Here is a 144,179-nt window from a genome sequence, read left to right as displayed (position 1 = left end):
CACTACTGAGCAGTGCCTAAATTTGGCACTAATCATGGGTAAGTACATGAGAGCCAAGCGTGGTTGTATCCACTTGGCTTTCATGGACTTATCCAGTGCCTTCGGCACTGTATGTAGAAATAAAGTCTGGCAAATGATGGAGTCTATCGGGTTTGAGGAGCCGTTGGTCACATTACTTCGTAGACTCCACGCTGCCACAACAGTAAGGATTAGATTTGGCCCTGCCGGGGAGAAGACGAAGTCCATACCATCGACTGAGGGGGTTCGCCTGGGGTGTATTCTGGCCCCCTTTTTATTTCTGGTGTACACCAATGGCTTGGAAGCCTTTCTGTTGGAAAGTTGTGCTGATTTTTCCCAGGTAAATGGTAAACGTTTACCGATGTTATCTTACGCAGATGACACAGTTTTAATGACCCTAACTGCCAATAGCATGCAAATTTGCTTAAATGCTTTCGAAACTTTTATGCAGGGGTTAGATCTAAGGGTCAACTTCTCAAAGTCCATCACTATGGTCTGCGGCCCGAAAGGGGTAAAATTGCAGAGGCTTGTGGTAAAGGACTCAATCATTGTGAAAGTTGATAGTTTCAATTATCTGGGGAATTTATTTAATAAAACCTTGAGTTGGGATCCTCTCATATCGGCCCGTGTGCAAAAGGCTACCCAAATTGTTGAGGCCATCTTCTGTTTTTCTAGCAAATTGGGTCAGAAGCCGCTTGCAGAATTAAAATCTTTATACAAAGCTAAATGTATCCCAGCTGCAACATACGGTGCGGGAGTGTGGGGTACGCAATCCTGTAACAATATCCAAATTATGGAAAATAAGTTTATCAAACGCCTTTTATGTGTCCCAACAGGTACTTCTAACATCTTTTGCCATACTGAGGCGGATCTTGAATTTGTGAGTGATACCATCCATGTCTCCCCCCTCTTGCTTTGGAGCAAGGTTTGGTGTTCTGACGATCTGAAACTCACTAAGGAAATACTCCAAGACTGCTTCAAGCTTGAGCATTTTGATAAGATCCCATGGCCATTATACGTCAGGGAAACCCTCTCCAAGATAGGTTTGAGTTGTATTTTTATGAATGATGAGACCATTGGTACTGAGACAAAGCCACTAATCAAAGAGGCTTATCGCACTAATCTAGTTGTGTTGAGAAATAGTGAGAGTGCGGTCTACCATAGGGGAAGGTTGCAGCACCAACCTTACCTTTCATATATAGGGCAGACACAATGGCGCTTTTATCTGACCAGGTTACGTCTTAACACATTGCACTTTTTATTTGCTTTTCCAAAGCAAGTGGGCTGGTGTGAGAGTTTACCTTTGTGTGCTTGTAATAACAAAGTCTCTCAAAACACTCTTCATCTTGTACTCTTCTGTTCTTTGTACAAAGATCCAAGAAGTAGATTTATTAGACCGATTCTGTTAACTTTTGGTTCTCGTTATTGTAAAGAGGGATATGAACATTTACTCTCACTATCAACCCCAGCAATATGTAATGCTGTGCTTAGTTTTATTAGAGTGGCACTCAGTATTAGAAACCGATATTGATTTATTGTCATGGATTGCTGCTTCCTACTTATGTGAACAGTTAAGGTTTGGTACTAATATCAATTTTTGTATTGTCAACATGTTTCTTCTTTTAATATTTGTGATTTTTTATATTTATCTGTAAAATATGCAATGAAAATATAATACTGTTTAGGGATATAAATATAACTGTATGATTCTTTTAAATTGTGTAATATGTTATGTTATACTTTTATGATTCTGTTTTTACGAATCGAAATAAAGTCTTCTAAACAAAACGACTTTCTCTACTGATGAGGCAAGATATCCCGAAACCCGGGCCATGTCCCGGGTCTAGAGATCGGGGGAACAACAAGTATCTACTTGTACCTACATAGGTGAACCACTTATGAACTTTCAGTAATTCTTCGAACTTCAGGCACTACACATACCAGAGTGCTTAGGGGCAACCCGGAGGAGGGGCTAGCGGTGTGCGGTCCATTGCTGTTTTTTCTACATAAGGGCTCCCATGAGCCTCCCAAGCTGACGAGCTTCTGGACGACGCACCTGCGTGCTGGGCATCAAGGCCCGTGACGGTTACGAAGCGGCCTTCTCTTCCACCCATATTGACTTTCTCTACTGATGAGGGAAGATATCCCGAAACCCGGGCCATGTCCCGGGTCTAGAGATCGGGGGAACAACAAGTATCTACTTGCACCTATATAGGTGAACCACTTATGAACTTTCAGTAATTCTTCGAACTTCAGGCACGACACATACCAGAGTGCTTAGGGGCGACCCGGAGGAGGGGCTAGCGGTGTGCGGTCCATTGCTGTTTTTTCTACATAAGGGCTCCCATGAGCCTCCCAAGCTGACGAGCTTCTGGACGACGCACCTGCGTGCTGGGCATCAAGGCCCGTGACGGTTACGAAGCGGCCTTCTCTTCCACCCCTATTGACTTTCTCTACTGATGAGGGAAGATATCCCGAAACCCGGGCCATGTCCCGGGTCTAGAGATCGGGGGAACAACAAGAATCTACTTGCACCTACATAGGTGAACCACTTATGAACTTTCAGTTATTTTTCGAACTTCAGGCACTACACATACCAGAGTGCTTAGGGGCGACCCGGAGGAGGGGCTAGCGGTGTGCGGTCCATTACTGTTTTTTCTACATAAGGGCTCCCATGAGCCTCCCAAGCTGACGAGCTTCTGGACGACGCACCTGCGTGCTGGGCATCAATGCCAGTGACGGTTACAAGGCGGCCTTCTTTTCCACCCCTATTGACTTTCTCTACTGATGAGGGAAGATATCCCAAATCCCGGGCCATGTCCCGGGTCTAGAGATCGGGGGAACAACAAGTATCTACTTGCACCTACATAGGTGAACTACTTATAAACTTTCAGTAATTCTTCGAACTTCAGGCACTACACATACCAGAGTGCTTAGGGGCGACCCGGAGGAGGGGCTAGCGGTGTGCGGTCCATTGCTGTTTTTTCTATTTCACATTTGTAGATTCCTCTGATGAAGGGCAAATGTGTATGCCCAAAATGCATTGCGATCGACGCACTATTAGATGCTTATATTTTAATATTGGACTTGATCTCATGGAGAAGATGTTTCTTTCAAGACGCATCTCATGTGAATATTAAACTGATTGAGCAAGTCACAGCGTCCAAGGGCTCATTTTGCCATGGACATTTTGTTCACAGATTGATTATACTTAGTCTTTGATTTGTTTTTATATATTGTTAAAATCATCAACCTTATATAGGTTAAACAGATTACACTATTGCTGTGTTTTGCAGTAGTGCATTCTGTGTCTAAGACACACATCATAGTTACCCAGGGTGCACACTTTTTAAAGCCAACTTTTGACTATATTTTGTTTACTTAAGGGTGCAACCCAGCTGTTTTTTTGTACTTTTAGAAAGTTGCCATTTTCTTACTTTCACCATTTTGTTTCTTCTGCCTGTCTCTGAATACACGTCTGGGGTGAGTGACAGGTGGTTTTTATGCATTCCTTCTAGACAGCAAAATACAATGGGAGCTTAGATGTGACTGATGGGTCATCCACATCCTGATGGGCCACCCTGGGCAGGGTGGGAGGGAGGAGCTGACAGTAACACCTGAATATGTTGTCTCGTGTCCCTACACAAAGGGCTGCATACCACTTCTCCCCCCATAGTGAGTCTGGGGTCAGGGCAGGAAGGGCAGGGACTCTGTGCACTTCAAAGGCCTTTTTTTAAAGTCTCTCACACTACAATGACACCACTAGGTATAAGTACTGGACCCCTGACAACACCAATTCAGTACACCTCTCGACTTGTGGATACTCTGACAGGAAGAAGGACTGCTGGGCTGCTGAAAGGACTGTCACTCTGCTGAACTGCTGTTCTGAAGGACCTGCTGCCTTGCTGTGCTGATCTGCTGCTTACTGCCCTCTTGCCTGGAAAAGAAGATCTAGACCTGTAACTAACCTTGAACCCAGGATCTTAGAGTGACTCAAAGGGCTATTCTGCTGGCCTCCTGATCTGAACTTTAGAGATAGAACAGACTCCTCACAGTTCCTGGACCCATCTTCAATGAGCTCCTAGCCCACAAGAGGCACCTCTCAGGTCCTGGGCCCTTGAAAGTGGTCTTTATACTTTTTAAGTCGAGCTTTGGGCTCTTTTAGGAACGTGAATTGACCCCCTTTCATTCTGGAATGAGAAATCGAACACGAGTGACTGCAAGTTTGTCTCTTTGCACAGCAAGTATCGCTGCTTCCGAAGACTAGACTCCAGCCTGTCCATCTGTGATGCACGTAAGCTCTTTGCACCCCACGGACCACAATCAGCAATACTGTCCTTGGTCCTGGCGAACAGCTTTCCTGTAACAGGAAGCTAGGCACAATTCTTAAGAAGGCAAAACTTTAGCAAGACTTCTCTGGTACTGTATTCGGCCTATTGTCCATCGCTGTCAGCTTCAACTTTTGAAATTGATCCAGTCTAGCGCAACCAGATAGCCCCGGTTGGTGCTTTGTGCTTTTAATCACTACATTTCAGTTTATTCTTTAAAAATCATAACTCCGGTTCTACTTATTATATTTTTGGCATTTTGGTCTTGTTTTGTCCATTAAATTAAATTACTCTCTATTTTTCTAACCAGGTGTGGTATCTTTTGTGTGGAGTTTTCCCTGTGTTAATGTTTGAACTCTTAAGTTAAGCTTGACTGCTCTGTGCCAAGCTACCAAAGGTTGTGCATCGGTCATTTAGGGTGTGTATCTGACCTAGCCTGACTAGGATTGTGGTTCCAGCTTGGACATGCTCCATTCCTCTGTTAACCAGAAATCCAATATCTAACAATTGCCCAGAAAAATCCTTTTAGAAATTTCCTTACCATGGGATGTTCCCTAAAGTGCACCTCTTCCTGGGAATTTGTCAAGTCGAGGAGTCTGCGGAGGTGGAATCCTTGTTGCTGTAAGAATAAATCATGAAAAGTCCCAAATAATTTTTGTTTTGTACTATCTAGCTTGTTGATACGCTGGATAGCTTTGATAATGTCAATCTTCTGCAGTACACAATAATTTGACTTATCCCTCGAGAAACACGTGACTGTGAATCAGTTGTCTAGGAGCTCCAGACTGCTTTTGTTGAATTTGCTTTGGTTGACGTTAGGACTGTGTGGAGGTTACCACTGATAAGCAGTTCTAAAGTACTTGTACCCTCTCTTTAAGCATGTTAACATTGGATTGCACCTCTGGCTTATTTATTTACTTGTAAGTCCCCAGTATATGGTACTAACTGAACCAAAGGCCTGTACATTGAATGCTAGTAGTGAGCCTGCAGCACTCATTGTGTCATCCTCTTAGGCATCATTATCAAGAATGTCTCAGGCCTGCCACTGCATTCTGTAGTAGAGTTTAAACTGCTGTTTCTGTCTGTCAAAATAAACCCTTTGCTGGTCACTAACCTTTCTTTTGAATATGTATAAGTCACCCCTAAGGTAAGTCCTAATGACTCAAAGAAGAGCGTTATATTGTATTTCAAAAGCTGGACATGTGTGGTAAAGGTTGACATTTCCCTCTGTCTCCCATTTACAAACACTTGTTTGCTCTATTACATTTAGTCAGTGATTTGGCTTGGGAGTTGATGGAGACCACCCAGTTGACTGGTCAGACTACCACATCATTTTGTTTCATATGAACAAGTACTCCCAAACATAATTTGTATGAAAAAAAACCTCCATTGGATGAGAAACATAAATCACGATCCTCTAATGGACCTTGAAGAAAGAATGTTGTCACTACACCCCACGCTCATCAGATAACCTCTCGACCACTGAACTCACCTCTCACTACAAGTCAACGATGTCCTCCATCCTAGACAAAGTAGCCCATCTGAAACTAAAAAAAATGAGAAACCCCCCATCAAGATCCTGGTTCAGCAAAGACGTCAACTCGACAAGAAGACAACTCAGAGCGCCTGAAAAACTCTGGCAAACCTATCCCTTCACAGAAAACCTTGACCAACTTAGGAGGGAATGCAAGAATTATTTTAAAAAAAACATGTCATGAATGAAAAAGCCTCCTTCTTCTGTAACATTCTAGACAAGGCCGAACACAGCCCCAAAACGATCTTCAATATCATCAAACAACAAATCTCCAAACCAAACAAGACCAAGCTCTCCCTTGACAATCAAAACCACTATTCCAAGTGGAACCCCTTTTCCAGAAATGGAGATAACAACACCTCCTCTCCCTCCACAGATATCCTAGCAATCATTGTTCCACAGGACAAAAATGGGTACAGTCATATCCAAGAGCCTCACTCCTAGAAACACTAACTGCCAGATTCATGAACGAAAAATCGGCTCGCAAAGGGTGAGCGCAATTTTTGCATTTGGGATTCATCATCCCAAATGCAAAAATCTCTATTTGCGAAATCGCATATTTGTGAGGAATTGCAATTAAGGAATCTCTATTAGAGATTCTTTAAATGCAATTCATTAACCAATTTTAAATTGCGAATTCGCAATATTTGACCGCTATTTACCACGAAGTCTGACTTCGTGGTAAATAGCGAAAAAATAGAAAAAAGCACTTTAGTGCATTTTTCTCAGTTGCATGTTACACACACACATGTCCTTTGGACATGTGTGTGCGCAACACATGTGTAAATTTGCATTTCAGGGGTGCTACAGGGTGTCCTTTGGACACCCCTGGCACCCTTGAAATCGCTATCTTATTTGCGATTAGCAATTTGCTAATCGCAAATAAGGAATGTGTAGGAATCGCAATTTATTTAGTGATTCCTACATGAATCCCGTTTTGCAAGTCCTTAATAGCGATTCCTTAATAATCGCTATTAAGGACTCGCAAAACGGCTCTTTGATGAATCTAGCTAAAAGTTATTCAACCCACTCTCGGAGGTGGGCATATCCGTTCTGTTGGCTATACCCAAATCCTCCTCCTACCTAGTGGACCCAATCCCTGCCTCCCGGGCAAACAAATTCTACCACGTACTAACCCCCTCTGGAACAAGATTATAAATAGCTCCCTGATGACTGAAGTGATACCTGACTGTCTCAAACTCAAGAAAATAATACCACTGCTCAAAAAAACGGGAGCAGAACCCAATGACCTCAATAACTTGAGACCTGTCTCAAATCCCCCGTCCTAGCCAAAACTCCAGAGAGATGTCTTCTCTCAAAAGTTAACCAACACATACACAAAAACAATCTCCAGGATCTACACCAATGTGGTTTAAGAAATGGATGCAATGTGGAAACTGCTATCTTGAACTTAGTAGATAACCTAACACATCCCTGGTTACAGATTGATGTTGCCTGCTCATACTCCTAGACCTATTTGCGGCCTGTGACACGTTTGACCACAAGATTCTCCTAGATTTCCTCCAAAAAAGGATTGGTGCGGATGGGGTGGTCCAAATCTGGTTCACATCCTTCCTACAAAACCACTGTCAACACATAAAATATGGAATCAGGCTTCTGATAAACCGGCAATAACCAGGGGTGTCTTTCAAGGCTCTGTCCTCTCCCCCACTCTGTTCAATATCCACTTGGAACCCCTGACAATCATCCTCAACCAAGCGAACATGCCTTCCATCTATACGTTGTTGACACTCACTCTAAATGGAAGTCTCCTCACTAGACAACGTACATCGATTAAATGCTACCCTCAAATAAATCCAACACTGGCTGTCTCGCAACCACCTTAAACTCAACCAAGATAAGACAGAAATTCTGATCCTTCCAAAGACAGAGCAGAGTCCCCAAGATGCAAGAATGGATAAACGCCTCGATGCGCTCAACTGCAACCTAACCCTAGCTGATGCTGTCAAATCTCTGGAATCACACTGGACCCAAAACCAATCATGAAAGATCATTTTAAAGACTAGTGCAAAGTGTGCCTTCTACCACCTGAAACTACTGAATAAAATCAAACACTAATGCCAAATGATCTCAAATCTGCCACACAAGCACTCGTGCTGTCTAGATTGGACTGTCGGAACACCACCCTCACAGACTCTACAACATCCCACCTTGCACCCCTCAGAACCACTCACAATGCAGCAGCCAGAATGGTCACAGGAATAGAAAAATATGACCACATAAGCCCTGCCCTGAAAGAACTGAATTGCCTCCGAATTGAAGCTCACTGCAACTTTAGAACAGGCTGTATTACTCCCAAAGCCCTTCACAATGGAAGACCTGCTTACCTGGCCTCAAAAAGGCAGGTCAGTCAAAAAACCTAAGAAGCTCAAACAACCTATTCCACACTCCCCCCCAAAGCCCACAAACAAAAAACACTGGCACGCTCCTTCTCGAAGAATGCCCCTAAAATCTGGAACTCCTCTCCAGTCCATATCAGGACAAAGTTCTCCTTCTTGAGCTTCAAGAGACAGCTAAAGGATCTCCTCCTCAGCCAGCACCTCAACTAAAGGGTCCTAAGCAGCCAAACATGACAGGTTCTCCATACCCCTTCCCTTTTATTCCTCCTGCTCAACCACTGACTTTATTTGATTTGCGTCCTGTTCATACTTGTTTTTTGTGATGTGAAAATGTACCGATGTAAAGCGCTCTGATACCCTAGGGTCTAGCCAGCACTTTATAAATGTCTTAAATAAATATGATCTGCTGTTTAAACTCAAATGAATTGCAATTTATAATCCACTCTAAAGGTAAAGTTGGATTTTAAAAAACAATCCTGAAAATGCCACTTTTAGAAAGTTTACATTTTCATGTGGTAACCATATGTACCTCTGCCATTGTCCTGAGTCATGTGACTGTGAAGAGCTCTGCTAATAGTTTTTGCATTTTACCTCTAGACAGTGACACATAGGTGTGGACAAGATGGGGCATCCTAGCAAGATGGCTACAAAGGAAATACACCCAGCCCCACTTGCACTTCAAAGCGCTCTGCTCACATACTCGAAGAAATCTGTCACCAGGCCTGGCTGCCTTTATCCCCCGAGGACAGTTTGAAGACTTGACAGGGAAATTGGAAGAACTTTCCCGAAACCATTGTGTGGGTAGGACAGGGAGTCACAAATGCTGGCACCAGGTATAAACATTGAATCTCCAGACCCACTCATGAGAACTCTCCTGAACCAATGGATAATATAGAAGGACTGCCCTGCTGAAAGATGACTGCCCTGCTGCTTGAAGAACAGGCCTGCATTCTGAGTAGGAAGACTGCACCTGCAATCCTTCATCCTAGCCTACCTGAGTGACTCTAAGCATCAGTTGCTTCTTGTGTGAGCTATAGGGACACAATAAGCTCTAGAGGCCTCCATGCAGCTGCCCAGCTGACCTATTGTACTGGACCTGCAACTGAACCTCCCTGAGCACTGCTGATGGTCTCTGCCTGGAGTGAGTCCTAATCCCCAAGAGGTGCCTCCCACGTCCTGGGCCCTTGGTGTGATATACGGTGAGCTCCTCCTGAAAGAAAGGAGAAATCCTGAAGGTTTGGGCTCTATACAACTGCTAACTGAGCACTTTGTGCCAATCAATCCATCAATCAGTCATTTATTAAGCGCACTACATACCCACGAGGGTCTCAAGGCGCTGGGGGAGGGAGGTGGGGGACGCTACTGATCGAACAGCCAGGTCTTTAGTGTCCTCCTGAAGGTCAGCAGGTCTTGGGCTCAGCGGGATGGTGTTCCATGTCTTGGCGGCGAGGTGGGAGAAGGATCTCTCGCGAGTGGTTGTTCTTCGGATGCGCGGGACGGTGGCGAGTGAGAGGTCGGCAGAGCGTAGCTGGCAGTTGGGGGATGTTGCAGGAGAGCCGTTTGTTGAGGTAGGCTGGGTCGGTCTTGTGGAGTGCCTTTTGTGCGTGGATGAGGAGCTTGAAGGATATCCTCTTGTTGACGGGGAGCCAGTGCAGGTTTCTCAGGTGGGGGGTGATGTGGCCGTGTCGTGGTACATCGAGGATCAGTCGTGCCGAGGCGTTTTGGATGCGTTTTAGTCGATTGATGAGCTTGGTCGGGGCTCCCGCGTAGAGGGCGTTTGCGTAGTCGAGTCTGCAGCTAATGAGGGCCTGGATGACTGTCTTTCTTGTATCTGTCGGGATCCATTTGTAGATCTTGCGGAGCATGCGGAGGGTGTTGAAGCAGGATGATGAGACGGCATTGACTTGCTTGGTCATTGAGAGCGTTGAGTCGAGGATGATTCCCAGGTTGCGCGCATGGTCGGTGGGGGTCGGGGCTGCCCCCAGTGCTGTTGGCCACCAGAGTCGTCCCAGGCTGACAGGTTGGAGCAGAGGATGAGGACATCGGTCTTGTACGAATTCAGCTTCAGACGGCTGGTCTTCATACAGTCGGCGATGGCCTTCATTCCTTTATGGAGGTTGGCTTTGGCGGTGATGGGGTCCTTGTTGAGGGAGAGGATCAGTTGACTGTCATCGGCGTAGGAGATTATGTTGAGGTCGTGCTGTAGGGCGACGTGTGCAAGCAGGGCTATGTAAATGTTGAACAGTGTCGGGCTGAGGGAGGATCCTTGGGGTACGCCGCAGATGATCTTGGAGGCTTCGGAACGGAAAATGGGGAGGCCGACGCTCTGGGTTCTGCCGGAGAGGAAGGAGGTGGTCCATTCCAGAGCCTTGTCTAGGATTCCTGCAGCGTGGAGGTGTGCGCGTAGTGTGCGGTGGCAGACGGTGTCGAAGGCGGCAGAGGGGTCAAGGAGGATGAGTGCTGCAGTCTCCCTGTTGTCTAGCAGGGTCCTGATGTCGTCGGTGGCGGCAATGAGGGCGGTCTTGGTGCTGTGGTTGCTATGGAACCCTGACTGGGAAGGGTCCAGGATTACGTTCTCTTCGAGGTATCGGGTTAGCTGTCTGTTAACGATTTTCTTGATGACCTTGGCCGGGAAGGGGAGCAGAGAGATGGGTCAGAAGTTCTTGAGGTCACTTGGGTCTGACTTGGGTTTTTTGAGTAGGGCGTTGATCTCTGCAGGTTTCTAGCTCTCTGGGAAGGTTGCGGTCTCAAGGGAGATATTGATGACGTTGTGTAGGTGGGGTGCGATGGAGCTGCTTGCTTTGTTGACGACGTGGTGCGGGAATGGGTCTGACGGAGAGCCGGATTGGATTGTGTGGTCTTGATGGTGTCATCGACGCTCGCGCTGGTCCAGGCTAGTAAGGGGATGTGGTCGATGCTGTGCGGAGGGTCTGTTGTGTTGCTGTCTGTTGGGGCTGTCTGGGTGTTGAAGCTGTCATGGATGTCTGCTATCTTGCGGTGGAAGAAGGTGGCGAGGGAGTCGCACAGGGCTTACGACGGCGAGATGTCGTTGGTGTTGGAGCTGGGGATAGAGAGTGCCTTCACGATGTTGAAGAGCTCCTTGCTGTCTTGTGAGTTGTTGTCGAGGCGGTCTTTGAAGGAGGTCTTCTTGGCAGCCCTGATGAGGTGGTGGTGGTTGCGGACGGCGTCCTCGTGTGCTGCATGGCTGTTCGGAGGTTGTTCACTGTGCCATTTCTTCTCTAGTTTCCGGCAGGCTTGCTTGGAATCTAGGAGTTCTGCAGTGAACCAGCTGGCCCTCTTGTTGGTGTCTCTGTGGGGGGGTTTCTTCAGCGGGGCGAGGGTGTTGGTGCAGTCCTCGATCCAGCGTCTGAGGTTGTGGGCAGCGATGTCGGTGTTGGATGGTTTGGTGGGTGGGCTGAGAGTGAGGTTTGCATGTAGTTGGTCTTCGCTCATTTTGCTCCAGCGGCGGCGGGGGATCTGTTGGGTGTGGTGGTGTGTGGTGGGTTTCTGGAAGGTGAAGTGGCTGCAGCGGTGGCCGGTCCAGAGGAGTTCGGTGGTGTGGCTGACGGAGACGTGCGGGCTTGAGGAGAAGATGGGGTCGAGCGCGTGGCCGGCGGAGTGGGTGGGCGTTGTGACAAGTTGTGTCAGTCCGAGGTTGGCGAGGTTATCGATCAGGGTTGTGGAGTTGTTGTCATTGTTGTTCTCAAGGTAAAAGTTCAGGTCTCCGAGGAGGATGTAGTCGGTGGAGGTCAGGGCGTGCGTGCTGATGAAGTCGGCGATGTAGTCGCTGAACTGGGGGCAGGGTCCAGGGGGTGGGTAGACGAGGGTGCCTCTGAGGGTGTAGTTGGGGTCTGTGTGGATCTGGAAATGCATGTGTTCGGCGGTGCTGAGCACGTCGTCGGTGCTAGTTGAGACGCTGATGGTGTTCTTGTTGACGATGGCGATTCCTCCTCTGACTCCGTTGGTGTGGACTCTGCGGGTGATCTTGCATAAGCATGGGCTGAAAATCTGTTCCGCTCGCGGAATTTGCGGATTTTTGGCAATTTTGCGGTCCGCAAATCGCGCAAATTTGTCCAAAAATCAGCAATTTGCTTGGTCGCGCTTCAAAAAATACAATCTCAAGCGCGCGGCGTTGACTTATCGTGATTCTGACTTCGCGGAGTTGGTTTTCCTCCCGGTTTGCGTGTGCTGCGCCATTTTGGATCTTTCTACGTGATCGCGCGAGACTACGACCGCGAGTACGTCATAGCGGCCCGCCATCTTGCACTGAGAGAGTTTGAGAACATGACTACGTCATAAGGGCCCGTGATCACCCATCGCGGGAGTAAACAATTGCAAACACGTAGATGCAACGAGCAGCCTACTTCCGGCGGGAAATTTGAACAGCTCTGTTTCCCAAACTTGCAAAAATTGCAATTCTGCACAAAAAATCTTCTGCAGGCAGTATAAACCTTCTGAAAATGATGATTTGGATCAGAGAAGGGAGGCGCAAGTAGAGTTGCAAGTTTGCCTTGCTTTCATCCATTAGGCCCAGGGGTACTCAGTGGTGCATGGACCAAGTATTCCTGTGGGGTGTCTTCAATTTAAACATCATTGAGGGCATGGATGGCATTGGATTGTGGTGATTTTTGTGTGTTTATTCAACTTTTTGGGGTGTTGTTGGGGCCTGGCCATGTGGGTGGGGGCCACTTTGAGGCCTGGTCCAGGCAGGGCCTGGCCATGTGGCTGGGCTTAAAGGGGCCATTTTGAAGCCAGGCAGTGTTCTCAGGCCTGCACCCAGTTTGCCTTGCTTTCATACATTAGGCCCTGGGGTACTCAGTGGTGCATGGACCAAGTCTTTCTGCGGGGTGTCTTCAATTTAAACATCATTGAGGGCATGAATGGCATTGGATTGTGGTGATTTTTGTGTGTTTTTATTCTTTTTCAGGTGTTGTTGGGGCATGGCCATGTGGGTGGGGGCCATTTTGAGGCCTGGTCCAGGCAGAGCCTGGCATGTGGCTGGGGGTCAAGGGGCCATTTTGAAGCCAGGCAGTGTGCTCAGGCCTGCACCCAGTTTGCCTTGCTTTCATCCATTAGGACCAAGGGTAGTGAGTGGTGCATGGACCAGGGGGTAGATGTATCAAGAAACTTGTTTGCGATTTCTTATTTGCGATCTTTTGCGAGTCACAAAAAAGGAATCGCAAAATACGATGTATGTACTTTTTTGCGGATATTCTGTAATTTCTTAAAAATCGCAGAATATTCAGCGAATTTTGTGCGATTTCTTATTTTGCGAAATTCGCAAAATAAGAAATCGCAAAAAATGTGAATCTGCCAATGCAGGAACAGGCTGATGACATCACAGTCAGGAAGTCTGGTTGATTACCTGCACCTGTTTGCCTGAGCCACACCCAGTGGCAGTTGGAAGGTTGTTTGGCAGCTGTGCAGACCTGCTTCACTGCATCATGGAGCCTGAAAATTCTCAAGGAGGTTTTTCTATAGAGAAAAGAAAAAGAAAGCAGAAATTTTCTGAAAAGGAACAGGAAAATGTAATAGAAGAGATGGCTTGCAACCATGAGTTGCTTTTTGGGAAGCAAGCACTGAAAGTGCCAGAGGCTTGCAAAAGAAAAATTTGGTTAGAAATCCAGCAAAGAGTTACGCCACGTACCATCGAGGAACTGCGCAAAAGCTGGTATGACATGCACCTCCGGTCCAAAGAAAAACTTGCTGCAAGGATAAAGGAATCAAGCAAGACAGGCGGGGTAACATCCACTGCTGAGCAGCCCACCCCTCATGAGGAGCTGTAGAGGCAACTCTCTTGCCTGAGAGTGTTAGTGGGGTTGCGCAAATTGACAGCTCTGAGCCTGGACAAGGAGCAGAAGGTAAGAAGCATTGATGTATGTGAACTTGTGGGTTATGCATGTTGTTCATTTTTGTGCATGTACACAGTGTGATTTCAATCAAGAGAGGTATCATGAGTCTTAGTCAGTGGGAATTCGTGTTAGCAGTAGCTTTTGCACTTTAATTTGTTTTTTACCCTACTTTCTCAATGAAAATGATATTCATTCATTTAGTACTGGTTTTAAAATCAACCCAACATTTTTTATTTTTTTAAAGTTAGGAACACTTTATTGAACTCAAACAGTAATCCACACAACAAACTCATATGTCTCTATCAACATCCACAGCACAAGCAGGACATTCCAAGGAGGAAAGTGAAGACAATGAGGCTTTTTTCCAAGATGTTTCTGCAGCTGAAGAAAGTGCACATGAGGAAGTAGAAACCAATCCCATTGTCAGGCAAAAACGCAGACATGTGGCCCCTGTGCCTCCTTTTGAAGAAGATGACTTGGAACCTGAAGGTTCAAGAGAGAGTGCACAGGAAGCAGTTGTTAGACCAGTAAATACACAGCAATCTCAGGCACAGAGAAGAAGAGCCTATACAATGGAAAGGTCAAGGAGCAGCAGGGTTGCACTAGAGGAAAACCCGAGTGTGTTTGTTGGTTTGGAGCAGGACATGTTGCATGTGCAGCGCCAGCAGCACAAGGCCCTACGCTCCATTAACAGCCAGCTTTGTAAATTGAATAAAAGTATTGCAGGCATGGGTGATGGTATGAGGGCAATTGCTTCATCTATGGATAGACTTTGTTTGGCCATAGAGCGCTCTGATGAATCAAGAAACAGGGCAGCACGCCGTGCCCATGCAAGGATGCTTGGATACTCAAAAGCAATCAACAGGCTGTGCAGTGTCACTTCCAATTTCACTAGGCGTAGTGTTACTATGCAGCACATGGTTACTGAGTGCACAAGGAGTGTTGCTAAAGGATTGGATAAAGTTACTTCTGTAGTAGAATTACTAAGACCAGATACAATGTAGAATTAATGAATTCCTCTGTAAAGCGCTATAGCCAAATAGAAGGTGATATTGTATCTACTTTACCCACACCAGTTGGCTACATCCTCAAAGAAATTACATGCTGGGAGAGCAGCCTTTTGTTTCGCCTGAGAGCAGGATCTATAATGGACATATTGTGTTTTCCCCGGGCTACCATTGTAATATTGAGAATTTTGTTTGCCCATGTCAGAACGCTGGAAAGCAAACACTACTGCATTTCCTGTTCTTTTGTTCTTATTATCAAAAATATAGTAAGCCCCTCCTGATACAATTTTTCAGAGCCAAAGGCATAAATGATTTTAATGTGGCATTTAAATCCGTTTTACAGCTTAAAGATGATGGATTATTATTTCGTGTGTGTACCTTTTTAAAAATGGCTGTACGATCCCGCATTTGTATGAATTAACTTTTATATGACCTATGTCACCCTAATAGTTTGGGAGCATGCTTCTCTGCACACTTGCATATTTGCACATTATAATCGATGTTGCTATCTGTAAATACATTAACTGTTTTCTCTTGCCAGTACTGTAGTAATACGGAGATATAGATAACAACTCACTTTTTGATCTCTGGCTGCTATTATACGATGCACTTTATTAAGACAGTCCAATAACTAGGATGTATGCCCTATGCACTTTAGAAAACTGGTGATCAACATAATGTTGCTAGATATGTTTTATGCATATATTGCCATGTTATCTTAATAAGATTGGAAGGAGGTTTTCTTTGTACCTTTGCACACTGGCACTTTAAGATCTCTTGCATTTTTGCACATCAGCACTTTAAAACCTAGGCTGTTATTTGTAAATATGTGTACTACTCTTCTAGTGTCAGTATCGTAGTAAAATATTGAGACATAGATATTAATTCACCCTCTGATCCTTGGCTGTTATTACATTGTGCTTTTTATCCAGACAGTTTAAAAAACCAGGATGTTTGTTCTATGCCTTTTAGAAAATACGTGTTTGACATATGTTCTTAGATATATGTCCTATGTATATATTGTTGCTGGTCCAACGGTGATCCTTATATTTGACTATGTATATAAGTATGTGTACACTTTTGTGGATAATGTAATATCCGAATAAAGGTTATTTTGACTTTGACTTGAATTACTAAACACTGCAAACTCAGGAGCAAGTGCACTTTTTGAAGCTGCTGACACTGAGGAGACATCAAGTAGGAGTAGCAGTAATCCTACACCTACATCTGACATTAGTCAGCGCAGGAGTGGAAGGAATGCAGCCCATGCTACAACAAGTAGAAGCATGGAATCTGCGCAGCGCTCTACCAACAGGCAGCGCAGGAAATAATGTTTTGTGACATTCAGAAATTATAATAGAATTTCACACTTGCATTACATTTCTAGAATATGTAGAATTACCTGTGAAATAACAGGTCAAGTATCACAATAGCTACATGCCTTTTGCTTGTAAAATAAAAAGATTCTACTATGAAACATCATTTATGTTTGAAATGTATAATTCTTACCTAAAAGTAATTTTGTGTTATCGCAGTACGTCTTTGCCGTCCTGCAGCAGCTCTTCTTGGGGAGGGTATTTCTTCATCAGCCGCGGTGCATCCATTGGGGCCTAGGGGTGTAGCCCCACCAGCAACATGGACCCGCTTTGCGGCCGCCGGCCGCAATCCATTCCTATCTACATAAATGACTGTGACAGACTCACTGTACATGACAAAACATAATACCAGCGGCAGCCGCCGGGAATTGCACAGGGGGGGTGGCCTGCTGCAGCTTGAGTGACAGACAGTCCACACACTCAGGCTGCAGCAGACCGTAGTGCGCAAGTGCAAGTTGGTTTGCAACTTGCACAAGCATGCGCACTCACCGCACTGTAAGGTCCCCAGCGGGACCTTGTTCGCCTGACACAGCCCGGGTTTACAAGGGGCAACAGGGCGAGCAGCAAATGTGCCCCCCTAGCCAATCCTGGCGCTGCATGCAGTGCCAGGATTGGCTGGTCCACCGGCGCAGCATCCCATTGGATGCCGCGCGTGGGGGGGGACATCCTGTCCAGCAAAGAGCTCTGTCGCGGCCGGGGTTGGCGTCTCTTTCGTGTCGTGGTGTGCTCCAGATTTTGGCCTTAAGATGCTGAGGAACTCAGGCTCGCACCGAGTGGAAGGAGATGAAGAGCTCCTTGGAATATGGTGAGTCACTCTGTCAGCTGGTGAGGGTCACAGGGTGGGTGGTGAGGCACGGGATTGAGAGGTACATAAAGATATGGGCACTGTTTGTGATGCAGACCGGGGTCATTAAAGCATGGGGGGGAGACGGGCACAGCATTGGTGGTGGGGACAGCGGCCATCTAGAAATTAAACTGCAGTGTTTATAAAAGTGACATGGTGCCCCCTGCCCCCCCTCCCCCCCATGGCCCTGACCTCCCGCGCGAATCTGGCAGTGATTACTGCGAGCCTGGCCGAACTCAGCGCCCGGCAGCTCCACGCTGAGAGCCGCTCAGGACATGTGCACTTCTCGTTAGCAGGCCTGCAAATGTCACCGGCTCCTGCTCTTAGCTTCAATAACCAGCCATTTCCTCCCTGCTATCAACTGCTGAAATTTATCTTGCAAAAATTAAGGGGTTGCTCTGTTTCTCGCACTTATAATTGCCCCTTGTCGAAAACACCACAGGGCCAAGAATGCTGAATTCTGGGCACACAGACGTTTGCACAGGGATCGGAATTTAGCCACAAGCTCTGAATCACCTGCTATGGTCACCTGGTTCTCAGTTTTTGAGCACACTTGTAGCTGTTTTGTTGGAATTTCCTTCGGCTGTCAGCATGTGCAGTGAGAGCCCTGATATTTATTCTATAACCATCCAATGTTCTTGCAGTAGCTCCTAGCCCAGGAGACGAACAATGTGTCTGTGGAGTGCAATGTTCCACTGCAGGCTGCCTGCAGTCACGGCCCCTTAGTTCCTGGAATGACTAATGACCGTCATTGTATTAGCCTCTGTTTTGCTTTACTTCTGTTTTTAGACCTGTCTGAAAAGAGTTTTGGTTCTTACTGTGAAAGCAATTTATCAAAATAAAAAAAGTCTCTGTGCACATCTATATGTAAATGAGTGCAAGAGAGAGTTACTCTGGGGTTCTGATTGGTGTTCATTCCTGATTTGCAAGTTCCTCGGTGTACTTGGGCTTAGTGTTGCAATATTAGGATACGCCTTCCTGGGTAATCACTGGCGCTGCAGCATTTCTCATGTGTGTGCTGTCCGAGGGGATCTGTTTTCTGTAGTCTACATCTTCAGGACACTAGAAGATTTATTTTAAGGTTGGCAGAGCTCCCGCCTCGCCAGAGTCGCAGTTCCCGCGCCCCGCTTAGAGTTGGGGAAAGCGACGGGTTTACGCCTGCAGAGACAGCTGGCTGAGCTCCACCAGTAAAAACCTGTCACCTGGCAGACTGTCTGCCTAGGGGCTTCAGTGACAACCACCCTGGCCTATTAAGGCGAGTCTCCCACCACTTGTTCTCCCCATCCATGTCCACCATGGATCACAGGTAAAATGTAGAATGGCCCAGGTTATTATTTTTATTTATTTTTTTGTATAGCGCCGAAGTTAGCCCAAAGGCTGTCTGAGAGCTTTGCATTTGAAAAGTGCGAAGAGAAAAAACATTTGAAAATCAAAACCACAATTTGCTTCAGTTATATAAAATAACGTCACAGAACTGAAATAAAGACGAATTATTGTCAATCAAGAATGAGCTGTTACAGTTAAATTTATGAAATATATCCAGTGAGTTGTCGATTTATAGTTAGAAAAAATAGGAAGGTGGCAATGGAATATAAATGTAGAGCATGTAGTTCTGGCTTACCTGCCTGATCATATGTGAAGTTATGCAAATTCTCGTTGTATTACAATAGAATTAGATTAACATGCTGCTTGACAAGACCCACAATGTTTCTAAATCGTATCCCAGCTTTGGTATTTGGTATTTGGTATTTTGGTATGAACTGGATAAATGCAACACAATAGATTTGCGAGCACATTAAAAACCAAGGAAAGGCTGATTACTTCACTTTGCATTTTGAAACACTTGAATGTAATTTTAGTTATCTTACATTTATAAGTGCAAGGTTACAACTACTAAAACTCAAATCAAGGCAAGGCCTACTCACTGACATGGGGCAAGCTGATATCTCTAAATGTAGGCTGTGATCTGTGTTTGCCAGAATCTGGAATTGTGAATTTAGAGAATGGGATAATGGGAAATGTATTTTTACAAATTAACTTTCACTGACATGAAGAAAGTTTTAAGACAGTAAAATCTAGACTATCATCATTTTTTGCCAAACAAAACCACGGGTCTCCAATTAATGTTGACATGTTGCCTGTACATCTTGATATTTACCACTTCCACAACAGTCCTTTGCAATTTCGCTTTACTGAATGATCACATCATATTAGTAACATGTATAAATTCCTTTGAGGTGGCCCTGGAGAGAATATCCATACATTTAATAATTACTCTTTGATGTCATTGACAGCTGTACCTGTTTTCTAACATTGTTCCAGAATTAATCAGTTTGTGAGAAAAATGCTAAGACTGAAATTGGAAGGGAGCCTAGTTTTTGAAAGTCTGACTACTTCAGTGTGTAAAATGTTAGCTGTTGTGATAAAAGTCAGTGTAAGGCAATAACTGTGCAGGATGCCGCTTGCAATCACTCAACTCTACGTTTCATAGGCCTGAGATCTGAGTGGAGAGCCAGACTGCCTCTTGGACTTGTTAGAGTCCCATAAGGGCATAGGAAGTAAAGCAGGTGACTCAGTAATAAAACATCAACCAGCAGGTTTAAGAATATTTCTGAGGCCCACAGCTGGAAGTGATATTTTAGAACCACTGCAGTCTAGGAGAGTATTTCAGGACTTTGATCTTGCTTTTGAAAGTTGTTGGCTATTTTTGAGAGTAAGACGATCCAAAGGAGGCAAAACACAATCATGTGTATATTGAAAATAACAGGTCTCTTGAAATTAGTAGCCATCTGCAGCCCAGTCACATTCTTTAAGAAAGTACACCTCCCATGTCTTTCTGGTAATGTGAGTTTTGAAAAAACAGGACATACATCTAAAGGTAGTTTGTGCTACACAGGTTCCATGTGAACATTAAATTGTGAGTGTTTTGTATTTAAAAAATGCTTCCCTTCATCTATGAAGAAAAACCAAAGGTGGTAATGGACGGAGCGTTGACAATACAAACACTCCCCCCCAGTCAACTGATCTGGGTTTAATCCATCACAGTTTTTTAGCTCACTCCGCCACCCCAGTTCAGACATGGCCATATGCAAATCAGTCTGACCCTGTGCCTCATGGGAACAGTCCAGCCCGAACTGCCAAGCCATGTCTTCCCTGGACTGGAATCAAGCTTCCCAGGACCGGTTTCTGGCATTACAGCCGTCTTCAGCCAGGCTTGCTTGACTCCAGTGGCAAAGTGAGCAAGGGACTCACGTCTGAGCATACCCTGCCAACTTTGCCTCAAGTTTGCCTCTTGAGTATTGAACGACCAATGATCTCTCACTGCCTGAAAGGACTTGTGTGACAAGCATCAGTTCCCAAAGTGGATGTGGTTTTTAATGGGATGGATGGATGTACGCTTTTAATGGGATATGCTAAAGTATTACCAAAGTAATCCTAAGTGCCCCCGGCTCCTGGTTGTGCAAGCACACCCGCACACAGCAACCTCGAAATGGAAATAAAAACAAAAGAAAACTCAGAGATAGTGCAGGAGGCACTGAAAGGTTTGAAAAAAATGGAAGAGGAGTGTTGGGAAAGGGTTAGAAGGCATGGGAAGGTGTGCCAGGCAACAAATGGCTAGGCGCTAATGGGGAAAAGGTGAAATATTTTATAATAAGTTGAGCGGGATGGGGACAAGCGGAGGAAGCTATGGACGAGTAGAGGGAAGCAACAATGAAAGTGACGAGGTGGGGGAAACTAAAGGGGAAGCAGCACACTGAGGAGAGAGCTAGAGAACACACACATTCCTGAGCAAGAGACGGCAGCAACAAAATCTCTCAAAAGCCAGTGCTTCTCTCAGACCCAGAGCATTTCTGCTGCAGATACATGGCGGTGAATGCATTAAAACCACATATTCTTAGGGTCTCCCCCAGATTTGTGCACTGGTCCTTCCGGAGAGCCGTCCAACTGTGTTCATGGCTCTGTAGCCAGCCCTTGTAGTTCTTCTACCCTCTCTAGGAGGGAGAGCAGCCTACTGCTGGGTTTGCTATTGCATGCATATCTGATATTTTATTAATTTTACTGATTTCTTTATCACGCTGTAAATTTTGCTCTGTCATTTCGCTTTTTTGCCCATGTATGTTTCCTATTCCTCCCCTGTTTTTTGTTATTTGACTAGTTCATTCATCCTCTTTTGTATGGTTTAAGGGAGGGGTGGTTCCACTTGTTTTGTTCTGCTTTAGAATATGCTGTAGAACCGTGCATGGTCATTCTGTGGTTATACTGAATAAGCAGCTACCTATGTTATGCCATCTATTAATGTAATAACTGCATTTTCACAATTGCTTTATTAACCTTCCTGCTTTCTCAAATTTGCTTGAAAATGCACAATTTTTTTTCTTTTTTTTCAAAATGTTCATGGGGGGGTAATCCCCCCAAACCCCCCATTTGGGATTCGGCCTCGCTCGCTGCGCTCGCTCGCTACGGTGCTGTATGCTAATCACTTTGCGCCCCACCACTTTCAAATGTCACCCACCGCCCCTGATCATCAGATGTATCTGAGTCACTCATTTCAATTTCAGTGCCTTTTCTCATGGCCATGTTATGTAACATTGCACAGCTAGTTACAATTTTACAGCACATTGCAGGATTATATTGTAAAGCACCTCCACTTTTGTGAATCCGACGAAAACAGCTTTTTAAAATTCCAAAAGTCCTTTCAATTACACCATGTGTTGAACGATGTGCCTTATTATATCTCCTTTCATGTACCTTTGATGGATTAAGATAAGGGGTCATGATGAAATCACGTACAGCACAGGCACTGTCACCTGCATGATAAGAATTGATGAATGAGTGTTTATAAAATAAGAAAAGTGAATTATACAAAAATATTTACTGTAATGAAATGTTATTTACCCAGAAGAAAACCCTCTCCAAACTGGCCAGCACTCAACGTCTATGAAGTCTATGAAGTCCACTGTGCCTAAATATATAGGAGTCATGAGTGCTCCCTGGGTACTGAGCCACAATGTCAGTGATTATGTACTTTGCATTGCACACCATTTGAATGTTGATGGAATGGTAATATTTTTTATTTCTATACACATATTCTGTGGCAGCAGGTGGAGTGATGGCAATATGAGTGCCATCTATGCATCCAATTACATGTGGACAATGTGCAATTTGATAGAATTCCAATTTTGAATCTTGTATGTCTTGTTGGTTGTTGGAGAAGTAGAAGTGATGTTGAAGCCTACTCATCGTTGCTTCCAAAAAAACTTTAAAAACGTGTGACAGGGCACTCTGAGACACACCTCCAACCTCTGCAATGACCCTTTGAAAAGAACCAGAAACCAAAAGGTGCAGGGAGCACAATACCTGTACATGCGTAGGAATTGATTGTGTCCTGGCTGTTGCATGTTCCAAAAATGTCCTCAATTCTTCAATAAGGTCCAAAATGGTGTGTGGATTCAGACTGTATTTCTCAAAAATGTCCTCTTCTGTTTGCTGGAAAAGCGTAATACGCAGTCTGAAGATTCTCTCCTGCCTCTGTCTCCTCTGTGCAAGGGCTTGAAAGCGCAGCCTCCTAGCTATCAGGTAAAGTCCAGCCATTGTGACAGTAAAAATTGCATTGTGGGGTCATTTTTAAACTTTCAACTTGATTACCACCTGACTGTTGTTAGTGTTATTTGCGATTTCTTAATTTGCAAATTTTATGTTTTCGCAATTTGCGGTTTCTTAATACATCTCTTTGCGAATTCTAATTTTGCGATTTCTGTTTTTGCAAATATCTCAAAATATAAACGTGCAAAATAAGGAATTGCAACAAAATTCGCAGAATTACAACAATCGCAATTAAGTAATCGCAAAAATTGCGATTACATATTTTGCGATGCGATTTATTACATACATCTCGTATTTCTATTTTTTTAGTCGCAAACGCTGCATTTTTGCGATTCGCAGCATTTGCGACAAAAAATAGCTTGATACATCTACCCCCAAGTCTTTCTGTGGGGTGTCTTCAATTTAAATATCATTGAGTGCATGGATGGCATTGTATTGTGGTGATTTTTGGGTGGTTTTCGACTTTTTGGGGTGTTGTTGGGGCCTGGCCATGTGGGTGGGGGACATTTTGAGGCCTTGTCCAGGCAGGGCCTGGCCATGTGGCTGGGGGTCAAGGGGCCATTGGTAAGCCAGGCAGTATGCTCAGGCCTACACTCAGTTTGCCTTGCTTTCATCCATTAGGCTCAGGGGTACTCAGTGGTGCATGGACAAGTCTTTCTGTGGGATGACTTCAATTTAAACATCATTGAGGGCATGGATGGCATTGGATTGTGGTGATTTTTGTGTGTTTTTCGACTTCTTGGGGTGTTGTTGGGGCCTGGACATGAGGGTGGGGGCCATTTTGAGGCCTGGTCCAGGCAGGGCCGGGCCATGTAGCTGCGGGTCAAGGCCATTTTGAAGCCAGGCAGTGTGCTCAGGCCTGCACCAAGTTTGCCTTGCTTTCATCCATTAGGCCCAGGGGTAGTGAGTGGTGCATGTACCAAGTCTTTCTGTGGGGTGTCTTCAATTTAAACATCATTGAGGGCATGGATGGCATTTGATAGTGATGATTTGTGTGTGTTTTTATTCTTTTTCAGGGGTTGTTGGGGCCTGGCTGTGTGTTTGGGTGGCCATTTTGAGGCCTGGTCCAGGCTGGGCCTGGCCATGTGGCTGGGGGTCAAGGGGCCTTTTTGAAGCCAGGCAGGGTGCTCAGGCCTGCACCCAGTTTGCCTTGCTTTCATCCATTAGGCCCAGGGGTACTCAGTGGTGCATGGACAAGTCTTTCTGTGGGATGTCTTGAATTTAAACATCATTGAGGGCATGGATGGCATTCTATTGTGGTGATTATTGGGTGTTTTTCGACTCTAAGGGGTGTTGTTGGGGCCCGGCCATGTGGGTGGGGGCATTTTGAGGCCTGGTCCAGGCAGGGCCTGGCCATGTGTCTGGGGGTCAAGGGGTCATTTTGAAGCCAGGCAGTGTGCTCAGGCCTGCACCCAGTTTGCCTTGCTTTCATCCATTAGGCCCAGGGGTACTCAGTGGTGCATGGACAAGTCTTTCTGTGTGATGTCTTGAATTTAAACATCATTGAGGGCATGAATGGCATTGGATTGTGGTGATTTGTGAGTGTTTATCGACTTCTTGGGGTGTTGTTGGGGCCTGGCCATGTGGGTGGGGGCCATTTTGAAGCCTGGTTCAGACAGGGCCTGGCCATGTGGCTAGGGGTCAAGGGGCCATTTTGAAGGAAGGCAGTGTGCTCAGGCCTGCACCCAGTTTGCCTTGCTTTTATCCACTAGGCCCAGGGGTAGTGAGTGGTGCATGGACCAAGTCTTTCTGTTGGGTGTCTTCAATTTAAACATCATTGAGGGCATGGATGGCATTGGATTGTGTTGAATTTTGTGTGTTTTTCTACTTTTTGGGGTGTTGTTGGGGCCTGGCCATGTGGGTGGGGGCCATTTTGAGGCCTGGTCCAGGCAGGGTCTGGCCATGTGGCTGGGGGTCAAGGGGCCATTTTGAAGCCAGGCAGTGTGCTCAGGCCTGCACCCAGTTTGCCTTGATTTCATCCATTAGGCCCAGGGGTACTCCGTGGTGCATGGACAAGTCTTTCTGTGGGATGTCTTGAATTTAAACATCATTGAGGGCATGGATGGCATTGGATTGTGGTGATTTTGGGGTGTTTTTCGACTTTTTGGGGTGTTGTTGGGGCCTGGCCATGTGGGTGGGTGCCATTTTGAGGCCTGGTCCAGGCAGGGCCTGACCATGTGGCTGGGGGTCAAGGGGCCATTTTGAAGCCAGGCAGTGTGCTCAGGCCTGCACCCAGTTTGCCTTGCTTTCATCCATTAGGCCCAGGGGTACTCAGTGGTGCATGGACATGTCTTTCTGTGGGATGTCTTGAATTTAAACATCATTGAGGGCATGGATGGCATTGGATTGTGGTGATTGATGTGTGTTTTTCAACTTCTTGGGGTGTTGTTGGGGCCTGGCCATGTGGGTGGGGGCCATGTTGAGGCCTGGTCCAGGCAGGGCCTGGCCATGTGGTTGGGGGGCAAGGGGCCATTTTGAAGCCAGGCAGTGTGCTCAGGCCTGCACCCAGTTTGCATTGCTTTCATCCATTAGGCCCAGGGGTACTCAGTGGTGCATGGACCAAGTCTTTCTGTGGGGTGTCTTCAATTTAAACATCATTAAGGGCATGGATGGCATTGGATTGTGGTGATTTGTGTGTGTTTTTCGCGTTCTTGGGTTGTTGTAGGGGCCTGGCCATGTGGGTGGGGACTATTTTGAGGCCTGGTGCAGGCAGGGCCTGGCCATGTGGCTGGGGGTCAAGGGGCCATTTTGAAGCCAGGCAGTGTGCTCAGGCCTGCACCCAGTTTGACTTGCTTTCATCCATTAGGCCCAGGGGTACTCAGTGGTGCATGGACAAAGTCTTTCTGTGGGGTGTCTTCAATTTAAACATCATTGAGGGCATGGATGGCATTGGATTGGGATGATTTTTGTGAATTTTTCCACTTTTTGTGGTGTTGTTGGGGCCTGGCCATGTGGGTGGGTGCCATTTTGAGGACTGGTCCAGGCAGGGCCTGGCCATGTAGCTGGGGGTCAAGGGGCCATTTTGAAGCCAGGCAGTGTGCTCAGGTCTGCACCCTGTTTGCCTTGCTTTCATCAATTAGGCCCAGGGGTACTCAGTGGTACATGGACCAAGTCTTTCTGTGGGGTGTCTTCAATTTAAACATCATTGAGGGCATGGATGGCATTGGATTGTGGTGATTTTTCTGTGTTTTTCGACTTCTTGGGTTGTTGTAGGGGCCTGGTCATGTGGGTGGGGACTATTTTGAGGCCTGGTGCAGGCAGGGCCTGGCCATGTGGCTGGGGGTCAAGGGGCCATTTTGAAGCCAGGCAGTGTGCTCAGGCCTGCACCCAGTTTGCCTTGCTTTCATCCATTAGGCCCAGGGGTACTCAGTGGTGCATGGACAAAGTCTTTCTGTGGGGTGTCTTCAATTTAAACATCATTGAGGGCATGGATGGCATTGGATTGGGATGATTTTTGTGAATTTATCCACGTTTTGTGGTGTTGTTGGGGCCTGGCCATGTGGGTGGGTGCCATTGTGAGGACTGGTCCAGGCAGGGCCTGGCCATGTAGCTGGGGGTCAAGGGGCCATTTTGAAGCCAGGCAGTGTGCTCAGGTCTGCACCCAGTTTGCTTGCTTTCATCAGTTAGGCCCAGGGGTACTCAGTGGTGCATGGACCAAGTCTTTCTGTGGGGTGTCTTCAATTTAAACATCATTGAGGGCATGGATGGCATTGGATTGTGGTGATTTTTCTGTGTTTGTCAACTTTTGGGGTATTGTTGGGGCCTGGCCATGTGGGTGGGGGCCATTTTGAGGCCTGGTCCAGACAGGGCCTGGCCATGTGGCTGGGGGTCAAGGGGGCATTTTGAAGCCAGGCAGTGTGCTCAAGCCTGCACCCAGTTTGCCTTGCTTTCATCCATTAGACCCAGGGGTACTCAGTGGTGCATGGACCAAGTCTTTCTGTGGGGTGTCTTCAATTTAAACATCATTCAGGGCATGGATGGCATTGGATTGGGGTGATTTGTGTGATTTTTTCCACTTTTTGTGGTGTTGTTGGGGCCTGGCCATGTGGGTGGGTGCCATTTTGAGGACTGGTCCAGGCAGGGCCTGGCCATGTAGCTGGGGGTCAAGGGGCCATTTTGAAGCCAGGCAGTGTGCTCAGGTCTGCACCCAGTTTGCTTTGCTTTCATCAATTAGGCCCAGGGGTACTCAGTGGTGCATGGACCAAATCTTTCTGTGGGGTGTCTTCAATTTACACATCATTGAGGGCATGGATGGCATTGGATTGTGGTGATTTTTCTGTGTTTTTCGACTTCTTGGGGTGTTGTTGGGGCCTGGCCATGTGGGTGGTGCCATTTTGAGGCCTGGTCCAGGCAGGGCCTGACCATGTGGCTGGGAGTCATGGGGCCATTTTGAAGCCAGGCAGTGTGCTCAGGCCTGCACCCAGTTTGCCTTGCTTTCATCCATTAGGCCCAGGGGTAGTCAGTGGTTCATGCACCAACTCTCTCTGTGTGGACTCTCTTCTAATTATTTAAACATCCATTTTGGATTAGAATTGCAATTTTTATTTTGTGTCTTTCCGTTTTTGGGTGTGTTGTTGTAATAATAATAAATGCAATGCCTAGTTGCAAATATTAATTGAAGCACGACATATGCAACATTTATTTAACCGATGTTCCTCTGGCTTCCTTTGCTTTTAGGTGCACAAGAGAATCACATCAGTCATCATTCATCATCAGTGCCAGGTAGAAGTCCTGCAACGGTGTGTGCAGCACAACGTCACGTGACGTCACGTGTGGCCACAGACACCTCTGCAACTCGTGCAACTGCGGCTTGCTGTTCTGACATCATGCATGAGGGTGGCTATTTCAGAGTGCCGTGTTTGACGCAAAGTATTAACATTGTTGTGCAAGATTTCTTTAAAAAAGAAATCACAGTCAGCAAGTTACTGACCACCTGCCGAAGAATCTGCACACATTTCAACCATTCTTTTAAGGCCCGGAAGCAGCTGAGGAACATGCAACGTGAACGTAGACTGCCAGTCAGGATACTCATTCAGGAGGAGGTAACAAGTTGCAACTCAACCTTCTACATGCTTGAGCATCTGTCTGAGCAGTGGTTCGTAATCAATCAGTATGTCTTTGCACTGGGTTGCGCATGCTAGAGCACCAACTGAAGGCGGTGTCTTCAATGTTCCAAAATGATGCTGAAAAGCAAGACGCATATCAGTTGGCGGAGAGGTTAGTTGACAATGAAAGGCTTACAAAAATACATACAGAACAACATTACATTTGTGCCACTATTCTGGATCCACGGTACAAAAAGGCCGTGGCCAGCAAAGCATTCATTCCTTTTAATGAAGCAGATGTTTCAAAGTACAAACATTGGCTAGCTCTGTCAGCCATTCGGTTAAAAAAAGAGCAGCAGAAAATTGAAGGAACCGGCAGAAGTACTACTGAATCAGCAGGCCATCCGGCGTCAAGTTCCACTTCTGAATCTGTGGCCGAAGGGAGTCACTTTCCCTCACAGCCGTTAACGACCTCAGCAATCGTATCATCATCCTCACCTGCACCAGGCCCAGCCATAATATTGTCGGAAGCGGATTGGCTAACTCATCAAGGGTTCCAGTAATGCAAAGGCCACAGATGGTACGCAAAGTGGAGCAACCCTGGAGAACCTTGAGTCGATGGTGCAGGCCTATCTGGATGACCCAACTGAGTTCTTTGTTAATCAGGACCCATTGCTGTATTGCTATGGGAAAAGGCCTCAATGGCGACTGATCACCAAACTGGCTCTAAATTATTTGTCTTGCCCACTCGCAAGCGTGTCTTCTGAATGTGTTTTCAGTGCTGCTGGTGCCATTGTAACTTCAAAAAGGACCCACCTCTCGCCCAAAAATGTAGGGAGGTTAACACTGATCAAGATGAATCCGCACTTCATACCACCAGATTACAAAATACGTGAATGCACGCAGGAAGAAGAGGACACCAACTTAGGTGGCAGAAGTTCTTCTCTGTTAGCTGACCTACTTTCATCCTAATTCATAGAGTTTGAGGACCAGCTCTACTTCCCTGACACTAAGGCCTAAAAATTACTTCCTTTTTTTTTGTCCTTATTCACTTTTATTCCTGTGTGTCTTTCTTTGTTTTGCAACTTTTAGCACATCAAAACTCTAAATCACCTAATCAAGTCCATCAGCAGCACTGTCTTCATCTTATTTCCTTATTGATTTGAAGGCGCCTCAGTCTGCATTACTGTAATGTAAATGTAATGTAATTTGTACTTGTAAAGCGCACTAATACCCCAAATGGGGTGTCCTGGCGCTGTACGCATACCGCTATGGAACCCTTCCTGGCTTTTCCCTGTGAAATGTCCACTCCTGGGCACCCCCAAGGTGAAGCCAGGCATCCCAGCGCTGTTGGGGCAGTTGTGGAGATTAAGCAAGCTATTGCCCAGAGTTGCAGAGTGGGACCCATGATTAGAATAGGCACCGAGGCGAGAATTATCAGGTCTGAGGAAATTGAGCCCAAGACCCGCCGAGGCAGGAATTAAACCCTGGTCCTGGGCCAGACCTCTGCATCAGGGTCTGCTGCCCTAACCATTGAGCCACACTTCTCCACCTGAGGTTCACAAGTTCACAACTCAATCATGCTCCTCTATCCTCCTCCTCCAGACTCCCCCTATCCATTTCCCTCAAGGCAGATGGCTGGATTATGCAGAATCAAGAAACTTTGTCTTCGTAGGCGAGTCCCCTCAAGTGGGACTGAAATTACTGACTACATGCTTGCTGATTGCTGACAGTTTCTTCTGAAATTGACAGGAGAGGCTGCCCTGTGGGCCCTCACTTTCAGAAGAAGATGCGGACAAAAGGTGGAACAGTTAATGAATAATGAGAAGATGGCATGCAGTGGACAGCAATGGCTGTCTGGGTCTGATGAAAGCAATTGCTGTTTGCTTGTTGTGCATGAAATGAATCATATGTCTTCTGTTATTATTTTATCTTTTACACACTAAATGCAACTCAAGTCTACTCTGCTTTTTTTTACCTTGTTTAATTCAAATTGTACTTCAACTGCAGGGGCAACTACGTTGCATTTTCCAATATGTAAAATGTCCTTGGACTCACTATTTGCCAATATACCATGATGATTGATTAAATAATATATCTTTTTTCTTTATAGTCACTCACTGGGATGGATGGATCATCAGCGTTGGTTTACGGAAGAACTATGGCCAATTCGTGAGTGACAAACAGATAAACCAGTCTACAACAACTACTACAGCAGAACTACATGTCTGTTTAGTTGTGGTATGGAGTGGTCGAGGCAGTGTAGTGTTGTTATGCCAGGCAGAGTCCAGACAGCAGTTCATGTAAAATTGGGGCTATGTGGCTTGCTGTATACAATTAGATATGCTTTTTCTGTCTGTGACATAGAGCCTAGGTATGCTACATCAGGTTGCTTCACTCAGTGGTGCCTGCCTTGACCCCGAAATTTGCGGATTTTTGCTGGCAAATTCGCAATCAGCGAATCTCGCAAAATTGCCGAAAATTTGCAATTTCTTGAGCGGAACGGATTTTTGGAAGGAATATGAGGATATATTCTTACTCAGCTTGACACAGACCCATGACTATTTGCAAATCAAATCAGATTTTCATGAGCGCCATCAACTGGATTGATCATCAATAACATCCTCCTCTACACGTGGTGAATGATTACGTTGCTGTGTCCTTCACCTTCAGTACTATTTCTTGTAGTAGCCAAAGCCAAACTCCACGCAACTAGTAGTTATACTTTGAATACCTTAGCATTTGTTAGGCTAAATTATGGCACTGTTCTTGTGTACTGTGCTATCTATCGTACTGTTCTAATGCTCCGCTCAGGCCACTCAAGGTTTCATTTTCTTTTTTTTCGTATGCTGCTGCTGCCACTGTGTACCACCACTACTAGCACCACAACGATGCCATTTCATCCGCCCAGGATTGCCATCCTTAATTGCCATTTGCCATGCAGCCAGCCCTGTGCCTTGCCCTATTCTCAAACACGAATCACAGGTAAGATAAGCGTTTGGGGGGGAGGAAGAATAATGGAGTAGGAGGAGAGAGGAGAGGCTGACGGTAGTACTAGTAAAGTAGTAGGACAATTGAATTCACAAACTATGTGAGTGGCACTTACTTTTTTTAACATTTGGGCGATTACTTAGACAATTTGAATCAAGCAGCCAGTTAAGTTTCAGGAAAATAAACGTACAGTTAACCCCCCCGCCTCCCCTGCAAAACAGTAAAAACGTGTATGCTATGTTTAAGTTGAAAGTACATAATTATTTTTACCCCTAACAAAAATAAACTATCCCGCAAGACCCGACCCACCCCCCTCCCTAACCCCAAAGAATGTCAGTGAAATAAACAGTCCCCAAAGTCCAAAAAACCCAACTCCCAATTCCCACCCCCCCAAAAGTCTTTAAAAAAGGGGCAAGGGACAGTCTCTCCTCCTCTACTGCCGCCGGCGGTGTCCTTTGGCCAGGTGGTTCCGTTGCTCCCTGCGGAGGTTCTTGAGCAGGGTTTTAACTCTCTTCATCTCCTGCTCAAGGTTGGACACCCTGAGGGTTAGGCGGTGGATGTGTGCCTTGCACCTGCTGTGGGGGGCAGCTGATTTTTTGGCTGCTTGGCGGTGGCGGGTGGCTGCGGTACCACAGCTCCGTACCGCTGGAGGCTTGTGCTGACTGACTGACCCAGGGTGCGCGGAGGAGGATGCAGCTGTAGTGGTGGATGTTGTGGACTGAGACTGTGTGTCCTCCTCCTCCTGGGCCACCAGCCGCCGATATTCGGCGACAATCGCCTCCAGCTTCCTTTGCCGGGCCCGTCTAGCCAGCTCCTTCCGTGTTGGTTTGGAATTGCATTAGCAACTTGCAAGCACAGTACATAACATTTGTGGCCTGTATCTATCTAACCTCCCACTTCGTCGGCCTCTGCTCTAACATTAGTGGGAGTTTCAGGAATCAATTCTACTAGCACTATATGGACTCAATACGTTAGACTCAGACAGTACACCAGTCTTCTTCTTATTCTTCTCTCTTGTTTAGCGAAATTGGTACATAATCTTCTGGAAGCCGGCATAATGAAGCGGAGTCAACTTGCACCCGAGAAAAACAGACACAAGCCATGATGATACAGACTTGCGTTACTGTACCACTCTAGTACATGCAGGTAATGAAGCTCTTACTTTTCTATTACGGGTGGCACTGGCCATACTCTGTTACAAGGGCTACCGCTTCATTAATTTAACTTTCACCCTGCAGTGCCAATGACTACTAGAAAAGGAAAATGAAGAAGATAAATACATTTATGATTATCTATCCCTTCACAGGATATTTGCTTACATATGGGATGACTTTAGGTGCTTTGTTTTTTATTGAGTGAACACTGATAGGCCACACATGAATGACAGAGTTGTAATAAAATTATTAACAGAAGTAGTGAGTGGCCTCCGTAATCGCAGGATATATGCTGTGCTTGCAAACTACTGTCACTAGTCATGGTAGTATTCTGAAAAATTACAACTTCTTTTCCTCGCCTTTGCTACACTGGAACGGACGTGCGGGTGCAGTGTTACTTGCTCTTCAAAGTAACACTTACTTCATCCAGTGACCGTCTACTCTGTCTACATACACCTATGCTATTTATGAATAAGATAGTGCCATGATCCAGGCATCCATCCATTCAAAGTAAATGCCAATCATTCTTCTTAATGTCTCAACTGGACAAACCTTAGTTTTTCTCATGGAAAAACAACCTTTTTATTTTATTTTGGAAACCGCCAGCCATGCATCCGTGCTTGACTTGCATTCGAATTTGAACCAAAGGATATATTGCGCACACATACAGTTTATGTTTCACCCACCCAGGCAGTCCTCTTCCCTTTCTCCTTCCACCCATCCTTGCTTCAGCCTTCAACCGGCCATGCATCATATTCCCAGCCACCTCGGGAAGCATTCAAAAACACGTATCATTCTTTGCAAGTCATTACTTTTAACTCGCTCATCCTTCCTTACACCATTCTTTCCCTTTTTCGTTTATCCCATCCATCAAGTTAATCTCTGATCTGACTTGGCTTCTCGATAAAACTTTCACGGCTGAGTTGAAGTCAAATTTAGAGGAGGCCATTGGTTACTCATCAGCTACCGCCGCTAATGCTATTGATAATGCGAAGTCAAGAGTGAATGTCTTCTACCTGGTTGACAAAAACATAGTTCTAAATTTGTAAGTCTTCTTAACAGTAAAGTGTACTTGTACTGTACAACATATACACCCGTGCAGAGAGCACATTCTGCAGTCTGCAATTTCAATAAGTAAGGAATATAATAGCTTACCACTGCCCACCACTACCGTGGCATCCCTCACAGCTGTTCCAGCTGGCTGTGGCACCGCCTCCGCCCCGGGAGTGCCCACCTCCGCACTGCCCCCGGTACTGGTGGATGGCTGTGCCGATGTTCCGCCTAGAAAATACATTTCATATTCTTTGATGCCATATACACCACTCCCTATTTTGTCTAGGAATGAAAAATGTTTCCTAGTACTACATAAACCAATTTAATAATTTGTGACTCTCTAGTCTCTAAACTACAAATTTCCCTTTCTTCAGGGAAGGGTGTTTTTTATTTATGCTTAGCCGTAACATGTCTTGCTACACTTTTTGGCACAACTGATTAATACTTGCTTTTTAACACGCACCAATTTTCTCATAACAGACAGAAGCTTCTCTTCTAAGAACAAGAGCAAGATCAGATCATCATCACTTGGATGGAGTCTGCACCGATTCATCCCCACAAAGAAGACTTGAAGTTCCAACAGGGTGAGGGCTCTCCCACAATTAATGTGTGAACTCAGCCACTTTTCAGTTTTGAATCCTTCACCGTTTATCTTATATGATGAAGTTGATTTTAATAAATGTTTTTACTTTTAATAAAGCTTTAAAACTTACATAGACTCTGTGGTTTTTGGTCATGAGTGAGTGAGCGAAAGGGTTTGCAATTTGCAAGCATGAGTCTGTGGCTCAGAGAGGTCGGGACTCTGACTCCGTAGTCTTATGTTCTGGGTTGTATAATTATTGGGGATCACTGCTGCATTCGGGAGCTAAATAATGAGTCTGACACACTAGCTAGTCAGTAAGGAGATTGGGGGTTCAACTTCTGTTATGACAGAGATATATTGAAAGTCTAACTGCGCCTATTATAATTCATAACCAATGCCCTATTTCTTGTCCATAGTTCTGTTTGTGCTGAATAGTCCCTGCAACAGCAGTAGTATGGATTGTCTTCCTATCCACTCAAAAAGTAAACTAGTATCTTATTCTTGGTGGCCATTGACATTTTATTGTTGGGAATTGTCAAAGCATAAACATTTTGAAGACTTCAATAGACATTATGGACAACCCAGAGGACTGCACTCAGTGCATACAGCTATTGCTGAATAGAATAGGAGTTTTGTTTAACACCTTTTGCCAACTGTGCAAGCTTAGTTAGCCACACAGACAGACTAATTATAATCTAGTAGTACCACAGGGAGTCATACTAGAGGCAGGATAAGAATTTAGAAACAGTCTACAAGAAGATCAAAGACGATTTAGGAAAAAATAGAATGAGGAATGTTTGGAAAAAATGCAGGTGCTGTAAAAGATAGGGAAGTATAATTATTAATATTAACAGGAAAAGGAGAGCAGAGGAGCCCTCGCCGGAGCGATCCAGGCCTTCCTGCTGTTGTCCCTGCGCCGCCGGCGCCATTACCTCCTCCTGTGTCCCCTTGCCCCTGGGGAGAGCATCTGATGTACAACATGAAAGACAGACACAAACATGGATGATTGTTATCAACCACATCAAACATTTCCAAAAAACAATAACAAATTATTTCGGGGAAATAGACAACAATTGCACTAAATGTATTGGCCCATATCTGATGTGGTCTACTAGGATATAGTATTGCTGGATTCGCAGACCGTCTACTTGTAAAGTTATGTAACTCACTAAACCAACTACAAAAAGGTTCTACTAGGACTGGCAGGCAGCACTACGCTGCACTCGAAGTGACAGACATTGTCCATCATGATCACCACCACTATCTCTTCTTAGTGGCAGGAGTACAAAGGACGGACTTGAGTCTCTAATGTCTAGCATTACGCAGTTCTGTAAAGTACACTGATACATAATCATCACCCAGGCCAAATGAGCACAAAATTGAAAACAAGTAAGCATAGTAGTACCGCCAGTGAGCAGGCGAGCACCTGCCATCACAGAAGCTTTTGAAACATAATTTACCTTCAATGTAATCGGCAGCATTCCGACAAAACAAATATTTGCAATATCATAATAACACAGAGCAGGAGAAAACAAAGTAGTGATTAAATAGCTACTACTACTCACCAAGCCCAGGGATCTCCACGCCAAGCAGGTCGAGCAGGTATTGTTCCGGGTCCAGGATGTCGGACCACCGGTGCGTCGCCTGGTTGTAGGTGCGCCGGACCCCAGACTCCCGATACATGGCCCGGCACACCTTCTCCCATAGCATGCGACGCTCCCGGAGCCCGTACCCGGCACAGAGCCTGCCGCCTGCCGCGACGGTCTTGGGGAGGAGGCACTGGACGGAAAAAACAAGTGTGGCCACCTCCACCGCGCTGAAAATCTCCCGAGCTATTACTGCTTCCCCCCTTAAGCGGCTGCATGGGAGCCGGGTACGGGGTGCGGGACCCTTCCCCTTGCTCTTCCCGGCTCCCTTTGCCATGGTCCTGGACAGGAAAGTTAAATACAAAATAGGAAAAAACTAAATAAAATAAAAGAGGTAAAAAAAGTAGTTTTTAACGTAACGAAAGTTGAAAAAAACACAAAATATAGATGTAGAAAAATAGAGGGATAGATAATGAGTAAAAAAGATCCCAAAAAAGCTCAAAGAAACAAAGGATTGCAAAGATTAGGGGAGGATTGAAAAAGCATGCCCAGAACCATAGCAATGAATGACAAACAAGATGGCCACGCCCATAGAGGACCGCGTGGGTTAGTTTGCACGATATTTCCCCCGCGAGCAGAAAAAACCGCCCGCGACCACGTAATCGCTCCCCGCGCACAATGCGAGCATGCAACTAGCGCCCGGAAACGGAAATACGCAACGCGGACAAGATGACAATATGAGAATATTGCTGGAAATCCAGCAATATTCTCGCATTGAGCCACTATCGCCGGATATTTTATCGCATTGGAGATAAACGTTGCTAATAGCATGTTTTCTCTGAGATAATATCAGGCGATAGGCAGCGATAAAAAAATGCGCTAAGCGCATTTAGCGATAATTATCGCTTTTTGTTGCTAATATGCCCCTATATTCTTTGCTGGGTTTTCTGAATTTCTGGCATACTTACATTCCCAATTATGCCCAGCATATCAAGCTGCTATATGCCTTGATACAACCGACTTTTACCAAATCTTTCTGGCTTCTAGAACAGTCAGCTATACTGCAATCTTTGCAGGCTGATCTTCTTGAATCTAAATTCTTACTGACACATGATAACCACACAAACCTGGTAATAAGAATTGTGCCAGGTGCAGTGAGTTTCACATACTTTGACATTTAATGAAGGAGACAAAGTCCTTATTGCTTACAAGTCACACTTGTTCACATCGACTGAAATGCGATTTTCTACTGTTGAGAAAGTTTTGATGGCAGTGCAGATGGCGATTCTTAAAGAGAGAGTGCTGTCACATGGAAAACGCATGTTGGTTGTTACCCCATATCCTGCCCTTGAGGCAGTGACGAAAGCCAGTGTGCCGAATTCAAAAGCTTTACTTCCTTGTTGGATACAATGGGCTACTTCACTGACATCTCCAATGTCACATTTCTTTTTGATCCCTCATTGCAGACTCAGGAGTTCTTACAGTATGAGTTTGTTCTTCCTGCTCCTTTGTCCTTGCGCCCGCTTGAGGATTACCATTGTATCATTTATATTGACGGTTTGGCGCAGCCGGCGACATGATCTAAGCATGCTTATTCAGTGGCCTGCGCAATAGTGCTTGGTACCATGGTGGATGGAGAGTTCAGGTCCGATGTCATGCACATGCAGACACTAGGGGACTGTACCACTACGGTTGGCAGAGCTACGTGCTCTGGTGCTTGCACTAGAGTTTGCTGATCACCGTCTGACTACTCTTATTGTAAGTGACTCTTACAACTGTGTTCAGTCTTTCAATGACAATTTATTCTTTTGGACTCCGAATGACTATCGTGATTCCAAAGGTAGCACAATCAAACACAAAATGCTTTGGGTTAGAGTTGCAGAACTTAAAGAGTGTCTGCCTCTCGTAAATGTAATTCATACTCTTGGTCTCCAGTGCGTAGGAGTACACGCTGTTGGTAACAGTCTTGCTGACGAGGCAGCAAAGACAGCATTGGCGACAAATTTAGTAGCAGCAGTTACAAGATCCAAAAGTAAGATTGATGATGATATCTTGGCAGCTATTGCCGCAACAGAGAAGGGAAGTGATTACACTAATGGTTTCTCTTCTAAATACTTTAGGCCCTGATAAAGTTCCCTATGTGAGAATTAACAACATTGGTGACATATTGTTTCCCAACGCAGACCGTAGGCTTTCTTTGATAAGAGCCGTTTACGAGGGCATTGCTTCTGCTCATGCGGGCATTTCAACGACTGTCTCTATCTTGCAGCAACGTTATTGGTGGCACGGATTGTACAAACAGACTCGCGATTATGTCCTTACTTGTGACATTTGCCAGCAGAATAAAACTTCAACTGCTGTGAATCCACCACAAACACAGTTGTACATATCTAATAAACCACTTGGGTGTGTTTATTTAGATCACTGTGGTCCTTTCTCTTCTGATACTGCGTATACGTTTATCTTAGTTGCAGAGGATTCGTGCACACGCTTTTTATGGGCCTGGCCACAACGCAGTGCTGATGCTCAAACTGTCATCAGGGATTTGCGTGTCTTTGTGGGAATTTTTGCATGTGGCACCCTCCATTCTGACCAAGGTCCTGCATTCGCTTCTAAGGCGTAGAAAGAAGCCATGCGGTCTTTGGGGGTGCTGGTCAAATTTTCATCTCCATACCGGCGTGAGGACAATTCTGTTGTGGAGCAGATGAACCGTGACTTAAAGCAATCCTTGACAGCTAGGGTTTTTGGTACTGGCAGGAACTGGTTTGCCCATTTGTATAGCGTACAACGTGCACTTAATAATCTCCCTAGAAGCTCTCTGGGTGGGCGGACCCCATACGAAATGCTCTTTGGCACAAAGATGTGTGTCCCGGACCTTGAGGGTCTAGACATGGCGGCGTCTGCTGCACCCTTTGACGTAGATGATTATTCTGCTGTATTACAGAACCTACAAGAGACTCAAAACAGTCTTGCAAAGGAACACTTGCCTTCCACAACTGATGCTGCACTTCAGATTCCGGTAGTTGGCTGGCTACCTCGAGTCGGTGACCTGGTCCGTGAGAATGTGGAGAACAAAAAGGAGTTTGGCCCCTCTTATCATGCACCGGTTCCAGTGCTTGGCGTGCAGGGTACAAGAACAGTCATTTTACTTCCACTTCCTGGTTGCATGGATAACAGGTACATCTCCATTGACAATGTCAAATTACGAGTGGCCGATTCTTCTTAGTATGACTCCAGCGGTCTCTTGTCCAGCGATGCTGGGAAATTCTATTTTGGCTACAGCTAACACCAACAGGCCTGACATTGCCATTGAGATGAATACAGTTACTAATCCATTATTGAATCCACCGACTGGTGATTGTGAGAAGTTGGCCTGGCATATGCTGTCCACTATTCTAGTGAGCACCTTGCACCAGTCCAAACGAGCCTTATTGATGGTAGGTTAAAGACAACCTTATCAAAAGCTATCCTAGTGGTAGCTGTGGAGAGGGATGTGCGTTGTTACAACGCATGCTTTTACCACGCATGCCTTTACAATGCAGGATTTACAACGCAAGTCGTTACAACGACTTGCATTGGGGGGGCTGGATAGTGAATAGTTTAATTTACTATTCCAACTCCAGTCCCCGTGGATAGTAGGGAAGGTGTTGGATAGTAAATTAAACTATTACCTATCCTAGAGCGCCCCCCAGCGCAATTCGTTGTAATGACTTGCGTTGTAAATCCTGCATTGTAAAGGCACTGCGTGGTAAAAGTTGCGTCGTAAAGGGTGTTTCCCGTGGAGAGCAGCCTTCAGGTTAAGTCTTTATGGAATGTAAAGCAGCTTTATTTCCCAGTCTATAATCTTGTGAATGACCAAATGAAAGTAGAATCACACCAGGTATATATATATAAAATATATGTATTTATTCTAAGCACATCCCTCTAGTCTCTTTATGAGGCTAGAGGCAAAAGTACATTCAGTAAACTTATTTAGCACACAGTAAATTAGCACAATATACGTTGAGCCCCAGGTGTGTACCAAACCATATATTAAGTAAGTGGTATAAGACCCACGACTGACATAGATACAAGGCCTAGAGCCTTTAGAACCGCTGGGGCCACCAGGAACCACCCAATGTAGTGACACAGGGGACCCACGGGGGACGCGTGCAGTATCTGAACACAGCCGCGAATCACCATTAACTTCTATGGGGAAAGTCACGGTTGGAATATTAGAGAAAGAGGACACTTAGAAGAGGACTTGGAGAAAACCCCTTTAGAACTAGGAGGTTCTAGAGTCAACAGCCACGGGCGCACTGGAGTACTCGAGTTACCTCACCCAGGGAAGCCGATTGCATAGGTGTCTTTTCGTGTCAGGTTTCGTCATCGATTTCAATAGAGAGCTGCTGCAAAATGCTGCTGGCGTCCACGTGGAAAGTGTCCAGGTGGATCCAAGCCTGGATCAGAGAATCTAAGAACCTGAAAGCAGAGGGGACAGAGTCTGGGTCACTAGCCAGTGACCAGGAAGGTGATGAGCAGATGCCCACCTATGTCTGGTGCGTGCAGGTGAAGAAGGTGAAGCTTGACTCTTTAGCCAGGAGGACCAGGAGGTGTTGACGATGACCAGGTACGGGATTCTAGTTGTGCCATGACAGATGTCGAGTGCTGCGGTGTCGGATTCCAGATGGGACCCAACAAGCCTTGGCAACGGCAGCCTACGCAGAAAGCAGAGACTGCCTTCAGTGCAGACCAATATAGATAGGGGGGTTATACCCAGAGAGTCACGGGGACCTGGGTGGACAATTGGTGATAGGAAGGGGTCCCAGTAACATAGAAGTAATACTCACACAATAAAAAATAGAATCAAACAAAAAACAACTTACTCCACAATGTTTAATTCACACTGTGGAAGCATATTGAATATACAATGATTCAAGGCAATTAGTAATTTCTTGTAGTGCCCCAAAGTAGTAAAAGGAAAGGGAGGGTGTGATAGTGTAAGGAGGTAGTGAAAAAGGAGGGGAAAGTTTAGATACTGGTGTAATCAGCAAATATAACGATTATTTTGTATGTTACATAAAACTGTACACAAAATCAGGACCGTTTAGGTTCATATAACTTATTCAGGCAAAAATCATACTCCACATAGTTCATAAATGAGAGCAATCTGGAATGGAGTTGATATGGGTAGACTGGTAGTTGTCGACGTTTCGACCCTTATATATGCAGACAGTAATATTCTTGCTGTAGGGTCTTCATCAGGACAAGGGGCGTGGGACACATAACCACAACAGTGGTATAGTCGGGACCCGATGTCATCGGTGTCACGGTCGGTCTAATCAATCATATTGTCGAGTTTCTATTTGTTATAAATGCCTGTCGTAGTCCTGGATTATGGCGATCCTGGTGCCAATTCCGATCGCCGTATTTAAAACACGTCCGACGGGATTGAGGTACGGAGTAAATCTCGTGCTGATCGCTGCTCAACATTGCGATGTTGAGCAGCGATCAGCACGAGATTTACTCCGTACCTGACGCATCCTGAGTGTGTTCCGAAGTCATCCATTAACCTACCTCAATCCCGTCGGACGTGTTTTAAATACGGCGATCGGAATTGGCACCAGGATCGCCATAATCCAGGACTACGACAGGCATTTATAACAAATAGAAACTCGACAATATGATTGATTAGACCGACCGTGACACCGATGACATCGGGTCCCGACTATACCACTGTTGTGGTTATGTGTCCCACGCCCCTTGTCCTGATGAAGACCCTACAGCAAGAATATTACTGTCTGCATATATAAGGGTCGAAACGTCGACAACTACCAGTCTACCCATATCAACTCCATTCCAGATTGCTCTCATTTATGAACTATGTGGAGTATGATTTTTGCCTGAATAAGTTATATGAACCTAAACGGTCCTGATTTTGTGTACAGTTTTATGTAACATACAAAATAATCGTTATATTTGCTGATTACACCAGTATCTAAACTTTCCCCTCCTTTTTCACTACCTCCTTACACTATCACACCCTCCCTTTCCTTTTACTACTTTGGGGCACTACAAGAAATTACTAATTGCCTTGAATCATTGTATATTCAATATGCTTCCACAGTGTGAATTATACATTGTGGAGTAAGTTGTTTTTTGTTTGCTTCAGTGCAGACCAGCAAGGTCTGGGAGACTCACCTCTTGGTAGCGATTCAGGACACTTCTGGGGCAAGCAGGAAAGCCCAAAGGAAAGAAGAATTACCTTTGTGGGGAAAAAACAGTTGACGGCCCAGGGATGGCGAAGGGGCCTTGAGCAGAAATGCTAGAAGCGGGCTGACGGAACACTCGTGGAGTGTAGGCCCACAATCTTTGGTGCAGATGGTGCTCGGAGCATCGACTACAAGAAGCCCATTGCACAACTTCGGAAAAACTTGGGAAGTGGATGCACTAACAAATGTGCACAGTATCCAGGAGTTCCGGTTCCACATCACTCATGAGGGCTGCAGGTCTCAGCTTTGCTGGGATCTCGTGTCGGCCTCGGAAAAGTCTGGAAGTCTGTGCCCTGAGTCGCAGATACTTAGGGGTCTGGTGGGAGCCTCAGAAATGCAAAACGGCAAGATGTTTCTAGGTGCCTGTTTGAACAGGGAGTCACTCCTTGACAGCAAGGGAGGGTCTTCAATCTTCTAGTCGAAATAGAATGTCAAAGTTACAGGATATATGTTGCAGAGTTTCATCCAGGTTTAATCCAAAGTCCTAAGGACTGGGGGCCATTTTATCAAGAAAGAGTGATACATTATCGCCGCTTTTATCAGCAGGAAACTGCCGCTAAAGCAGCGATAATTGGCTTGATAACATGCCCTTGTGAATTCCCATAGAAGCCCAGTTTGACACCAGAACCTGGGCTTCTATGGGAAGCCCATTATCGCCGATTTAGCGGCAGTTTCCGGCAGATAAAAGCGGCAATAATATATCGCCCTTTCTTGATAATATGGCCCTTGGTTCCTATACTTCTACTAAGTTTAGGGGTTGGACTTATTCTAGAGTCGCACCTATGGGAGGACCAAGGGAGGGGGTGGTTACACCCCTTTCCCTTTGTCCAGTTACGTGCCAGAGTAGGGGCTGAGTACCCCATGCAAGCGGTTTGAACTAGGGGATGAATAGGGACACCAGGTGTGCCCCCAGCACTGTCTGAAAAGCATTCTATGATTGCACCCACCCAGCCCCAATACACTAAAGCCTGTCTGGGAGGAGGTTACACCTTCCTGTGACAGGAAACCTATTGTCCAGGCCTCCCCTGCCAGAGTTTCATCCAGGAGCAGGAGGTCAGACTCTTAAATCTGTTTGGGGTTCCAAAAGCTGGCAGGTTAAAGGCACTGAGGCTTTGCATTGTGCATGTGTCATCCTGAACCACATTTTGTTTTTGAATTCTACAATTTCACAAATTACTTGCTTTGGATTGGCTACATCTAAAAAAAATAATGCCCCTTCCATTACTGATTTGGGGGCATACCCTAAATGGTACAATCACACCGAAAGGTCCCTTGATGAATTGCAGTCCCTAGTCACAAATTCCTCCTTTAATTTTTCCAGCTTGGATCCTCAACGTTGGTTAGTATGGAAAAAGTTCAGATTCATGCCAACATCGTTTTCTGGGTCTGGGCCCAGACTACACACAGGTTAGAGTAGAGCCTAGAATTGGCGAGTTGTGCTGTATTTCTGGGTATCAAGACACTTTGGGGCCCATTAGGATGGCGGGCGGATCAACACCGCCAGGCTGGCAGTAGCTACTGCTGGCCTGGCGGGGGCGATCCACCCGCCATCCTTGCTGCAAAGACCCCCGCCATATTAACATGGCTGGGGGGCCCGCGGCGGACGGAAAGACCATCTGCCGCTTTTACGGCCCGGTCGCCTTGCGACCGACCGGGGCGGAAAAGGGTTGTATATGGTGGCAGTGTCTATCAGACACCGCCAGCCATATTACAATGGGCATTCAACAATGCCTTTCCGTGGCGGCAATGCCGCCACAGAAAGGCATGCGGAGTCTCCCTCCAAGGGCCCGTTGCGGGCCCCCAGGGACTCCGGGGGGATGGGGGTTGCACATGGGGGTACTTCAAGGAACAACGTGGCAGGCACCGGGCAGTGCCTGTCATGTTGTGCTTTGAAATGCACAAGATGTATTCTTAGCATTGTGGTGGACAATGCTAAGAATACGGGATGCGCCCGCCACTGTGGCTGGCGCATCCTAATACCCCCCACGGGACCCCCGCCTTTATGGCGGGCATCCCTTCACATGATGGGATGGCGGGCGGACTAAGTCCGCCCGTCATCCTAATGGAGCCCTTTGTATTTTTTTTTTGCAAGAATCTGAGACTTTTTTCAAAAAGTTATATATTTGCATAATGTGTCTTATACTGGTCTCGTATATTTGATGGGGATGCATGTCAAAGCTAAGAAGTGCTGAAGATAGAGAGTCTTCTCATGATATGTTAAGTTAGTTAAGTAAGTTTTACCTAGTTAAGGGGCATATCATCAAGCCCCGGAGATAAAATTATTGCCGCTTTAGCATCCGTTTTCGGACGGAAAGCGGCGATAATTTTTTCGCCTAATCAGCAAGGTCACGCTATCGCGTGAATCATTGCATTATCATCCTTTCCCTGAATGCCCATCTTTGCATCTCTAATGAGATGCAAAGTGGGCGTTCCTGCCCTTACATAGCTGGAGAAATGTCGCTAAGCGACATTTCTCCAATTATCAATGGGCACGCTAACCTGCAGAGCGACAAGCAAAGTAGCAATAACCTCTGTTGTCGATACTTTCCTTACGCCTGCTTCAAAACTGACTTAGCCATGATATCCTATGTAAGGTGGATATCATGGCTAAGTATGTCTGGCCCTATCAGCAAGCTTTCGCCAAACCTTCAGCGATTATCACTGTATTTCCAGCAATAATAACACAATTGGCAGCTTGCGCTCTGAATTTTATCGCTTTGGAGATAGGCGTTGCTGATAGCACACTATCGCTGCGATAAAATTCAGAGTTGCCTGGCGATAATAATCCTCGCGCTAAGAGCGCTGATCGATAATTATCGAATGGCCTTGATGATATGCCCCCAGGTTCTCTGAGTTGGCAAAAAAGGGTATGTCTTCGCTCAACTTTTATATGATGACAAAAATGATACTATAGATTTAGATATGCAGAGAGGTAGAGAACATTATGGCAGGTCTGTTGTTGCTGCATGTTCTGTCGTATGGGATAAGTCAAGTCTATGTCAAACTGTGCAGAGTTATAGGCAACGTTTGTGAATCCCAGATGGTTCTTGGTCTTGCATTGATCTGTGACAGGGCTGCTGTTGGGTTTGTGTTCCGGATTTAAGTCCAACGTTATGGAGAATCAGATATTTACTAGGATTGCTCCTGGACTCAAATCTAACCAGCACAGACGTGGTTGAACTATTAGCTGTGAAACAGTTTTCTACTCAACATCACTTCCGTGCATGCAAAATGTAACATATGGAAGAATTTAGGGAACATTTCTTGTCTGTTTGATCAGTTTCTCACTCGTACCAATGGTATTATATTTAACATAAATCTCCTATCAATTTGAAAAGAACTACGCTTTGATTCAAAGCTTTGTTGACTGAAGATATGCAGTGTATGGAAGTTTCCACACATTGTCATGCACATTGGGCCCGATTCACAGAATGAACTTAAAACTAAATCCTAAACTTACTACTATTTGGTATTCACAAAATGCACTTACTACTTTCGGGATTCACAGATTGAACTTACTACTTTCGGGATTCACAGAATGAACTTACTACTTTTGGTAATTCACAGAATAGATTTAAGACTACTAACTTTACGTCTGCACTCGGGCAGGAAATTCTGGGCCGGAGACGGAGTTTCCGGCCCGGAAGCGGAGCTTGCGGCCCAGAGGTGGCGATTTCAGCCATGGCTGAATCCCCACCTCTGAGCCGGAAGCTCTGCCTCCAAGCCGCAAGCTCTGCCTCCATGCCACAAGCCCCTCCCGCAACCCGGAAGCCCTGCCTCCAGGACGCAATTTACGGCCCGGGTGCAGACGTAAAGTTAGTAGTCTTAAATTTATTCTGTGAATACCAAAAGTAATACATTTATTCTGTGAATCACCGTAAGTAGTAAGTTCACTCTGTGAATCTGGAAAGTAGTAAGTGCATTCTGTGAATACCAAATAGTTGTAAGTTTAGGATTTAGTCTTAAGTTCATTCTGTGAATCGGGCCCATTGTCAGTGAGCAAGAGGACTGTGGACTTCTATAGTCATACTGTAGGAGACTATAGTGATCTGTAGTCATACTGTGGACATGTGTAGTCATACTGTGGACATCTGTAGTCATACTGTGGCGGTCTATAGTGATCTATAGTCATACTGTGGACATGTGTAGTCATACTGCGGACATCTGTAGTCAAACAGTGGATGTCTGTAGAACCACTGTGGAAATCTGTAGGGACATACTGTGAACAGCTGTATAAATTTATAGTCATACGGTGGACATCTGTAGTCATACTGTGGACATCTGTAGTGATCTGTGGCCATACTGTGGACATCTGTAGCCATACTATGGACATCTGTAGTCATACTGTGGATGTCTATGGAAATCTGTGGTCATACTGTGGACATCTGTAGTCATACTCTGGACATATGTAGTCATACTGTGGATGTATGTAGAAATCTGTATTCACACTGTGGACATCTGTAGCCATACTGTGGACATCTGTAGTCATACTGTGGATGTATGTAGAAATATGTATTAACAATGTGGACATCTGTAGCCATACTGTGGACATCTGTAGTGTTATGTGGCCATACTGTGGACATCTGTAGTCATACTGTGGATGACTGTAGAAATCTATAGTCATACTGTGGACATTTGTATTTATTTTTAGGATGTCTGTAGTGATACCGTGAACATCTGCAGTCATACTGTGGACATCTGTAGTCATACTCTGGACATCTGTAGTCATACTCTGGACATCTGTAGTCATACTCTGGACATCTGTAGTCATGGTTAGGTTGTCTGTAGTGATACCGTGGAGATCTGTAGTGATACTGTGGACATCTGTAGTCATACTGTGGTCTTCTGTACTAATAATGTGCATATCTGTAGTCATCTGTACTCATACTGTGGATGTCTTTAGTGATACTGTGGACATCTGTAGTCATATTGTGGACAACTGTAGTAATGCTGTGGACGGATCAAATCATACTTTGGACATCTGGAGCAATCTGTAGTCATACTAATGACTTCTGTAACCATACCATGAACGTTTGTAGAAATCTGTAGTCATACTGTGGGCACCTGTAGTGATCTGTAGTAATATTGTGGTCATCTGTACTCACACTGTGGACATCTGTAGTGATCTCTAGTCATATTGTGGATATCTGTAGTCATACAAACTGTGGATGTCTGTAAAAATCTTAAGTCATACTCTGGACATCTGTAGTCGTACTGTGGTCATCTGTACTCACACTGTGGACGTCAGTAGTCATACTGTGGACATCTGTAGTAATCTGTAGAAATATTGTGGTCATCTGTACTCACACTGTGGACATCTGTAGTGATCTCTAGTCATATTGCGGACATCTGTAATCATACTATGGATATCTGTAGAAATCTGTAGTCCTACTGTGAGCATCTTTAGTCATAGGGTGGATGTCTGTAGTCATACTGAGGACATCTCCAGTGATCTGCAGTCATGATGTGGCTGTCTGTACAAATCCCTAGTCATACGGTGGACATCTGTGGTGTTCTGTAGTGATTGTGTTGACATATGTAGTCATACTGAGGATGTCTGTAGTAATACTGTGAACATCTGTAGTGATCTGTAGTCATTCTGTCAACATCTGTAGTAATACAGTGGATGTCTGCAGCAGATCCATGTAAACCTCTGTACACGTTTGGCATACTGCAGGCACTTGTGACATGATGCTGTCCTGGCCTGATGATGATCAAACATGTCATATTGTGGGCATCTTCAGCACCGTAGAGAGTAGGGTTTCATTGCTGCATCTTTGTTAAGTGCAACCACAATCTTTTGACAGAAGCAACACATGAAGAAGGAATTTATGCTTCAGAATGACTGTTTATTCATTTGAGATCATATTGAGTATTCACAGTCGCACTTTTTTAAATTGCAATGCTGTCTACTCCATAGTCGCCGTCCTTGGCGAGGTGCTATATTCAGGCTGCAGTGGCAAAGCCAACATTGTTGTTAGCTCTGTCGAAGACGGTGTAGTACCCCCTCATGAAGACATCTCCAAGGATCCAGAGTTCAGCATTGTTGGAATGGGACATTATGAATTTGGCGGTGCAGGTGTTCTATTGGAGGACAGAAAGAGCGTGATCTATTAGCAAGATCGACTTCATGATTCAATACATTGATTATTTACAGCTGATTTACTCCTTGTCATGAGTGTTGCTGTCATGCAGGATATGAAGTGATATTTACTTTTCCATCCTCATGCACAAAATCTTTTCTTGAATGTCAGTGTCGGGGCCAGGCATTTGTGTAGAACTCTTTAAATGGACAATTTCACATTGATTCAAGCAAGGTGCTCTGTACAAACTATTGTCAAGATATAGCGGCCATTGTCCAAAAAAGCTGCTATGGCATTTTGTCCCTCTTATGCCTCGTTTGGTTCAGACCGTGGCTCATATTTAGAATTTGACAGACAGGGTACTCCACCACAAACGTAGGAGCATCTCTCCAACATCCAGATGGCCCGCCCACTCCATTGAGGGTGGGCAGACGGTCATGTTGGACTGGCTGTTCCCCCACTCGTTCTGCTGGCTAAAATCTCACCCTGATGCCCCAACAGACTTGGAGCCATTTGTGTAAGTACATGAGAACATCACCCCATTTACAGTCTGATGTACGCTTTTTACTCTTTGGAAAAACTCTCAAGGTCTTAGGTAAATATTTTTTGTTTTACAAAATCAAACTTGTGCATTTGGAATTTGTTCATATGTGAGAGAGAGAGAGAGAGAGAGAGAGCGAGAGAGAGAGAGGCAGATGTATGCAGGTAAAATCAAAGAGCTAGAAGGAATCAAAGATGTAGGAGGAGCCAGAGAAGAGAGAATTGAAGAGGTTGAACGCAGATAAAAGGTACAACAGGTAAAAGAGTAGAAACAAATGAGAGAAGCAAAACGATGAATACAGAGAAAGTGGGCACATAATAGAAAGATAAGAGATGACAATACATAGATGAGGCTCAGAGTGGTAGTAAGACAAAGCATAGATAGATGCCTGGAAACAGAACAGTGAGATAGGACCAAACAGACCTCTGGAGAGATGGAAGGGGGGCAGCAGAAAGATCGTAAGAGAGAACAGAAAGATTAGAGCAAACAGATCTGAGACATGTGAGAAAATAGAAAAGAGAAATAGGGTGAGACAGATCAGAGAAATAGATATGGGGAGAGATTGAATCAGATCTCAGAAATAGAAGAGACAGAAATATACAAAACACAGAGATAGGAGGGCAAACAAAAGAAAGTGTTGGGGAGGCATAAAAAGACAGGAAAACATAGAACCGAAAAATAGGGGAAGAATAGAAATATAGGATAGGATAGCAGAGAGAGAGAGAGAGGCCAGAGATAGAGGATTATTAAAAATACAGAGACAGCAAGAGACATCACAGAGAAATAGGGGGAGACAGGACACTGAAAGGAATTAGATGAAGAACAAGAAGATATATGGGGCATTTCATCAAGCGGCAGCGATATTTATCGCTGGCCACTTTTAGCGTGGACAATTCTAACACCGTCTATCGCCGAATTCTATCGCCCGGTCAGCACACTAATGCCAAGGCGATTGAAATCCCGGCAATAGCGGCGATAAGCGGCAATATCGCAGGATTACTGGCAATAAAAAAGAAGCGTTAGGGAAAACATTGTAGATAGGGAGATGTGGACTCAGCATTATGATCCACCTCCCATGATACATATGGCTAAGTTGGGAAAATAGCAGGTGTAAGAAACCGGCGATATACCCGGTTAGCTCTACTTTTTATGTCGCTAGACGGGTTAGCGATTTCCTTGTTGATAGGGAGAAGCTGTGTTAGCAATTGTTTCCGCTGAATTTCAGTCGGGAATGCCTACCTCGCATCCCATTAGCGATGTAAGGCGCAACGAAAATGGGCGCAAAGGCATGGATTCACGCGTTAGCGTGTCCATGCTGTTAGGGCGATAACATTATCACCGCTTTTCGCCCTAACATTGACGCTAGAGCGGTGATAATTTTACCGCTGGGCCTTGTTGATATGCCCCTGAGATTTTAAAAATCATAAGGGAAAGGCAGAAGGATGCAGAACAGAGCAGAGATTTTATTAATCATAATATAAAGACAGAATAATGCAGAACCAAGCAGGGGGGGAAATGCAGTGATAGAAAGATACATAATCAATTGATCTATGGGTACAATGATAGAGAGCTAGGAAGGGACAGAACACGAACGTAGTGACACAACATAGGGGAAAGAGTAAAAATATAGAGACAAAAGGAAACAAAATGGAGAAAGAAGAAGGCACAAAAAGGTGGAAAGAAGGGACAGATGAACAGATAGGACAGAAAGAAAGTATATCAAATATAGGAGTTGTCAGAAGACGGAATAGCGATAGAACAGAACAACAGAGAAAGGAGAGGGCAAAACGGAGATAGAAGGCACAGCAGGCTCAGCACAGAGAGATATAAGAAAAGACAGATGTAACAGCAGGCAGCACAGAGAGGGAGGAAGGAGAGGATATATAATAAGATAGAGAGGACAGAAAGATAGGAGGGGACAAAAAAGACAAGAGAAGGCAGAACACTGACATAGGAGGATAAAGAAAAGAGAGATATGAATGGAGCAGACATGGAGTGATAGAAAGAAACAGCAAAGAGATGGTAACACAAGAACAGATGGATGCTGTGAACCAGAGGGTGTGAGAGACTGCAGTGATGCTGGAAGGCAGAAGAGATAGATTTGCAGAGGCAAAACAAAGAGGTTGTGGGAGACAGAGTGAAAAGGTATAAGGTGATTGTACATGGATCTAGGAGAAAAAACTGAACTTGGAGGAAACACAATTTAGACTTAGGAAGAGATGTAATGAAGTAACATGAGGAGAAATAAAACACACACACGACAAAACAATTGAGATGGGGAAAAGAAAAGGTAATTTGAAGAAAGTATAGAATTATGGTAGGAGAAAGAAGTGATGTCAGAATGAACAAAACTGGGAGCTAGAAGGAAGAACAAAGGCACAGAATGGGGCAGCACAGTAATATATTTAATACGATGGAATAGAGGTATAAAACAATATAGCTGAAAGAGAGATTACACAGAGAAGAGAAAATCGATGAGACAGAGAAGGTAGAAGGCATAAAAGAGATAGCAGGATACAGAACATAGAGATGACAGGAAAATGAACAAGCATAGATGAGGGGACCAGGCAAAGAGAACTGGAAGCAAAGAGCCCAGACAAGGGAACAATAATAAAATAAACATAAAAACATACACAATAGAGGACAGTGGCAAAAGACAGCACAGTTATGAGACAAGACAAAACAAAGTGTTGAGATAGAGCAGAGATAAACAATGATAGAGAAGACATAAAAGAGAAGAAAGAACTAAGATGTAGGACGGGACAAAACAGAGAGCATTGGAAGAAGACAGTGCAGAGATGTTAACTAAAAACACACAGAGATAGGATGATATTGAACACAGGGTGATGACAACACAGAGATGAAGTAGAGCAAACAGGGATATGTGTAGAGACAGACCAGAGAGATAGGAGGATCCGGACAAGATACAGAGAGATTTCATAGTCATAAACTTTTTTCGACAATTAAGTCATAAAAGTGTACATAAAATCCACATTTTTCCATAAAAATTTCAATAAAATGTATACAATAAATATTTAAAAAAGGAATTAAACTACAAGAGACAATTGCCGAATCAATTTACATAAATAGATAAAATAATTTTTAAAAAAACTCAATCATATATTTACAGATCATGGAAGCATTGGACCAAACTCATTTCAGTAGGACAATCCACATGTTTACGACTATCTTATGGGTAATAAAACATATTTTTCATACCTCTACCTCAAATTGTTTAGGCCGAATTACCCATGCCCATCTCCGAAACTTGGCTACAGCAATTGCGATTGGGGGGCTAGGGTCTGTACAAAAAATTATTTAGGCCTCCTCGTGCCGGCGGGTACCAAGCAATTTACAAATAGGCTTAACCCACATAGATCTAGGGGCAACATACAGAGGACAAAAGAAAAGGAGGTGACTTAGAGTCTCTTGTTCCTCTCCACACCTTGGGCATTTATCATTATCGTTTTCTCCTGACAATTTAGCTGTAAATGACCTTAATGGGAGGGAGCCAACTCTGAATTGAAAATAAAGTTTACGATCCTGCTGTTTCTCTATGGCATCCCAATATATTTCCAGCTTCAGTTGGGCCTTAAACTCCAGAAAACGGCCTGTTAGATGTGAGGAAAGGCCCTTTGTACAGGCATCTAAATTAACCATCTCCCAATACTTTTCTTTCATGGTTTTCTTAGAGGGGAATGCAGCATTTTCCGGGTCGACCCATAGCTCCCTCATTCCCAATCTAAATAACAGGGTCCTAAGGGCCTTTAACCAGAGTATTTTTTGGGATGAGTCTTTAGCGATTATCTCCATCAGGCCCCGTGCATAATGCTGTAGTTCATCCGTGGTCCATATCCGTCGCCAGTACAATAACGGGCGTAGACAGGCAAGGTCTTGGACCATTTTTTTCCCAAGGTCCCACATTAAAGGTATTAACGGGGTACTTATAGGAACACTAGTGGCTTTTTGCAGAAATTCATTTTCTGCTAATGTCAGATTTCTTAAATTCTCAAAACCCCAAAGTTCGGCACCGTAAAGTGCCGAACTTACCACCTTCATTCCATATACTTCTAATAATGGACTAATGGGCTTTGTCACTGAGGAATTAAACCTTTTCAGAAGGATACCAGCCTGCTGGCGATGTTTTAGCACTGCAATATCTAATTGGCTATTCCACCCCAGATCGCTCTGGAGGGTTACCCCCAAGTAAGTAAAGGAGTCAACCCGCTCCAGCGGTGTTTAATTCATATATATCCTCCCTCTGAAAGTTCTAACAAACCCAGCAGGTTTACGGCCAGTAAGAACCATGAACTTAGTTTTTGCCATATTTATTTCAAGGCCCCTATCCAAGCAAAAGTATTCAAAAATCTTCAAGGCACGCTGGAGCCCACTTGGTGTTTTCGAAATTATCATGGTGTCGTTCGCAAACATGAGGATCGGGACCCGCTCCCCAGACATCGCCGCGGCATCGGTCGGGACCAGGGAGAGGAAGTTCGCCACCCCGTTCACAAAGAGCGAGAACAAGGTAGGCACCATGACGCAACCTTGTCTCACTCCCCGCTCAACAGGGAAGGGCTCCGTAACCTCTCCCTGGCAACCCCATCGAACCCGAGCGAATGTATCCTCATGCAGGCGGACGATCAGGCTCAATAGTTCAGGTGCCATCCCTAGCTCGGCAAGCACTTGCCACAATTTATTACGGGGAACCAGGTCAAAGGCTGCCCTTAAGTCCACAAATACGGCATATAGGGCACCCTTATCCAGGACCACCGTATTCCAGTATAAGATGATGAACCGGAAGACCTGATCTATAGTACTGGTTTTTGGGCGGAAGCCAGCCTGGAGATGACTCAGAATGTTATCATCATCTATCCAGGACTGGATTTTACCCAAGACCAGCCGACCCATAACTTTTTTTATAGAATCAATCAGACTTATGGGCCTATAATTGCCTGCTGACGACTTGTCCCCTTTTTCATACACCAGCACTATTTCTGCGCCTTTCCATGATTTGGGAACTTCCATCCCTTGAGCTATGGCGTTCATATAGCCATTTTTTTTTCGATTTTATCTATTTATGTAAATTGATTCAGCAATTGTCTCTTGTAGTTTAATTCCTTTTTTAAATATTTATTGTATACATTTTATTGAAATTTTTATGGAAAAATGTGGATTTTATGTACACTTTTATGACTTAATTGTCGAATAAAGTTTATGACTATGCAGAGAGATTTCACTATTAATGCAATGAGAAGAGTGGAAGAACCGAGATATAGAAGGAAACAAACAAAAACAAAGATATAGAAAGAGCAGAAAAGAGAGAAAGTAGAGAAAGAATAGAGGGATGAGATGTAAAACAGAAATTTAAGGAGAAGGAATATAGATATAGGAAAAATAGAGCATTAAGATAGAAGGAGAAAGGAGAGACACAACAGAGATTGGAGGGGACAGCACAGAAAGACATGGGAAAAACCAAAACAGAAGAGTGCGATAGGAGAATTAACTGAGAACAAAGAAGTGGGATAGGGCAGCATGGAAAGAGATGGAGGAGACGCAGCACAGTTGTGAGACGACACAGAACACAGATTTACTATACAGAACAGAGAGGAAAGGTGAGACCCCACAGATCGAAGGATATGTGAAAAAGGAGAAAGAGAAAATAGCAAGCAGGAGAAAGAACAGGAATGTGTGAGGGGATTAACCAAAGAGCAATGGAAGAGGACAAAGATGGTAACAGCTTTGGATAGATTTGGGGTAAAGTTAGAGAAAACTCCAGCTCAAGCAGCCATGTTATGTGAGCTGTGGACCAGCCTGTCTGAGAGAAGAGTGGTGTAAGGAGATTCAAAGGACGGAAAGAGCTTGACTATCACCTACCTGGTTGATGTAGGCTCTGGCAGGCACGTTGAACGCCTTCCCGTTGATGGTGAAATACAAGTCTGGTAAATCACTAATAGTGCTACAGTCAACAAAATGCTAAAGTTTAGGAAGAAGAGAAAACATTTTATCATAAGTTAGATGCAAATATCATAGATATCTTGTGACAACAGAAAGGTAGAGTTAATAATTTGAAGATGTTTAGAAATTGCAGGTCAGATGCATTTAAAATGTATATAACTGCTGGCATCAAACATGGAATTGAGAAATGTGCTGGCCATCATGAAACAAGGGGCAGCTTCTCGTATGATAGCCTCTTTGCTTTTATATCCTAGATTCAGATTCAGTTGCTATAGAGATCAGGTGGTTCCATCGGGCCCTGGGAGTAGTCTCACACTGGTGAAAACACATGGAGCTCTGTCTGGCCTGAGTGAAAAGTAGTGGCTTCTGAATTCATCAATCTGTACCAGTGGGAAACTGTTTAACATAAATAGGATCCGCAGCAGTGACAGCAAGTTGGTTACATCTTCTGAACTGACATGCCGTCAGATTGTTTCAAAATTAGTAAAACTGGATGGGGGTCTCTTTTATAAGTACTAGCCTTATACCTGGGCTTCTATGGGAATTCACAAGGGCATATTATCAAGGCAATTATCGCCGCTTTAGCGGCAGTTTCCTGCCGATAAAAGCGGCGATAATGTCTCACCCTTTCTTGATAATATGGCCCAAAGTTATTTATAGTTGGCTGAGGGTTTACTGTCCAGTGAATGGAACAGATTCAGGGGCTTAATTACAAGCCCCTCGCGCTGCCGGCGTGTCACTTTTAACATGGGCTTGTAAGCCCGCCGGTGTAAAATTGGAATTTGATAATTTCTTTAACTAAATTTTAATAAATAATGTTGGAAAAGGAAGGAACTGGAAAGATTACCAAAAAGCCAGTGTTGTAAAGCTACTTTTAATATCTTCCACGTATCCTGCACCTTGTGAGGGGCAGAAGTGCACTGCATAGTGAGTGTGGCTTTGTATTATGTTATGCTTCATGGCCAAAAAATGCAACAAGTTCTTTTAACAGCGCAGTGCTGGTAGCAGGGGTATAGGTGCAGCAGGGAAGGTTTAGAGACTGACCTATCTGTACAATGCAGATCAGTTCAGGATATATTGTTAGGATCTTTGAAAGGATGAAGGTTTTAAACTATAAAGAAATCTGAGACGACATTCAAACTTGAATAAAGAACACTGCAGATTGGATATGAAGGCAATTATCCGTTAAACCTATGATACTCTGGACGATGCGAGGAATCCCAGCGTATGTTAACATCGGAATATAAAGGAGATCGTATCAGCTATTTTTGAAAGATATACCCAACCCTGAGTAAGTCCATGTTGGAAGAAACGTGTTGGCTGGGCTGATGTATGCATATCGCATATGACTGCAAATAAAGAATAATTGAACAAAGAAACTTCAAGACTCTTTGCTCAATACTTTTGGATTTTGTGGATTTTGATATATTGATTGTATTTCACAAACTAATTGTGTATAATTGTGTGCTCCTTTTCATTGCTTGAATATTTGGAGAAATCTCTTTCTTTTATTGTGACTTCTAAGCGGTAGGGTCACGAAAAGTTGGGTATTATAAAGTAACAAACAGATTGAGAACTATTATACCTGTGCAGCCTACATTTGCCTACACTGATGACAGCACAACTTTAGTAATTGCAATTATGTCCAGGCCTAGTGCTTCCAGTGGTGCAGTGTGCAGAGGACCAATGCCTGGGCATACCCGTCCTGCTTAGGGCGACACAGTGATGAATAGGCAATCACTGATGGATAGAATGCCGATTAATCTCAGCCACTGGTAATTTCTCGGGTCGCATCACAGTTCATTGCTATTTTGGTCAACGTGCCACCTCAATTTAGACCCAGCTGTGAGAAGTTGGCCTGGCATATGCTGTCCACTATTCTAGTTGGCACCTTGCACCAATCCATACAAGCCTTATTGATGGTAGGTTAAAGACAGCCTTAATAGAAAGCTATCCTAGTGGTAGCTGTGGAGAGCAGCCTTCAGGCTAAGTCTTGAAGGAATGTAAAGCAGCTTGTTTTACCAGTCTATAATCTCGTGAATGACCAAATGAATGGAGAACCACACCAGGTATATATATAAGATATATGTATTTATTCTAAACACATCCCTCTAGTCTCTTTATGAGGCTAGAGGCAAAAGTACATTCAGTGAACTTAATTGCACACAGTAAATTAGCACAATATACGTTGAGCTATAGGGGCGTACCAAACCATATATTAAGAAAGTGGTATAAGAACTACGACTTGCATAGACACAAGGCCTAGAGCCTTTAGAACCACTGGGGCCACCAGGAACCACCCAAGGTTGTGACACAGGGGACCCACGGGGGACATATGCAGTGTGTGAACACAGCCGCGAATCACCATTAACTTCTATGGGGAAAGTAACGGTTGGAATTTTAAGGATAAAGGACACTTAGAAAAGGACTTGGAGCAAACCCCTTTAGAACTAGGAGGTTCTAGAGTCAACACCCACGGGAGCACTGGAGTACTCGAGTTACCTCACCCAGGGAAGCCGGGTGCATAGGTGTCTTTTCTTGTCGGGGTTCGTCGTCGTTTTCAATGGCGATCTGCTGCAAAGTGCTGCAACCGTCCAAGTAGAAAGTGTCCGGTGTGATCCAAGCCTGGATCAAAGATGAGAGGAACCTGAAAGAAGAGGGAACAGAGTCTGGGTCACTTACCAGTGACCAGGAGCACGATAGGCGGATGCCCACCGATGTTGGGTGATTTCAGGAGAAGAAGGTGAAGCTTGACTCTTCAGCCACGAGGTCCCGGCGACATCGACGACAACCAGAAGCTGGATTCAAGCTGTCCCACAAAAGTTGTCAAGTGCTGAGGTGTCCATCCCCGGATTGGACCCAACAAGCCTTGGCAACAGCAATCCATGCAGAAAGCAGAGATCGGCTACGGTGAATACCAGCAAGGTCTGAGTGACTCATCACTTGGTAGGAAGTCAGGGCACGTCTAAAGCAACCAGGGAAGCCCAAGGAAAATCAGAGTTACCTTAGAGGGGACCCACCAGTCGAAGGACTAGGGATCGCAAAGGCGCCTCAAGGGGAAATGCAAGAAGCAGGCTCACGGAACACTCGTGGAGTGTAGGCCCACAATCTTCAGTGCAGATAATGCTCAGGGCTTTGGTTACAATTAACCCAAAGCACAACTTCAAGAGACCTCAGGAAGTCAATGAACTTGGCAAATGTGCATGTTGTCCAGATTTCCGGTTCCACGTCACTTATGAGGATTGCGGGTCTCAGCTTTGCTGGAGACTCAGGTAAGCCTTTGAGAAGTCTGGAAATCTTCTTCCTGGGCTGCAGGTACTATGGAGTACGGCGGGAGCTTCGAAGATAAAGACCGGCAAATGATTCATTGGTACCTGTTTAAACAGGGGAGTCACTCCTTGACACCAAGGGAGATTCTTATGTCCTCTATTTGTTAGAAGAGCGTTGAAGTTCCAGGATTCTGTTTCAGAGTTTCGTCCAGGTGCAATCTAAAGTCATGTTGCCAGGGGTCCCTTACTTATACTAAGAAAAGGGGTTGGACATTCTCTGGGGATCCACGTATGGGAGGGTCTGGAAAGAGGGGTGGCTACACCCATTTCCTTTTTTTTTTTTAACACACTTTATTTTTTGAATAAAGGATAACGTTTACATTGCATTGCATAAAGTCTATAGGCATCCAAAACAAATCGATCCTGTCATTCCGTGATATCAAAATGGACAACATATTGACCAGTACAGTGGCCACATCTATTAATCGTCAGTATCCGCTTTCCCCCCCACCACCACCCACAATCCCACTCAAAGCCGTAATACTAAAGCAGTTATTGTATTGCAAGCATTCTAAACAGTGGTGCAAGCATTCTAAACAGCATGTCCAGCATCGGTCCCTCAGCCCACTCCTTTCGGCACTTTGCCATTATCTACCTGTGCAATGGCAGCCTGCTTGGTAGAGTCCAGGTGTACCCTCAGTGGCCCCCAGATGTTTTTGGGTCTGGATGTCGGTGACATAAGACTGGCGTACAATTCTGCATTGGTGTTGCAAAATACTAAGCTGTTCAGCCAATCTTGTAGTTTGGGGGCTGACTTCCTGCCCCAGTGAATGGCCACCTCCCTCTTTGCTAGCAAGAGAGCCAGAGACGCCAATCTCCTTTATTTCTTGGGGATCTGAACTGTGTAACCCATGAGAGCAATTTCAGGAAGGGGAACATGCACCGCCGCCCAGTAGTACTGTAGGCGAGGACAGGTCCAGGTCACATGCATAAAGTCAGCATGCGGGGATAAGCATTTTAAACAATTGTGTGACTTAGTAGAATCGATCTTCTGGGCCTTGGCTGGCGTAAAGTAGGCATGGCGGAGAAATTTGAAATGTAATAACTTATGGCGACTGTTAAGTGATACGTCTCGGGTGACCCTGCAACACATCTCCCATTGGTCAACTGTGATCTCTCTACCAGTATCTGCCTCCCATTCCTGTCTAATCTTGAAGTCTTCTGCAGGGAGCATTTGGGCGCATGCCTTGTACAGTTTGGAAATGAGGCGTGCACCATTCATATTCTCCAGGACCAAACTAAGCGGGGGAACGAATTCGGTTCGACCAGATATGAGGGAAATGCCGCACGCAATGCAGATTTCATTCTGTTCATTAAGAAGCGAGTCATAAAGCTGAACCTGTCGTCCTCGTCTATCGAGAAGATATGGCCCCCCGAGAGCAAATCGCCTATCTTCCCAATGTCAGCTGCTGCCAACACGCGCTGTACTATTCCTTCTCCAGTGAGTGGGAACCATCTGGCATTGAGCAATGGCAGAGCAGAAGACTATAGAGATGTAGCACCTGTCTGCTTTCTCAGCTTGTCCCAAGCCCAAGCAGTCAAGTCAAGTCAAGTCAGATAATTTATATAGCGCACTACATACCCAGAGGGTCTCAAGGCGCTTAGGAAGGGGAGGAGGATTACTTGTCTAATATCCACGTTTTAAGTTGCTTTCTGAATGCTAGGTGGTTCTGGGTAAGGCGAAGGTAGGCGGGGAGTGAGTTCCATGTTTTGGCAGCCAGGTGAGAGAAGGATCTGCCTCCCATGGTGGTCTTGTTGATGCGAGGTACAGTGGCGAGGGCTTGGCTGGAAGAACGTAGTTGGCGGGAGGGGGTGTAGAAGGACAGTCGTGAGTTAAGGCATTCTGGTCCGATGTCGTAGAGTGATTTGTGTGCGTGGGTTAGCAGTCGGAAAGTGATTCTCTTATTGACGGGTAGCCAGTGGAGGTCTTTCAGGTGACCGGAGATGTGTTCGTTGCGCGGTATGTCTAATATGATCCTGGCTGAGGCGTTTTGGGTTCGTTGGAGTTTCTTCTGGAGTTTAGCGGTAGTACCTGCGTAGAGGGTGTTTCCGTAGTCCAGTTGGCTCGTGACCAGAGCATGGGTGACTGTTTTCCTTGTTTCGGTGGGGATCCAGCGAAAAGTTTTTTTGAGCATGCGGAGAATGTTGAAGCAGGATGAGGATACGGCGCTGACTTGTCTGTTCATTGAGAGTGAAGAATCCAGGATGACGCCTAGGTTCCGTGCGTGGTCTGTCGGGATGGGTGCTTTTCCAAGGGCTTCCGGCCACCAAGAGTCGTCCCATGCAGAGGGGGATGTGCCTAAGATGAGGACTTCTGTTTTGTCTGAGTTCAGTTTCAGACGGCTTTGTTTCATCCATTCGGCAACTTCTTTCATTCCTTCGTGTAGGTTAGTTTTGGCTGTGCTGGGGTCATTGGTGAGAGAAAGGATTAGTTGAGTGTCGTCTGCGTAGGAGATGATGTTGAGGTTGTGTTGGCGTGCGATGGTCGCGAGGGGGCTCATGTATACGTTGAAGAGGGTGGGGCTGAGTGAGGACCCTTGGGGTACGCCGCAGATTACTTCAGTGGCCTCGGATTTGAATGGTGGAAGGCGGACTCTCTGGGTTCTTCCGGTGAGGAACGAGGTGATCCATTCAAGTGCTTTTCCTTGTATTCCGATGTTATTGAGGCGTTGTAAGAGGGTGCTGTGGCAGACTGTGTCGAATGCTGCAGAGAGGTCGAGGAGGATGAGGGCGACTGTGTCTCCATTGTCCAGTAGAGTTCGAATGTCGTCTGTTGCAGCGATGAGGGCGGTCTCAGTGCTGTGTTTTGCTCGGAAGCCAGATTGTGAGGAGTCGAGTGATTTGTTGGATTCGAGGAAAGCGGCGAGCTGGTTGTTGACAGCTTTCTCGATGACTTTGGCCGGGAATGGAAGGAGCGAAATGGGGCGGTAATTTTTGAGTTCGGTGGGGTCCGCTGTGGGTTTTTTCAGAAGGGCGGTGAGTTCAGCGTGTTTCCACTTGTCCGGGAAGGAGGCGGAGTTGAAGGAGCAGTTGATGACGTCTCGGAGGTGCGGTGCTATGACGGTGTGGTGAGGACATGGGTCTGTGGGGGATCCTGAGTGGATGGAATTCATCAGGCGAATTGTGTCCTCAGTGGAGATTGGGTTCCAGTCGTTAAGGGTGTTGACGGGGGGAGGATGTTCAGCAAATGGTTGGATGGGTTGGTCTCCGGGTTGGTTGTCGAAGCTGTTGTGGATGTCTGCAATCTTGTTGTGGAAGAATGAGGCTAGGGAGTCGCAGAGGGCTTGAGAGGGGGTGATGTCGTTGGAGTTGGCCGAGGGATTGGAAAATTCCTTGACGATGTTGAAAAGTTCCTTGCTGTTGTGGGCGTTGTTGTCAAGTCGATCCTTGAATGCTGTTTTCTTGGCCTTTCGGATTAGTTGGTGGTGAGTGCGGGTGGCGTTTTTGAAGGCGTCCTTGGTGCTAGTGGTTGGGTCTTTTTTCCAGGCCTTTTCAAGGGAGCGGCAGAGTTTCTTGGACTTCTTAAGATCCTCGTTGAACCATGAGGCCTTCTTGCTGCCAGGTTTGCTGTGACGTTTTTTCAGTGGTGCTAAGGTGTCGGCGGTATTGGATAAACATAGTGTGAGGTTGGCGGCGGCTTGCTTTGGGTTAGAAGAGTGGGCTGGGGTGTTTAGAAGGAGCGATGCGGAGATCTGGTCGGTGGTTATTTTGTTCCAGTTTCTTTACAGAGTTGGTTGGAGGTGGTTGGTGGGTTTTGGCTTGTTGTAGGTGAAGTGAACGCAGCTGTGGTCAGTCCAGAGGAGATCCGTAGTGTGGCTGAAGGAGACATGATTGCTGGAGGAGAAGATGGGGTCAAGTGTGTGACCTGCGATGTGGGTGGGGGAAGTGACTAGTTGTTTAAGTCCGAGGTTGGCGAGGTTGTCCAGGAGGGTGGTGGTGTTGCGGTCGTTGATCTTTTCAAGGTGAAAGTTGAGGTCTCCCAGAAGGATGTAGTCTTTGGAGGGGAGCGCGTGTGGAGTGATGAAGTCCGTGATGTCTTCACTGAATGTTGCGCGGGGTCCTGGTGGTCTGTAGAGGAGGGTGCCTCTGAGTGTGGTCTTGGGGTCGATGTGGATTTGGAAGTGAAGGTGTTCGGAGTTGGCGAGGTTGGCGTCAGAGCTGGTTGAGATGCGGATAGATTTCTTATGGACGATAGCGATTCCTCCTCCTGTGTGGCCGGAACGGTCCTTGCGTGTGATCTTATAGTCTTCAGGGATGGCAATGGTGATGTCTGGGGCGGAGGAGGCGTTCATCCATGTTACTGTTAGGAAGGCGACGTCTGGAGAGATGGTGTCTAGTAGATTCCATAGGTCAATGGCGTGTCTGTGGACCGAGCGGGTGTTGAGAAGGATGCATTGTAGGTGGTTGGGGTCGGGAGTCTGTGGAGTGGTCGTAGCGGAGTAGTTGTTGGTGCCGCTGAATTTGCAGGAGTAGCAGGAGAAAGGTCCATGGGTGTGTCCAGGAGCAGCTTGGACGCAGTTGGGGGCGCGACCGGGGTTAAGGGCTAGGAGGGTTGCGGCATCGTAGGTAATGCGGGAGGGCAGGGTAGCGCGAGGGGCAGGGGGTCTGGCGCTGGGCGCGGTCCAGGCGCGGACGGGCGTAGACGGGCTTACCTTTGGCGCACCTTCGGCGCGGATTGGGCGCGGTCGCTGCGCGTAAACGCTGCGCGCGGGAGCAACTGTCATATATGGATAGTGGAGGGGGAGGGGCGGGGGCGGTTCAGCTGGGAGGCGGGGCGGGCTAAGGAGGAGGACACTATCAACAAAATGGAGGCGGAGGGGTCAGACCGGCAAGAGGGCTTGGGGGAAAAGCGCTATTTCTGCAACAGAGTTATGCAAGCAAGTTAAAATGTAAATGAGCAAAGCGGCGAAATGATCACAAAGTCTGCTACAAAGTCATCTGAATGTCCCACCTGTCTCGTCGGAAGCCAACCGGCAACACCTCACTCAATTTGCCCAGTAAAACTAGGTCCGCCTCTAGTCTCAAAAATGGGATACGGGCGTCAGGGTCAAACCAGGCATGTGCGTAGCGGCATTGGGCCACCAAATAGTACAATTGGAAATCTGGGATGTTAAAATGTCGTATGGCAGGGTCAGGATGGACCAACGCATGCGAGGCCGTTTACCACCCATACCAGTCTGATCATGAGTGTCCATAGGGTGCGAAGGAAACTGCCTGCCAGGGGCACAGGAATATTGTTAAAAATTTGGGGCGTACCACCATTTTTAATATGGCCAGCCTGCCCGCCTGAGTTGTGTTCAGGTGGATATGGATGCCAAGATACTTAGCTGAGTCCTGGCACCATTCAAGAGGGAATTCACAATCCCATTTGACTGTGCTCTTCATTAACTGAAATATGATGGACTTATGCCAATTTATGCCCAGCCCAGAAAATCTGCCAAACGGATAATTTCACGGATCAGAGGGGCCAGGTTTAAATGGGGTTCACGGATATACAGGATGGTATTGTCCGCATAAAGGTACGCTAAAAGGGAGCCGGTCTTGAATTGTAGGCCTTTGTGTAGATGACGCTCTTGGAAATGCCTAATTAGTATGTCCATTGTGAGAATGAACAATAGGGGGGACAGGGGGCATCCCTGACGGGTCCCAAGGTGTAACCCAAACAGCCTTGACAGAGTGCCATTCAAGCGTAGTTGCACTGTGAGGCCGCTGTATAGTAAGGAAACAGTTGCAATGAAGCCATAAGGCAGACCCATTCGCTTCATAACCTCAACCAGGAACGGCCACTCCAAGGGGTCAAATGTTTTCTCGGCGTCAAGTAGCACCACCTCCGCCGGGACTTCGGGCTGTGTTCTGTGCAGCACAGTGAACAATGTTCGGAGGTTCAAGGATGTGGAACGTCCGGGGACAAAGCCAGACTGCATTGGGGAAATTATGTATTTCATCAGCTGTGAAAGCTTGTTGGCAAGTGACTCGCTAAAATTTTGTAGTCCAAGTTTAACAGGGAAGGCGGCCGATAAGAGCTGCACTGTTTGTGTTCCTTTCCTGGCTTTGGAAGAAGGATAATGACAGATTCACACATTGTGGGGGGGAGACTTTGCCTTTCTAGAGTCTTCGCATATACCTCAATTAACTGGGGGGCTAAAATGTTCTTGAACTCTTTATAGATGTCTCCAGTAAAGCCATCTAATCCCAGGACAGTAGATCCTCGCAGGGTATCTATGGCTAGAATGACGTCGGCGACGGTTATTGGTTCGGCCAGGAAGCCTAGCATATATTTCTCCAAGAATACCAATGCGATTTCATCTAGGTATGCAGTCTGGGCCTTACCGTCGGGATCTGCTCTAGAAGTGTAAAATGTAGTATAGTAATCTAAGAATTCATCCAGGATGGCCACCGTGGATATGAGGGTGTTGCCGGCTGCGGAGTGCAGTTCAGTGATAAAGTTTACACCCATTTCTTTTGTCCAGTTTCGCGCCAGAGCTGGGGCTGATTACCTGCTACCGTTTGAACGGGACTATGCACAGGGACACCAAATGGGACCCCAGTACAGACTTTCTGGCACTCTCAAAGTGCATCCACCCAGCCCCAATACACTAAAGCCTGTCTGGGAAGTGGTTACACCTTCCTGTGACAGGAAACCTATTGTCCAGGCCCCCCTGCGGAGTTTGGTCCAGCAGCAGGAGGTCAGACGTGGGTCTGTGGCTGCAGCATCCATTTTGTGATGCTGGGGCTCGTTTAAACTATTACCGGGCAGACCAGTGTGTACATGTCTTCTCTCTCTAGAAGGGTAGAATTCCACCCCCGCACCAGGAATGACAGGATTCCAAAGTGGATTCCAAAGTGTTTGACACCAAACACATCATGTTTCCATGCAGCCATTCTAAATTTAGCATTTACAGCGAGGTTATAATGCACTTAAAAGTATATGGTCTGTCACAGAACAGCTTCAGAGAATAGATTTCGAAAGCAGCAGAGGGGTCCTGCTCATGCATGGGCACCCTCTCACACGAAACCAATCACTCTGCCTTCAGGATTGATAAGGCCTGCTTTAGGAGTGACTGATAGGTTGTTATGTGTCAGTGATTAAAGGTAGATATAGGTAACCTATATCTTACTAAGGGGTGCATGCACCACCTTACCCAGGCTGTAGCAGCAGTCCTGTGTTGCCATTTTGGAAGGCTTCCAGGGGTGGCATAATACATGCTTCAGCACCTGGTAGGCCTCTGGGGTACCTATGCCCTTTCCATGGGGCAAAAACGGCACAGAAGCGTCACGCATCTATGCCGTAAAAGTGGCGCATTGCTGGAGTAGCGTCACAAGTGCTATGCAGTTCCAGCAATGCTCTGGGAGGCCCTATCTTGTTAATGCTGCATCAATCCTTACGCCTGCTTCAAGCTGGCGCAGGGTTTTGACGCAGCATGGGCCTAAAAGTGACTGAGTGAAATCTTGTAGAACGCCCCGCCCCGCGCCGGAAAAGCTCCTGGCACAGGGCTTCACAACATGACGCATCTCCCAAATGCGTCACGTCGTAAATACCCCGCACCATGGCGCTTTTTTATGCGCCGCCGCTGCGTCACAAAAGTGACGCAACAGCGGCGTAAAAGAGGCGCAAGTGGCTTGTAAATCTGCCTCTTAGTACCTAGTGTACCATATGCTAGGGACTCACAAGAGTACCTCAGTAACCAAACTGGATTGTACCTAAAATACATGCAATCAATTTATGGAGAAAGCAGCTATGCTGGGGTCCTGGATAGCAGGGCCCCAGCCAGACTAAAGTCGAAAAACAGTGAAACACCAGCAAAAAGTGGGGGTAACCATTATAAGCAGATCCTATTCTCCTACACAACCCCCCCACCCCCCCCCCCCCAAATGCAGGGACATTAAACTAACCTTGACCAGTTGAGTCTTCATGTTCTAAGTGGAATATCTGGAGAGTCCATCTGCATTGGCATGGTTACTACCAGGTCTATGTTCCACTGTATAGTCCATCCCCTGTAGGAAATGGACCACCTCAAAAGTTTGGGGTTTTCACCCTTCATCTGTTTTAGCCATAAGAGGGGCTTCTGGTCAGTCTGAACAGTGAAGTGAGTGCCAAACAAGTATGGCCTCAGCTTCTTCGGAGCCCAAATCACAGCAAAGGCCTACCTCACAATAGCTGACCAACGTTTCTCTCTAGGAGACAGTCTTCTGCTAATAAAAGCTACTGGCTGGTCCTGACCTTCATCCTTCAATTGTGACAGCACAGCCCCTACCCCCAACGCAGATGCATCTGCTTGGACAATGAATTCTTTGGAGTAGTTAGGATTTTGCAGAATTGGTGCAGTGCACATGGCCTGCTTCAGGTCATCAAATGCCTTTTGACAGCTAACTGTCCACTGAACTTTGTTTGGCATTCTTTTAGAAGTTAAGTCATTCAGGGGTGTCATAATGGAACCATATCCCTTGACAAACCTTCTGTAGTTCCCAGTCAGGCCCAAGAAAGCTCTGACCTGAGTCTGGGTAGTTGGAGCAACCCAGTCCATGATGGTCTGGATTTTGCTCTGCAATGGTTGAACCTGGCCTTCACCTACAAGGTGGCCAGGCACTGGCGTAACGAAATTTGAAGGGGCCTCTCTGCAAGGTATGTAGAGGGCCCCCCTCCGGGCTCAATTAGGAGCTCTCCGGACTGAGTGCAGTGCCGAGGGGGCCCCCTGGATTTTCGGGCCCCCTGCACCGCGTGAGCTGCGGGGGCCTGTTTTACGTCCCTGGGCCCAGGTACACAACCTAACTCTGCCCTATCAGGCACTTAGTAGCCTTGATAGTTAGGCCTGCTTTCTGCAGTGGCTCCAAAACATTTCTCAGGTGGACCAGGTGATCTTCCCAGGTGGAGCTAAAGACAGCAAAATCATCTTGATAGGCTGCACTATAGCCTTCCAGGCCTTTAAGGACTTTGTTCACCAACCTTTGAAAAATGGCAGGTGCATTCTTCAAACCAAATGGCATTACCACAAACTGATAGTGCCCACTAGGGGTAGAAAATGCTGTCTTGGCCTTTGCATCATCAGCTAATCTGATCTGCCAGTAGCTAGCTTTAAGATCGAATGTGCTCAGAAATGTGTCTGAGGCCAACATATCTATAAGCTCATCTGCTCTTGGGATTGGATGGGCATCAGTCCTAGTGACTGTGTTAAGACCCCTGTAGTCAACACAAAACCTTGTCTCTCTCTTTCCTCCCTGGGTGTGAGGTTTTGGTACCAAGACCACTGGACTAGTCCAAGGGCTATCTGAGGGTTCAAAAACTTCCAAATCCGACATTTTCTGGACTTCATTCCTGATACAGTCACTGACATGATCAGGTTACCTGTAAATCTTATTTTTAACAGGCAGACTGTCCCCAGTGTCCACTTCATGAGTGCACCAGGTAGCCTGACTTGGAGTCAGAGAGAACATGTTCCTATACTGATTGAGCACCTGTCAGCTTGTTGCTGAGCAGTGAGGCTGCCTGCCAAGGCTACACCATCAACTGACCCATCACCAGGGTTCTGTGGGAGCAGGTCAGGGAGAGGATCACTCTCTTCCTCCTGTCCCTCATCAGTAGCCATGAGAAAGCCCATGTCTGCCCTGTCAACATAAGGTTTCAGTCTGTTAACATGAAGCACCCAATTTGGGATCCTGGGAGTTCCAAGGTCTACCAAATAGATAACCTCTCACTTCTGTTCAACAATAGTGTGGGGTCCACTCCACTTGTCTGGGAGAGCTGCTGGGGCCACAGGCTCCAACACCCACACTTTCTGTCCTGGCTGGTAAACAGTCAGTACAGCCTTTTGGTCATGCCAGGCTTTTTGTAATTCCTGGCTAAACTCAAGGGGTTTGGTTGCCTTTTTCATATATTCAGCCATCCTGGAGTGGAGACCAAGTACATAGTCCACTATGTCCTGCTTAGGGGGTTGAAGAGGTAACTCCCATCCCTCCTTCAACAGACATAATGGACCTCTGACAGGATGCCCAAACAGAAGTTCAAAAGGGCTGTAACCAACCCCCTTCTGAGGAACCCCCTGTATGCAAATAAAAGGAAGGGTAGTAGGATGTCCCATCTCTGCCTAGCTTTTCTGGGAGACCCTTGATTATACCCTTTAAGGTTTTGTTGAACCTCTCAACTAAACCATTGCATTGTGGGAGCTAGGGTGTAGGGAATTTGTAATTCAGTCCACACTCCTTCCACATTGCAGTCACGTAGCTAGACATAAAGTTTGCACCTCTGTCAGAAACTACATCCTTAGAGAAATCCACTCTTGAGAACACTCCCAAGAGGGCTCTTGCCACCAGAGGGGCTATAGTGATCCTAAGGGGAATTGCCTCTGGGTACCTAGTGGCGTGGTCTACCACCACCAGGATACATCTGTGCCCAGATGCTGTCTGAGGATCCATGGGACCGACAATGTCAATCCCTACCTTCTCAAAGGGAACTCCCACCACAGAATATGGTATCAGGGTGGCCTTTGTAGTACCACATGCCTTGCCACTGGCTTTACAGGTGACACAAGAGCAACAAAACTCCTTTGTGTCTTCAGACATGTGGGGCCAATGAAAGTAAGGGACAATTCTGTCCCAAGTCTTATTTTGGCCCAGGTGTCCTGCTAGAGGAATATCATGGGCTAGTATCAATAGGAAGCCCATGAATTTCAAAGGTATAACCAACCTCCTGGCTGCAGCAGGCTTGGGGTCTCTACTCTCAGAATACAGGAGTCCATCATTCCAATACATCTTATTGGTGCCACTAGCATTCCCAGCAGCCTCAGCAGCAGTCTGCTGTCTGAGGGGTTCAAGTGAAGGACATCTCAGCTGCTCCTGACTCAGATCTGCCCTGGAAGGGCCCCCTGTCCCCAACAACTTAACCTGATCAGGCTCAAGCTCATCTGGTACAGTTACTTCTTCATGAGCACAATCATCTCCCTCAAGAGACTGATCCTCACTCTGAGTCAGGGGAGAAGGCACTGCCTTTACCCTACTGCTCCTTTTCTTGGAAGGCACCTGGTCCATTATTCCAGAATCCAGGGCCTGTTCAGTTTTAGACATTTTGGCCTGTGACCTAGTCACAGCAAACACATGTGCGGAGATTCCTAACATTTCTGCATGGGTCCTTAACTCCACAAAAGACCAGGCTGAAGTCTCTAAATCATTGCCAAGAAAGCATTCAACAGGGAGGTCTGCACTTACCAGAACTTTCTTGAGGCCAATTACCCCTCCCCAGGAGAAATTAACAACTTCCAGGGCATTGTTATTCCTGACATTGCTAGCATTGGTCCCTTGGTAATGTTCACCAAGTATGATCTTTCCAGGGTCCACAAAGTATTCTGGCACCATTGTGACACTTGTCCCTGTGTCCCTGTAGGCCATAGCCTCTTTTCTAGGCATGAGCGGATTTTGCGGATTGGCAATCCGCAAATTTGCGGATTTGCGAATTTGCGGATTGCGAAAATCCGCAAAATCCGCGAATCCGCGCTGATTTTTTTTTTTTATGTTCGCACGGGTTTCTGCAAGTTCGCGAGGGTTTTGTACAATTTCGCAAATTGCGAAATTGTACAAAACGCGTGCGAACTTGCAGAAACCCGTGCGAACACAATGTGCCCAGTAGGGTATGTGCCTCTTGTGTGAATAAAAGGTCAGAGAAAGATCAGTTCAGCAGATGAAGAGAAAGAAGAGACTGGTCACAGGAACAGCACGGGTATTGCGCTCGTGAAAGTCAAGGATGCAAAGCCTATCCAGCAACACAGCTGATTTTCCACGGTAAATTTGGGAAGAAGGCACACCTGTCCAGCCTCGACGACGCTCACGATTGTTTTTGGGCTAATGAATGAGTCACTGAATTTGAGCATCAACTAGTTCGAGCGACCATGTGTGTGTTACTATGCAATCGCCCCGAAGGGCGCAGGGGTCCCTTGAGTGAGCTGCAGACCTTTGCCCAGCCATGCAACTATTTTACAAAGGCGCCAGCAAGCTGCCAGCGCCGTTGTAAAATAGTTACAAAGTTAGCTTGCACAGGAAGCACTTAGATAAAATAAAGCAGCACCTGCTTTGTTTTATCTAGTGGTTCCTGTCAAGGATGCAAAGCCTATCCAGCAACACAGCTGATTTTCCACGGTAAATTTGGGAAGAAGGCACACCTGTCCAGCCTCGACGACGCTCACGATTGTTTTTGGGCTAATGAATGAGTCACTGAATTTGAGCATCAACTAGTTCGAGCGACCATGTGTGTGTTACTATGCAACCGCCCCGAAGGGCGCAGGGGTCCCTTGAGTGAGCTGCAGACCTTTGCCCAGCCATGCAACTATTTTACAAAGGCGCCAGCAAGCTGCCAGCGCCGTTGTAAAATAGTTACAAAGTTAGCTTGCACAGGAAGCACTTAGATAAAATAAAGCAGCACCTGCTTTGTTTTATCTAGTGGTTCCTGTGCAAGCTAACTTTGTAACTATTTTACACAGCGCTGGCAGCTTGCTGGCGCCATTGTAAAATAGTTGCATGAGTGGGGGTTCAACTTTTGAACCCGTTACGTTCGCGGATTTTTTTTTGCGGATTTTGCGGGAAATCCGCAAAATTCGCGGATTGCAGATTTCCCAAAAATCCGCAAAATCCGCGAGCGTAACGGATTTTCCGCTCACCCCTACTCTTTTCCATTTATCAAAGGCTGCTGTCTGCATTTCCCCAAGTTACTGGGACTCACAAAGGGGGACATATCCATGCCTCTATCACAGATCAGTACAGCCCGAGTTGGAACTCTGACTAGGCCAGAGTCCATTTCAGAACCCAGGGTTAACTCTACTACACCCTTCTGCTGAGTACCACCACCTGGAGCTGAACTAGGGGGAACAGTTGCCTTAGGGGCAGTGGTGGCTGGATTTGAATCTAGTGCAATCACTAGTCCAATGGCCGCTCTGCTTACAGACTTAATACCATGGTTTATTTTGGCCTTTCTTCTTGGAAGATTTGGAATCCCCACCTTTAAAAGATTTTTGGGGCCTTGTGAAGACTTCTGGTCTTTACCCTTCCCCCCCCCCTTATTAGGATCTTTCTTCTTCTGGTCACCACCTTGGTCCTGTACCTTCTGCTTCACCTAGATTCTGACCCATTTGTTTGCCTTCTTTCCCAGTTCTTTGGAAGAGGTCAGATCAGAGTCTACCAGGTGCTGATGCAACAGCTGATTCTGACAGTTAATAAGGATCTGCTCCCTCATAATCAAGTTGTATAATCCTGTATAATGACACACTTTACTGCCCAGTAACCAGCCCTCCAGAGCCTTAGTAGCACATTCAACAAAGTCACCACAGTCCTGAGTCGGGTCTTTTGGGTATCTCCGAACTGTTTCCTATACTGATCAGTGTTTAGGCCAAACTCATCTATGAGAGAACTCTTCAGGACTTTGTAATCATCAGCATCCTCTTCTCTTACAGTGAGGAGCTTGTCTTCACCTTTTTCTGCAAAGGAGAGCTACAAGATTGCTGATCACTCCTGGGGGACCTTCTGTACTTTGCAGGTCCTTTTCAGTGCAGTCATCCATTTGTGGATGTCATCCCCACTCTGGTAGGGAGGGACAATCTTGTTTAAGTTGCTATGGTCATAAGACCTTTCCCTGCCACTAGGGAAGTTGCTGCCACCATGGGACTCTAGTCCCATCTTTTCTCTAGCTTTTCGAAGCTCCAGGGACTCCCTTTCTAAGGCTACTCTGTGTCTCTTTATCCCCAGCTGAGCTTCTTCAAGTCTCATCTGATGCTCTCTCTTCTCCTGGCAGGTGTCCTTCCTATGGGAAGAGACAGAGGTCCCTACAGATATGTCAGAATGGTTAGATTCCTGTGAAGGAGATCTTGGCCTTCTAGGCACACCTCCAACTCTTCCTGGGGGGACAAAGAAGGGACCCACTCGGCCCCCATCTCCATCTCCAGCAGGAGCTTCATTGTCAAGGTCATTGTCACCTGCCTGGTCAGCATCAGAGTCTGATTCCTGTGGGATTGGACCACTGGGATCTTCCTCATCTGCTGCTCCCAACCCACTGCCTACCCTCTCAGGCTGTGAAGCCTTTCTAAGGTCGTCTAACAGTAATATCTCTCTGAGGCTTTGGGTGTTGGCACCTTTGCCTGTCTTCAGTTTCCTTGCAATACACAGAGCCCTTAACTCAGAGAATGGGAATGTGTCATACTTAGGTGTCTGTAGAGTACTGACATCTGGCAAGGGCACACTAGGTCCTGGCACTGAAGACATTACTAGTGAGGTGTGGTGTATGCACCTACCTACTCTAGTTTTTACCTACTTAACTCTCTTGAGATTTAGAAAGGGTGTGCTAAGCCCTTGACACACAACTCTAAGTTCAGTAGAACTTACTGTATTTAAGCTTGTATCATATGTACCTCTGGTACCTTTAGTGGTTTACACATCACCATTCACTTGAGATTATCTGGTAAAACTATGGCAAGCTGGAATCCCACAGCTGCCAAAAATGCGAAAAGTTGGCCTGGCACATACTGCCCACTATTCTAGTGGGTACCTTGCACCAGTCCAAACGACCCTTATTGATGGTAGGTTTAAAGACAACCTATATAGAAAGCTATCCTACTGGTAGATGTGGAGAGCAGCCTTCAGGCTAAGTCTTGAAGGAATGTAAAGCAGCTTGTTTCACCAGTCTATAATCTCTTGAATGACCAAATGAAAAGAGAGCAACACCAGGTATATATATATAAAATATATGTATTTATTCTAAACACATCCTTATTTAGCACACAGTAAATTAGCACAATATACGTTGAGCCCTAGAGGCGTACCAAACCATATATCAATAAAGTGGTATAAGAACCATGACTTGCATAGATACAAGGCTTAGAACCTTTAGAACCGCTGGGGCCACCAGGAACCACCCAAGGTAGAGCCAAAGGGGCCCCACGGAGGACACATGCAGTGTGTGAACACAGCAGCGAATCACTTTTAACTTCTATGGGGAAAGTCGCGGTTGGAATTTCAAAGATACAGGAGACTTAGAAGAGGACTTGGAGCAAACCCCTTTAGAACTAGGAGGTTCTAGAGTCAACACCCACGGGAGCACCGAAGTACTCGAGTTACCTCACCCAGGGAAGCCGGGTGCATAGGTGTCTTTTCGTGTAGAGTTTCGTCGTCGTTATCAATGGCGATGTGCTGCAAAGTGCTGCTGGCGTCCAAGAGGAAAGTGTCCAGAGGGATCCAAGCCTGGATCAGAGATGTGAAGAACCTTAAAGCAGAGGGGACAGACTCTGGGTCACTAGCCAGTGACCAGGAAGGCGATGAGCGGATGCCCACCGATGTCGCGGGCCTACAGGTGAAGAGGGTGAAGCTTGACTCTTCAGCCACAAAGTCCCGGAGATGTCGACGATGACCAGGAGCTGGATTCAAACTGTCCCATGAAGGATGTCGAGTGCTGCCATGTCGGTGCCCGGATTGGACCCAAAAAGCCTTGGCAACAGCAACCCACGCAGAAAGCAGAGATAGGCTTCGGTGCAGACCAACAAGGTCTGCGCAACTCACCACTTGGTAGGGAGTCAGGGCACATCGGGAGCAACCAGTGTAGCCCAAGTAAAAGTAGAGTTATCTTCAAGGGAACCCACCAGTCAACAGACTAGGGATCGCAAAGGATCCTTGAGCGGAAATGCAAGAAGTAGGCCCACGGAACACTTGTGGAAATAGAGGCCCACAATCTTCAGTGCAGATAATGCTCTGGCTTGGGCTACAAGTAACCCAAAGCACAGCTTCAGGTAAACTCGGGAAGTCAATGCACTTAGCAAATATGCACGGTGTCAGGAGTGCCGGTTCCACATCACTCGTTTGGGATGCGGGTCTGAGCTTTGCTGAGGACTCAGTTCAGTCTTAGGGAAGTCTGGAAATCCTCTTCCTGGGCTGCAGGCACTTCAGAGTCCGGCAAGAGCTTCGAAGATGCAGACCGGCAAATACTTTGTTGGTGCCTGTTTAAAAAGGGGAGTCACTCCTTGACCCCAGGGAGATTCTTCGGTCTTCTAGTCGAGTAGAATGTCGAAGTTCCAGGATATATGTTGCAGAGTTTCATTCAGGTGTAATCTGAAGTCCTAAGGACTGGGGTCCCATACTTATACTAAGATAGAGGGTTGGACATACTCTGGGGACCCACCTATGGGAGGGTCTGGGGAGAGGGGCGGTTACACCCCTTTCCTTTTGTCCAATTGCGTACCAGAGCGTGGGCTGAGTGCCCCTGCAACTGGTTTGAACTAGGCTATGCACAGGGACACCAAGTGTGCCCCTAGCACTGTCTGAAAAGCATTCTCTGAATACACCCACCCAGTCCCAATACACTAAAGCCTGTCTGGGAGGTGGTTACACCTCCTTGTGGCAGGAAACCTAGTGTCCAGGCCTTTCATGTCGGAGTTTTGTCTAGGAGCAGAAGGTCAGACATGTGTCTGTGGCTGCAGCATCCATTTTGTGATGCTAGGGTTCTTTTAAACTATTACCGGTCAGACCAGTGTGTACATGTCTCTCCCTCTAGAAGTATGAGATCTACCCCAAATGCCAGGACTGGCAGGGGGTAGGATTCCAAAGTGTTTGACACCAAACACGACATGTTTCCATGCAGCCATTCCAAAGTTAGCATTTACCGCGAGGTTATAATGCACTTAAGAGTATATGGTCTGGCGGCATCACAGTGCATCCTCAGAGAATAGATTCCGAAAGCTGCAGAGGGGTCCTGCTCATGCATGGGCACCCTCTCACACAAAACTAAGCACTCTGCCCTCAGAATTGATAAGGCCTGTCATAGGAATGACTGATAGGTATATATGTGTCAGTGATTGAAGGTAGATATAGGTAACACTATATCTCAGTAAGGGGTGCATGCACCACATTACCCAGGCTGCAGTATCGGACCTGTGGTGTCTTTTTGGAAGGCTTCCCAGGGGTGGCCTGTACATGCTGCAGCCCCTGGTAGGCCTCTGGGGTACCTATGCCCTTGGTACCTAAGGTACCATATACTAGGGACTCACAAGGATAACCCAGTAACCAATCTGGAGTGTAACTAAAGTACATGCAATCATTTTAGAGAAGAAGCAGCTAGGATGGGGTCCTTATTAGCAGGGCCCCAGATAGAGTAAAGTCGAGAAACAGTGAAACACCAGCAAAAAGTGGGGGTAACCATAGTAGGAAGACCCTGCTTTCCTACATTCTCTAACCATTTGTTGGATAGTAGGGTAATGGATCAGAGTTTGTGAATTTCCACAGCCTTACATGCAGCGGGCTTTTCCCCGACTTCCAAGGCAAACCATGCTTTGGGAAGTTCACTTCCTATGTTTTAAATAGGTTTTAATGCTGATTTCTCTGTAGTCATTGTACCTGTAAGGAATCCTTTTGTGAATTTCAGCCTGGCATAAATTGGGTATACCTTTGTGAATTCCCGAATGCATTAAATATCAAGTGGAAATGTGTGTGCCCTTCCACACAGCTACTGGGATCTAGGAATTGTGGGACATTTCTAGGGAATTTGTTGTGCCCTAGATTGTTTTGCAGTATCAAACATACATTGAGAAATAATTAGACTTAGAAATTGTCCAGAACACTCATTAACAAAATGCTTGATACAAATGTCTTTTTCTGTATGTACATTTAGCTTTTATGGACATTAGGGACTATATAACAATAATATAGTTGAATAATAAATCACTAGATCAGCCTTGCAATGTAGTAGACATGAACTTTGTATATATAGATGGAAAATGGCTTTTAACAGGTCAGTTAAACTGTATTAAAAAATCAATGCGATAGTTAGAGTTTCTGATTGATTTATCTTTTTTCATTGACTGATTGTTAATCTGTTTAAATTTAGGGGCTGGCCATCATTGTATAAAACAATTGCTTCTAGCTGAAACGTTTGTTAATTCTTTGATTCTACATCTGAAATGGAGAGGTGTTGACACTTACCTCCCGATTAGAGTCCATAGTTGCTCCAATAACATTGAGGATATTTGTGATTCCAGATTTGGGCCCACCTAACATAGTTGTTCCCGAGTCCACTATAGCTTGACATCCTCCGTCGCAGGCGATAATGTTTCCATTCACGGAGACGCTGAGGTTGGAAGGAAGAGACTAATATCAATGGAAGCTCTCAAGAGGCAAATTAAATATATATTAACTCAAGTGCTCTCAAGTCTTAATTGTGAGAAACAGATCTAACATCTTCAGAGCTTCTCATCTTGGTATGGGAGGCACCATCACCTGATCTGGGCTTCTCACTGGAGATAAAGTCACAGAATAAAACATCTCATGTACATTCACATTTCAAACAGTATCATATATATCCTCAACTCATCCAGTAACAGGTGTCCTGGCAGAACCTGTTATATCCTGTTTTGATTTCTAGTTGTAATACTTAGTAATGGTTTCAGTCTGCCTCAGACTATCTCCAGATTTGTTTTATATCCTAATCTCAAGCATTGATCTTCTGTAGGGTTTGAGATCTGATGAAAAGGGCTCAGGCCTACAATTCATATTTGAGAATGTTAACCCTTCCCCTACACTGCATTCCCTAATAATCGGATACAGAAACAAACTCTGCTGGTTCACTAGGTTTTCGCTGGGAAGTTTAACATGTTACTGTAAATTGATCATCTGTGTACACAGCACCCTTGTATGATCATACACGCATGTGTGTCTTTACGTTTGTCCACTATTTCACAAGGTTCCCCTTCGTCAACCATATCTGTCAGTGGCCCGTGGAAGTAACAAGCAGACACTGTCCTAAAAAGTATTTCTACTAAATATTAGCTTTGAAAGGTGGCAACAAAAGACTATAATGTCAAAGAAATATGGTTTAGGGATAAAACTCCCATACATGAAAGGACTGGCTGAACTACTTCCCAGAATCCACAGCTACCCAGATTGCAAAAGAGGGTTGGCTTACATTGAAAAATGTGAGGTGTCTAGGTTGTGGTTTGGGCCCTTTCCCAATGTGGGCGCTAGACCCCCCCCCCCCCACAGAAGTGAGGCACATTTTTTATTGGGTGATGTGGGGGAATGCTGGATGGTAGGACATTTATGAATCCCCGCAGATTCCAGAACGTTCAGTTACGGAAATGTGGGGAACATGTATGTTTTTAGCCAAAGGGCTTCTGGGTGAAAAAACCTGGTGCGAGCCACGCAAGTCATGCCAAGGTGGAATTCCATGGGTGTCCTGTTTCCAGACTGCTTTGGCTGGTTTCCCTAGGTGCCGGCTGGGCTAGGGCCGAAAACCTACACCCACTGAAATCATAAAATAAAATGGGTCGGTTTTACTTTTCAGTGGAAAATGTACAGTAGTCATGTAACATCTTGGGCCCTTTCCTGCCGTGGGCACTATGCCCAGCCACATAAGGGATGTATCATTTTGATTTGGAGGCTTGGAGGAATGATAAGTGTAGGAAGTTTGTGGATCCCCTCAGATGCCAGAAGATTGCCTTCTAGAAATGTGAGGAAAATGTGTGTTTTTAGCCAAAGTTTGATGTTTGCAAGCTCTTCTGGGTAAGAACACCACATGAGAACCATACCTTAGCTAGGGCCAAAAATCTACAGCTAACTATATAATATACTTGACATGTCGGTTAAGATGAAGATTGGGATGGTACTCATGTATCAGAGAAAGTTCGATCATCAACAGGCTTAAAGCAAGTCTGCGTGTTGAACCCTCTTGTTTATATATTGTAGATCTCTCAACAGAGTTAGATGAGCTGGCAGCACACGCTCGAGCTTGGGTGGACAACAACTGTCAAGCATTCTCTACGCTGATGAATTATTACCACTCAGCAACACACAAAAAGGAATTTATAGCTTCTCTCCTGTCTTGGCGTTTACACAGAAAAGAATGGCCTGGAAGTAAACCGCAAAACAACAAATGTGTTTGCTTTTAATTGGCGTATTAAAAAAAAAAATGCAAATGGTACGTCAGTAAAAACTTTATAGATGAGGTATCTATCCATGTAGATTTAGGGGCAAGAATAGACGCAAGGGGCACATCTGCACCCCAAAGAAAGGCAATCAATGAGAAAACCCAAGCAATCCATTTTGCCTTTACAGTGTGGGCGAGATCCATTCGAGGCCACGGCCTGAATCTTTGGGGGCAGGAATTAAGGCCAAACTTATACCTTCCGTTGCAAATGGATCAGAGATAATGCTAGGCACTGAGGTCAGCCTCCTTGACAAAATAGTGATAAGATCGTATAAAAAAAACTTTCGGTTACCCTGATCTGCCTCGCCTGCCCAAGTTCAGCTGGAGTTTTCAATAACAAACCAGTTCTTCGCCAGACCTGCGGCATTTGTAAATCTCTTCCGCAAACTGCGCGCAGCTGCCGACACGACACTGGCTAAACGAGTTTGGACTGAAATTAATCTCCAAGGTGGGAACCGAGCCTATCAGAAATATTTGAAGAACAGCATTGAGAGGCTAGAACTGGGAGGTCCATGGAACGCCAACATATCTGGGCACATATTTAAGAAAATAGTAAATACGTTGAATATCCTCCAAAGCTGGATCGGAGACCAAGAAAAGTTGTCCAGGTTATTCAAGCTTAAGAGAATCCTCACTTTAGGAACACCCTACCATTGGAAGGCAAAACAGACAGTCCTGGCACTAAGACTTGGTGAAATACTTAGACTAGACTTCCTCCCAAAATGGAAGAAGGGTGGTGCAGGTAAAGACAACAGTTACCGCCTGTGTCATCGGGGGCTGAAATTCTACAACACGTTATATGTCTCTGTCCCGTTCCCGTAAATTAGCGAAGAAGCTTAATAAGACTAGAGTAAATTGACAACCTGCTGTATTATTTGGCACTTCATCCACATTTTATTTTACTCATAGGCATTTATATATATATATATATATATATATATATATATATATATATATATATATATATATATATATATATATATATATATATATATATATATATATATATATGTTCCTTAAGCAAGTCATGAAAACTTTGGTTTAGAATCGATAAATATTTTTAGATTGTAGGTAGGTGTTGTGGATCATTTGACTTTCTAAGCCTTTCCAAACTGTGCATATTGGTATTCTGATTTGTGATTACAATTATGATGGGACACAAATAATGAAATTGATTGAAAATTAAGAAATTAAGTGGTTTGCTGCTGATGGTTGATTAGTTTTTAATCCTTTTAGGTAAATATTTTTTTACCAGGTATGGCTTTTGTAATGTTTAGGATTTTAATTGACTAATAAACTACCCTTATTCACTCATACAACTAAAAAAAGTTTGTTATAAAAAGGGTGGATTCTCCTGGCTGAAATATGATGTCTCCAGCTGGCATTTTTAGGCATTTTCAGTAAAAACATCTGCTTGTCATTGTCACTGTAGCAAGACTGGTAGTCCCATTAGTTAACATAGTTACACTAGCCCAACCACAGACTGCTAATTTCCATTTAGGACCAACAAATATGATACTTCAAGGTTTCAAATACATTTTAGCTTAAACCTGGCGCAGTGTGATCATATATATATATATATATATATATATATATATATATATATATATATATATATATAATATATTCAACGTCAACGTCTCAATAATGACCACAAATTAGACAATCCAAACACAACCAATCGGATAACAATATCTCGATTAAGCAGAAATCAAACTCATATGTTATACAATGTGTATCATCTCATTAAGGGCAGCAATCAGAATATTTGAGATGTCATCAGTGATGTCATCAGTGATGTCACTGACCATGTCATGAATGATGTAATATGTGACATCCTCAGCAGTGGATTGCGGGTGCGCGATATATAGTTAGTGCAACTAACTATATATGGAATTTCAATGGTTTTGTGTGAGTAAAATAAGGTTTTGTAAATGCAAATTCCTAACTATATATGGTCTATAACCTATGGTTTTTTCAGTGAATTTTCAAGGTTTTGTAAATGCTAATTCCTAACTTTATATGGTCTATAACCTATGGTTTTTTCAGTGAATTTTCAAGGTTTTGTAAATGCTAATTCCTAACTATATATGGTCTATAGCCTATGGTTTTTTCAGTGAATATATATATATATACATACATATATAAACATATATCATCTGTATATCTATATAAATACAAACATAAATGCATGCATACATATACTTATATGCATACAGATGCATGTTATTTACATGAAAGTTGAAAAAACACTAATAAAAGCAAAGCTAAAAAGCCACCTCATTACAAACAGAATGGCTTTAACTTAAACGAGGGCGAGATCTATTGCATTTTCAATGCTTGTTTACTTTGGTTCCATCAAGAAGGCATTCAGATGTGTCACACATTAGCCATAAATTCTGAATGTTAGCACTCTAGTTGCACATTAGATCACTGTAGTAAAGCTACTGCTCACCAGGGACGTCTGCTGCTGGTATTCAAAGTGCATGTTTCAGTCTGCATGTCAGAATTTTTTTAATGAATTAGAAGAGGATTTGAGAAGTCACTCAAAATGATCCCTCATTTTTCTTTCTGAAGCACTAATCATACTTTCTATGGCAAAATTAACCCCCTCATGTTGTTCCTTTTTAAATTGAGTGTTTTCAGACTTACCACTTCATTCCAATCAAGATGGCTTCTGGTGTGCCATACTTTTGTCATAAGTAAGACTGTTAGCGCTCTAGTTGTTCTTTAGAACACTCTGGGACATTCTGTCATTGGGCTATACTTGGGGTACATCTGGGTGATATTTGGGGTACATTTAGGCTCTTTTGTCTCTGGTGGCCATCTTGGGAGTCTGTATGTCAGAATTTTTTAATGAAATTGAAGAGGGTTTGAGAAGTCACTCAAAATGTGCCCTAATTTTTCTTTCTGCAGCACTAATCATAATTCATATGGCAAAATATACCCCCTCAGTTTGTTCCTTTTTAAATTAAATGTTTTAAGAGTTACCACTTTATTCCAATCAAGATGGCTTCAGGTCTGCCATACCTTTGTAATAAGTAGGACTGTTAGCGCTCTAGTTGTTCTTTAGAACACTCTGGGACATTCTGTCATTGGGCTATACTTGGGCTACATCTGGGTGATATTTGGGCTACATTTGGGCTCTTTTGTCTCTGGTGGCTATTTTGGGAGACTGCATGTCAGAATTTTTTAGTGAAATAGAAGAGGATTTGAAAAGTCACTCAAAATGTGCCCTAATTTTTCTTTCTGCAGCACTAATAATACCTTCTATTGCATAATATACCCCCTCATTTTGTTCCTTTTTAAATTAAATGTTTTAAGAGTTACCACTTTATTCCCATCACGATGGCTCCAGGTGTGCTATACCTTTGTAATAAGTAGGACTGTTAGCGCTCTAGTTGTTCTTTAGAACACTCTGGGACATTCTGTCATTGGGCTATACTTGGGCTACATCTGGGTGATATTTGGGCTACATTTGGGCTCTTTTGTCTCTGGTGGCCATTTTGGGAGACTGCATGTCAGAATTTTTTAATGAAATAGAAGAGGATTTGAGAAGTCACTCAAAATGTGCCCTAATTTTTCTTTCTGCAGCACTAATCATACTTTCTATGGCAAAATATACCCCCTCATGTTGTTTCTTTTTAAATTAAATGTTTTAAGAGTTACCACTTTATTCCCATCACGATGGCTCCAGGTGTGCCATACCTTTGTAATAAGTAGGACTGTTAGCGCTGTAGTTGTTCTTTAGAACACTCTAGGAGGCTGCAGTAGAACACAAAGGAATCAACTGACGAAACGCGTCGAGCGGAATTGGAACTTTGGCGAAACAACTTGGCAAGCTGTATGCGGTTTTTTCCATTAAAGTTTGTGGCTAAAAGAAGATACCTTTGTGGGCCCCTCATTACAGGCAACTCTTGTGTTTTGATACTTAGCGGCGCAGTCTGAACCGCGAGGTGAGCCCTGCTGCACAGGTTGTGCAGTCCTGCTGTCACAGTTATGCGTGGCAGCATCCTGGGGAAAGGTATGCCAGATGGAAGAACATCACAAGCTCTCAGCATTGTCAAGCTGCTACCCGCAACCCACTGGGGAAATAATTTGATAAACTGTGCTTGTGAATGGCGACTCACATGAGGAAAACGAGCAGCACTACAGTTACCATCAGGCCACCTGTGTGGCCACGCCCACCCGGGCGGAGAGACTTTTGTTGAAAAAGGGTGCTGATGAACTGCCAATTACACGCCCCGGAAACCTACAGCCCATGATTAAGTGCTCACGCACGAAACGCGTCGAGCGGAATTGGAACTTTGGCGAAACAACTTGGCAAGCTGTATGCGGTTTTTTCCATTAAAGTTTGTGGCTAAAAGAAGATACCTTTGTGGGCCCCTCATTACAGGCAACTCTTGTCTTTTGATACTTAGCGGCGCAGTCTGAACCGCGAGGTGAGCCCTGTTGCACAGGTTGTGCAGTCCTGCTGTCACAGTTATGCGTGGCAGCATCATGGGGAAAGGTATGCCAGATGGAAGAACATCACAAGCTCTCAGCATTGTCAAGCTGCTACCCGCAACCCACTGGGGAAATAATTTGATAAACTGTGCTTGTGAATGGCGACTCACATGAGGAAAACGAGCAGCACTACAGTTACCATCAGGCCACCTGTGTGGCCACGCCCACCTGGGCGGAGAGACTTTTGTTGAAAAAGGGTGCTGATGAACCGCCAATTACACGCCCCGGAAACCTACAGCCCATGATTAAGTGCTCACGCACGAAACGCGTCGGGCGGAATTGGAACTTTGGCGAAGCAACTTGGCAAGCTGTATGCGGTTTTTTCCATTAAAGTTTGTGGCTAAAAGAAGATACCTTTGTGGGCCCCTCATTACAGGCAACTCTTGTGTTTTGATACTTAGCGGCGCAGTCTGAACCGCGAGGTGAGCCCTGCTGCACAGGTTGTGCAGTCCTGCTGTCACAGTTATGCGTGGCAGCATCATGGGGAAAGGTATGCCAGATGGAAGAACATCACAAGCTCTCAGCATTGTCAAGCTGCTACCCGCAACCCACTGGGGAAATAATTTGATAAACTGTGCTTGTGAATGGCGACTCACATGAGGAAAACGAGCAGCACTACAGTTACCATCAGGCCACCTGTGTGGCCACGCCCACCTGGGCGGAGAGACTTTTGTTGAAAAAGGGTGCTGATGAACCGCCAATTACACGCCCCGGAAACCTACAGCCCATGATTAAGTGCTCACGCACGAAACGCGTCGGGCGGAATTGGAACTTTGGCGAAACAACTTGGCAAGCTGTATGCGGTTTTTTCCATTAAAGTTTCTGGCTAAAAGAAGATACCTTTGTGGGCCCCTCATTACAGGCAACTCTTGTGTTTTGATATATATATTTATATATATATATATATATATATATATATATATATATATATATATATATATATATATATATATATATATATATATATATATATATATATATATATATATTGTAATGTAAAGTTGAGGGGACTTTAGAAATTCACCCCTTTCTTGCCCAAGTTTTTAGTATCTATTTCTGATTAACTACAACAGTTGTCACCTGGGACAACCTGCTGTCTTCCTGCTCTTTAAGGACATGTTGTGAGAGGAGGTGATACCTCCTGACAGCATAGCCTGAAAAGGCTCAACTTCAAAATGGCAGCCGTCCCTGATAGACAAACGTGAGTCGTAGGGTAGCCTTCCCTTTCCTTTGTCGTGGTAGATAGCCTGGCCTCCATACCCAGAGAGAGAAAAACTATATGCGAATGTTTCCAGGAGGAGTATGACCATAAAACTGGACACACCGCAGGGGTGTACCAGTAGCTCAGACCCAGGGAAGGCGGGTTCTGATATTTTGGTTCTGGGCAGAAATACGCACTGTGCGATTGTTTCATGCCAATCCACAAGGAGGTGATGCAACAATGGTTAGGGCTGCTCTTTGGAATTTTGCCCCCATTGGTTAGGGAGTTCTCCCCACTCACAGAGTTGAGATTGGCATAAATGTGACATCCCTGTATCGTCTCATTGGAGCACTCCTGGACTTAGAAAGGACTGAAGAAGGGCCGCTCCTGCTGAACCTGTGTACCTCAGAAAGGAAGGCTGAACCAAAGACAGGACTTCAGGAGAAAGCCTTCTTCTCCTGCTGTTGACTTTGTAGAGAGACCTCAAGGGCTGAATCTGCTTTCATTTGTGCCAAGGACCAGAAAATGGACTCCAAGGGCTCATTGGCTAGCCTCCTCTTAAAGCTTCAGAACCTTAAAAGCTTATGAAGTCCTGCATCAGCAAGAGCCCAGCTGACCTATAACAGCTGGAATTGCCCTGGACCCCACTGGTGCGCTCTTGGTGATAGAGTTTTAGTCCCCACAAAGTGCCTAGAAGTTCCAGGACCCATGGCTGGTGCTACAATTTACTCTGCGTTCTGTAGGAACTGCACCTTGTGAGTCTAGATCTCAAGGATAATGTTTTTCTTTAAAGAACCAGATGTTCATATGCTACTGCCACTCTGCACACTATCATTGTCAAAGCCCCGGGACACAGACTTCAGATTGCTATCACTGCAGAGTGGTGCAGGTTTGTCCATAGCCTTCAGTTCTGGCAAGACCAAAGGTTTGTACCAGACCACTGGACTTCACTCATTCACCTACTTCGAACTGCACACTGAAGTTGCAGACGACTCTGCCAACAAGCCCATAGACAAGAAAAAGAACCAGAAAAGTTTCTAATTGTGAGAATTGAGTTTGACCGCGACCCACCTGGCTCTTGCGTCTGATCCAATGCTCTATCGCGGTCAGCATGAACTTTGACAGTGTCTTATAAACAGCTTTAAAAAAATATTAACTCCGGCTCCTTTCATTACAGGTTTGTCTTTGTCTTTTTGATGTCTGTTTAAAGATAAAAATATATACTAGTTTCATGAATTTGGAGTGGGATGTTTATTGTGCTGTGTCTCTTACTTATTAACATTTAAGTGCTGATAACTGTTTACTCTGATGTCCTTTCAATTAAGGCTGACTGCTCAGTGCCGCAGTTACTCAGGACAGAGCTACAGTTTAAATTAAAGTAACCTAACTGAACCTGAAACAAGATAGTGAATTTATTAAGTGGTGAGGTTTCTCAAACACCACAACTAATAATCGACTTTCTTACAACACTCAATGTTCATTCTTTTTATAGTCGGTACACAATGAAAAAGCATTGTAAGGTTTTTGGGTAACCTACAAAGCCTATATATCGCTGAGTCCATAAGTGTCTGATGGATATAACGGTAAATTGTTTTTGAAAATAGGCCTTTGTGACAAGAACTTACAGATGGAAATGCAGTCACAAATAGCTGTTTTTTCCCACTCATTTTCATTATTCTTTTATTTCAACATTTAGTTCCTTTGAGAAAATCTTCCAGGATCTACACAAATGACCCCTCGCTGAATTGAAGATTTGGTCTACTTAAAACCTTTTAATAGGGCATTATTACGACTACGGCGGTCCATTGACCCACCGTACTTATAGGGATGGTCCACCGGTCATATTCTGAATAAGGCAGTCAGACTGCCACAGATCCACGGCTACTGCAGCCGTGTGAGGCTGGTTATATGCTGGCCCAAGCATATTACTAGTTTCCTCCACAGTTGTCATGGCGGTGTGACCGCCTTGAAAATTGTGGCCATGAGGAAACCAAGGGGGTCCTGCAGAGCCTCCTATATTCTCTGCACCAGGGGAAGCATGCAGGGGAACACATGGTTTGCCCCTCTGTATGCATAACCCCCAGTTCCTGCCGGGCAAGGACTTAACAGTCCATTCCCTGCAGGAATGTGCAATGGCATTCCCATTCCCATGCCTTTCTAAGGCACACATTTGGGCCTTAGCACGGCACTGCGCCGGGCCAGCTGCCGCAGGACCGCCGGACCTGCATTCCAGCTGGAAACCGGCGCCCGGTCTCATTATGGGTTTAGTGGTCTTGGAATGGTGGCCTGATTCGAGACCGTCAAACTCATAAGAGGGCCCTTAGCTTTTGGGGTTCACCTTTGGGGTTGGCACCTGTTTCCACCACAAACTGCAAGTAGGTTGAAACCACATAAATTATGAAAAATGGAGTACCGCTTAGATAAATTCAAGAACTGTGCTCGCTCGAGAAAGCTGGGAAGATTATGATTGAAGCTCATAAAACCTTTTGTTGATACCATTTCTAGAAAAAAATGCTTTAATGTGCAGCACTTTTTATCCCATTCTTCACAACAACAAAAAATGTATCTGTGTTGGCTTTATTTTTTTGGTCCCTTTAATGGGAATCCAAAATCCCTGGTTACTTTACAACTTCCCAGAATGTTGGCAAAAAAGATTCTAATTTGAAGTGGCTTCCATATGTGACAAAAACATTATGAAGGCGTGAACATTAAATACATCAAATATTTTTAAAAAGGGCTTAGCATTCTGGGGGGAAAAGACCAAGCAGCAAAAGAGTAAAAAGGTGTGTTGAATGGCCATAAAGGGGTAATGCTAGTAAAATGAGATACGTGGACCTTTGGTGTATAGATGTGTGCTGTTTGGCCCGTTCAAACTAAATGGCTGGATCCAGATTGGCTGGCCACAATATGGAAAATATGGCTCTCATCTGATTTGGTATGTCTGTTGTAGACATACAATGACTAGCTGAGAACTCTTAAGGCGATGCATGACATGTACCAGGGTCAGTGCCGTTGCTGCTCCAAAACCACAGCCAGAGTACTCTATCTAAACCTTTTCCTTACCCTTTGCCTAAGTGTACTTTTGGTGCCTGAGAATGGTGTGAACACAAAGTGCTTCAGAGCAGCAAGTACAGGTGCTTTAACTGTCTTCAGCAAACATATGTGTGGAACTACTGATATCATGTCCATACGGGATGCACATATCTCTCCTAGTGGAATTGTTAATTTACCACCCTCTGACACTCCCACCAACAAACCAGAGCAATCAAACATTCTACTTACAATGTTCAAGTTCAAGTTCAAGTTTATTGTTTGATTAGTTAAAATCTACTTACAATGACTGTACTGTGAGGATCAGGAAGGAAATCTTTACCATTGTGAAAGTGTTCACATCTCCAGCAGCATGCTCTGCCAGTGTCACCCCCTCACAGGACCTCTGCACTTAACTAGCCTCTTCTGCAGCAACAGGCTCACCAGTATCTACAACGACTTTGAGTCCTAATTAAACCGTTCCACCCTCACAGCCTGCCTACCCATCACATCAAACCCAGAGGATCTCCCTGACCACCTGGCCCACCATCACCCTTAAGAACCCACAGTGACCATATGGTCCACACACTCTGGATCACCCTTGGACCCCTATCCTCACCCAGTCTTCACGAGAGGACTGGGCCCAATGAATGCAGCCCTCGCCCCAATCCTGAATGACTCAATCAGCGCAGTCCACTTCTCAGAGGCCTGTAAATTCCAGTACTCCACCAACAAAGCACTCGGCTGATCCAAAGACTCTAGCAAACTATGGGCCCATTTCCTTTATGTCCTACAGGATGAAAGTCATAGAGAAGATCATGACCAGATGACTACACAACCACTTCAACAACAACCACCCCCTCGACACAACTCAGTCTGGATTCAGGCCCAACCACAGTACTGAGACCACTCTCATAGCTGCCATGGAAAACAACTGATCATGGACAGAGGAGTCACCCCTGACCTCAAATCACTGGACCTATCCGCAGACGACAAACTGCTTATCCTGCAACTCTCTGACATAATGCTTTACACTTCGACCAACCTCTCTGACTTTCTTATCCTAGGAATCTTGAGTAAATGCGCTCCTGTTGATCTTAGCTGTTGACTAGGATTGTGCGGGGTGAGGAAGACTTGTAGGTAGATAGGGCCTTTCATGACAGAAGTACATGGCTTTAAAAAGAATTATCTTCCCAATTGGCAACTAGTAGAGGGTAATAAATGGCTTTCGTCATTGAAGCTCGTCTAGGTCGATTAAGAACAAGGCGTGCCGCCGCATTTTGAATTTGTGAGAGACAATTCAGGCAGTCTTTTGGCGCACCCACATAAAGGACATTCCCGTAGTCAAGTTGCGGGGTCACCAAAATGTGAACTATGGTTTTCCTTGCAGAGACGGGAAGGATGTCCAAGGTAATTCTTTTAGCATCTTAAGGATGTTAAAGCACCTCCCTGCCACTTTTCTAGTTTGAGACTTGAACGAGAGTTTAGGATCGAGCAACACTCCCAGGTTCTTTACCTCTGTTTTGGGGGGCAGGGACAGGCCCCTGTGTCTGGGGCCAGCAGGCATCACTCCAGATGGAGGGGGATTTCCCGATGATCATGACCTCTATCTTGATACAGTTCAATGTAAGGCAGTTGTTAGGCATCCATGAGGCCAGATGATTGAGATAGGAAGAAAACTGTAACACTGACTCACCCAAGTCTTGCGCAAGGGTCACTACAAGCGGTATGTCGTCAGCGTGTGACACCATAGTGATCTTGTAATTGTCCATAATCTCAGCCAGCGGACGAATGTACAGATTGAAAAGGGTGGCACTCAGGATAAATCCCATGGGACCGCTTGATGTAGTGGCAGAATTTTAGATCGGTGAGAGTGCTGTACAATTTGGAAACTACGATCTTCCAAGAAGGACCGCATCCACTGAAGACGCTGAAGAAGTAGTTTATGGGATACCGTGTCGAAGGAGGCACTTAGGTCAAACAGGACCATGGCTACTGTCTGACCAGCATCCACCCATCTCCGTATAGTCTCTGTTGCAAAAAAGAGAGCAGATTCTGTAGAATAGGATGCTCTGAAATCTGATTGTGTGGGATGAAGAAGGTTGTATGAGTTTATACGTGTCACTGATTGTTTATTCATAACCTTTTCAGTGATTTTAGAGATGTAGGGGAGCAGAGAGATGGGGCGGAGATTATCCAGTAGCTCAGGGTTAGCTGAGTTTTTTTTTGGAGATATACCAGTCGCGTGTTTCCATGACCTAGGGACCTCTCCACATTTAAAGGATGCGCCTATTAGTTGCTGTATAAGAGGTATTATCAATTCAATGCCCTCCTTTATTCCGTTGGGCGCCGCAGGATCGGCAGGGGAGACTGATTTGATTTTTAAAGCTGCTTCCTTGAGCTCTGTCGCAGGGGGGAGGGGGGCAAGAAACTCCCTCAGGGGTTTAAAACTCTGCTCGGTAGATGTCTCTTTTAGTTCAATAGGGCAGTTCTGGGCTTCCTCCGGGAAGGAGTTATATATGCTAGGGGCCTCATTTATGAAAAGTGAGCATCGCTGCGTGAAAACAGCGATGCGTCACTTTTCATTGCGCCCTCCTTGCGACACCAATGATGTGTCATATTTACAGTATGACGCATCATTGCACAAGGAGTTACAGATACGTCAGTATTTCTGAGGTATCTGTATGGCGCAAAAGTGACGCATTTCTGGAGTGAGTCACAAAAGTGACGCAACTCCAGCAATGTGTCCTTTCACATGGGGCAAGCCCCATATGAAAGGGCCTGGGTCAGTCTTACGCCTGCTGTGAGGCAGGCGTAAGAAATTTACACATTTGTGTCCTAGAAGTGGCGCAGTGAAATCTCATAGATTTCACTGCGTCACTTCAATGACCCTTTCTTGCGTCAATACGCCCCCCCTTGTCTACATTATACCTGGAGCAGGTATAATTTGACACAGGGGTTTACAAAGTCACGCATCTACCTAGATGCGTCACTTTGTAAATATGGCGCAACAAGGCGCATTTTTTACGCCACTGGTGCATCACAAAAAGTGACGCACCAGAGGCGTAAAAGTGACGCACAGCTTAATAAATGAGGCCCTAGGTATTTTTTGAAGGGAGAAAAATGTGTTACTAGTATTTGAATTTTTTTAACTTAATTCAATGACGCAATTTGTTTTCTGTAATGTATAGGGCCAGTGCTGTACTGAGTTTACATTTTCTCGAGATCTCGCTGTTTGTGTTTCATAATTTAAAATATGACTTTTTTGCACTTTGATTTATTTTGTATTCTTAACCCTTTCGATGCTGATGACGAGCTCAGCTCGTCATCACCCACGGGTGTCGTGTGCTGATGACGAGCTCAGCTCGTCATGGTGCCACTAAAATGGCATTTTCCAGCACAGGGGGGGAAAACGCCCAGCAGCCATGTGGTTAAATAACATCAGGATAAAGCATTCATTCATTCATTCGTGCATTCATGTGAGTACCTTTCCATAGTAATCTGCCAGTATCGCTCCTTGGAGACAGGCACCCAGTAGATGTTTCCAAGGTAATATGAAGGGTCAATGGCCCCAAAGATCACCATACTTCCACTGTCTCCATAGCTGTGAAGATAAATTAGAGAACATTGCTCGATAAGACAATCAACTGATGACGTTTCCAGAGTTACCTTGTATATAGACATGGTGCTTTCATGTACCTCCGTCGTGCACATCCACACAGCCACGCGAAGAACCAAGAAACATCACAACTGCATCTTTAGTCCCTCTTTTCCTTCAAAGAGACCTAATCAACACTCAAAACTTGGGGCTCAATTCATTCCACAAATATCACCCCAGTAAGCACATCCGCACCATCTTTGATAAACACAACTTATATGTCAGCTATGTATGCAACGCATAGGAGACATCTCACTGTGCTGCACAAGTCTGCCATTGCTAACAGCCCCCTCTACGATTAGCGATTCCCAAACATTCCTTAATTGTGAGTCGCAATTAAGGAATGCCTTCTCATTTATTCCTATGGGTCTACAGGTCCATAGTAATGAATGGGAGATTGCATGCATAATTTGCGAGTATCAATAGGTACTCGCAAATTGCGCATGCAATTCCAAGGGTGCAAGGGTGTCAAAAGGAGACCCTGTTGCACCCCTGAAATTGATCTTTGCACACATGTTACACACATACATGCCCCAAGGGCATGTGTGTGTGTAACCCTCAACTTTGATGGTAATTTGTGCCCCCTATTAGCAAAATCGCAATTTGCATTTCCATCATGCATTGCATTTAAGGAATCGAATTTGCAATTCCTTAAATGCAATTGCAAATTAGGAAATCTCAATGATTTGCGATTTCTTAAATTGCAAGAGGCTGACAGGATAATGCATCACAGAATCCCTTTTTGCATGTGAAAACTGCCAATTCTTGCGAATCGCACCGTTTGCGCTTGCAAAAATGGTTGATGCATGTGCCTGATACTGTTTTTACAATGATCTTGCTGATGAACACTATTGAGTGATGGGCTGGTGGATGGGGGGTCATCAGGTCGGGTGTAGGATTCTTTTAGGAGTGGGAGAATTTGGCCTGTCTTGAGAGCATCTGCGAAGATGCCTTGAGTGAGGGAGGCACTGACAATGGTGACCGGAGCTGAGAGAGCATCTCCAGAGACAGCTTTGATGAAGGATGAGGGTGAGATATAATTTTCATAAGAAGGTGCTCTGAGGGAGTTGAGTATATCATTGTGAAGTGCAACATATAGGGCTTTGAAGGTTGACCACTGTGAGGGACCGGACATAAGAGTTGAATCAGGCTTGGTGTCATTGATGTGCTGTTGGATCTTTTGTACTTTACACTGGAGGATAGGTTGATGGCATTGCACTTTTCTATGGAGTGGTGAATAGGTGGGTCCAGCAGGGGGTTTATCAATGCTTGATTGTCTTGAAAAGAGTTCTGCTTCTGTTGGTGGCTTCAGTGATGGTGGTGGCATAATACCATGCTTTGGCAGATGCGATGAGCCATCTGTGTGTGCACGGAGGGACTTTAGTACCATGAGGTCATCAGAAATACTGTCTCTCTTCCATTTTCTTTCCTGTCTACAGATGGATAATTTATTGCCAGAAAGGCGTTTATAGCAGCAGGGTGCTGAAGGCTCTGATTTGCACTTGAAGGTTTTAAAGGGGGCATGGATGTTCACACACTGTTGCAAAAAAGTGTTGTTTAGACGGGTGGTGACCCGTTAGAATTGATCGGGTTAGAGATGAGTTCAAATATTAGGTTGTCTATGGAGTTGTCTTTGAAGGATCAGAAAGTTCGGTCTTATCTTTTGTATTAACCTTAGTTTGTTGGAATGGAATGGAATGGAATGGAATGAGGATTTGTAAAGCGCGTTGGCTACCCAGGGGCGTCCCAGCTCTTGTTGATCGGATGCTGACCATAGAAATTGGTATGGCAAAGTGGTCCGTCCAACTCGGGTATGGGCAGTTTGTATTGGACCATTGGGGATGTTGAGAACACACGTTTGAAGATATGGTCTTTCAGTGTGCTGTTAGTTGTGTAAAATGCTGTGCCATATTTAGTATGTCAATGAGTCTGAAGAGTGTGTCTCTTGTTTTCTTTGATCTGATGCTGTCTGGGAGGTGGTACGTGCATATTGGATGGGTGAGGTGGTGAGGAGATTTGATAATTCATCAATGAAGGCTTTGCTCTACTTAGGAGGCCTTTGGGAGAGATAGAAGGCAAAGTTTGCAGTTGCAGATAGTGGGAAATTGCATAACAGCAACTGCAAGGATTTGGGTGTCACTCGACAGCCGAGGGTGAAGAACTAGGATGACTCATGAACGACAGTGAGGACTCTTCCCTTCTTAAGAGTGCAGTCCACATGATGGGTGATGTAGCGTGTGGGAAGAAGGACGTGCAAGGATGTTACATTGAACGATGTTTCTGAAGAAGTATCAACCTTGTGAGAGGTGATGTAGTCTGTGATATCTGGTCTCTGGAGTACTGCAGAGGGCGCATTTGTGAGAATTTGGCCTGGCATATGCTGTCCACTATTCTAGTGGGCACCTTGCACCAGTCCAAACGACCCTCATGATGGTAGGTTTAAAGACAACCTTTATAGAAAACTATCCTAGTGGTATCTGTCGAGTGCAGCCTTCAGGCTACGTCTTAGAGGAATGTAACACAGCTTGTTTTACCAGTCTATAATCTCATGCATGACCAAATGAAAGGAGAACCACACTAGGTATATATATAAAATATATGCATTTATTCTAAACAAATCCCTATAGTCTCTTTATGAGGCTAGAGGCAAAAGTACATCAAATAAACTTATTTAGCACACAGTAAATTAGCACAATATATGATTAACCCAAGGGGGGGGTCACAAACCATATATTAAGAAAGTGGTATAAGAACCACGACTGACATAGATACAAGGCCTAGAGCTTGTAGAACCGCTGGGGCCACCAGGAACCCCCCACTGGGGACGCGAGCATTGTCTAAACACAGCCGCAAATCACCATTATTTTCTACGGGGAAAGTCGCAGTTGGAAAATTACAAGTTAAGGACACTTAGTAGAGTACTTGGAGCAAACCCCTTAAGAACTAGGCAGTTCTAGAGTCAATACCCACGGGAGCATCGGGGTACTCGAGTTACCTCACCCAGGGAAGCCAGGTGCATAGGTGTCTTTTGGTGTTGGGTTTCGTTGTCGTTTACAATGGCGAGCTGCTGAAAAGTGCTGCAGGCGACCAAGTCGAAAGTGTCCGGATGGATCCAAGCCTGGATCGGAGTCGAGAAGAACCTGAAAGTAGAGGGGACAGAGCCTGGGTCACAAGCCATTGACCAGGAAGGTGAGGAGAAGATGCCAACCGATGTCTGGTGATTTCAGGTGAAGAAGGTGAAGCTTGACTCTTCAGCCACGAGGACCAGGAGGTGTCGACGATGACCAGGAGCTGGATTCGAGCTGTCCCACAAAGGATGCTGAGTGCTGCGATATCGGTTTCCAGATTGGACCTAATAAAGCCTTGGCAACTGCAGCCCATGCAGGAAGGAAAGATTGGCTTTGGTGCAGACCAGAAGGTCCGAAGGACTCACCCTTTGGAGGGGTGTCAGGGCACATCTGGAGCAACCAGGAAAGCCCAAGAAACTAAGGAGTTACCTTCGGGGGGGACCCACCAGTTGACGGACCAGGGATCAAGAAGGATCCTCAAGCAGAATTGCTAGAAGTAGGCCCACGGAACACTTGTTGACTGTAGGCCCACAATCTTTGGTGCAGATGGTGCTCGGGCTTGGACTACAAGTAGCCCAATGCACAACTTCGGGAAAGCTCGGAAAGTAGGTTACCTAGCAAATGTGCGCAGTGTCCAGGTGTACCGGTTCCATGTCACTCATGAGGGCTGCGGGTCTCAGCTTTGCTGGGATCTCGGGTCGGCCTCGGAGAAGTCTGGAAGTCTTGGTCCTGTGTCACAAATCCATCGGGATCTGGCGGGAGCCTTGGAAATGCAGATCGGCAAGGCGCTTCTTTGGTTCCTGTTTGAACAGGGGAGTCACTCCTTGACCCCAAGGGAGATTCTTCCATCTTCTAGTCGAAATAGAATGTCGAAGTTCCAGGATATATGTTGCAGAGTTTCGTCCAGGGTAATCTAAAGTCCTAAGGACTGGGTTCCTATACTTATACTAAGTTTAGGGGCTGGACTAACTCTAAGGTACCACCTATGGGAGTACCTGGGGTGAGGGTGGTTACACCCCTTCCCCTTTGTCCAGTTTTGCACCAGAGCAGGGACTGTGTGCCCCAGAAACCGGTTTGAACTGGGATATGCACAGGGACACCAAGTGTGCCCCCAGCACTGTCTGAAAGCATTCTCTGAATGCACCACCCAGCCTCGATACACTAAAGCCTGTCTGGGAGGTGGTTACAGGAAACTTATTGTCCAGGCCTCCCCTGACGGAGTTTCATCCAGCAGCAGGAGATCAGACCCGTGTCTGCGGCTGTTTCATCCATTTTGTGATGCCAGGGCTCTTTAAAACTATTACCGGTTAGACCAGTGTGTACATGTGTCTTCCTCTAGAAGGGTGGAATTCTACCCCCACCGCCAGGACTGGCAGAGGGGTAGGATTCCAAAGTGTTTGACACCAAGCACGACATGTTTCCATCCAGCCATTCCAAAGTTAGCATTAACCACGATGTTATAATGCACTTAAGAGTATATGGTCTGGCTGCATCACAGAACAGCTACAGAGAAGTGATTCCGAAAGCTGCAGAGGGGTCCTACTCATGCATGGGCACTCTCTCACACAAAACCAAGCACTCTGCCTTCAAGATTGATAAGGTCTGCCATAGGAGTGACTTATAGGTTTATATGTGTCAGTGATATAAGGTAGATATAGATAACCTATATCTTATCTTATCTTAAGGGATTCTTATATAGCGCACTGACACCAAAGGTTTCCTATATCTCAGTAAGGGGTGCATGCACCACCTCAAGAAGGCTGCAGTAGCAGACCTGTGGGGCCATTTTGGAAGGCTTCCCAGGGGTGGCATAATACATGCTTCAGCCCCTGGTAGGCCTCTGGGTTAGCTATGCCCTTAGTACCTAAGGTACCATATACTAGGGACTCACAAGGGTAACCCAGTAACCAATCTGGAGTGTACCAAATGTACATGGAATCAATTTAGAGAGGAAGCAGCTAGTCTGGGTTCCTGGTTAGCAGGGATCCCAGCCAAACTAAGCCAAAAAACCATCAAAACACCAGAAGAAAATGAGGGCAACCATGCAGTACAAATCCACCTTCCTACAGCATTAACAAGCATGAGTTGGAGAGTGTGTTCTGTAGTTTGAGAGTGCGTCGTAGTTAGTGAGAAATGTACGAGGTTGGCTCTCTGTGTTATGGGAATGTTATATAAGTGCTTGGGTGGTTTTGTTATGTGTGTGATTGTGGGGCTTGGCAGTATGGGCTCCAGGGTAAGACACATGATTGTATCTTACCTTATATGTTTCAGAAGAACAGGGTTTCTGGCCCAAGGCCATATGAAGCTCAAACAGGCAATGCCCTTGTCTGTGTCTTCCCTTTGCTGTGAATGCCAGGGGAATGGGGTGCTTTGCAATATTGAAGTAGGGTGAAGGCAAAAAGGGAGAGAGTAGGTAGCTTATCTAAACACATATATTTGTGGAATGTGATTTGCTTGTCAGGGCAAGAAAAACACTATATAATAATGCAAGCTCAAAAACCAAAAACAATATTCAAAATGGTGGGGAACTGTGATGACTCTGTAGCACTTTGGTGAATTTAGACAAGTGCCAGCTTGTATCTATAAAGATTAAGCATGCGACCGCAGGCCCAAGGGGAGGTGAACGAGATAGGAGATGGTTATTTCAGGAAGCATTCTGCTTTTAAACTGGAGATGTGGGGCCTCATTTATGAAAAGTGAAGCATCGCTGTGTGAAAACAGCGATGCGTCACTTTTCATTGCGCCCTCCTTGCGACACCAATGATGCGTCATATTTAATGTATGACGCATCATGTCGCAAGGAGTTACAGATACATCAGTATTTCTGACGTATCTGTAGGCGCAAAAGTGACGCATTGCTGGAGTGTGTCACAAATGTGACGCAACTCCAGCAATGTGGCTTGCCCCATGTGAAAGGGCCTGCGTCAGTCTTATGCCTGCTGTGAGGCAGGCGTAAGATTTTGACACATTTGAGTCCTAGAAGTTGCACAGTGAAATCTCATAGATTTCACTGCGTCACTTCCATGACCCTTACTTGCGTCGGAACGCCCCCCTTGCATACATTATATACATGTACATTATACCAGGCGCAGGTATAATGTGGCGCAGGAGTTTACAAAGTGATGCATCTACCTAGATGCGTCACTTTGTAAATATGGCACAACAAGGTTCATTTTTTACACCACCGGCGGCGTAAAAGTGACGCAAGGGCTCATAAATGAGGCCCGTGGTTTCCAAGGACAATTTACGATGCTTTTAGTCTTTCCAGTTGATTATACTTCTTTTGTTTTGTACCTTTTATGTGCCTTTAATTAGAGTATTCTCAGTACATGTTCAGCTTCTGAAAATGAAATGCACTAGTATCTGCTTCCCCCTCTAGTAAAATACTGGTGACCACCGCATAGCAGAAAATGTGGTGACCCCAAAGTGTGAAACAGTAATGTACTTCGTATTTGTGGTCTTATTTCAGTAACAGGATTCTAGTTTTCAAGCAAAAGCTTCACTCTGTTCTCAAATTCTAAATGGAAATGCTTTTTTTGATTGCCATCTCTCACTGTTCAACCTTTTACTATTACCAGAGGAAACAGCACCTACCTGCTCAGGTAGATAGAGAACAGGTTATCGGGAATCAAACCCTGGTTCCACATGTTGTCGAACACGGTGGTAGTTCCATCATTATACATATCGGGATATGAGAGTCCCAGGAAGCCATCATAAGGCTCATGGACAAATCTGTAGCTCTCAGCATTGGTCAAAGTAAAGGCCTGGTTGGTGACCTTAAGACTTCCAACCTCAAAGGAGAAAAAAGTCAGAACATTTTCAGCTTTATCTTTGTAATTTAATATGTGAATAGCTTCATTCAAGAAAAGAAGACGAATGTACATGAATTGTAACTCAGTGAGACAGACAGGACATCCCTTCTAACACACGGCTTGATGAAGCCCCCAGCCATGGGGCATCACAGTCATTGAAAACAGGAATCTTTGATCCCATCCCCTTCGCCTACTTGGGTTGGGCATACGAAGGCAGAAAGGTAGATGATGCAAAGTGTCAGGTTTGGAGATTAGGAATCTCCTTCGAGAACATTAAATGATGAATGTATTCTCAGTGAGGTCTCCATTGTCTATTTCAGGATTTTAAATTGTTGCAAGAAAGTTTGCTAAGAATTCATGAGGAAAATGGAAGGACAGAGGTGTGGGTGACTCCTGAACTATGGGGGTTCTTCTAGTAATGGTGTCTTTGGAGATCTTATCTGCATATAATGGTCAATGGTTAGGATTGGTTTCAGGGATTACAGAGGTGAGGACAAGTAAAGGCATCACAGGTATTACACCCATCTGCAAACACCTGAGGCGAGAAATTTATGGTGGAGATAATTAATTTGCAATGGAAGGAACTTCTCTTCTCTGACACCAGCAGAAAGAATCAGGTTGAAGCATCAAATTACATTAGGAATGAAGAGGCAGTTATTACGGATTACAAAATAGGATTGAAACTATTCAGTATAAATAAGGAATTCAGGGCATATTATCAAGGGGGTTTATCTCTGCTTTTTTGGCTTTAAAAGCCAAGAAAGCGGAGATAAAATCTATTACCTAGCTGGTAAAATCTATTACCTAGCTGTCGCTAACACCAGTTAGCAACAGCTAGTAGGAGATAGCGACCATCTTCGGCCCCACTTTGCATGTCAGTGATATTTATCACTAATGACATGCAAAGTGGGCGTGCCAAGATGTTAGCGACTGAAAATAGTCGCTAACATCGCTATCTCCTATTACCAACTTGTGGAGATATTCGCGCTAAGGGCGAATATCTCCAAAAGCTAACACCCGCCCTGAGCAGTTCTTAGCCATGTTATCCAATGGGAGGTGGATAACATGGCTAAGAGCATTAGCTCGGTAATGCATGAATATCGCTGACTTTTCAGCGATATTCATGCATTGCGGCGATTTTTATCGCATTTGCGATAAACCTTGGTAATACCAAGGTTTATTTGCGGTAAAAATCGCCGCAGCTCAGCGGTAGATTTTTGTCTCTAACCAAGCAATAGCGATAATTATCGCTATTGCTTGGTAATATGCCCCTCAATCTCTATACAGTTGGTGAATTCTAAAATGAAAGTGTCTCATGATTTGCGAGAGCCTCATACCCCCCTATGGGGGTTCTAGTAATGATGTCCCAGTGTGTCCTGGTTGCGGAGTGATCTGGGCACTTTATAATGGGTTGTGATTAGCCTCTGCAGACTGCTACACTCATGAACCTTCTGCCTCCAACTTAATTCCTCTGCCCTTTGAGGGCACAAAAAACCTAAGCAGGCACCAAAGCCTGCTTCTATGTTTAATGTAGGAACAAATAAGATTGGTTTGTTTTCAAATACAATATTGAGAAATCTCTGACATGCATGTAGAGGATATCTGGACACGCTTCAGTATCTCCATGATTCAACAGGTATGTTCATCTGTGTTACCTTGAGATTTCTGGGATCTATGCCTTGGTGGAACCTAAAGAACCATTTGCTAGAGGGAGTGTATTCAGATCACCCAAGCTGCATTATCCGGCTTGGGCCACCCGACCACAGCCGCATGTTCTCTTCTGTCAGAACATATCTGCCCCTACTTGATGCACAAGCATCTGCTTGTGCACGCTAAGATTGCCCGATTGACTTTCAGTCAACCCTCCACTCAGTTTACAGGTTTATTTTGAAGGTGGCCCTTTGAAGAGCCAAGCCTGGGGCATCCTTCTACCTTCACATTGGACTCTGAAGCCCTGTAGCAGGAGAGTTATCAAACGGGACAGGAAAAAGAGTCAGTGTACCTTGGCTTCCATCTTTCTGATGGACATTTTTCCAAAGTAGCTGCTATCATCAGGCAGACCGTATCAACTCAGGCAATAGTAGTTAAGTTGCTGACCTTGTAAAGCAGAGATTAGGGGCCATATTTACAAGGAAGTGAAGCAGTGCAGTGCAACAAGCCATTTGGCTGTGCCACGCTGCGTTACTTCAAAGCAAAGGGATACATCATATTTACAACAATATGACATATTCGAGCTTTCCCCTGTGCTGGCGCACAAGTAGATGCCATGTGCCAATGCAGGCACCCTTGCATCATGGTGCAAGGTACCTGCGTTGCAGGGAAGATTGTTTTTGTGCAGGAAGGGACACCTTCCTGCACAAAAACCATCACAAGTGGTGGTTTCCTCTTAATGAAAAATGAGGAGAAATGAAAGTATTTCTCCTCGTTGTGCCTCCTTGCGCCTCCCTGGGGAGACATAGGATTCTGACGCATTCCCAAGTTTACGAAACGTTGCAAATCTGGTAATGTGGCAGAATGCATGGGTGTTGCGTTGGAAAACCCCCAGGAACACCCATGGAACACTCCTTTCATGCAAACTGCTGCCTGAAAAGGGACCGTATTTACAAAGACATGAAAAGGTAGCAGGGTGACTTTACGTGTCCTTGTTAATATGGAGCACTGCACTGATAGTACGTCACAAAAATTGATTCACCAGTGGCTCAAGGCGCTTGTAAATATGCCCCAAGGTTACGAAACCAGAATTTTTAATTGAACTAAAACCATGTTATTCTGTGCAAATTATTTCATGTCTTTTTCCCTGATTTTTATTTGTGTGTAATGTGAATATTTATAAATTTAAAACAAAAAAATACCTGGGTGTTCTTCTACTTACTACTATGACAATATCATAATCCCAGCCCCTCCTGCTGACGATACCCTGGTTTCTGTTCTCAGTCTCACATGTAGCCCAAACATGGTCATAGTCTGCAAAACTCATGCACATTCTCCAGTCCACTTACCTGGACAGTGTCATTGGCCAGGACTCCGGACACGCTTCCCATGCCGTAACCAAGGACACTCTGGACATTGTTGGACTTGAAAGTTGAAGAACTGGCAGGATCGAAACGCCAGCGATTGTCTGCGGATATAGAAGTGTTTAATGCTTAATTACAAGGTAGACAAGATCATGTATCAGCTAAGAACACTTGAATGATACCACAATTGACCATTTGCCACTCTCTCTTTCCATGGGAAGGTGCTGAGACTCTCACTCCAGCTCATGCCTCCCATTGGTGGTCTTTTTTGTCTTTTGTGAAACCTTGTCTGTGTCCCTGATCTTGAACTTTGACCGATGACTGAGATCTGTTTTTGTTCTCCAGCTCTTGTGCTCCATTGTGAAAAGCTCAACCCTTACCCCTAGTGAAACCGTACTGGTAACAAGAGAGTGAACTGAAAAACATTAGACATGATGGCATCGACCTAGAAATACCATCTGCTTTATCAATATCGTTCATCTGAAAGTGAAGCCTGTGACCTTGGGCAGAAGACTCTGCTAGGACAAATAACTTGACAGCACTGAAGATTCTTAGGGAATTTAGGGGCATATTATCAAGCAGGGTGTTAAAATTATCGCAGTTTTAAAGCAGAGATTAGGGGCCATATTTACAAGGAAGTAAAGCAGTGCAGTGCAACAAGCCTATAAAGCGGCGATAATGGGCTTGATAATATGCTCTGGAGAATCCCATTAGAAGCCCATGTTCACACCAGAACATGGGTTTCTATTGGAATTCACAAGGCCATATTATCAAGCCTATTACCGCCGCTTTAGCTGCAGTTTTCTGCCGCTAAAACTGCGATGATTTTAACGCCCTGCTTGATAATATGCCCCTTATATCCTGTTTGAAGTTCTCCCCACATGACACACTTGGCCATTCCATTGGTTTGGGTGGTTGCTTAATAGACATTTGCAAATGTTAATTATTCTCTTTAAGATAGTTCTGGACAAAGATGATGGATAGAATGATCAAGCAAGAAAGGATGCATCAGCCATCTCTAGAGCTCCCACGGTGACCACTGGCTCAAAGTCCACGAGGAAGCATCCCTCTGTCTCCACAGAGAAACCAAGGCGCGTTCGATGGAGAAGGAAGTGAAGCAGCAGGATATCTTGAATGCACTAGGAAGTGGCAAGAGAGCTTTTCCGCCACAAACCAACCTCCAACCTTTGGTAATGGTGGTTTAACCATGATAACTCGCTGTCGAAAGTCACTTTGAGATAGTCACATTGTTTTACTATTTAAACTGAAGTGTATCCTAGAAGCCATTCCATGGATTTAGCTGCCTGCCCAAAGGTCAAGGGGGCATATTACCAAGGGTGACGATAGGCAATTATCGCCGGTTAGCGGCCGTTTTCGCCGCTAAGCGGCGATAATTCTATCGCTCTATTAGCAAGCTGTCGCTAACTGATGTTTGCGACAGCTTTTAGGCGATAGCGAGCGGTTTGGGGCCCGCTTTGCATGTCAGCGATATTTATCGCTAATGACATGCAAAGTGGGCGTACCCAACCTGTTAGCGACTGAAAGCAGTCGCTAACGGCGCTATCGCCTGTTATCAACGCAGGCGTAGCGATGGAAATATTCCCGCTATCGCCAAAAACTAACGCCTGCTCAGACCAGTTGTTAGTCATGTTATCCAATGGCAGGTGGATAACATGGCTAAGAGCATTTCGTCGCTAATGCGTGAATATCTCTGTATTCTCAGAGATATTCACGCATTCCGCCGGATATTTTAGCACAATGGAGAAAAACGTTGCTAATAGCATGTTTTCTCCGCTAACATATCCAGCATTATTTACACATGATAATACCTCGGCACTCGAAACCTATGTCAATCATAGGGGCAAGTGCTACCATGAAATTAATTATCTATAACATGACCTTTGTTATGGAATCATGCATTAACCACAATTGCAATACATTAATTTTGAAAAAAGGAATTGCCAAGAGAACATCCAAAACAACTGTGTAATTAGTGCGATTTATTGTTGAAAAAAAGGAGAATTTTCTTGGTCTTTGGATTTTTTCTTTTCCTTCTTGTTCAATCAAACATAGTCCATTCCATAAGATTTATATGATACAGTCTGCACAGTTTTTTACAAAGCTGTTCTTCCATGCATATCTCCAAATTGAAAATGCAATGGGCAGCCAAATGCAATGGGCAGCCGACACGTGTTTCGTTACTCAACAGTAACTTTCTCAAGGCTTTCTTATTGTGCATAAATTTCAGCAAGACGTATTCCAAATCGTTCATTAGTAAGGACTGGAGAGGTCTGAATATGTGACGAGAAAGACAATGTAATAGTCAAAGAAATCGCCTGAGTCATGATTTGGGGCTCTCAAATTAATGAGTCAATGAACCGAAATGGTACGGGCTGATAAGATGTTTAAAACTCCATATAAATAAGGGATATGTTTCATTTGCCCGAACCACAATCAGTGTATAAATCCAGAACAGCCTCCCAATTTAGGGCAATCAGTACCCCTTTGGATAATCACACTTGAAGCTTTTATTGAAAGCTTCTGTTCGTCCTCAATGGTTGATAGAAGCAGTATCTGTATGTAATTCCTCGCATCAGTTTGTAAAAGATCCAATTTAGCTCACTCAGTAGGGAGTCTTAGAGAAATGGAAGGCTGTGATGAGCTCCATGCCGCGTTGTCTAAAAAAAGTAAGAAGAGCTCTGATATGCTCTTAGAGAAGTAGTATAATTCCGTCCTAACTGCTGCAGCGTCTCCGCGCGAGTAGGGCCATCCAGGCTCGAGCAATGTCGCGCTTGGCAATGGTAAAGCCCAGGAGCATAAGGTGACTTTAATAGATGTTGCCCCCGATTTCATACATAACATGCAGGAGCCCCAGCATAGGTGAGCGAGGGAGGTCCCAACCCAAAACCTCTGACAGGAATGTCGTCACTCCCACCAGAACTGCGCCAGCGCGGAACAATCCCATATAGTATGGAGCAGAGCGCCCCCTTCATGCATACAACGTAGACACACTCGGGAAGCTGCCAAGCCCGCCCTGTACAGCCTGACTCTAGTGAAATATACCCTATGAAGGTATTTCAACTGAATAAGCCGAAGGCTCATGCCATGGCTGCCCCACTAGGGGAGGCAATGGCCTCCACCCGGTCATCCTCTTCGAGTGTGCCTACATCACTTTCCCACACCTCACGAAGACGCTGCAGGGATGGGGAGCTATGTGCGACCAGGGATTGATACATTTTAGAGATCTTATGGTCCTTCAAATCATCCAAGAAAATGTTTGCTCCAACCAGGCTAAAATCAGCCAGCTCCTCCATTCCCTCCAAGCTAGGGGAAATAGCATGTCGAAATTGCAAAAAATTGGGTATGCGGCATTTGTAAGTCTTTCTGCAGGTCTTAAAATGACTTCAACACAGGCCCCCGCATGACATCCCCCAGCACGGAGATCCCGGTCGCGTCCCAACCACGAAATCCAGGCATGGCCTCCAACTGCGGCAGGCTTCCATTCTGCCACAATGGGGTCTCCCAGGTCAAATGGTTCCACCAACCCATCCTCCGCAAAGCCTGCCTCCAGATCCAAAAAATGAGCTGTGTGGCGACCGGGAAAGAGCCCGCAGGGGCGCATAATATAGGAGAGTGTGCAGCAAGTGATCACCCGTGAGCCACCGTTCCACTGCAAACGCCGGATCCAACCTGTCCCCGTACCACCATTCATTAAGGACAAGAAGGTGCGAAGCCATATATTATGAAAGAATGTCGGATGTCGCAAGCCCTCCACAATATGTGGATTGGAAACAGGTACGAAGAGCCACTCTGGCCATCCCACCCCCCATAAAAACTGACCCAAGACCGCTTTGACCTGGCGAAACCATCTTGGGGAGATGGGAAATGGATGATTTTGTAGCTGATATAAAAGACGGGGAAGAGAGACCATCTTAAAAATAGCAGAGCGACCATATATAGATAAGGGCATTTGGGACCATGTTTTAATATCTTTGTGCACCCTGTTCCACAGCGGCAATAGATTTCTGTCCCATGCAGTCGACTGTGAATCAGAGAGGAACACACCTAGTTGTTTCAGCCCACCGTGTATCACCCTTACCACAGAGGCCCAATTGCCAAAATTGCCACCTCCGCCCAAAGGGTCGATTTTTGCTCATTCATATAGAGGCCAGAGGTCTCGCCGAACACCTGCATTATGCACAACAGTCGCGGGCCAGTCCTATCCAAATTAGTAAGAAAAAACAACACATCATCGGCATATAGGGCTATACGGTGCGCAAACCCGTCACACCCACTCAAGACCAGCCACTTGCGCATCGATGCGCACCCAGGCTGCCAGGGGCTCCATCGCCATGGCAAACAGATACGAAGACAGTGGGCACCCTTGCCTGGTGCCACAGCCAATGGTAGAAACTGACGACACAGAGCCCGCCACGCGTACAGACGCCATTATATCAGTATAAAGCAGGCTTAGATAGGATAAGAAGTGAGGCCCTAAATTCAATCTGCGGAGGAGCGCAAATAAATACTCCCAACTCAATGAGTCAAAAGCACAATCCATGTCCGCGAGCAATAGTGTTGCACGAACCCCAGGCCCCGAACTGCTGCAACAGCTGTTTGCGCTATGCAGATATTTTGACGGGTCGCCCGCTGGGGCATAAACTCAGCTTGGTCCGGATGTACCAGGGAGGAGATATGAGGCCGAAGACGGTTGGCCAAAGCCTTGGTCAGGACCTTGGCCTCGACATTGAGGAGGGAGATGAGACGATAAGACGCGTGGTGCTCGTGCGGTCTACCGGGTTTATGAAAGACCACCACCTCTGCATGCCGCCAATCACTAGGCAAATGAGGAAGCTCCCTGGATTCCTCCACCACTGTACGGTAGAGAGGGCCAAGCCAGAGGAAGTACCGTTTGAAGAATTCGTTCGGAAAACCATTGGGACCAGAGGCTTCCCCAGGGCGCAGCTCCCATAGAGCAGAACCCAGTTCGTCCTCAGTGAGTGGGTGGTCCAGTTCAGCACTGACCTCGTCAGAGAGGGCCTGAGGCGGAAGATCATCTAAAAACTGGCCTATAACTTACACTGGCAGACAGTTCCTGGGAGTATATAAGTCTGCATAATACACCGCAAAACTCTCTGCTATAGCCGATGGATCCAATATGGGCAGCCCATCCGGTCCGACAATGCCCGGAAGAACAAAGGGAACCCGAAGCACCCCTACACAATCTGTGTAATAGCTTACTTGATTTGTCTCCCCACTGGTGTATCCTACTCCGGGTTGCCAGCCAAGCCTAATGGGCCTCGTCAAGCTGGAGAGATGAGTAGCTTTGTTGCGCGTGTATCAGTTGGGGGCGAATCAGCCGCCCCCTCTTCCCTGCTACGCCCCTCCAGATCCAAGAGTGTAGCTTCTGCCCGAATAAAAGAATCTCTACGGGCCGCAGCACAAAAGGAGAAGTCCACCCCACGAAGAGTGGTCTTCATTGCCTCCCAGAGGGATTCCACGGCAGACACCGACCCCACATTATGGGATAGATATTGGTCAACGGCTTCGTCCATACGATCCCTGTAATCTTAGTTCTGAAGATTCCATGTGGAGAGGCGCCACTGGAACGGCACAATTGCCAGTCCACCGTGCAGAGTAATGGCCACCAGTGAATGATCCGAGAGCCCATGGGGGAGAATGTCCGCCTCAACCATGCTGCCAGCAATGTCCCGGGAGACAAAGATGCAATCAATGCGAGAGAAGGAGTTGTGTACCGCTGAAAGGTAAGTGTATCCCCGAGTTCCACGATGTAACCTGCATTACGAATCTACCCAATCCTGGCCTACCACCGGGGAGTGAAGCTTGGTGGGGTGGTGAGCCACAGGGGCCCCACCGGGCCCCCACCAATCCAGGACAACATCTACCACATAATTCCAGTTCCCACCAACCACCGCCAGGCACTCAGGAATGTCCACCCACACGGTCACAAGTTTCTCCACTAGCCCCCAAGATAGTGGTGGTGGGGCGTAGCCACTGCCCAAAATCACAGACTCACCTCCCACAGCGCCTTGGAGGAAGATGTATAGGCCCTGCATGTCGCCCCACGTCTTAGCATGAATGTAAGGGACTCATCAATGAATGAGGACCTGCGACTCTCCAGGACCCTCACACAAAGCCAGAGTGGAACACTTGTATGTACCGAAAGCGTTGGAAACACAATGCCTTCGTCCCCATGAGGTGCGTCTACTACAAAATTAGAACGTCAGCGTGTTTTGCTTGCTTAAGGATTGCTCCACACTTAATCTTATCAAGTGCCCCCCTGAAAATCCAGCTCAATATACGTAGGGACCCCATGGAATGCAACGGTCCACCCAGTAGAGCAGCCATGTGAGGGCTTCAGAAATATGTAGAATGCTGGTGTCCAGAGATATGTAGTGTTGCAAGGCTCCAACATGTCATTGAATAGTGCGGTTCAAAACAACAACACCCCTGAACAACCCAACCAACCACCACCCCCCTCCCTTTACCTCAATAACAGTGAAGTATCTGTCGCGGCGGGCAGAGCAGGCTGACCCCAACAGAAGGTACCACCCCTCTCCCGCCAATGGATCCCCAACTCACAGCCCATCGTCTTCTGGCCCCTGTCCCTAACTGTAAATGTCTAACAGATTTACAGGCCATCTTCGGGCTCCTCCTGCCAGCTCTAAGTACCTGTGGGCTTTAAATGTATAAACACAATCATAATTTAATCAGCTGGTGCCGCGTGTCTCGCGGCAGAACCCCTTCGTGCTGAGGCATTGCCTGACTTGGACCTCCTTCTAGACCTGGATTGCTTAGACCCCTTCCCCTTGACATTAGGCAATGTTCTATCCACTCCACTCGAGGACGAATCAGAGTCTCTCCCAGGCAGCGAGTGAGGGCGCGGCTGCACTGTCTTGTCCGTCCACTGGAACACCTCCTCTGGGGAGAATGATAAATGACCCGCAGCCGAGCCTGATAGAGCAATGGATACGGAAGTTGAGCTCATGCAGAAGTGCCTTGGCCACTAGGAATGATTGCAGCTACTGTTGGACCAGTTTAGTAAAGTCAGGGAATATCAGGATGCAGACATTGTCATGCCTCAGGGTTTTTTTGGCCCTGGCCTGTTTCAGAATAGCGTCTCTGTCATGATAATTAAGCAATTTCGCAATCACTGGCACCGGGCGAGCCCCCGGCTAGGGATTCTGCATAAGGGCCCTATGGGCAGGCTCAACCACGAAGCACTTGGGATTCTGGAGGCAGCCAACATTCCAACCACTGGATAGGGAACCTCTCCATATCTCCGGACTCACACCTCTGTGGAAAACCAACAAAGCCTGCCCAGCCCTCCGCATCCTCCACCCGTGACGCCAGGCCACGCTGGGTGCTCTCCAAGGACGAAACTCGCTGTTGCAAGGTGGTGATAAGCGTCTTCCACTCCGGAGATTCTCGTCTCAGTGTCCGTTATGCATGCCACAGCATTTCGCAGGTCCTGGCGCAATATAGAATGTCCGATCCCACAGCTCCGATTTTGACATCAAGCGCATCCCTGGACTGAGTAATAACAGCCAGGAGAGCGGCATTGTCCAGAACATCTCCCTGGGTCACACCTGATGCTGTTGCCGCGGGGGTCCCAGGACAAGCAAATGTATCCAGTGTGCTCTGTTTGGATGAGCCACCCCGGGCCTGTTTCTCGTCATGACGGACCAAGTGTTCCCTCCCACCACCTTCACCAGGTGGTTCGTTGATGGCACACCCGTCCTCTGTCAACGGGTCAACTCCGGTGATCCAAGCTTACGAGGGGAGGGCCCCTTGCCGGCCCGCGATCCCCATGTCACCTGCAGGTTCCAGCAATAAGCATATGAGCACCGCCGCCCCAGGACTCTGCACAGGGCAGGCACTATGCCACCAACTCATAGGAGCTCTATCTTCAGGGCACCTGGCCAAAACGATTATCCACTGCACCACTGGGGGCCAAGCCCTCCACGGCCCGGGTGGCACAAAATGGCGGAATCCACACCAGGCGGCACCAGATCCTGCCCACTCACCCCTGTGATCCGATGCGATCACTGAGCAAGGGGGGGCCCTGCACAGTGGAGGAATTAGAGCTCAGCCGAGGACAGACTCCGTGAGGGAGACAAAAGCCCCATTCAGCTCAACCAGGCGGACAGATCAATCGCCGCGGCTCCTCCCCCTTCCAAGATCGCAGGCAGGGCCTCACTCAAGTACGCGGTCTCAGCGCCGCCGCAAGGCCTCAGGGGCTAAAGTCACCACCCTGCCGCCGCAGGATATCCAGATTTGCCCCTGGAAGCGACACCAAGTCTCTACACCACAGGGGGAGCCCTGTGTGGATGTTGCAGCCGGAGGAGCAGGATATCCGTAGGATAATGCAGAGGGCTGGACGGACCTCACCTAGCACATGTCCGCCATGATGGCTAGCCAAGCCACACCCCCCAGGCTGGCTATTTTAAGCCTCTGGTCTGCCTTTTCCATTGCAGGAGTAAAGTGGCCTGCCTTTCAAAGAGGGTCAGAGTCCCCCCTGGAGGAGGTTGTATTGATTGACTGCACTTGCTTGAAGGGGATTGCCTTGGATGTCCCACGGCCCCTTATATTGCATTTTTAAGTGGTGCAGCAATGGCTGCATTGACTCTGTAGAACCTCTAGCCAGTGGGCCTCTCATTGGACTCTTTGTCTCTACACCTGCATCTGTAATAAGGACCGATACCAAGGAGGAAGAGTCCCTCATTTATACACCCTCGAGATCATTCCATATTGGTGAATCTTGCCACCCTTACCTGTGAGTGGACCCCAATTGGCTCCATGTATGTCACACCAGCGCTAGGATTGCACTTGATGTTCTGAATTATAGAAGGGGCTGCGCTAGCATGTGCGATCCCTATGTAAAACTGTAATTGTATTCGGGGTTCAAGGATGGTGCAAATCCTGATAACTGTGTACACCAGGAGCAAGAAGGGAGTCATGAGTGTTGAAAGTTTGCACCACTGAGGGCCTGATTACGATCCTGAAGGATGGGTTCCTCTGTCACAGCGGTGACGGATATCGCATACGCCACAATATAAATCCCATCGGCTTGGCTATCCATCGCCGTTGTGATGCAGTAACCCATCTACCAAGATTGTAATCAGGCTACTAATTTAAAAACCTGCGCCTCGCTGGATGCGCACAGTCACCAAGTACTGAGGTGAGGCGTGGTCATAATGTAACCATCCAAACAAAGTCCTACATTTTGGATTCTAGGTGCTAGTGTGCGGGCGTCACACTGTTTCTCTTACTATAGGTCTTTTTCTCTCTTTTTCTTTCTTCAGCCCCCTCTTTCTATGCCCCTATTTGTCTCTGTGCCTCTCGCTAGTCCCCCATCTCTCTGTCTCTCATTTTATTTCACTCTGTTGTTCTCCACCTCTGATTCTCTTTCTTTTCTTGCTGTTCCCTGTCTTTATTTATCTTTATCTCCCTCTCCCTTTCACTGACTCCTTTCTTCTATATCCTGCTTTCTCTCCGTCTCGTTCTAGTTTCCATAATGTGTAATCTCCTCGCCCCATTCTCTACTTCCTGTCTGTCTATCTCCTCTCACTGTCTCTTTGTACTTCCCCGCAATTCTCTATCCCTGTCTTTCCCTCTTATTCTTCTTCCAAATGTGTTGTCACTCTTTGCATCTCTCTAGCTTATCCTGTCCCCTCTCATTCCGCTCTCTCTCTATCTCTCTTTGTTCCTACTCTGTCTCGCCCTCTCTCCTGACCACCCTGTTTTCTTGTCTCATCACTTCCTCTTTCTTTCAGACTCTGCCTGTCTCTCCTGATCACTGACTTCCCCCCGACCAGTCGGTTTCTCGCATTCCTTGAAACTCAGCTCAGTCTGCATCATCTGAAGCATTCCTTTGGGCCTTCAACAAATCCGACCTGCAGTTGTCTGTTCTCTCTTCGATTTGATTCCCATTAGCTTAACCATTGATGTGTGGGGTGCCAGGTGTCTCTGTCCTAGAATGGTACTGCTTTGACATCCCCAAAAATCTCCATCCACGGTTTTACAGGTGGACTCCTTCCCTTGTCCTTGGAGTCAGTTCATGTCCAAGGGCCTATATTTTATCGTGTGTTCATCAATGCAGCGCCGCGAGCTACCTTGCTGTGCTGGGCTGCATGAAAGGGAAAGGGCCGGAATGCACCATATTTAACATTATACGGCACATTCCTGTCCTTTCCTAGTGCTGGCTCACTTTTGGATGCCTAGCCCCAATGCAGGCACTATTGCGTCATGGTGCCACGGTGCCTGCATTGTAGGCAGGAACACCTTCGTGCACAAAAACAATCCATAGAGGCATTTTCTTCTTTCGATGTATGCTGCAGAAGGAAGCACAGGTAGAAAGAGGAAGACACAAGGAGAAATAAAGATGTTTCTCCTCACATTGCCTTACCTGGGGAGGTGTCAAATGTTGATACAATGCCAGGTCTACCACTAATTATAAATCTGGGAATGCAGCAAAATCCATGGGTGGATGCGCTGGAACTCCCACGCTCGATCCATGGAATGTCTCCCTGGGGCAGAGTAATGCAAGGGAGCGATGTATATTGTGTTACTCCAGATGTATCCAGCCGTGCAGGGCCACACAAAGTGGGCTTGAGGTGCGTGATACATCTCACTTAGGTTTCGCAGCGCCCTTGAGCCCCCCTGCATGGCACTAGTTTGACACAAAACCTTGATAAATCTGGCCCCAGGTTTAATTGATCAGATGTCCTCCTTTGCCAGAAACTGGTTTTGGTTGTTCTTTGACCTCGGATTCTTCTAAAGACCATCGCTTTGGATTGGTGATAGTTTTTCTTATTTTCAGCGCTTCGTGCTCCAGCTCTGTGTAACAGGCATCTCTTTTTAAGAGCTTTATGTGAGTGGGAAAGACCATCTGTGTTGAGCAGGTACTAATCAATGCATTCTCTAGTAGCACTCCTGAGGATGCTGGCTATTCTAAAGAGACTATTAAGTTATTAATGTACAATCCTAAATACAGGTTGGGCTGTAGCAGAATCCCTGTCTTACCCTTAGGTCCTTTGAAATTGTTTGAATGTGAGTTCTGTCCCCACATTTTGTTTGTGAGAACATTCTTATGATTACACGTCAAACACAAGCAAGCTAGTATTGCTAATGCAACTGGAAACACTTAGTAGACAATGAGCATTCACCCTTCAAGGTAACAGACCTGGCTTTATCCACACCAGACTCTGTAAGCGCTCTTCGCTCCAAGGCCTTCAAGTGAATCTTGTTGATGCACGCGTACCTTCTAGTGGACACTTCTGCACAACAATCCTTGTGTAACTGCTAAATGATATTTTTTTCTCCCCATTGATCTGTGAATTGTTTTTAATTCTGTTACATAGAATGTCTGCGTAAGTGTGTGCGTGTATGCATGCATGTGTGCGTGTGTGCGTATGTGTGTTGCTTTGTATTGTTAAGCCTGATTCTGGGTAGAAGAAAGCACACAACAAAGCTTAAATTGTTTTTCATTTCAATATATGGAATGTATGTGTGTGTTTATGCGTGTGTGCATGCATGCATGTGTGTATGTTTCATGGTTGGGACGTCTGCCAGGTAGAAGAAAGCACGCAGCACAGCTTAAATTGTTTTTAATTCTGTTACATGGAATATATGTGCATGTGTGTGTGTGTGTGTGTTTTTGTGTATGCGTCTGTAGGTGTGTGCATGTATGCATGGGTGTGCATGTGTGAATGAACTTGTGTGTGCATGTGCGCATGTATAGGTGTGTGTGCATGTGTGTGTGCTTGTGTGTGTGTGTGCTTGTGTGTGTGTGTGCTTGTGTGTGCATGTGTGTGCATGTGTGTGCATGTGTTGTGTGTGTATGCGTGTGCTTGTGTGTGTGTTTGCACTTGTATGTGTGTGTGTGTGTGCGTGTGTGGGTGTGTGCATGTGTGTGTCTATGTGTGGGTGTGTGTGTGCATGTGTTGTGTGTGTATGTGTGTGCTTGTGTGTGTGTTTGCACTTGTATGTGTGTGTGTGTGCATGTGTGTGTGTGTGTGTGCATGTGTGTGTCTATGTGTGGGTGTGTGTGTGCATGTGTGTGTGTGCTTGGGAGTGCGTGTGTGGTTGTGTCTGCGGTTCAAGAAGTAGCATTGATAAAGAGTAACATAAAATGAGGGCTTGACGGTATGACCCTTGACTGTTCAATGTTCGTACACATACTTACTGCAGGCAGGACTGTTGCAGTGGATGGACGGTACCCAGAGATTGGAGGACCCTGTGTCAAACATCACCCTAAAGGCCTGAGGTGGGGTCCCAATGGTGATTGTGCCATAATAGCACGCCTGAAGGAGAATGAAGGGAAAATAAATGACAATTTGCAGAATTGCAACTCTTTACTATTCTACTCTCACACACGCAATGCACACACTTTATTTATTAATTTTGAAGGTTTTGTATAGTGCTGGCTGGACCCGGTGGTATCAGAGTGCTTTACATGAGTGAAGATAATACAGGCATATTTCAATTGTTCGGATCATGGGGATAACATAGGTTCGATTGAGGAGAACAAGTAGCAAAATACAAATAGACAAAATGACGCCGCGAGAGGGAAAAGAAACATAAATAAATGGGTACAAGTGGACGTGTAGTATATAGTATCCTGAGATGGAGGTAAGGCAGGTAGGGAAAAGGAGAGGAAAAGGAGGAAGGGGAGGGAAAAGTAGGGGAAAGAAAGGATTATGGACTCCAATATTTCTTGAGCAAGTGCAGGTTTGAGGTCTTTTTTGACACTGGTGTAGGAGGGGTTGCAGCGCAGGTCTTTGGGGAGGACATTCCATATGCTGGGGGTATTGCCAGAGAAAGAGAGAGGCTGAGTGGTTTTCTTCTTTGTCAGGGGTGGGATGAGGAGGAGGGCTCTGGTGCTTCTCAACGGTCGGGCACATCCTGCTTTGTGGAGTTTATCAGTTAGATAAAGGGGGGCTTTTGGTGAAGGGCTTTGTGCGTAATGCTTGCCATCTTATAGGTGGATCTGCCTGCAATGGGCAGCCATTTAAGGGCCTTAAGGGCTGGGGAGATGTGGTTGAAGCGTTTGCAGCCAGTGATCAGTCTGGACGCTAGGTTTAGCACAGATTTGAGTGGGGCTAGGTGAACTTTTAGGGCTCCGGGGAAGAGGGCGTTACCATAATCCATTTTTGAGAGGACACGTGATTGGACGACCGATTTAAAGTCATCAGCTGGGATTAAGGGTTTGATTTTCTTGAGATGGCGTAGGGTGAAGAGCGCTCCTTTGATCGAATTTTTTATGTGGGTCTCAAGTGTTAGGCTGTTGTCAATGGTGATGCCAAGTGATTTTTCTGAGCTAGATAAGGTGAGGTGACAATTGAGGGCATTAAAGTCAGAGATACATCTTTGGATAGGAAGAGGGTTGTTTTTTGGAGAGAAGAGAATGATTTCCGTTTTTTTTAGGTTAAGTTTGAGATGGTTAGAGTGGAACCAGAATTGGATTTTAGGGTGTTATTAAGGTGTAGAACATCAGAGTGGGATCTGATTGTATAGTAAAGTTGGGTGTTATCGGCATATAGGTGATAGTTGATACCGGCTTGTTTTAGAATGATGGTAAGGCTCCATAAAGAGGTTGAAGAGCGAGGGGGAGAGAATAGAACCCTGAGGGACACCTAGGAAGATGGGCGTGGCATTAGAGAGGCAATCGTAGATTTTGATTTGCTGAGTTCTGTGGTGTAGGGAGGAGGAGAACCATTTAAGTACCAGGGGCCTCATTTATGAGAAATGACGGATCGCTGTGTGAAAGCAACGATGCGTCACTTCTCAGTGTGCACTCCTTGCGACATTCCTGATGCGTCATATTTAATGTATGACGCATCATGTCGCAAGGAGTTACAGATGCGTCAGTATTTCTGACGTATCTGTAAGCGCAAAAGTGACGCATTGCTGGAGTGTGTCACAAAAGTGACGCAACTCCAGCAATGCATCCTTTCACATGGGGCAAGCCCCATGTGAAAGGGCCTGCGTCAGTCTAACGCCTGCTATGAGGCAGGCGCAAGATTTGGACGCAACGGCGTCCTAAAAGTGACGCCGTGAAATCTCATAGATTTCACTGCGTCACTTCCACGACCCTTCCTTGCGTCAATACGCCCCCCTTGCTTACATTATACCTGGCGCAGGTATAATGTGGCGCAGGGGTTTACAAAGTGACGCATCTACCTAGATGCGTCACTTTGTAAATATGGCGCAACGAGGCACATTTTATACGCCACTGGTGCGTCACAAAAAGTGACGCACCGGCGGCGTAAAAGTGACGCTCAGCCTCATAAATGAGGCCCCAGGCCATTAAGGCCAAATCTAACTTTGAGCGTATTAAGTAAGGCAGGGTGGTTAACCATATCAAATGCTGCAGAGAGGTCAAGGAGAATGAGTAGGTACGTCTTTCCATTGTCAAGGGAGTGATGGATGTTGTCAACAATACTTAGTATGGGAGTTTCTGTTCTGCAGCCTTTTTGGAATCCGGATTGTAAGGAGTCAAGTAGGTTAAAGGAGACAATGCGTTTGTCCAGTTGATGAAGGGCACATTTTTCAAGAGCTTTAGAAAGGAGGGGGAGGTTGGAGATGGGGCGGAGATTATTTAGGTCATTAGGGTCATCATTGGGATTTTAAAAAATAGAAGTGATTTGTCCGAGTTGGAGGGAAGGAGGGAGGGATACATCTAGAGGTAAAGGAGAAATTGATGATTGAGGTCCAGTAAGGAGCAAGGATGTCCTTCAGCTCCTGAACGAGGTTAGCGGGAAAGAGGGTCTTTGGTGTGTGAGAAATGTTTAAGTTTGGAGATGATGTTAGAGACTTCATTCCCATAACGGGGTGAAAATTGAGCCAGGAGGCGTTGTTTTTAGGCTGAGGGGTAGAAATATTGGAGTCCGGAGGGGTAGCGTCAGGAGGGAGGAAGGAGGGGGTAGTTGATAGGTAGGGAGGTTGAGAAGTAGAGACATCGATAGATAGGGGATGTGATGGAGATGCTAGGAAGGATTGGTCTATAATGGCTATTTTTTCGGAGAAGAAGTTAGCAATTTCTTTGTATTTGTCAGTTGTGGCCATCAGGGTTGGAGGGGCCGAGGAGGTTTGGTTTCGAACTATGCTGAACAGCTCTCTGGGTCAATTTTTCGCTCGATCGAGTTGGTACGGAAGAAGGAGGCCTTTTCCGAGAAAATGTATTTCTTATATGTGGCTCTGGCAGATCTGAGGAGAGCAAGATGGGCGGAGGAAGCTTGTTGTCTCCATGTTATTTCAGCGAGTCTAAGAGCACTCCTTTCAAAATTGAGGTTGGAATTGTGCCATGATTTAGATGGAATGTTTCTTAGGGTTTTAAGTTTGGACAGGGCAATTTGGTCTAGGACATCGATGACGGTTTTGTTAAAATGTTCAGTGAGTTCATTAGCATTTAGGGAGAGAGGGGAGAGCAGAAGTTGGGGTTGGAGTTTAGATTCAGGTTCAGCAGGGGGGATTCGATTAAGATTTCTGGTCCACTTTGAGACTTTAATGTTGTTGGTGAGGGGGGAAGGGTCAATGTATGCGAAAGAGAACAGAATGAGGTTATGATCAGACCAGTAGATGGGTATGATGTCAGAGAGGGAAGCCAAGTAGTTGCTGGTAATGATGGTATCACGAGTGGCTCCTTTGGAGTGGGTGGGAGAGTGGCAGAGTTGTTTGAGTTCATTGATCTCAAGAAGATTGGTGAGGAGGTGGACTGAGGAGTCATCAGTCATGTTCCAGTGGAGATTAAAATCTTCAAGGAAGAGATTTTGGTGTTAGAGAGAGAGGATTGGTTTAGAAGTTTGGATAGTTCCTCGACGAAGGGGAGTGGGTCACCAGGTGGGTGATAGATATTGTGCAGTCGAATCGGGGGGAATCCTTGAGACTTAAGTTCGGTTTCAAGGTATTCGAAGGTATTGCGGTCAGGATGTTTGACAAGGAAAAGTTGGAGTTCATTTTTAAAAATAATCGCTAGTCCACCCCCTGTTCTCTCTGTCCTGTCTTTTCTCTAATGATAGAGTAACCCGGGGGCGGAGGGGAGAGAGTAAGTCAAGGCTGGAAGCACAGTGGTCATTGAGCCAGGTTTCCGTGGGGAAGGCTATGTCGATGTTTTCTTTAAGAATGTTTTCTGAAATTTCAGTTGCATGCCTGACAGCCGAACAGCAGTTCACTAGCATGCAGGCGAGGGGTTTAGTACAGTCTTTGGGGGGAGGGCATGAATGGATGGTAGTACGTTGGGGTGGGGGAGACTGGAGAGGGTGGGGATCTGGAGGTCCCTACAATGACAGGAATGTTGGAGCTAGGGAGCATGCAGGAGAGGGGTTCAGGGAAGTCTGTGGGAGGAGAGCGTGGATGGATGGTGGTGCGTTGGGAAGGGGGTCTGGCGGAGACGGGAGAGGGTGGGGATTTGGTGGTACCTGCAATGACAGGAATGTTGGATCTAGGGAGAATGCAGGAGATGGGTTTAGGGAAGTCTGTGAGGGGAAAGCGTGAATGGATGGTGGTGCGTTGGGGAGGGGGACTGGGGGAGACAGGAGAGGGGGGAATCTGCTGGTCTCCAAAATAATGGAGATGTTGGAGTGAGGAGGGGGAGGAACGTTACTAGAGGAGATAGGAGGGTAGGTGTTGCAGAGGGTATGAAGGTCAGAAGCGGTGAGGTGATTCGATGTGCGGTGGGGCCTATGAGAACGGCAGCCAAAGGGAGTGGTGTTCCATAGTTGAGGATTCGATAAGTGTTGAGGGCTAGGGTCAACGGAGTTGGAGCGGTTAGATAGGGATCTGGAGTAGAGGCAGTGGACATCTTCTCTCAGTCGTGTGAGTTCAGTCATAAAGGTTGTGAGATTGCGTTCAATGTTGGACAGAGTCTGAATTTAAAAGGTGAGGGAGAGTGCAGTTAGGGAAGGGGTGGGGGAAGGAAGGCTTCTGTATTGGTCGAGAAGACCTGGTGTGAGGGGAAGGAGACAGTTCAGGAAGGGGGATAGGAGGAGAGTCTGGGTTGTAAGAAGTAAGGATGTCCGATGGGGAGTTCGGGACATTCCTATGGCCTCATTTATGAAAAGTGACGCATCACTGCGTGAAAACAGCGATGCGTCACTTTTCACTGCACCCTCCTTGCGACACCAATGATGCGTCATATTTACAGTATGACGCATCATGGCGCAAGGAGTTACAGATACGTCAGTATTTCTGACGTACCTGTATGGCGCAAAAGTGACGCATTGCTGGAGTGTGCCACAAAAGTGACGCAACTCCAGCAATGTGTCCTTTCACATGGGGCAAGCCCCATGTGAAAGGGCCTGCATCAGTCTTACGCCTGCTGTGAGGCAGGCGTAAGAAATTGACGCATTTGTGTCCTAAAAGTGACGCAGTGAAATCTTATAGATTCCACTGCGTCACTTCCATGACCCTTTCTTGCATCAAAACGCCCCCCTTGCATACATTATACTGGCGCAGGTATAATGTGACGCAGGGGTTTACAAAGTGACGCATCTACCTAGATGCGTCACTTTGTAAATATGACGCAACAAGGCAGATTTTTTACGCCACTGGTGCGTCACAAAAAGTGATGCACCGGCGGCGTAAAAGTGACGCACAGCCTCATAAATGAGGCCCCTAGAGTTCAGAGGAAGGGCTTGAGAAGGTGCTAAGCCGTGATGAGGGAGGGGGTAAGCGACAGCAGGTGTAGGGGGGGACTGCAGTTCAAAGAGGGTACAAAAGGGGTCTGGGTCAAATGAGGGGAATTAGGGGGTTCTGGGGAGGGGGAAACAGCGATAGGAGTGTGGTCTGGGGAAACATTGGGGGTTGGAGGAGAAAAGTCATCGGAGAGTGCAATAGTTAGGGAGACGGATGAAGTAGTTTGGGGGCCGGGGGGAGGCTCTCAGGAGAGACTGTGTGACTGGAGGAAGAGAGTTGGGGTTCAGCATTAGCTGTAGAGACGTTGGGGGGAGGGAGGATTTGAGTCGGGGAGATGGAGAGTGCCAAAGGGCATTGAGGGGTTGAGTAGTAGGGGAGTTAGACAAGGATTTGGATAGATGGAAGAACAGAGTCTGGAAGTGCTGCTCAAAGATGGAAAGGTGGTGTTCGGAGGATTGTATGAGAATGTTACCGGTTTAAAATATGGAGATATCAATTTCTGCACAAAAAATTGGGGACGGGGTAGTGGATAGTTTGAATCCATAAGGAATTTTCATAGATTTAGATATTGGGAGGTGTTAAAGGAAGATGCTCTTCCATTTGGAGGGGAGTTTGGAGTGGAAGATGTAGTTGGTTTTTATCGGAGAGGCAAGGCTGAGGTTGTTGTCTACAATGAGTGTTTTAGGATGCTGAATTAGCAATTCATGTTTAAAACAATTCTAAGCATTTTTTGAGAGATTAGGAAGATAAGTAATGGACCATGAGTTGGGGCCATGTCTGATTAGGGTGGAGCCTCGGGGGTGAGGGTGTGATTTAGGGGGGGCATGTTAGGTCGCTGAGTTGAAGGGGGAGGGGCAGGCGGTGGGAAGGTGAGAGAGGGAGTTCGGAGTTAGGGGCGTGAGGTAGAGAGCAGACATAAGGGTCGAGTAGCTATTGGGGGGATAAGTGAACAAGTAAGTCATTTTTTTAAACTTGGAATAACACACAATATAAGACAAGGCTACTACATGAAAGAGGTTATTTTAAACTAGCCTAACATACAATATACGACAGGTTGCTACATATAAGTCGTTGTTTTACACTTGTGTAGCACACATTAAGAGAGAGACTGCTACATGTAGGTCATTATTTTAAACTAGCATAACATACAGTATAAGATAGGCTGCTACATTTAAATAATTATTTTAAACTAGCATGACACACAGTATAAGACCGACTGCTACATATAAGTAAAGTCTCCACATTCTGAGGCTCACAACATCCCCATCACCATTCACATAATACTGGCAGATAGTGCATTTTCAGCGGATGTCCCTGTCCCTTATATTCCACGGCGGACAATCCGCAGGTGTGAGGTCAGCGCAAACAGGTATTAGTGCATCAAAATGCTTCTTATTAGAAAGGTTTTTTTCTCTGGTGGAGGCACTCTGTGCCTGTCTGCACCCCCTGAGAGTGACCAATGACTGGGGGTTTACTTGTGACCAGTAGGCATAGGTTGCCCTTTTCCTTGGAACGTTTAGTGTCCTCGCACTAAACCCAAACTTAATATTGCAAGATGTACTATTGAGGTGGGTTTCCTCTGCAGGCTGGCATGCCCACACAGAGTCTGAACTGTGTCTAGAGGTGATGTTAACACTCAGGCTTAAATTATGTTTTAATACATCTGTGAGTAATAGCCCCATCATAAAGAAAATTATACTTAATACAGATTTTTTAAGGGTCATTATGGAGGGTAACTGCACAGAAGAGCAGTGGCGGCTCCTGCGCAAAGGCGGATTAAGGTCGCACCCCTGCCTGGGGCAGAGCCAGCAAACGAACAATACCACAATGCTTTAGCATCGTTTTATTTTTTGTTTGCCAGCATGTGCATGGAGGGGCGGGCATGGGAGGGTGGAGGAGGAGTGCTTGTTCACTCCGGTAGTGTTCATGTGTGTTTGGCCTGCCGTCTTAAGCCAACCAAAATACACATGCACACTTAGGTTTCTCCAGCCCGGCTACATCTAGCAGCCGGGCTGGAGAAGCCCCCACATACCACCTGGTCTGGGCAGGATGTCTTTTCAGCCCACTCAGGCCAATCCCAGCAGTGCTCTACAGCACAGAGATTGACTGAGGGTCTGTCCAAGGGGCTGCTGGGACCCAGGAAAAGAGCAGCAGGAGCAACGCAATGCAGGAGGCGGCCGGCGGCGTCAGGTACTTTTTTAAAATGATTATTAACCCGCAATCCCCCCTCTGCCTACTACCTTTTGTTAAAGGCGGCTGCAAATGGAGAAGAGACAACATGAAGGAAGGACATAAATGCAATGTGTGCATACAAATTGAGGCCAGGAAGTCGCTCTTTACAAAAACAGCAAATAAAAAGAATACACGGGGCTATTTATGAAACTGCATTGCTCTTACACCATGTAGTGTGGTGCAGGAGTGATGCAAAATTTAAGACAGATTTTTGAAGCCACTTTGTGTGGCTCTGAGTGGCTCCAAAAATCTGGAGTAATGCAACCAGTCCGAATCACTGCATTGAATTACTCTGACTTCGGGAGGCTTTCCGTGGGTGTTGCGTGTGTTCCCACTCTTTTACCAAGGATTTTGATGCATTCCTAGATTTACAAGAACTCATAAACCTTGGGATGTGCTAAACTCCCACATCTTTCCAGGGGAGCCAAAACAAGGAAAAATATCTCTATTTCTTTCATGTTCTTCCTCGTTATATGTGTGCTGTATTCTGCAGCAGACATAGAAATGTGAATTTGCCTCAGAGAATTGTTTTTCAGCAGCAAAGTGTTCCTTTCTGCCCATAAAAATCCTGCATGCAATGTAGGCACCCCAAAAGGGTGCAAGCAGAAGGAAAAGAACAGGAATGTGCAGCATTGTCCTAAATAGAGTGTACTCCTGTCCTTTCCTTGTCAGGCAGTGTAGAAAGGACATTTGCTGCACTTCAATGGTAGACTTTCCCATACATGATCCCCTTCATCTGTGTATAGAGTGTAATGAAGCCTGACGACAACACGGTCCGCCTATATCAGCATTGTATGCTCTTTGAGAAAATAACATACCATGCACACGCGGACCTATAGCAGCATTGTATGCTCTTTGAGAAAGTAACATACCATGCACACGCTCTTCCTTAGTGCCTATTCCACAGTTTGGTTTCAATTGCAGACATGATAAGTAAAGAGAAATTCCTCATCCTTAGAATACAGCACCAACACATAAGCAGTGCTGTAAGACAGGAAAACAAAGGAGATTCTGTTGCCTGAGCAGTGCTGAATGCACACACCTTGTGAAACTCATGAGCAATGATGTGTGCACACACCTGGTGGAACTCATGACCAGGTGCTGTATGCCCACACCTGGTGGAACTCTTGAGCAGATGCTCTATGCTCAAACATGGTGGAACTCATGAGCAATGATGCGTGCACACACTTGGTGGAACTCATGAGCAGGTGATGTATGCCCATGCCTGGTGGTACTCATGTGCAGTGTTGTATGCCCACACCGGGTGGAATTCATGAGCAGGTGCTCTATGCCCACTCCTGCTGGAACTCATGAGCAGTGCTGTATGCCCACACCTGGTGGAACTCATGAGCAGTGCTGTGTGCCCACACTTGGTGGAACTCATGAGCAGAGGCTTTATGCCCACACCTGGTGGAACTCATGATTAATGATGCCTGCACACACCTGGTGGAACTCATGAGCAGGTACTGTATGCCCACACCTGGTGGTACTCATGAGCAAGTGCTGTATACACACACCTGGTGGAACTCATGAGCAGGTGCTGCGTGCCCACACCTGGTGTTACTCATGTGCAGTGTTGTATGCCCACACCGGGTGGAACTCATGAGCAGGTGCTGTATGCCCACACCTGGTGGAACTCATGAGCAGGTGCTGCGTGCCCACAGCTGGTGGAACTCATGAGTAGTGCTGCGTGCACACACCTGGTAGAACTCATGAGCAGTGCTGCGTGCAAACACCTGGTGGAACTCATGAGCAGGTGCTGTATGCCCACACCTGGTGGTACTCATGTGCAGTGCTGTATGCCCACTCCTGGTGGAACTCATGAGCAGTGCTCTATGCCCTCTCCTGTTGGAACACATGTGCAGTGCTGTGTGCACACACCTGGTGGAACACATGAGCAGTGCTGCGTGTCTACACCTGGTGGAACTCATGAGCAGTGCTGTGCGCCCTCACCGGGTGGAACACATGAGCAGTGCTCTATGCCCACTCCTGGTGGAACACATGTGCAGTGCTGTGTGCCCACTCCTGGTGGAACACATGAGCAGTGCTCTATGCCCACTCCTGGTGGAACACATGTGCAGTGCTGCGTGCTTACACCTGGTGGAACTCATGTACAGTGCTACGTGCTCACACCTGGTAGAACACATGAGCAGTGCTGTGTGGCCACACCTGGTTGAACTCATGTGCAGTGCTGCATGCAAACACCTGGTGGAACACATGAGCAGTGCTGCGTGCACACATCTGGTGGAACACATGAGCAGTGCTGCGTGCACACACCTGATGGAACACATGAGCAGTGCTGTACACCCTCACCAGCGCCCACACATGTTGGAATATATATATTTTTTTTCACCCTTATGTTAGTGCAGACATGCTGCCTTTTGCTTCCCCATTCCTGTGGGTTCATTCTGACTTCGACTGCGCCCAAACTCCAAGCAGACTTTGGCTTGCATCACATCAGTTTTCAACCTCTGTGTTCTTAGCCTGTCAGCAAAAATACCAGAGAGGTACCCTACATTCATGGAAGTACAGAATGTTATGATCCAAAAGTGTTCCAACAGATAACTGAAAAGCCACACAGAGAGGTAATGTGACTTTTCATGCAGATGTGTTAAGAGTGTAGTCTGTACCTTCCTTGATCACCCACCACAAATCCACTCCACCAAAAACTCACCACACACCCACACATCCACCACACACCCACCACACACAGACGTACCCACACTAAATACTCACCACACCCCACCACCCATCCATCACACACAGACCCACCCCACCACACATCCACCCCACCACACACTCACCCCCACCACACACTTGCCCACCACACACCCATCACACACAGACCCACCCTACCCCACTCCACCACACACACCCACCCACCCACTGCACACTCACCACGCACCCAATTAATACCCACACACACCCACCCACCACACACTCACCCCCTCCACACACAGACCCACCACACACCCATCTGGTCCTAGTGATAATATTTACAACCTCCTATACACAAGGGTACAATGGACAGTCAAGTAAATCAACTCAAACCGCATCTCTTTCCCAAAGATCTGAGAGCCCTCTGGGCCTTTGATTGTCCATGGGCAGACACTACTCACATCCAAGAAATTCCTCATTGACTCATAGGTGACTACAGCGTCCTCGGTCTGTGAGAATTTACTGGCCACTTCTTCTTCGTATGTCTTCAAGTAATCGCTCAGCTTGCCCTCTTCCCTCAGATGATCCCGGAGGGATTTCCCTTTGGTCAGAGGGATCCTGAAGGGAAGGAAAACACAGTAAGTAGAAGACAGAGATGGCAGAGCAGAACAGACATTGAGCTTCAACCTGAGGAAGGGCAGGATTGCATCTATAAAGTAATGGGCATATCTAGGTGCAAGGATGTCTGTTAATAACAGGGTTGTTTTCAATCAAGGGTCTCAAGTGACATTAGATAGGTGTCAAGAGTGTGGTGAGGGTTCATGATAGTATCACTTGGAACCACAAGGTGGAAAAATCCATGCCATTGACAAATATTCAAAGACATTTTGATGCACAAAGCACCTTCCTCTGTTCAGATCAGCAGTGCAGGGGGACAGGGGTCATGGGACAAACAAAGCACCATCCTCAGCCCAGCTCAGCAGTGCAGAGGTACACGGGCGATGGGCCACAGAAAGCACCTTCCTCTGATCAGCAGTGCGATGGGCCACAGAAAGCACCTTCCTCGGCTCAGATCAGCAGTGCAAGGGTACAAGGAAGATTGGCTACAAAAAGCAGCTTCCTCTGCTATGATCAGCAGTTCAGGAGGACAGGGTTCATGGGACACACAAAGCACAATCCTCAGCTCAGCAGTGCAGGGGTACAGGAGCGATGGGCCACACAAAGCCCTTTCCTCAGCTCAGGTCTGCAGTGCAGGGGTGCAGGGTCCATAGCCACACGCAGCACCTTCTTCTGCTCAGATCAGCAGTGCAGGGGTACAGGGGAGATGGCACACTCAAACCCCCTTCCTCTGCTCAGATCAGCCATGCAGAAGCACTGGGGCGATGGGCCACACAAAGCACCTTCCTCTTCTTAGATCAGCAGTGCAGGGGTCACAGGACACACAAAGCACCTTCCTATGCTCAGATCAGCAGTGCAGGGTACAGGGGTGATGGGCCACACAACGTATTTCTTATTTGTAAATCAGTTCCTTTGTTTCAAAGTCCTGCTGAAGAATGCCAATCTACTCATGTAGCTCTCTTCCTACATTCAGAATAGACTTTAGGGGATTGGTGATTTTTAAACACCCTCTGAGTACCCCTGGGACTGTCAGTCAGACTTGGGTTCAAGGAACTCTCCTCCTGGTCCCTGTAAAGTCCTGTAGATTATGCCTTCATACAGGTGCAAGGTTTCTGAAGAGCAAGAATGTTTCCCCTTGTGATGCTGTCTGCTCCCATATCACATGACATATGAGGGGGCTCCCTACACACACTCTCTCTGTCTTTATTAGGTTTAAATTCATAAGTTTTTCCATTGTTTGAACAGCATGTTCCTGGGCATCAGCAAGTATATAGATGTGAATTGGTTCAAGATGCTGATACACGCATACAAGGCCGTGCACAACGAGGGACCAAAGTACATAAACAGACACCTACGTTCCGCCTCCATCTTCCTCATGGACACTCTCCGGATCCACGAGCCAACAAAGGAGGACGCCTCGTCCCCGGATACATCGAGCCAACAGCGGAGGACGCTCCTTCTCACACCTGGCAGCCAATCTCTAGAACAATCTTCCCCTGCACCTCCCCAACGCTCCAGCAATTCGGGAAAGGACTCAAGACCTGGCTGTTCGAATGAACAGATCCCCACGAAGCAGCTAGCATAGGAGTGGGTGATTTGCTGCACTCTACAAATCCGGATTGATTGATTTATTGATGATCCATGCCTTTAGCATGGCCAGGTCCACGTCCCTCTCCCTCACAACCGTGAGCCTTCAGCAGTGGAGAGGTGCCCGCTTGGAGTCGAGAATGCTGCCTCCTCTGACTATGTGAACCAGGAGATGAAGACCTGTACCTAAATATGTGACCATCAGGTCCTTGACGGAGGAAGTGGCCTCAGTAATGAAAACAGGCACCCAGTGCTTCAGAGGGTGATCTGGAGCTCCCACTACACTCACCGGTCCAGTGTTTAATGGGATATGAGTCCTAGGGAAGGTTCTCCTAAGAGTCAGCAAGACAAGCCTTGCAGCAATGGTGACCATCAAAGCAGACCTCTTTTAAGTCACACTAGGTCTAGCTTGTTGATAAACCCCTGCTGGGACAGCTGATAACAAGCTGACATCACTGTGACCTCCACAAGGGTGTAAATATAAAGTAAACAGGATCTCTTTGTTCTATGTTTGGGAAGCATGGGTTCCACATATGTAGGACTGCACCACATTTCACAATGGGTTCTCTCTGTGCCAGATAAATCATGGGCTGGCAAGATGACCCAGTGGGAGACATGCATGTGGCCGACATATTGGCCCAGATTTAGAATAATGATAATATGGGTAACCCCAAATCCAGAGCTGTACAAATAATCACTATTCCCAAAACTCACTAGTTAGGGCACGTTTCAGAAATGCAAAGTTTTCATTCATATACATTTTTCATTAATTATATTCTACAATATGAATTGCTGCCTGGCAAGTACACAAGAAATATCACTATACACTCTATCTCCGCTGCCGGGTGCTGTGTGGCAAGTGTTTTTGCAAACCAACCAACTCTGTATATCACTGCACTGCTTCTAGTTTGTGCTATTTTTGAAAAACAAACCTGCCACAAAGTGTAGTGTGGGATTTACAATTCCACACAAATTGTGATTTGCTTTGGATGATAATCAAAAGTAACGCAAAGCTGCACAATTCACTTCCTTGAAGTAGTTTGGGTCAAGGTGGCATTTCATGGGGGTGCATGAGTGATGCCATGCAACCAACCATGGGTGCTGACACATCCTCATGTAAAAAAGCATTGCGGACAGAGGTGTGTGCCAATATCCTGTGCTCCCAGAGGCAGGTGTAACAAGGAGAAATGTTTTCATTTATCTTTTTTTTCCACTTTTCCTTTGTGCTGGAAGGGACCCCTTCCTGTGCAAAATCAATGCTCACCACAACACATGCAAATTTGCACTGTGGTGCAAGGGTGACTGTATCTGCACATGGCAGCTAAAAGTGCAGAGCGGAGCAGCACCACATCTTGGTAGATATGGAACAGCTCTCCTGTTGACTGTTAGCGCATCGCAGTCCAGGTACTTTACTTGCTGTGCCACGTTGCATGATTTTTAGTAAATCTGAGCCCTGGTGTGTTGAATGCAAAGGACCAACTATGCCAGGTATTCTTCCAAGTATGATCAATCATCATATGACAACAATTAAAATGAAATAGTAGCATTTGCTACTGAATCTGCTTAGAAGTAGCAAAAAAAGTATGTTATGAATTGATATACAGAATATATTTAATATATACAACATAAGTATTTACACCCTACATATTTCATGGAAATCTGATCAGCAATATGGAAATGTCACAGCACAGTCTCGGCCAAACTCCCTTTCAATGTGCCCTTAGTTGAACAACTTCCGAGACCCCCTCTATTTCATTCCTCCAGTCTTTGTGACACAGTTTTTAGTCTGTACTTTGGGACTGAATACCTCAATCTTTCTCCTTCAGAACCCTCTGCTAAAATAAGCTTTTTCGTAACTACTCACCTGACCACACACTCAGAGAGGGCCACCAGCCCCAGGAGCAGCAGCAACTTCATGGCTCTCACTTCTGTCCAAAGTATCAGAATTAATCTAAGACTCAGGCTTTCAGCTGTGAAGGGCAAAGTCAAGAGGGTCCCTAATATACTGCTGTGGGTGCCCCTCACACAACCTTCACAGCCTGATAAGAGGGTTTGAGTGAGATATGAGATACAAATCTTATCAAAAGCCCAGATAAGAGACCATTTTCAACACTTCTAATCTCTGTAACTTTAAGTAATGTTAGTGACGCAAGCACACTTTTGTCAGTAGCATAGGTCAGATAAAGTTTAGGAGGCACCTGAACCTACTTTCAAGGGCAGGCTAATCTATTAGTCCATAAATGCACATTTCCTATAGAACGTGTGTATATTATATCACATTGTCAGAACTAAAGCACCTTGCACAATGTGATAAGGAACTACTTAGAGACTTACAATGTTGTAGGTGACAAATTTGGGATCAATGAAAAAATTGTTGAAAACAATATCGATTCACAAAAATATCTGAAAAAAATATAATTTGCAAAAATATTGCCATCCTATACTTAATTACCAACAACATATATATGGATGACTAAAATATTGCAGCTAAAAATGTCAATTTCAACGAATATCAAAACAACAAATATCCTAAACAAAAATATTCTTACCTATAAATAAATATTTGAAAGATCAAAAATATTGACACAAAATAATATCATTTTATAATAATATCTACACTAATAGCACAAAAAAAAGACAATGTGACTAAATAATATAACAACTATTTTAATTAAAACAACCCACAAAATTAAGGAGTACATAAATCAATAAATCATCTAGCTACATTATTTAAATTTCATGACAAAAACAATAACCTCAAAATACATATAAAAAATTCTATAAATACATTGCAAATGATAAACAAATAAGCAAACAAAAGATACTGTCAACTATTGATGCAATATAAAGCGTAGACATTATTAAACAAAATGTAACAAAAACTTGCATCCAAACATAACACAATAACACAGAAATACTAGTTAGCCTTCACCATTAACACTAATTAGCGTCCACCATATAAGGCAATAAATTATGCAAAGAAATCCAACTAAATGAACATTAACCAGTTAAAACAAACATAAAACAAGCTATCCAATAATAATAGGAACTTAAATAAAAATGCCATGTAAGAGTCACAGAACAGTTCAACACTTGCCACACCAAAAAACAAATGGGCTACATATACAGCCAAGAGAGCACAAGCACTGAAAATGTTAACTAGAAATGTACAAAATACTACTGTAATTCACATTATGGGAAGGTTACTACAAAAAATGGATGTTATTAACATGAGAGAACACAACCACACCCAAATGTCACCCAAATTGAAGTATGTTATGTGTTTCAAGATTTAAAACAAGAAACACTTTTCCCCAAGAGCCCACAACCAAAATCTTAAAATACACATCTCTAAAAATATCCCTAAAGTATTTGTACAAATCTCAAGAGAGCTACCAGATATAACAACTTTAAAATGCTTAATAGATACAAAAGCGGTACAAAAGGGGGTGGTGATGGACGGAGCATCTGAATCAATCAAACACTCACACCCATTCAAAAGATCTGGGTATAATCCATCAACGTTCTTTAGCCAACTCTGCCACCCCAGTTCAGACATGGCTATATGCAAATCAGTCTGACCCTGTGCCTCATGGAAACAGTCCAGCCCGAACTGCCAAGCCATGTCTTCCCTGGACCGGAAACAAGCTTCCTAGGACCGGTTTCTGGCATTCCAGCCGTCTTCAGCCCGGCTTGCTTGAATCCAGTGGCAAAGTGAGCAAGGGACTCACGTCTGAGCATACCCTGCCACACTTATGGCGGCCAAAAGCGGTACAAAAGGGGGATTCAAGCAAGCCGGGCTGAAGACGGCTGGAATGCCAGAAACCGGTCCTCGGGCCCTATATGATAAGCCCTTCATTCCACATGAGAACCTCAAAAATGAAAAATGCATTATTAATTTGCTACAGCAAATAACTTATTAAGCCTAAGCCAATATCAAAAAATAGATTTTGGACATAACATTCTAAATATGTCCTAAACCATTCACTCAGTTTTATATCATGCATGATACATACATATCAAAACATTAATATCCCCCTCATGTATGCCTTGCTACCTAATAAACAAAGTGTCACTTATTAGAAACTACTAAACCTCATGAAAACTAAAACAAACAACTACTCCCACATGCAATATTATAAAATATGAATAGACTTTGAACAAGCTATGGTATAAACAATACTTAAACTGTACCCACACAGCCATTCAAGATGTTTGCTACCATTTTAATCAAAGCACTTGGAGACATCACCAGCAATATGCATCAAATCTAGCATATGCAACAAACAGTCAGTGTGCTTTTGTAGTAAAGAAACTAATAACACTAGCATATGTCCCTCTAACAAAGGTAGCTATTCACTACAACCTTCTTATTAGAAGTCCACTGATGGAACACAAACTAAGTTGTCTATTGGACTAATTTACAGAACCCAAATTCCAAATGCCATGGTGGAATGTCTATGACAGCACCATGGCTCAAGAAGTCACAGCAGGTACGTGAGGGCTTTTCAAGACGAACAACAGAAGCCATGTATTAAGAGTAGTGAGCTCTGGAAGTGTAGTTAATTTTACCTGGACTGGGTGTGATCGAGATATGTAAGGCTGTAGCAGGAGGCTGTGAAGTTTAGGAGTGATTGAGAAGCTATAAAGCATATTTGGCGCATGATTGGAAAAGCTTGAAGCACGGGCGCTCAGCCTGTTTTCGTCTAATTGAGAAGCGCAGAGGATTAAGGGATGAAAGTTTCAAGACGAGTGAAGTAGGGCAACAACGACGTGGGGTAGGGGATTAGTTTGCTAGTTGAAGAGATTAGATTGGTGAGTTAATGATAGAAGGGGCGACATGGTAGACACATAAGAAACACCAGATTAGCACTGAATATTTACAAGTAATTTAACAACGAGGGGAACAGTACAGTTTTCCAGTTATAGCATCGCATATTTTTTGAACAGTTAGGTTACCACTTTTAACACGTAAATATTTGATGTTAATGCAAATTTTGTATTTATAGTGGCATACAGCATTTTAATGGATGTTTAATTGATTTTCCAGTTACCCCTGATGAAGGGCCCACGGAGGCCCGAAATGCATTGGGTTGTTAATAAAGTGCTTTGGATGAAATGTGCTTCAGTGCGTGTTCTTGACAGAAGAGGTTCGGATGGCCCATCATGAATACAAGAAACTTTGGAAACTTTGGAAATTGGCATTTCCTTGCACGCGGACTTAAATATGGTTAACAAAAAGGATGAAGAAGTTTAAATATGGATTAAATAGGACTCATTGGACAATGAATACTTTGATCTGCTTATGCAGTAGCGATTGTGCCATTTTTTTGGGGCACGAGTTGTGTCCCAGCGTTGTGACTCAAGAAGTCAAAAGCATGTCTATGACAGCACCATGGCACAAGAAGTCAAAAGCAACAACACAGCAGATGAATGGAGGAATACCTGTAGGTTGGGGAGAACCCAACCTACACTCAAATTCAGGGAAGCCCTAAAAAAAAGAACAAAGCAACCAACAACTAAGAATCGGGCAATCAGCCACCCTCAATAAACCTAAAATAAGTTATGTTATGTTATGTTGATTTGCATAGTGCACCAATAGAATGAATGACACGCTACAATGTAAAATTAGAATCCTAATAAAAAACAAAGGAGTACGATAATTATAATTAATAGATACATCCTTGTTATAAAATACCAAGCTACCTACACACTAACAGACAAACCTTAACAAAAGTGCACACCACCACAAGCCAAGGACTTGTGAATAAATATTGAACAATGTATTTCTAGACATCAGTCCAAAAAACATACATATAACATAGAAAGGAAGATTGATAGAGCACCTGAAAATGACCCAATCATGTTTCATGTTTGTATAGAACAAAAAGCATATTGTCTAATTAATGACCTCAAAAATGTCCATGTCAGGGCTGTCCTCAAGGTTTTGAAGCGGCTGTTGGTCACTGGGCAATTTCCTTGGTTGGTGTATTTGTTTTCCAATCATGTCTCAGGGACATGTGAACTCCTGTTCTGAAAAATTTGCCAAGGCTTCCTCGTACATTTGAGTCTCTGCTGGTAAAGCAGTCGAGGAGCCAAGGCGGACTCTAGGAAGGGTAATGCTTTGGGTCCAGATAGACTATGACACATGATTGGAACCAGTAATGATGGAAAGTCCTGTCAGTGAAATGCTTGTGGAACACATAAAACTGGGTTAACAGTTGTAGTTGCTGTTAAAACTCAAATGGTCTTAACTGAGAAAGGACCGAAACAGTTACTTTCACACATAGCTTCAACGATGCTATAACTGCATTAGTATTTAGAACATGAACTAATGTTACCCTGTGATCCGAGGTTTGGTTTGGAAATCTTCAAGTGAAAATCAGTAACTTAAGGTCTAAGCAGCACATCAGTGGTAGACGTATCTCAGAAAGTGTGGCAATTTACAGTGCTTTCCAAGGTGATCCTTAGGTTGAACTAGCTGAGTCCCAGCTGTTGGATTTCTGAAAGACCTGACCTAAAGAGGAGAGCCCCTGGCTGGCCAAGCAGACTAGTAGAATGAATTGGTCAAAGTGTGTAGCGCAGATCATTGAATAGCTCCCTCTGCCAATGCTTGTGTGTAGGCGACCCCTCTGCTGTGTGTTGCTCTTATATAGTGTTGAGACTTGGAAAATAACATAAAAAAGGACATTCTTTGGCCTCAGATCGACACATATTATTTTGAGAACATGAGGCCTGGCATATGGATATTAACGTCAGTCCCCTCTAATTTTCTTTTTTTACATGTTAATTGCTTGATGGAAATGCTGAGCACCAAGAGGTCACTCAGTAAGGATGTACCTGTTTATTGGCACAGGGTCACAATTACAAGTTGAGTGTTATTTAACATTTCCAGTAATCACTCGGGGGGCATATTATCAAGAAAGGGCGTTAACACCAGAACCTGGGCTGCTATGGGAATTCACAAGGACATATTATCAAGCCCATTATCGCCGCTTTAGCGGCAGTTTCCTGCCGATGAAGCGGCGATAATTTTATCGCATGTGCCTGATAATATGCCCATCAGTGAGTAAAATATCTTGCCTTTCATTAAATTTTGGCAGGTCAAATATTCCAGAATTTAACAGCGAAAAGTATTCAGCATTTCATCTACAATGTGGATGTTAGTGCGTAGTGTGGTCTGAGAAGTGGGTCAATTAACAGACTAGCGCGTTTGTGGCATGTGCATTTTACTGCACATATAGCTTTAAAAGCTCAAAATTGTGAATTGTACATTGTAGGATCCTGTGTAAGTGTTTGTCAAGTTTGCAAATTATTGTACAAAATATATGAAAGCTTTGTGTAAAATATGATTGCCCGGGATCTCCCATGAAAGATGCACATGAGGGCATACTTATTGTCTGAAAGTCGTGCAAGGAAAAAATCTCCCCAGTGAGATATCTTCCATTTGAGTCACTTGTCTGTGTCTAAAAATAATTGGAAATAATTCATGCTAAAGGAAGCACTAGAATATTAGTATACTTCATGTAACACAAAATTCACAAATTATGCATCAGTTTCCCAGAATACCACCTATTTCACTCATACTTATTCCTACTCTGCCTCCTTTAAAACAATATTTTTCCAATGTCAATTAGAAGTGGGCTGAACTTGCAGAGTTTCTGTTGAGTTACATAAAAACTTGGCAAGATTCTGTAAAACTCCGGAAATGGTTGGAATTATGCATGACACACTGCAAATGTGTTCCAGTAGCTTGACCAGCAGTGAAAAAACTGCATGGTTGGCACCATGAAGTGCACAAGAGCACCTGGCAATTCAAGTTGATTTTTCTACCGCTTAGGTAGAAAATCTACTCTAGTGGCAGCAAATCTGCCCCAGAAGCAGCAAATCTACTCAAGTGGCAGCAAATCTACTCCAGAAGCAGCAAATCTACCCAAGTGGCAGCAAATCTACTCCAGAAGCAGCAAATCTACTTGAGTGGCAGAAAATCTACTTCAGAAGCAGCAAATCTACTTGAGTGGCAGAAAATCTACTTCAGAAGCAGCAAATCTACTTGAGTGGCAGCAAATCTACTTCAGAAGCAGCAAATCTACTTGAGTGGCAGCAAATCTACCCCAGACGGAGCCCTATGACTGCGACCACTTGCGACCGCGCACTTTACAAAAATCACTCTTATTTCAGGAACCTGGAAGGAAGAAATTCAGCCAAGCATTGATTTGGCCAGAACTCCGCATTACAAGGCTATTGCGGGGTCACCAAATTCCACCAATTCTGCGGGCACAATGAAACATTCCGCCCACCCCTAATGTCAAAGAGGGTGTATTGGTTCTTTGCTGTATCTCTTAAGGAGACAAAGGTCATCTTTGCCCCTGGTTGGTCCTCAGGGGTATCATTGGCCTCACTTAAGGGGCCTCTTGCTTTACCCTGTGAATAATACAACCACTGATCTATCAAGATCAAATGTATGATTTATTCAAAACATTAATCAACTGATTTTTATGTTTCTTATCAATTTGTAATAAAATGTAATACAGCAACGTCACAATAAACTATTTAAACTCTGATACCACTTACAGATAAAACACAGGGAAAGGTCAAAGAACTTCAGATTAGTGCCTCAATTTGCAGGTATTTTCACCTTGGCAGCTGCATTAAAAACTGATAATGATAAGTGGTTCAAAATATTGTGTTTACTGTGTAGAGATAAAATGGAAAGGAAAGCAGAGGGTAATCCACGAGGAGAGAAGCACTCAGAAAGGGTGAACTCTGAGGAGGCAAATGAGCGGTGTCAACACCAGGTTTAGGAATCCTGCACATCTGTGTGCATACACACAACACTTCTTCTAAAGTGCAGAGTAAGGGCAGAGTACGTGGTTTCTGCTGCTAGACCAGGCAAAGGGCCAGGACCTTCATGTACAAATATTTAATTTCGAAAATTGAATTCTAAAACACATATTTTTTTAAAGGTTGTGATTTTTAAATGGGTGTAGAAGAATGAATTCTGTAGAAGTGGTTGTAATTTGCTCACCGGATAGGAATCAATGTTCCCGCCAAATCTTTTCTTCTGTGACTGGCAATAAAGGTTCTCTGGGCACAGCAGCCAGGACTGCATGCATTGAAGGCATGCAAAAACTCAGTGTGCAAGCAATCACAGTGTGTGACCTACCAAAGTCAGTAGGTTCTGCCACTTCAAATTAATTGAGAAAGGTGCATTTTAACTCAATCTTAGTTGCATGTAATATTCATATTTGAGTCAGACGTATTTACACTAACATGATCATACCAGTTCCTCCTGACAGGGACAGAAATGGCAGAACTCAAAAGTGGGTATCATTGAGTAAATTTACTTTGAATAGTGCGAGAGAGCATTGAACAGAGCTCTTAGATTTTCCCATGTAATTCTGATTAGCTGATCCAGTCATGGTGATGCTTGCACTTGCATAACATGCATTCCACAACATTATAACAACAAGACTACAAGCGGTAGAACGCAAAGTTATGTTATGTTAAAATTTTGTTAGAGCGCACAGCTGCCCCAGCTAAGGGGTGTCCCGGCGCTGACCGTTTAATTGTACAGGAAATGGTAAGACTGAGAAGAAAAAAACCTTAGATCAGACGGAAAAGATAGGTCTTAATGGCTTTCCGAAATGGGAGTAGTTCATCAATACAACGAATAGATACAGGCAAGGAATTCCACCATTTGGCCGCAGCAGTCGAAACGGCAAAGTCTGAACTTGGGTACATTTACCAAATGTTGACCCAAGGAGCGCAAGTTACGCTGAGGAGTATACGGAGTTAAAAGAGGGCGGAGTAGCTCAGGGCTGGTACCATTCAAAATTTTAAACGCCAAACAAAGTGTCTTAAACTGGATTCTAGCTTGAATCGGCAGCCAGTGTAAAGCTCTAATAGTGGCTCTAGCAGAACATCTACGTGGAAGTCCCACAAGAGCCCGGGCTGCCGAGTTCTGAACTCGCTGGAGTCGTAAAATCTCAGCTTTATTAGTGCCCAAAAGTAGTGCGCTAGCGTAATCCAAGCGCAATAAAATAGTAGCCTGGATGATAAGCTGCCGAACAGGTGCACTAAAAAACTTCAAAGTAGGGCGAAGGCCTCTCAGCAGGCCCACACATGTCGCTGCCACCTTCTTCGTGTGGCACTGAAAGTTGAGATCTGCGTCCAGCCAAACTCCTAAGTTCTTGACCACTGGCTTGGCTGCAGGCATAATGCCTAAGGAAGCTGGCCACCAATGTTTGTTCCAAAGGGAGGTGTTTTTCCCTACCAGCATCATCTCGGTTTTAGTGGCATTCAATTGAAGGCAGTTTTCAGCCATCCATTGGGCAACTGCGGTCATCCCATCTCTGAACCTAGTGGCAGCGGCAGAGGGGCCTTCAGCCAAGGTGACAATCAGCTGAGTATCGTCAGCATACAATACTAACGTTAGGCCCCACTATCTTGCCACAGCCGCGAGAGGTTGGACATAAAGATTGAACAACGTCGGGCTCAACACAGAGCCCTGCGGAACCCCTTGGCAGATGGAATGGGCTTGAGATAGAAAAGGCGGTGCCGAGACCCGGAAGGATCGTTCCATCAAAAATGCACGGAACCATTCCAGGGCCTGGCCCATGATCCCGATTGCCTCCAGACGGTACAACAAGATGTCATGAGACACTGTATCAAAGGCAGCGCTAAGATCTAATAATATAAGCGCTGCACTCTGACCGGCGTCAAGAGTAGTTCTCAAGTACTCAGTGGAGGCCAACAAGGCGGACTCAGTGCTATGACCCGAACTGAAGCCGTTTTGTGACGGGTCCAGAATGTTGTTAAGGGTCATGTATCGAGACAGCATCTCGTTCACATGAGCCTCTGCTAATTTAGCAACCCATGGGAGCAAGGAGATCGGCCTAAAGCTCTCAGGCAGAGAAGGATCAAGAGTGGGCTTTTAAATGATAGGAGAGAACTGAGCCTGTTTCCAGGCCGACGGTACTATGGCTGTGGTAAAAGATAAATTAAGTATCTGCGCTAGAGGGTTCTGAACAAGATCCATAGAATCCAGAAACTGTGCCGGCCTCATAGGATCAGATGGAGACCCCGATTTGACCTTTCTACAAAGTCTCACAAGTTAAACGCACGAAATCTCAGGTATCGTGGTCAAAGTAGAAATCCCCTCTCTGATCGCGATAGGACCTGGGGCAGAGGAACGCTGGGGAAAAGTAGCATAGATTTTCTGCACTTTGTTCAGGAAGAAATGAGCAAGCTCCTCGCATTGCTGCGCTGAATTTGAGACTAAAGTTTTTGTGTTCTTTAGCTCCTGAACAATCTTGAAAATGTATTTCGTGGGATTAGAGCTATCCCTAATTTTTTCAGCATAAAAATTAGCGCGTGTGGAACAAATCTTTTTATGGTAATGTTTTAGTTTAATATTCGAAATTGTTGGGTCGGTCTTGAGCACTCCTGTTACTTTCTGTTTAGTGGTTAAACTAGTGTCCTTTATCAAAGTTATTGTCCTTCTTTTGCATGCTGCTTGGTAGCTCTGGGCTGCCTGTCCCTGAGAATTATCAAGACTGTTGGGGATTGGTTAGTGGTAACAATATCACAACCATACCAGGCGCACAGCTGATGTTTACGTTATTTCCCCCTTTTCAATAATTCTTCTAATTCAATCTTTGTTCTCAACTCTCATATTTATTCTGAGATTTTGTTTCACGTGAATTCCTTGAAATATATATCAGTACATTCCTATTGCTGACTTAGCATGATGTCTTTCAATACATAAAACTCATAATCAAAAACATAATAGTGCATTTGTAACAAATGATCGACGATTGCTGAGTTTGTTGGCCCGATGCATTTCGGGACCAGCGTCCCTTCTTCGGGGGCCTCTGTAGAAGAAATAATGTGTATGTTACTTTCTGTTTCCTATTCTTAAAATTCGCCAATACTCCAGTTTAAGTACCACACTCCTTTGTTGTAGTCAATACATATCTTAAGATGCATTATAACAAGCAATGTAAACAGATGCATGACTTATTCAATAATAATGTTGCTTTCTGTAGTCATTCAATTACAGAAACGACAAAACTGTTGCCTGCTGATTCCTTACTGTATATTTATGCTAGCTATGCAAACAATCATTGTAAAACAGTTTCTCATGTGATGAAAAAGCTCACTCACGTACGTGTTGCAATCGTCTACATGAACCTCAATGTCTGGAAGATGGGGCTGAACCGGGTATCTATTCTGTAATAGGCAGAAAGCGTGATCCATAAGGGACTCTGTAATATGGTGATCATGTGGTTACGTAAGTTAAAGATTAACGGAAAATTGCCAGAAAATTACCTGCTCTTCATGATCGTTTAAACAACGTATCTGAAAAGCAATGGGAAACCCATATTAAAAACCGGGTCATTGAAAAACGCTAAAGCGAGAATGTTGCCGAATTCCAAACTATTCTATGCTTACCGGTAGTTTAGAAAAACGCGTTCGTAAAGGTTCTCCTTGGCTGTGCCTCTCAATCGGTGAATGAAACCGGAGGATTCGCGGGTTTTATTTAAGTTAACGCGATAGCTACGAGTCGCGGTAAGCGAAAACGGACTGTACATCAAATGAGCAATGTGTCGGCCATATTTGAAAGGGGTGAATACGGCGTACATACTCCCATGGAGAGTGATAATCTAGATCAAAGTGGGCAAAGGAATGGGTTTCCTGTTCTATTTATTAATCTAAATGTGGATCTACTGAAGGACTGGGTTCTTTAAGACCCAGCGGTGCCAGGGATAACACCTGATACCTTCGTGGGATACCTGCTCCGGCGTACGAATCACAGAGACACGGGACACTTCCTTCGGCGTCAAAGATTCAAGGTTTATTTACTGCAGGGAACACAGAAGTCACGACAAGTACAACGAGTGCCACTTGGGGAGACTGCTTCAAATTGGTGTTGTGGGGCGCTCCTTTTATACACAATTTACCCATAGGACAACATGGCACACAAAGGTTTACAACCCGGTTCCCACAATTATCTCCCAGAGGGGTTGTTTCGGTTGCTTTCATGAACACGAGGTCCGGAACATAAGTGCGGAAACATTTGGCGGTTCCCAACTGTAAAAACCCATCTTCCCAACATTAGTGCATTCCGATCGATAGTAAAACAGATCGAAATAGGAACGAAGACAGGTGCAGAGGAAGAGGGGAACAGTGGGAGATTGGAAAAGGGTGTAAAAAGGGGAGGTAACGGGAAACACGAGATGCAAGCTTCAAAGGGACGTGCCTAATGAGATGCACGGCTGAGACAATAAGCCCGTGCAACAAGATGAGCCTCGAGCGGCGCCATCTGCCTTACAGTGGCAACCCCCTCATCATAAAGACACTTACAATAAACACGTGTCTTTCCGCAGATATCGTGGGAGTCCCAGGGTCGCGAAGCGGACAGCGTCCGTTCGCTGACTACTTGAGGGCAAGAGACAAAATGGATGCCGTATCTAAGATGGAACCCGTGGGTACAGATGAAAAACCCACATAACAAACGAACGGTTTAAGTTAGCACAGCGAAACTGCGCATACTTACTAAACTCGTCATTTGCGGTTCATAGATACCCGACTCGACTATATTCGTGCGAGTCGAAAACACCACTTACAATCGTCACGGAACCTCAGACGCTCCTTTTGCCCTCATGTAGGCAAGCACTAGTCTGAATCATATTCAATATTCATCAGACCATCAAGATGTTGTTGCATCATAGCTCTGTCCAACTGAGTCCCCTTGGTACCAGGCGGCTGTCTTATACACGTTGTAGCACAGAGGCCACATAAGGCAGGACCACACTGCACACAAAGGCAACACGTGAACAGGAATGCTACAACAACTCCGATGATCATCAGAATCTTCCAACCCCAAGTCGACATCAGGCCCCAAAACCATCCAAGTAACGTCCAATCCCCTACATCCACGTGTATGGATTCGGAGATCTTATGCAACTTAGAGATGGCTTGATAGACAGTCGGAGCGTTATCAGGAATGAAAATACAGCAGCTCGAATGGATCACCTTACATACCCCACCTCGATCTGCTAAGATGACGTCTAAAACCATACGGTTTTGCAACGTCATAAGTCTATCCGCCTGAAGTTCTGTGGTGATATTACCAAGGGCACTGGCAGTAATGTTAGCTGTCGATTCTACCACTCGAGTCAACTGTCTCAGGTTCCTACTATTGACCATAGGTCCCCAAAACGGGAGGAAACCCTTGAAAAAGTCTCCTGCCTCTTGACCGGCAGTATCCTCTTCGCTAATTACGCCTCTTACAACTCTAGTCTTATGATAATCGGCATCTACAGTGAACGTCGGAGGCAACAGATTTGCAATGAAGCACGAGCCCATGAAGTCAGCGGGCAACCATGCGTATGCACGATCATGACAGATAAAGAACGTACCCTTGGCAGCCAGAAACACAGGGGACGAGACCATCGGCAGCATGTAATTTTCAGTGCAGGCACTTGATCCAAGTCGGGCTTGCGATCTTCGGCCACGACCCATCAAACAAAAATTACCAATGTGGGGTACGACCCATATCGGAGGCGAGCTCTTAAGCTGTTTCTCACTAGTGAACACACTATATTCACCTCTACTTAGGACCCTATATGCCTGTATCTCTTCTTCAGGGATGAGCGAGGGATCATAGATATCGCTATCTAAATCCTCTATAGCTATCGATAAAGGCTTCTGATACGAGGTAGGACCAGAGTAGGGGGAACGTGGTTCTCGAATGGGGTGGAAACCCAGTGCGCTTCGAAACATTGTTTGAAATGCTCGAGCTGACCCTTGGGAGCTATACGGTAATACCAGATATGGAATTCCCTTATCCGTAGTGTGTGGCATCAATCCACACACCCAACAGTTGGTAGTGTTAACCACTAACTGATGCTGGTGAAGGAGCTGAATAAAGGAATTGTTGCGGAATTCTGCACGTCTAGCTTGCTCGTGTTCAGGAAGGATGTGAAAGGAATGAGAAGATGCAGTGGAGGTAAGTTGAGGATTGGAGGTAGGAGTGGGTACAGCAGAAGATAGAAAACAAGACATTATGTGATACACCCCACCCGCCAAAAATGCAGATACAATCTAAAACAGTGCGACAATTTGCAGCTTGAAACATTTCGTACGACTTAGTTGCCTTAATTTAGATCTTTGCGCCTTAGCTCCTTCCAAGTCCATCGGCTTTGAAGATGTCATTCCCTATGACCGTCCGCAACGTTTCTTGACGCACTTCGTTCTGTGTAGCAATAGTCAATCCCCAGGGGTTCCTAGGAACCGACGGCCTTTAACCTAGAGTCAAGACCTACTATCCAGAAGGAAGTACGCGCGCGGCCCTACGGCCTTTATTTCACGATATACAATATATGTAAAACAATGTCTCTCAGCTGTGGAAGCAAAAAGTGGAAGGAACAAATTTCAATTAGTATACACACAAAAGGTAATCACAACAATACGAAGGTTCAAACTGATCGGGGGAAAACGGGATAATGCAGTTATCAATGCAATAAACGGAATTTTTTATTAGTCTCTGGTGTTGGAACGCAGAAAGTATCGGGTTTTCCCAGGACGTGTCTGTTCGTCAAACAGAGGATCAGTAGAAGGGGCAACGTCCTGCCGATCAGATGAGTGTTTTGGTCTTGAGTCCTTTGCTGACAAATGTTCAACAACGTCTTTCTGCTGCGCTGGGGTTTCTTCAACAGGCTGTGCGTCGCTAAAAGGCACAAACGACGACAATTTTTCAGCTTCAGACGATGCAATGCCTCTCTTTATCCACGAGTCTGCTGGCAACGGAAGAGGGACTTTTTTTGTGTGGGTGGCATGCACCCAGTTTTTCCGGCCCTCAAGACGCACTGCAGTCCTCGTGGCCAGAAGCACCTGATAGGGTCCAGTAAAGCGCGGCTCCAAGCTGGTCTTTCGTGAAAAGTTCCGCGTTACCACCCAGTCTCCGGGCTGGAGCTGGTGGCCTGGACCCTCCGTCTGCGTCGGCAATGTATCGTGAACCTGTTGATGAATTAACCTCAGTTTAGCAGTCAAATCATGGAGATAGTCAATCAACATAGGGTACTCAAGATCACAAAACAGTTTTGGTCTAGGGACCCCCCAAATATTAGCAGGACGGCCGAACACTATCTCATAGGGACTAAGCCCTATTCGGGAGTGTACAGTCGCCCTTGTTGATAGCAAGGCTAAGGGTAAAGCATCAGGCCACGAGAGACCAGTCGTGGCCTGAATCTTCGCTAGTTTTAGCTTAAGGGTGCCATTGTACCCTTCAACCAAACCAGCTGATTGGGGATGGTTGGCACTATGGAATTTTTGATTAATTCCAAGGCCCTTGCATACACTCTTCATCACACTCCCCACAAACTCACTTCCATTATCCGACCACACAATTCTGGGCATTCCGTACCGAGGGAAGTATTCCTTCAGTAGGATTTTCGCAGTGGACAAAGCAGTATTGTCCTTGAGAGGATAGGCCTCGATCCATCGGGAGAATGCACAAACCACGACTAAAACGTACTTCAGGTTATTGCATCGCTCCATATGGATGAAGTCCAATTGAATCACTTCAAAGGGATATGAAGGGGGAGCAAAACTACCAGGAGGAGTTGGGGTCCCTTTTCCAGGATTGTACAACATGCACACCATACAATTCTTGACCAAGCGTTCAGCACATTTCGTAATACCATCATTCTTCCACACAGGGGATAGCTGCTTGCAAATGCCTTTCGCACTAATATGAGCTAGCCCGTGTGCCATAGTCACAACGGCCAGCACATACGCATCAGGCAACATCCATCGTTTCTGTTCGGACAAATCGATCCAACATCCATTCGCATCCAACTTTCCCGTACTTTCTTTCCACTTCGTCTTTTCAGTCTCGGTGGCCTCATTCTGAATTGCTTTCACGCTCTCAACAGTGTCCTCGCACATACTCGATTCTGTAGGCCACCTAACCGAACTCGTCACATACATTCGAGTGCTAAGGTTCCGGGCAGTCTCCTTAGCAATCTCATCCGCAAACGCATTTCCACGACCAACATCATCCGTCACCTTACGATGCGCACTGCACTTAACAATTGCCACTTGTTTAGGCAACGTAAGTGCGTCCAAAAGATCATTCACGAGCTGTCCATGCTGGATCTTCGTACCATGCGACGTCAAGAAACCTCTCTCTCTCCACAATCGTCCAAAACTATGCGCAACACCAAAAGCATATTGACTATCAGTAAACACATTCACACGTTTCCCTTTCGCCAACACACATGCTCTAGTAAGGGCAATCAGCTCTGCAGCCTGGGCAGAGTTCTGATTCAGTCTCGCAGTCTCAACAACAGTAGTTAATGTTACAACAGCATAAGCGGTAGTCACATCACCATTCGGCAACTTAAAACACGAACCATCAACATACAGTGTTCCATCAGCATTTTCTAATGGGGTGTTTTTAAGGTCCACTCGACCTTTGGTTTCCTCCTCTGTCCGTAAGTAGCAGTCATGTTCTGCTACTTCGTCTGACTCTGTGCTAATTGGTAACAAGGTTGCGGGGTTCAGGACATTACAACGTTTTATCTGAATATGGCTTGCCAACAGTGTCAATTCGTACCCAGACAACCTCGCACTCGTCAAGTGCTGAGTTTTCGTACGGTTCAAAAGAGTATCGACTGCATGCGGAACCATCACCGTAAGCGTATTATCCATGACCAATCCTGCTGATTGTCGGATGGAGACCGCGGCTGCCGCTGTTGCTCGTAAACAACTCGGCAATGCTCTAGCTACCGGGTCCAAGGTTGAGGAAAAATACGCACATGGACGCTGCTTTCCACCAAAAGGTTGCGTCAAAACACTCAACGCACAACCTTCTCTCTCGTGAACATATAACGTGAACGGCTTGCTGTAATCAGGGGTACCCAACACAGGAGCCGAACACAATGAATCACGAAGCTCAGAAAAACTTTTCTGACATTCTTCCGTCCATGGTAAAGGAGTCGAAACATCCTTGCACGTAAGAGCCACTAATGGTTTCGCCAGCAATGAAAAATTAGGAATCCATTGCCTGCAGTACGATGTAATACCTAAAAAGGCACGCACATCTCTCTGGGTTGTTGGCACAGCCATTCGCGCAATTGCTGCAATTCTCTCTGGGGTCAACCGTCTTCCCTCCTTTGACAATAAGTGACCTAGATAGGTTACTTCTTGACAACAATATTGGAGTTTAGAAGGCGACACCTTATGATTTAACTCACAGAGATGTTGAAGCAACGACACCGTAGCAATTTTGCAAATGTCCTGAGTATCTGCAGCCACCAATAAGTCATCAACATATTGGATTAAAGCCGCACCAGCCGGCAACGTGAACGCATCCAGTTGGCTTTTCAAGGCTTGACTGTAAATCGATGGACTTTCACAGTAGCCCTGAGGAGCGCGTTTGAACCGGAAGCTACGTCCACCGAGAGAGAAACCGAAGAGATCTCTACTCTCTTTAGCAATCGGGATGCTGAAGAACGCATTCTTCAAATCAATCACCGAAAACCATGATGCAGAAGCTGGAATCAGAGTCAGTAGCGCCGTGATGTCAGGCACAACAGGAAATTGAGGAACCACAATTTTATTTACCTCCCGTAAATCGATAACAAAACGATAAACAGGCGGTTTCGAAGGATCAGTACGTTTTAAAATGGGCAGTACAGGACTGTTGCACACGTTTCCCCGAGTTTCCTCAATAACATCTTTCTCGATCAAATCATAGATGATTGCTAACAACGCTCGTTCGCCATCAAGAGAGATACGATACTGGGGAATACGTGGCAACCGCACATTAGATTTCAGTTGAACAACATAGGGTGAGATGTCAAGCAGGCCCACATCATTAGGACCTGTTGCCCACAAAGACGTAGGAAGGGAACTCAATTCCGGCGGCAGCTTGTCGAGAGACAAATACACGGGAGAGACAACTCTCTCTCCTAATGTAAGCTTTACACCAGCAGGAGAACAGTACAATGTTGCATACAAACGTTTAAGCAAATCCAGACCCAAGAGATTTTCGCCACAACCAGTGGTCAAAATCAACGGAGCCTCAAGCTCACGTGGCCCAATTGTAAGGGGCAAAGGGCAAGAAACTGGATTGCTAACGGGGGCGCCAGAGAATGCAACGGAAACATTTGTTAAGCCAGACAAAGGTGCGCCAGGGAGTTTCGAATGTTTGATTGAACTTTTCGCTGCACCAGTGTCCAACAGAAAAGGCTCAACGACGCCCGATGTAGCAACTGCGACGTAAGGCCCTCTCTGATCAACCGGAACTGATACCACTCCCTCTCCTTGTCTTTGGCTGTCCTAGTAATTACTGTCGTCATTTTCATGATCGACGTAGTAATCATCCATATTGTACTGCGCAGATCGTCCTTGCGACGATCCACGTTGATCGAAACAGTTATCGGAGTTCGTTGAATTATCTGAACGCTCATTCTGAGTATTTCGACCTCTACCACGTGATCCCTGCTGAGGACCACCACGACCTCTTCTAGATGCATTGCCATTATAACGATCATTCAAAGCGGGACAATTATACTTGATATGTCCCTCCTGTCTGCAATAAGCACATTGATTATACCCCAATGAAGCTCTCTGAGAAGAGGAGTCATCACGAGGTCGTGATCTATTTGACTGCTGCTGAGATCTATCCTGCTG

General features: G+C 45.5%; 1 protein-coding gene across 1 annotated transcript; it reads right to left on the bottom strand.

Moving 5' to 3' along the window:
• Nucleotides 1-47,492: 47,492 nt before the first annotated feature.
• Nucleotides 47,493-103,033, bottom strand: LOC147662672 (pepsin A-like). The gene is made up of 7 exons (XM_086950987.1): nucleotides 102,838-103,033; nucleotides 99,705-99,823; nucleotides 96,488-96,684; nucleotides 89,655-89,771; nucleotides 75,432-75,576; nucleotides 54,085-54,183; nucleotides 47,493-47,670 (listed from the first exon to the last, which is right to left on the bottom strand). Exons 1-7 carry the CDS (start codon nucleotides 103,031-103,033, stop codon nucleotides 47,533-47,535), a joined length of 1,011 nt encoding a protein of 336 aa, XP_086807113.1. The 3' UTR covers nucleotides 47,493-47,532.
• Nucleotides 103,034-144,179: the final 41,146 nt, after the last annotated feature.

Source organism: Lissotriton vulgaris, unplaced genomic scaffold (assembly GCF_964263255.1).
Source record: "Lissotriton vulgaris unplaced genomic scaffold, aLisVul1.2 SCAFFOLD_275, whole genome shotgun sequence".
Taxonomy (NCBI): domain Eukaryota; kingdom Metazoa; phylum Chordata; class Amphibia; order Caudata; family Salamandridae; genus Lissotriton; species Lissotriton vulgaris.
The sequence above is the reverse complement of the archived record's forward strand: the minus strand, read 5'-3'. Positions and strand labels throughout refer to the sequence as shown.

Excerpts from the sequence above, each read along its gene's own strand:
- LOC147662672 (XM_086950987.1), bottom strand. The coding sequence starts at position 103,033 with ATGGAGGAGCTGGCTGATTTTAGCCTGGTTGGAGCAAACATTTTCTTG. Across the intron at positions 99,824-102,837 it reads GGAGGCCATTGCCTCCCCTA|ACAATCGCTGGCGTTTCGAT; the intron begins GTGGGGCAGCCA and ends CTATATCCGCAG. Across the intron at positions 96,685-99,704 it reads TGGCCAATGACACTGTCCAG|GTTGGAAGTCTTAAGGTCAC; the intron begins GTAAGTGGACTG and ends TTCTCCTTTGAG.